General features: G+C 32.5%; 2 protein-coding genes across 2 annotated transcripts; both read left to right on the top strand.

Annotated features, from left to right (window-relative positions):
- The first annotated feature begins 21,734 nt into the window (after nt 1–21,734).
- LOC134264390 (uncharacterized) lies at nt 21,735–27,926 on the top strand. Its single transcript, XM_062746683.1, has 5 exons — nt 21,735–21,821; nt 23,330–23,412; nt 24,796–24,864; nt 26,401–26,578; nt 26,895–27,926. The coding sequence occupies exons 2-5, from the start codon at nt 23,368–23,370 to the stop codon at nt 26,921–26,923; spliced, it is 321 nt and encodes a 106-aa protein (XP_062602667.1). The 5' UTR covers nt 21,735–21,821; nt 23,330–23,367; the 3' UTR covers nt 26,924–27,926.
- A 1,207-nt stretch (nt 27,927–29,133) lies between these two features.
- LOC134264389 (uncharacterized) lies at nt 29,134–83,452 on the top strand. Its single transcript, XM_062746682.1, has 4 exons — nt 29,134–29,256; nt 79,152–79,207; nt 79,321–79,485; nt 83,060–83,452. The coding sequence occupies exons 1-4, from the start codon at nt 29,144–29,146 to the stop codon at nt 83,368–83,370; spliced, it is 645 nt and encodes a 214-aa protein (XP_062602666.1). The 5' UTR covers nt 29,134–29,143; the 3' UTR covers nt 83,371–83,452.
- The last annotated feature ends 44,606 nt before the right edge of the window (nt 83,453–128,058 follow it).

Here is a 128,058-nt window from a genome sequence, read left to right as displayed (position 1 = left end):
ATTTAACCTAAAACGAAATACACATATCATTAAATATTAGAAGTCTTGTCGTATTAATTTTTCTTAGACACACACACTTTGTTTAAAATAAAGATATTTTACATTTACATGTACTTTGTTTGACCCTTATAAAAAGCATTATAAAACTAGAGCCGAGCCCGTTGCAAAGCAACGAATAGGTCTTCCGTTGAAGCTACGAACTAGTCTAGAAGACGTAACCTTGAGTCGAGGTCAAAAGCCACATACTAGAGATATACAAGGAAAAAACCTTGTAAGAGAAGCAACTTACAATGTTTCGCTAGGAAAAAGACTGTAATAAGGAATACTTGTATGTGTGACCTTGATCTTTTCAAATGACCTTGTGCTAAGCAATTACTAACTCTCGTTAGAGTTAAAATTGAGATAAAAAGAGTTAGGTCAAGGTTGAAAGAAAGGCCAAGTTCAAAAATGGTGATGCCATTAAATAGCTCTCATCAATATGCATCAACATGTGAAGTTTGATAACACCATTTTAAATGGTATGTTTAAAATTGAGCTAAAAACTAATTTAAGAAAAGTGAGGTATATACATGTACATGTATATAAAGTCAAGTTTAAAAAAATGTTAATGCAATTGCATAACTCTTATTAATTAAAGTTATTTAATGGGGTGATTATAGTGATGAGAGGAATTTAACAACCTGTCGGTCCATGAAACATTATTTTGGAATGTCTGTATACAGCTGCGTGGCTTTTCTTAGAATGAAATTAGTATATTTTGAAATATTTAAATAATTCTTTTATTGACGCCGTGATATATTTGATAGACTGTATAATAGCTGTTCGGATATAGTGCCGTTTGAAGGTCCAACACCTTTCTTTTAATATAACCAAAGGTTCTAGTGATCTTTTCTCTGTATAATCGAAATGCATGGGAGAAAGAAAAAAAACGTATGGGGTCGTTCAAAAACAAATTAATGAGTTGTGTTTTTCATCTATACAGACACTTTTTTTCTTCTGGTTTTCCTTTTTTGTGAATTGCCGTTTATTTTGTTTACAAGCTTGTGTTCATACCGCTGTTCATACGCGCTACCAGTGTGAGAGGAGAAAACAAGAAGTCGTCAAGCAACAATGACTGACCAGATGGACGTTTATATACATTGTAATCATTATACAACCAAATATCAGAGCGAATCGATAATTTAAGTACCTAGTTAAATACATAGGAATTCAATAATGAAGGAAAGAATTTAATTTATATTTTATGATAAATAGGCAATAGCAAATTTTCTAATTTTGTAAAATCGTACTCTGAAAGTTCTGGATGTATATGTTTGGTCACTCTTCTATGTAAAAGTTCATACATATAAAACATGTAATTATTATCGGCTGCGGTACCGGCCAATCTTTTTGTAATTGTTTTGAGAGTGCACATGGGGAAATGAGACTTTTTTTTTTATTACTTCAATAAAATAATTCGTAAATTATAACAAGTAAAAATCATGCGTAAAATACTGTGAAATCACTAATTTTCGTGGGGGCTAATTTTCGTTGTTTTCGTGGTAAGTAGAGACCCACGAATTCATGTCCACCACGAAATATAAATTTTCATATGCACAACTACTAAAAACTTCTTAAGCCACGAAATCAAATCCCCACGAACCAGCATTTTTTCCTCAAACCACGAAAATTTGACCCCACGAAAATATGTGATTTTACAGTATTTTAAAAACTTTATTAAACTTAATATTAAATGTTGAAATATATTTCAATTTCATTGCCATTAATATCTCATGATCATAGATAATTTATGGTCATAAAAAAGAGTTTACATCAGATACTCCACAGCCTGAGAGTGTGTAAGATTTGAAAAGAAATGTCTTGATTTCCGGATAATGATGATGTGGTTAAACTGCATGGTGAATAAAAAAAATGAGGAGTTTTTCAACTTCTAGTGAAAATTGTTTTGAACTTACTCTACATCTACAGCTCAACAAACTTTTTAAGCTCACATGGTTTTTCGCACAAATTAAAGTCACATTGATATGATATAATATTGTGTATCGAGACAAAAAAATAATTTTAAAAGTATTTGTTTACATAATTTGAGTTTTATTTCATTAACTGAAACATAATTCACACAAATCAATTGGTAGAACTTTGATATACTCATGGCTGAAAAATAACAACTATTCTCATTTGATTTTTTGAAGTTTCTTGCCAATTGTAACTGTCTTTTTATCCATTTTTTTGAAAGCAATAGCTCTTGGTAGAAACGTAGACATGGGTACAGTACAGCTACTGTAACTTGTATTTTCTGTACATTTTGACTCTTTAACTCGGGATGGTAATTGTATTTTTCATCTGTTTGACTGCTTTCTATGTAAATAAGGTGGGATTTTTAAGAGTCAACTTCTAAAATCTAGAATCATGAAACATTCATCCCACTGCAAAATTTTAACGTTTCAAACCGTAAATGCGGAAGAATTTTGCTTTTCATAGAAGGAATTTACTATTAAAAAAAATAAACAATAGTTTATTATCCTACCCTTTAGTGTGGTTTCCTTTTGCAATATTATCGCTTTTCGGTGCTACATTTCGACGAAACGAAGAGGAGTATGGTAAATGAGCAAAGACTTTTTAATAATACTCACCTTTACGAAAAACATTTAAAAAATACAACTACATGGGATCAAGGAAAGCTCGTTTTATACAATTTGTAAAAACCTATGGTAGAATCGTATAGTCGAAACATCCTACCATTTATTTATAAATTTTCCTTTAAAACATCCACTTTGGAAACTTAAGATAATGATTTTAAAAGACATTTATGATTGACATTATATATGTAATATAATGAAGGGTTATGTCATTGTACTGCAGTTTCAAAATGGTAATTTTTATAACGACAATGTGACCTTAATTTGTGCAAAAAACCATGTGAGCTTAAAAAGTTTGTTGAGCTGTACAAAGATCATGAAGATATTTTTGTTTTAATTTTGCACTGCGGTTTGCAGCATAGTCTGCTCTGCAGAAGCCATGAGCATTATCACCTTATCAAGATCCAGGGTATCGAGGCTCGGACAGGCCTACACCTTCATTTTGATGACAATAAATTCTTCTTATACATCAATGAACCTGTTTTTTTTAAACATCGATAAATCTATTTATGAGCAAATGCGGTAAAATTATTTTTTATTTTGCTTTGAAAACAGCCAGAAAAAGAATTGAAAAACTTTTTAGCTCACCTGAGCCAAAGGCTCAAGTGAGCTTTTCTGATCGCATTTTGTCCGTCGTCCGTCCGTCTGTCTGTCCGTCCGTCTGTCTAGCTATCTGTCTGTCCGTCCGTCTGTCTGTCCATCTGTAAACTTGTCACATTTTCGACTTCTCAAGAACCACTGGGCCAATTTTGACCAAACTTGGTACAAAGCATCCTTGGGTGAAGGGAAATTTAAATTGTTAAAATGAAGGGACATATCCACTCGCAAGGGGAGATAATCAAGAAAAGGCAAAAATAGGGTTGGGTCATTAAAAAATCTTTTTAAGAACCACTGGGCCAGTAAAACTGAATCTTATGTGGAAGCATCTTGGGGTAGTATAGATTTTAAATTGTTCAAATCATGACCCCCGGGGGAAGGGCGGGGACACAATGGGGAATCAAAGTTTTATAGAGAAATATATAGGAAAAATCTTTGAAAATCTTCTTCTCAAGAACCACTGGCCCAGAAAAGCTGAAACTTATGTGGAAGCATCCTGGTATAAAGGAGATTCTAAATTCTTCACATCATGACCCCTGGGGGAAGGGCGAGACTACAATGGGGAATCAAAGTTTTAGATAGAAATATATAGGAAAAATCTTTGAAAATCTTCTTCTCAAGAACCACTGGGCCAGAAAAGCTGAAACTTATGTGGAAGCATCCTGGGTATAGTGTAGATTCTAACTTGTTCAAATCATGACCCCCGGGGGAAGGGCGGGGCCACAATGGGGAATCAAATTTTTAGATAGAAATACATAGGAAAAATCTTTGAAAATCTTCTTCTCAAGAACAACTGGGCCAGAAAAAGTGAAGCTTATGTGGAAGCATTCTGGAGTAGTGAAAATTCTAAATTGTAGGAAGCATGACCCCCAGGGGAAGGGCGGGGCCATTATAGGGAATCAAAGTTTTACATAGAAATATATAGGAAAAATCTTTGAAAATCTTCTTCTCAGGAACCACTGGGCCAAAAAAGCTGAAACATATGTGCCCATGGAAGGATCATGGGGTAGTGTAAATTTCAAAATGTCTAAATTATGATCAGTGGGGTAGGGTGGGGATGCATTATGTATAACAAGGGGGAAATCTGGTAAAGAACAGAATGGTCAAAGCTTCTCAGGTGAGCGATGTGGCCCATGGGCCTCTTGTTCAGCTTAGAATATCTTGACGTGCTTTCCTTGCATGTGAAAGAATTTTTTTGCTTTGCAGCCAATTTGATGCTTTGCATCAATTACATTCGTACTGACATTGTACATGTAAAGGCATGTAAAATATTCTGTTTATTGGACGAAATAGTATACCATTCTGTACAATATCATTTTAAGTTTATTAGCAAATACCTGCAAACTCAAAAGTGCTTAATTTCATGTTGGATTTCCTCCTGTGAATTAGAAACCATGGAAACGTTAACTCCACTTACAATTATCATGCATGTGTACATGTAGTTTAAGATTCATAAAACAATTACCACTTCGATAAATACAGGAAAAAACGGTGTAAACCTAGCTCGGTTTTTTTTTTCGGCTATCAAAAGGCATAAAACTTGAAATGAATAAATGCACAAGCGATTACGATTGATTAAAACAAGCTGAAATAGAGTGAAATTGAATGATATGAAAGGAGTCGACATGATTTCAAACCCAATTTTCCATTTGTAACTATCGGAGTACACAACGGATTCTCAAATCGACATACCCGCTGCTATCTGCATATGATCTGCGGACAAGTGCTTGTAAACGAGGACTGGGCTACAAAATGTTAGACACAAAGTGACAAAGCTGGATGTAAACTGTTTATTACAAATACATGAATAACAGTAATTATTTTAAAGTATTTTTTTAACGTTCAATGTTCATTTTTATTAATGAAAATAATGGAGAAACAAAAGAGTGATGGTAAAAATAAAACGTACATAATAGTACATTACGTATCACAAGACTTCCATCACTAATTAAATTATAATTATTTGCCGAAGCCCCTTTTCAATTACAATTTAAATAAAATACATTGACACGGACTAGAGAAATAATTTTGCGTGAACAGGCCAAAGAAAGCAATCACAATTCAAAATGATTTTTACACCAGTGTTTCGAATTACGATTAAATGAGAGATCGGTGAAGTATTATTATTGATTCGATAAATTAAAAACATGATTTTCTATAAATTGATAGGTCTTTGTACACAATGGATTTTAAACACGATCACAGGCACTTGCATTGTTTACGACAGGTGGCTGCTACACTAGTGACCTAGATAGACAGCGTGGGATTTGCGCGTTGGATTACATAACTGTTACAAACATCTAAGCGATCTTGGAGATCGCCAAATGTATACAACTAAAGATCGTGAATTATTCGATGCATAAAGTTAAAATAACTTATAATTGTTATAATAATCAATGTAGAAAGATAGATTTAATATATTCCGTTTATTAAGACGTGTTCACTGTAAAACTAATCAATAATAAATGAAAAAGAAAGACTAATCGTTATATAAATAATTTAATAGTGAACCGTAAAGCACGTATAAAGCTCTATTTAGAAGAAAATTAACATTAAATACCTTAGGATTTATTACTGATAGGAAGTTTGTGTAAATTATACACATGAAGAGGTCTGATTTCCTTTCCGAATGAAAAACGCTACCCGTTACCTGGCCTGCTTTTAACTACGTATTACGCAATACCCCCGGTATAATCGAACACAAAACATTTTCATCAGATTAAAAAGGTGTCAAAGAACAATTTTGTTCGTATAATCCAGATCGAAATATTTACCGTTTTTGAGTTATAAAGCAAAAACTTTCAAGCTCCCTAAATCCCTAATCATAGGGGCCAGCCCCTTTTGAATAGAATTATATGAAAGCTCTTGCAATTATGCACAACTTTTGTTCAACATGTCTTAACAAAATATTTTTAGTTTTCAAGATAAAAAGGAAAATATGTTAAAATCGCTTTATTAGGCGTTCTATTTTTTGACCCCTGTATAGCGCCATTTTGAATAGAGAAATCGAAAAACAAAAAACGATGTGCACAACTTCAATCCTTCTGTTATCTAAAACCAGTAAAATTTCTGCTCCAGCTCTAGTGGTCTCTGAGCCTTTGTCTGGAAATGAAAGCCTATAATTTTTTGTCTAAAGGAAAATAACTCAAAACCGGAAGTGACCTTTTGAAATTATCGACAGCATTCTGATAGAGTTTATCACCGTCTATAATGTCTGAAAAATTGAACAAAATCCATTGAAAAATGAGTGAGATACGAGGCCTCAAAGTTGGCGTCTAGGAAGCAAAAAAAAAAAGAATAATAAGAACTAGAGCAAAGCTCGTTGCAAAGCAACGAGAAGGTCTTCCGTCCGGTTTTGACCGGAAGTGCTGGAAGTGACATAAAAAAGAAAGCAATGAGCTTTGTCATCTTCAGTGACTATATAATTTCAATTTTGCATCAAAAACCTCCAAAATTAGCTATTTTTGGCTACTTCCGGTTTGGCTGGAAGTGATGCTGACGGACGAAAAATTAATTTTTATGCTCCCAGAGACATATGTTATCCAAAAACTTGTCAAGAACGGCAAAAATATGCGTTTTCCGACTAACGACGTCGGACGTATTTTGACCACTGCAGTAGATAAAGCTTGACATTTTGAACAACTTTGCTTCTTTGACGTATTACAAATTCTCGATACTTTTTGAGATATAAAGAAAAAACTTTTGGCCCCTCTAGGCCCCTCATTTTAGGGGCCAGCCCCTATTACAAGATATCATTTGTAAGATCTTGGAATTCTACACTTCTTTTGTTCTATATGTTTTAACAAATTTATTTCTAGGTAAAAAGATATCGTAGAAAAGGTGTTATGAAATTTGAAATTCGCGATACGACTATTTTCGGGCCATAGCGAGCGCCGACGTTCGTCACTTCCGATAAAAATTAAAAACGTTGTACATATCTATAGACTTTGGTCTATCTTACCTGAAAGTTTCAAGTTTCTATCTTGAGCCATTATTGAGAAAGTCTGCAGACAAACTGACCTTTCAAAAATCATAAAATCGGCAATATCTCCAAACCGGAAGTGACGTCATCAAATCGAAAAAATGCATAAGGTTCAAGTAATGTAACATAAGTCCTGAAAGTTTCATGGAAATCCATCGAGCCGTTTTTGAGAAATCGCGTGCACAAAATCGGTAAGAAAAAAAAAGAATAATAAAAGTGGAAAAGAAACCTAAGAATAACAATATGGTTTTCCGCTGAAGACGGAAGACTTTAATAATCTTAATCTTCAGAATCAGTAGAAGGTCTTCCGTTGGAAACGGAAGACCTTAATAACAAGTGATAAATACACATAACACACAAGACCTTATCACCAAAGTCTGTCTGGCGTATGAATACAGGGACTACGCCGTTACTGTTTGAACAAAGCAAAAAAATTATGTCTGTTATAAGATTGCATTTCTTTGTTGCAAAAATATAGTTTAACATTTTAGATTGAAAAAATAAAAAAGAAAATTGATTATTTTTACCTGTTATCATTGTGCACTCTTTTTCTTTCCGGATTAACCTGTTCCAAAGGGTTTTTTATCAACTGCAACTTACATGAAGGATAAGGCGGGGGTTTTTAATTTTAAAAAAGTCAAAATTGCGGAGAATACAGGGGATAGAAAATGTAAATATAACCATTGAATTATCATTTTTTGAAAGATGCAGTCTCATAGCTGAAATGGTGTGGGCAAATCAATTTTCATAACGCGCTAACGCCCTTTACTCAATTTGTTTGCGCACACCATTGCAGTTTTGAGACTGCAACTTAAAAAAACATACAATTCAATGCTTAAGTATATTATTTAATATAGTTTACTCATTGTACGTATTGATCCATTTTATATGTGGGTTAACTGTATTCACAACAAAACATATACCAGTTATTTACGTCTTCATTTGTTTTCACTTTTTACAACATAAACCCGGAAAAAGAGGAAAATGTGGAGTGAAGAGTTGCTGTGCCAGAAAACACATTAATCCAGACTTTATCTCCAGCCGCCATTCTTAAAATGGCCAGTTTATTGCATGTCATATTAATGCTGTGACTGTTATTATGACAATGGTTATTATATTTTCTTTTACCATTCATGACTAAAGATGTATGGCCGTTTTTATTTCCGCTTGTCACAATTGTCCAATCCATGATGTAAACTCCCGTTTTCGGAGCGATGAAGATTCCTTTCACGGCGTTGTAACCACCTCCGAGGTTCAAATCGACATCTCCAAACATGACAGTGTTTCCTTGGATTACTGACTGACTCCCTTTCGTTCTTGCAGAAAATGCTATGATCAGGTTACCTTATAAAAAAGTCAGATTAAATTAAATTTTTTAAGGCATGTATATCGTTTACTTCTTTTCGTGGAAGATCTTATAAGATCTTTTTCTCGGTTGCTTTTACAGTTGTCTTTCACATATCCAACAGCCACACAGGTTTTAGCGACACTGTCATAGTCGTCTCTGAAGGATTTAAGGCTTGGTCGGGTGACACTTTCTCAGTACGTATGATGCCAAAAATCGCACTTATTCCCATAATTGTAACAAATGCAATAGAATGCATTCTAAAGGGAAGATCAGAACAACGAAAAACAATACATGTACATTTATTACGATTTTCTTAAAACAAATTGAAAGGAAGCTTCATAAATAACTTTCTTGATTAACAAAGAGTATCTTTTGTTAAAGTTTAGCAGTTTGGGATTAATATATACTCATATACGCAGCACAGTTAAGGTTACAAATGGAAATATCGGCGATTTTTTAAGATAAAAATACATACTTTATTAGGATGGGCGATTCTTTTTAGGAATTCACTGATATAAAAAAAATGTAATGTGGTTTAAATCTACATGTTGGGGACATTTAGATTTTTTATTTAGACTTGTCATGTAATGTCGATGTCACATGACTTAAGCAATTATACTTGCAGTTTAGAGGTCATCTATAAACTTCAATATTGCAAGGGCATAACCAAGTTAAAAATCTTAGTTTATTTTATAATCCTTTTCAACACTATATGTAGTTTGTGAAAAGTTCTGCGAACCTATATAGATTCCCTTTTTTATTTGGTAAAATTTAATTTGTTGGACGGCGACTTGAATATTTTGCTGGTCAACTACATTAAATAAAGCTATAATTAATTTATTTGCAAGATTTCAAGAGGTTCGCAGCACTTTTCAAATATTTTAATGTTTCTTGAGTTTATGTGTAAAATTTGGACAAGATACATTGAGGGTATGCCCTTGCAATAAATCGATTTAGTAGGGCCCTTCCATTACTTTTTCAATGAATCTGCATACAAACACACGAGAGTATCGCTGGTCTGGAGAATGCACGTACAGTTTATAAGTAAAATACTAAAATAGACATCGCATCCAAGTTAACGTCTTTTTATTTTACTGCAAATAATATTTTATTTGAGAATAAAAAACATTTTTCATTGTACAAAAAGTGACTTGATCAGCCTTTCACTGTGTACAAACTGCGTCATTTTTGCCAGATGACGTCACATTGACAAGTGCATTGCGATCGATGCATCGTTTACATACTGTTGTGTGGGATTTAACAAACGTCAAATCTGCATGTAATAGTAAGTTTGTATGTAGTATACAGCTATTCAGCTGTTTGAAATAGTAAATAATTTCATTTTGTGGTATTTTGAAGACCTTATATTATGTGTGACGTCATAGTAAACACTTCCCGTACAAATTAGGCCCCTCCTCCTTACTGTAACCTTAACTGTGCTGCGTAAAGACAAAATCCACGATTACAAATTACATGACTGACACATACTTTTAAAATGATATTTATTCATTTAATTTCTTTTTTTAAGCTGCAGATATCATCTTACCTTTTTGAAGAACGGAAAAATTTATAAAGTTTAAACTAGAAGCAAATATAAATAAATATCTTTACTTTCTCTATTTATATAAATTACACCTTGCATGATAACAAACAATTTGGTAACATATTGCAATGCTATCATTTGACACCAGCACAATTTCGATATTTCTCTGAATCTTTAACAATTATATGAAGTATGCCAACATAGATGTCACGCGTTTCTTATGTAGATATCCAGACATGCAAACATCTATTCATCTGGTCTAAAGATAAATATGCTTGAAGACTGTTAAAATATGTTTGTTAAATATTTCAAGTTAGTTAATAAAGTGAAGTAGAGACTGTGTAACTGCTTATAAAAGGTGTATTTCAGTTAAATAGCTAAAGGAAATATGTCTAAAGTTCTGCAAATATTTCTTTTTATTATATTCGTGAATTTAACGATACATTTTAGACTCCTTTGTTAAAAGCGTTATTTTCATCTCGTTCATATTATATTGAACAGATTCACAACAAAACAATTATTAAATTGTTTCTTTTGTTATTCATTTTTCATCTGTAATTTTTATAATATGAAACCAGAAAAAAAAGAACGCTCTGAGTAAATAAATGCTTTTCCATTATAGCAGTCTATCCAAGCTTTATCTTCAACTGTCATTCTCAGTATGCCCATTTCACTGCAAGACATATGGACCGTTATTATCACAAAGATTGTATGCCCTTCTTTTACCGTTCAGGATTAAAGAAGTATGGATGTTTTTATTCGTAGACGTCGCTAGATAAAGCTGTCCAATAAATTCGCTGTCCAATAAAAGATGTACACTCCCGATTTTTGAGCGGTAAATATCCCCTTTTGGGCGTCGTACCCCCCTCCGATATTTAGACTAACTTTTCCACATATCACATTCCACATATCACAGTGTTTCCTAGACTGATCGTTTTTGTATGTTCTTTGCTAGTAACTTCAAAAGCTATTAATTGACCTACGAAGGAATATTTTTAAACTCCCATATTATTATTATTATTTTTTTTTCATTTTTTATGAAGTACAAGGACACAAACCAAATACTGAATAAGCTAAAATAAACATTTATTTCTGCTTCTGATATCTTCTAGGCATTATTCATGGTGCATTACAATCATTTCATATGATCGTGTAATTATCTGCGATGGAATTCCATTTTTTACAAAGCAAACGACGGATATTGTACTGTTTATGAAATATCCATGTCGATGAAAAAAATGCTTTTCAGGACATCCCATTCACAATAAGAGTATTTGACAATTAGATTTTTTTCAGCATCAATAGGTTTGTTTTTGTACCATGTTCAAATACATCTAGGATCTAATTTTACGAACATATATTCAACTAATATTACAATGTATATTTGAATTAAAAAAAATGATACCAGAAGGATAATATAAAATACAATTTTTGCATAAATTATGGAATCAACATCTTTACTTGTATTAAGCATATAAAAAAGGTCAGTCTGAAACGGGTTCATCCTACCTTTTTAATTATGATCTTTTCCAATTGTTGTTTTATGAAATTATATATCATCAGAATTAAAAATATAAGTACACTGTACATGTGATAATAACCCCCTACCTTTTTTACACATACCGTAAATCTGGAATTTTTTACGTCGATTTTTTTTTTGGTATTGATTAATTTTACGTTTCAAAATTTTGCGAAAGACAACTGCTTTATTAACATTTTCTTACTGGTAATTTATCTTTAAGAAAAATATTTTTGCGAGTTCAATGAACTCGCAAATTTGCTAAACATTTATCTACAGCATAAATTTTCAGATTTACGGTAATGAATTGCAGTAGAAAAAGTTAAAAATTCCAATAAAATAACGATTAGACTTGCAAAGAAAACAAAACGATCCTCTTGTAATTAAAATAAGGGATTCATATAGGAGAAGTCCACAACGATGGTTCTTACTTTTTAGAAGGGATGCGGAAAGAAAGGATACATTGAAATTTTGATTCCCACATGAAAGACATCTCATAAGGTAAGGATATTAAATTGTTATTAGAAATAAAACAACGTTAAAATATACTTTAAAAACTCTAATGATAAAGAAAAATTTAGGAAAGTACATGTATTTTGAATAATTACTGTTTTTATAAAGGAAAATAAAAGTTTCATCTTATTTACACTGTAGCGAAGTAGTTCGAAGAAGGTTGTATTTTTAATCTCCACTTTTGAAGGTTAAACGAAATTTTGAAGTTTTTCCAATCACTGTTCCTTATCTTTACCCCTTTGCCTCGTTAGAGTACTTACAAGAGATGTAAAATTCATTAGGGCTAATCAGCGTTTGGACTTTTTAAACCACATTTGATACACCTCAAGCTAAGATTTTTTATCTGTGGTTTATCAAAGATTTGCCATTATTAAATTTAATATTTATAGTACTAAAGTAAAAATAAAAATTTTATGGTATTCACTATTAATAATAGAAAATCAGATAAAGTATTTTGAAATTTTGGTTATCGAAATCTGCAGCATGTTTATTATTTTTTCTCTGAAGACATCCATTTTAATTTTTTTTTTTGCGCTCAAAAGTTTGTTATGAAAATGTATGTTTAGATTTTGAGACAAAATTGCACTGATTTAAAGATGAAAAAAGTCTTTTAAAATCCTTGTTTTGGCAAGTGTAAGCACATATTTTTGAGTTTTTGAGAAAGTTTTCATAGAAATTACACCCTAAGGTAGAGATAATACATGTGTTAAAATATTCGTCATTTTTTCCGTTAAATTAAAATAATGATTAAATGAAACTTTTATTTCCACCAAGGGTCTTCCTGTGATTTTTTTAAATAAAGAATTATTATTTGATTTTTTTTATAGCAGTTCAAAAAAAATACATAAATGTGTGTCTTTCTGAATCATTTTAAGAATGATTTAATCGAAAAGGAGAAACGGGCACTCCTCTGTTAGATTCTTTGGAAAAAATATAATTATGCTACATATTAGTTTTATTCTAAATTCTTATTTGAAACGCAATATCTAACTTAAAAATATAGATGTACATTATAATAAGTTCAAAAGCATGAGCCAATTTGAATACAAATCCATAGGGAATTTCAAAATATCAAAATATTTTAGATAAACAATTGAACACAAAAGAGTATCGACTAATTAAAATATCTGATTGGTACGCCGACAGCATCATTATAATTTTTTCGGCCTTCGAAGTAATTCTGGCGTCAAGATTATTTATTCAAAAGAAAAAGTCATTTGACATGTTTAACGCATGTAATGAAAATTTGAAAGGCTTATTATCGTATTGCGTTCTATGCAATTACTGAAGGAAAAGATGTATTTTTAATTTGTTTGTTTTTTATTTTATTAAAAATTTATGTTTACCCAAATAATGAAAAAGATGAGGGAAATTCGTGCTTAGAAATGAGGAGACAAACAACGCATTAAATATAGATGTCTGAGTTTGTCTTGGCAATACATGTCAGCTTTTTAATTAAAAATATTTGACATGTAGATAAACGAAAAATCTATAAGACTATACATTGATGAGATATGAAATAATGAAGATAGTGAAAGATATTATTATCTAATACAAACACAGTCTTCTGTGAAAACCAAATACATGATTTAATTGAAAAAATTGCACATCTGGAAGTATTTCAGCAATAATTTTTAAACATTGATTTAAATAAACCATTGACTGAAAATTTCTAGAATAGGAAAACTTTGATTTGCGATGAATTAATAAATTGTTGCCTTCTTTCTTTGGTAGAATGAATAAGAAATGAACTGAGTTATTTCCCAAGAAAACTGGGAATACAAAGTTATACGACAGAAAAAAGATATTAATGACAACATTAATGACAACATTCTGATAAATAATATCCACAAATGTGATTTATTCTATCTTTTGCAGCAAAAATGATTTTGCTAATTTTTCGGGAGAGGAAAGTGAGGACTACGAGGAATAGTTACAAAATTTTACAATTGGTGGTGCAGATTTTATCAAGTTTACGTAAGTATTGTCTAACTCTGACAAAATTTTTCCTTGAACGGACTTAAAATATTTTAAAAAAATAAATACCATTTTTAAAATAACATCCCAGCGACAAGATGTTATTTCTCAATTTGAAAAAAAATTAAGCAAAAGGCCGAATAAATTTTATGCGATGACAGAGATTGTTAAATTTTAGTTTTTTCAATTTATTTGCACCAACTAAGAAAAACCCTTGCAAGAGTTTCTTTTTTTAGCTTTAATGCAAAGCCAGTCGCAAAATGTAACGCAACAATGTGAAGTTAATTATAAAGATCATGGTCCAGAAAGAACATTGCAGAATTCCGACTTTCACAACGTATACGATGATCCTCTTGGAACAACATTAACATTTGAAGAATGCAGAACAAAATGTGACAATGATCCGCAATGTAAATCCTTCGTGTTTGACAACAATACCGGCGGAATCCATTGTGGGTTGTCCGAAACCAACAACATGCTTGTTTCCGAGAATTGTTCAACTTGCTTTGTCTACACAAAAAACTGTTCATCAGGTATCCTATATTGTGCTATTTCGATATGAAAGATAAATACTGGTCAAATAACAACATTTGCAATATAAAAAAAAATCTATCATACCTGCATTCCAACCAAATACTATTACATCTTTATAAATTCTACGATTTTTTTTTTCATTTTCCGATATTTTTTTCTATTTGTGCCAGAGATGCGAAACTCCTGTGAATTCTTAAACAGATTATTTCTCAATTTCGATGACGAAAACATTTCAACTAGTCACATAAAGCAAATGTTTAAATGTATAACAAGTAGTTCCTTTTAGCTGATAATATGGTTACTGAACTTTTCTTTTCAAGTTGAGAGAAGAAAATGTAAAAAAATCTAAAAGGCTTCATAAAAGAACAGACATTTAAAAAATGATGTTAATTTTTATCTTTAAAGGAAACACGCATGTCAAATACAGTAATATAAGGGAAAACAACATCATTTCTTAATTTATTTAAATCATTCATGGAAACATTTTTAACGATTTCTTTTAAAATTTGAACAGATTGCATAACATATACAATGTTTAGCGGAGGCAATATTGGGAGGAACCAATATGCGAACTACGATCCATCAACATACAACGTTTGTAAGAATCGCTGTTCCAATGACCAATCATGTAACGGCTTCATCCATAACGCTGCGACACTTGCCTGCAGACTAGTCGATTCAAGTTATCCTATTTTGTCAATTGAAGATGCGAACTACTCTTTTAGCCGAAAAGAATGCGAATTCGGTGTGTATGTCTTCATTTAGCAAAAAGTATTCATTGTTTTTTTTCTTTAGTCTTGAATTAATTATTATTTTAATTTCAATCAGTGGATGAACTGATCAGAAATATCTTGCCACCATTGTACCATATCTATGAAGAGAAATAAGTTTAAAAATAAATTTAGTTTGAAAGACAAGCTCCGATCATTTTTAACGTTCTTGCAGGATAAAATTTGAAAAAATAAAATTCGGTCTCATATTTCGGAAATACGAATAAAAAATAATTTAAAAAGAATATATTTTCTGAGAGCAGATCATCATAGAGTGTAAATTAATTTGCCCTTTACAAAATATATTTGTAACCGGTGTATGGTGACTTCTCTATATGAGTGAAAAATTCTTGAATGAGACGTACATGTACAACGATCGCATAACAATTAGAAATATTTTTTTTCTTCTTAAGGATGTGCCACATACTTAGCAATTGGAAAGGAGTACCTCCTTCATACCAGTTCGCTTTTTTATTTAAAGAAACCAATAACAATTTCGGAATGTGCACTTAAGTGCAACAGCAATCCATACTGTCGTGGATATGACTTTGTGGAAAGTGGTAAATCATGTGGATTGTCCTACTCAGGAAGAAAACATAAACAAAACGGTTGTTTCAGTTGTTCTGCTTTCTCTAAGCAGTGCCCATTAGGTATGATACAATACTCTTTCTCTAAATACTCACAAAACGCCTTATAACGCAAACAGAAAATGATTCATTGATATATATTTTGAGATATAAATTTTGAAAAAAATACTATAAAATGTTTAGAAATAGATTTGCACATGTTTTCTATCATTACAGAAATCTGATGAATCTTGCTCTTGAAAATATTTTCAAATCATATTTATGTATATAAATAAAATATTTTGCACATTTTCATGAGAAAAAGTTTTCTTTTTTTATTTATACAAAGGGAATGAGTAGATACAGCGCTGTCTTTTTCAACAAGACTAAGATTGCAATTTTTTCATACAGTTTTGCTTGCTTTCTGTGGAAATCAAAACTTTTGTTATATGACAAAAGGTAACAAAGAAAAAAACCCTCAAATTAATGCCCCATAAGTTTACCAATTTGGATCCTTCTGTGTATTAGAAAATATTTTTTGTGAATTCTTGAAAAATAGCAAAGACTAAGTAAACCATGAAAGATAGAGATACAAACCAAATTTATGATATTATTACATGTATAGGGAACTATTCCATTCCAACGAGAACATGTACAGGCTCTTCTTATGAAACCCACCATCCTGACTACATACCCTCTGCAATATATTGGACCATCCCTTTTTCATCCTACAACGCTTGTCAGTTATACTGCGACAGTGAAGACATCTGCCATGGATTTGCTTATGACGGATTCACTAGGACATGTACATTGTCAGAGAGTACGCTACCAAGATTTACTTATTGTCCTCATTGTTCATTTTCTGCAAAGAAGTGTTCGGGTGAGCTTTGTAGGACTTAAAGCCTTTGAAATATTGATATGTGTTTTCATTTATTTGCTAGTACTTGAATACCGTAACGGTTCTTAATTAATTTCAATATTGTTTTTGTACCCATTGATATTCAATTTGTGACCTAACTTCCTGTTATCATAAACCTACAGTCACATTTTTAGGAACTGCTTAAACAATACAATATAATATAGATTTAAAAATATCTGAAAAAAGAAGATATATGAGTTATTTAAAACGTTCACATATACTAAGTGAAACATGTTTCTTTCAGAATTAGTTACTGCCTATTTTATGCAATGTTCATCGACATTTACTCTCCTGGGACATCAAATGAAAGTGCCGATGTTCAAAGTATATGCTACCTATTCTACAACAGATCTTACAGCATGTCAACAACAATGTGCAAATGATTCTGGATGTATGTCATTCCATTTTCAGTCAGACATCTCTCAATGTCAAATATCTAAAACCATAATATTTCAGTCTTACCCGTGTACACTCTGCACCTTTTACAGAAGAGAATGTTTGCCAGGTAAGATATATCATTCTTAATTAAAGAACATTTAATTCTAAATCGCCCGAAATGTCGTGTAGAGGTCTGATACCCATAAACAGCATACGGTGGCGTATCCATATGAATGAAATATGGGATGTTCAACAATTATCAAAAAAAAATGTAAGGAAGTATGTCCGGGTGTAGCTTTGAATTATGTAGCCTTTACAATTTTAAACATATTACAAAAATGATCAGAAATTAATTGTACGATTTTAATTTTTGAAGGATGTGGATCAGTGATGTTTATGCAGTATGATCTCGGATATAGGGTGTCATCCATAAAGGACCAAATAATTAATGACATACCATTAGAGGAATGCAAGCTGCTGTGTGAGAACGATACATATTGTTTTGGATTTTCATTCAAGTTGGATACATTAGACTGTACTCTCTCTGACGCTGGTGATCCCGTGTGGTACCCTTCAGACGAATCAATCTCATTTTTCAAGAAGACGTGTACAACAGGTACTGATTTTACTATACATCTGGAACAATTTGGGGTTGATTCTTGACATGTTATGTACTATTGCTATGGCCCTGAGATTATAACCTAGACCTCAGGGTGAAGAGTTTGGTTTATATGTCAGTTTAATTGTATTTTTGTGCTAATAAAATTAACGGTAAGCATCGTAACTTGAAACTGCACCTCTTGTGCCTCGAAAGTTAGATTGATGAGATTGGAGAATCAATCTTGTTTCACGATTCTTTGGACAAAGTCAATTTTGATACTTTGTTAAACTAATTTTAACTCTTCACAACTAACTGAATATGACTCAACATATACTTAATGATCACATCATAGAAATATTATATTACCTTCTCCCTGCAAGCACTTTATATCGCGGTCTCTCTGAAGTTTAGCGTTTATAATCATGACGTAATATTTTAATAAGATCATAATTAATTTTATGAATTTTAAGCAAGTGTGAAAAAGAAGGAGACTGGCATTGAATTTAATATTATATGCATATACTTTTGAAAGTGCATGGAAAATGCATGATAGTGGAGAAATGATACATATATGTATGCATAATTGTGTGCTGGTAAGATGCTAGACTGTTGGGAAAAGGGGTAATTCTTAGAAGCTTTGCTCTTACTTCTGACAAAGATCATTGAACACTATCAAGGTCAAATTTGTGCCTTTTGAGTTTAAGTTATAGTTATACATTTTTATTTTGAACAGAATCAGCAAAGGATCTGACAACTGTGGGACAATTTACTACAAAGGATCTGACAACTGTGGGACAATTTACTACAAAGGATCTGACAACTGTGGGACAATTTACTACAAAGGATTTGACAACTGTGGGACAATTTACTACAAAGGATTTGACAACTGTTGGACATTTAACTGCAAAGGATATGACAACTTTGGGACAATTTACTACAAAAGATTTGACAACTGTGGGACAATTTACTACAAAGGATTATACGACATACTCACAAACAATACAGAGCACTGAGCAGCAAACCGAAGAAACAACAGACCTTACAGAAATACCCACAGTCATTCAAGAACAAACCGGGACATCACAAAGTCAACAAACTACAAAACAAGATATAAACCAAACAATGAGTGGTCAAATTATTATAACCAATGGCTCTATTGCGTGCACATGTATCTGCAAGGAAATCAATCAGTCGTTAGAGGAGTCTTTAAAACAAAGAAAGGATGAATTAACTCTGAATTCGAAGACTCTATCTTCTAAAATTAGAAAACTTACTAGTGCCTCGGACTTTCGGACGAGCTCGTCTTCTATCGCTGGTGTTGTTGTTGGAGTATTGGGGTGCTTTATAGCAATGATTATAGTACCAGATCTGTACAGTGTGGTATCCTTTATTCTCAAGAAAATTTATTCAAAACAGAATAACAATACAGAATAGACTTGAGGATATCACCCTCTTCCCTATCTTGACAAAGAAACTATTCGATGTCCTAAAAAAATAAAACAAAGTTTGTTATTTGTGAACCCCTCTTTCACTCGACTAAATTAAATTGTGTCTTCATAGTTATATTTTTTTCACCTTTATCCGTATTCATTAGAATAAACATCAATAATTTAAATTGTGAAAAAAACTTCATAGGGAAAATGATATAGATTGCGCTTTGGATTGTTTACATACTATTTCTTTGTAGCCGAAGGCTCAAGTGAACTTTTCTGATCAGAATTTGTCCGTTGTTGTCGTTGTCGTCGTAAACTTTTCACATTTTCATCTCCTTTTTAAGAACCACTGGGTCAATTTCAACAAATCATACCACAAAGTATCCATGGGTAAATGGGATTCAAGACTGTTCAAATAAAGGTCCAAACTTCTTCCAAGGGGAGATGATTATGAATTAATGAAAAATTAATGACATCTTGTAAAAATCTTCTCCAGAACCATTGAGCCATGATAAATGAAACTTATGTGGAATCGTCCTTAGGTAGTGTAAATTCAAGTTTGTTCAAATCATGCCCCTGGGTGTAGGGGGGGGGGGCAATGGCAGACCAAAGTTTACATAGGAATATATAGGAAAAATCTCTAAAAATCTTCTTATCCAGATCAATTTTACCAGAAAAGATGAAACTCATGTGGAGGCATCCTGAGGTAGCGTAGATTCAGGTTTGTTCAAATCATGACCCCCAGGGGTAGGGCGGGGCCACAATGGCTGATGACGGTTTTACATAGAAATTCATACGAAAAATCTCTAAAAAATCCTCTTAAGATCAGCAAAGCTATGATTGTCGGAAACATCCTCAATAAGGGTTAATTCAAGTTTGTTCCAATTATGACCCCTTGGGGTAAGGTGGGGTCATAATAGTCAAATCTTTACATAGGAATGTATATGAAATTTTTTAAAAACTTTTTCTCAAATATGGCAAAATTTTACATGTATGCTTTATTGATATAGTGACATTCTCACGTAATAGCCCCCCCTCCCCAAACAAATAAAATTTTCAATAATGAGCTGATTTGTGTTTCTTAACTAGTTCATGTGCTCATGTGAGCGATGTAGCCCATGGGCCTTTTGTTCACATGTGTAAAATTGCTATTTGTGAGGTATAACACATGTATCGCTAATTTTCATGCTGAGCACATTTTTTTCATGTTTATTTTTTTAACATTTGCAACATTAAACCAGGACGAAAAAAAACTTGTCGAGTACATTTGATTGAGTTTGTAGTGTGAGGGATATTTAAGAAAATATTAGTTTGACCCTTTTTTCTTTAATTTTGAACCCTCCACCATGTGACTGAAAACATTTTGAGTGGGACGTAAAACAAAAAACTAACAAACTAAACCATACTGTTGTAAAAAACTGCAACATATTATTTGTATGAAGTAAGATTGAAAGGCTCTGACACTTTCTTGTGTTTTCTTCGTAAGCTTGAGATCTTTTAAAGAATAAATTGCCTCAACAAAATAGTTGCAAAATTCCCTGCAGTCTTTATCTTGTAATTATACAATTAGATTGCCATAAAACGATAACAGCTTTTTATTTGTTTAGCTCATGATCTTTTACACTCATGATATGAAGCCTGAAAAAGAAAATTGTAAGTAGTAAACAGATGCTGTTCCATGAAATATATCAATCCAAGCTCTATCACCTGCTGCCATTCTTAAAATAGCCATTTTACTGCACTCGGGGCCATTGAGCTGACACTGGGCTAAGATTTTTAGATATCATCATGAGCGCATGGCGAAGGAACATTTGCTACACATTTTTAACGACTTAGGTCAATCGCGGCCGATATTGTAACTCACGACCTCCCGATCACGGAGCGAGCGCTCTACCAACTGAGCTACCGTGAACGGTCAATATCTCTAGAAGAAAGAGACTATTGAATTTTTTTTTATCAATTTACCAATTTGTAAAAAAAAAAAAAATTACTCCAAACCATTTTTTTTAATTTGCGAGCGAGATATATCAGCAATGTTTCTGGGATTCTTGAATATTTCTAGAACCAATCTCTCACATACATATGTATGGTGAATTTTGCCTCAGGAACGAATCTTTGTATCTGCTGATTTATTCCAAACTAGGATATAGCGAATTATAGTTGGTGGACAGAAAAAAAAGACCCAATAAAAAGCTACCATGTTTAAAACTTCAACATTTTATACGATTTTCCAGTTCATTATGGTAAAGTTATATCAAAATGCAAAAGTTATAGTTAACAGACTATCACTGCAAAATACTAGCTTTTATTTATTTTCGATTGTTCAAATATTAACCCTTTTCCGGATTGAGGAAGGATGTTTATATTTATAGATGTTTATACTGTCTTTCTCTTTGTTGCTTGTCAGTGTAGGTAAATCCAGTGCAACCTCAAATTCAGGACTTAAATATATCACCAAAAGTTCAAACAAACCAGCGGGTACAGATAATCGGAACTTCTCTCGTATGTCTGCATGCTTTACAAATTTTTTGTTTCTTTCAGTTTTATGCAGCACTTAAATTATTTTATTTCTGTGAATACTGGCGTAAAGTTTTACTTGTTGAAGGAAGTTGGCACCTGTAATCAAAAGTATTAAAAATTTATTGTCAAGTATATTTTTAGAATCTACACACATAACTTAATAAAATATCAAAACGAAAACTGGGGGTAATTGCACTTTTTAGCACAATGGAGCAATTAATATAACCTTTTTACAATACCTCTAACTTATAAATCAATTTTTTAAGGTTTTTCCTGTAATAGATCTTTTTACCAAATGAATTATCGGAAAAATACAGTCTGTTTTTTTTTCATTTGGAATAGTCACATTAGAATTTGTGATAACAGAAACAGTTTCAAAAAACTTCGCATAGTCAATTATTTGCCCTTTCTGCATTCAAAAATAGTTATTTTTCTTGAATTAAAAATTTTAAAAGCAATAAAATCATTTGAAAGTAAGGAAAATTTCCTGAATTAAAGCAGAGTGGTTGAAATTATTTTAAATATTTAGAAAATGAAGTAAGTGGGGGTCTGTGATGTTGGTTTTTTTATATAACTAAAAGAGTGTTCATTTTAAGTTTGAATTGGAGTATTTTTTCCATGGACTTTAACGATATATTATTTTGATATATTTGTCAAATATGATAATGGAATTCGTGACAGTTGATTTAAAATATGACACGTACAAGACGAACATAGAACATGCACAAAATTAACTTACCCTGTGTGTAGGTTGCATGTAAAATTTGGAATCCAAACTTAACAATGCTGAATACTTCAGAAAGAGAAAAACTGAACTTTTTCTTCTAAGAAGCATTCCAACACAAAATATAGTTCCTCAATAAATGTCTTCGGTATTAAATTTGATCATGAGGCTTTAATTGCATATGATTTAATAAGCAATATAGAATCCAAGTTTATTTTAAAGTACTTAAATGCTTTTAGAATTGTTTTTATGAATGTCAAAGCAATAATCTTATAAAAATGAAATAAACTTACATGTTAATGTACCTTGTATATCTGACCTTTGATGATAATAATAAGCCACTTTTCTGCAAGCCGGAACAACATGTTTTACCGAAAATGGAAACGGGGACATTTGAAGTTTTTGCGTATGAAGCAATATGAATACTGTGTCACTTTATTTATTTTTAAAATTATGTTTCATTAATTAAATCTTATATAATAATTTTTTTTTCTGTTTAATGGTAAAGTAAAACTTTCTAAAACGGATGTTGTATAGACTTATATGATGTAAACTTTAGGTCCAATTGGTTTTAATTGTTTAAAAAAATTTTCTCATTTGGAATGTTTTCTCATCATTCCAATATCTTTCAAAGCTATGATGTCCGGATAAAACAATTTCATTGCCTCCTCGTTACACAGCAAACACGAAAAGCCAAAATATATTCTTTATACTTTTCTTATGGAAATTAACATTTTTCAAAATATTTTTTTTCTTTTGTCTACAGAGCAACGGGCATATAGATTGAACATTCGGCCATTGATCATGAACGGAACACGCAAAGAGGAGGAAAATGACTCAGGCCATTATGTCAGGAAGAGGCTTAGGCTAAAAATATTTTATAACGTTTCAAATATTCCAATACATAAGTACATGTACTATTATTGCAAACATCCAAGAGAACTTTAAGTACTTTTAGAAATAGCATCATTGTTGTTTAAAAGAATAATCTTCTCCGAGAATGTCACAAGTAGATCTCTACAATTGACAAATTTTGACTAATTATAAAATCTACACTTCAACAATTTAAGGGTTAATCATTATTATAATTCTAAAAAATTCGTTAAATATATTATATCAAGCCTATTTTTTAAAAAATATATATAGAATAAAAATGCCTAATGAAATCTTTGTTCGAGGCTAAAGATAAATGTTACTAAGTTTTATAATGTATTACATGTAACAGGAAATAAATGTGATAAACAATATACATGTATCTACAATCTAGATGTAATATTAACTTAAGAATTTTACAATCAAAGACATTTGAAGGTAATTAATCATAAGCATGAATATTTAGGATGCCCTGCACACACACCAGAGTAAGCACAAAACACGTCCCAATAGATGCAAATGAGGGAATAAATACTATACGGGAAAAGCTACATGTAGTAGCTTAATCAAACTATTCAGTGGTGTTGTTGTGGACATACTCTGTTAGTCTGAGGCCTTTGAAAATAAATTTGCGGTGTTTGGGAAGAACAATGAAATGAATAAGTCATCTGGCTATAAAACCAATGTTCCGTAATGAGTTTCAGGCAGATTTCTATGATTAAATGTGCAGGTCAGATATTACTAATAGTGTAGACGACTTCCATTGGGAACATTGATGAGAATTTTGTAAACCACTGGAGCGATCCTAATTTGCTGATGTCAGGCAGAATTTACTATATATTTTAAACACTATATCATATATACATTTCATATTCAATTCTATTATTCATTGTCTGTTTTATAGATCAGATATGATACCTTTTGCACAATTAAAACTGTAGACTGTGGTACATATGTTTATGGCCTCTCTATTTCCCTTTTGCCTTAAAAAAGTGCCCCATGGTATGTTTAAGGGAAAAATTAATTTTAAAAAATCGAGCATCCCAGCTTTTGATTGGCCTGCTGAACCTAAGGGATGAGGATCAGACACCAGTAAAAAAGTTACAAGACCACTTTTCAAAATCAAGTCATGTCTGTGAATTTTGAAGAATGATTGTAAAATTAACAATTAAAAGAATTAAAAATAATCCATTGGGTTCAAATGAATCATATCCATCTAAAAATTTATATGTTAAAACTGAATAATATATTTTGATAATTTTCCAACTATGTGTTCCTATTTTTAAAAGTTTCTTTTTTGTTCAAATAGCTTTTTTTATGATAGTGTGCATGTTGTATTTTAGTATGTTTTATACATAGGTGGATATTCAAAATGAATACACAGATCTGTCAAAAGAAGCGGGTGACAACAACTCATATGCTGAACTGGTATTTTTTTTTGATTGCATACCTGACCATTTTTTTTATTTACAAAACGTAAACTTCAAATGATTGTTTCCCCTGATCCATACAATATTTAGCTTTCTAAATGTCGTGAGTGCATTTAACACGCCAAAATAAATAATGATAAAAGAATTCTACTCAGAAAGATAAGATCACATACCAAATGACTTAGTAAACAAATTGAATTTCAATTGAATTCTATATATCTTTACTTATATCATTACAAAAAAAATGTCACTGTTTCATCGAGTTCGCCCGCAAGGTAAAGCGGTTGGAGTGCCTCCTCTTGAGTTGTGGAATAAGGAACTGATTCTTACGTCGTGTTTTTCCCTGCGATACGTGGATACCAGTCATTTGATGGGATCGTATAAAACAAGCATTAGGTGTTTGCAGGAAAAAGATCCCCCACTGGTTAATAACCCTCAGTGCTTAGTATAGATATTAACTTTCAGCCTTCCATGAGTAATGATGACGTCTCCATTTTGGTAAAAAAGCTCGAATGTGACGTTAAACATCAAATAAACAAAAACAAAACCATTTTTTTAAAACTTTCATGACGATTTTTTTTAACACGTCCAACAAATAGAGTTTTTTATGTTTATCAAGTCAACTGTTATGGCCTATTGTTCTGGGCTTTTTTATACATGAAGATAACGAACAGTATTTATTCTCATAAGTCCTTTTGAGCAAAAAGGATGACTGGAAGGGCTAACATGGATGTCTGAAAACAGTGGGACAGAATGCAACGGATGAAGGTGTATCCCATGTCCATCTGTCACTCCCATCGTTGGTTCCTTGTCATGTTCTGTTAAACGATATATATAAATTTCAGTTCCGTTTGAATATATAAGAACCTTACAATTTGTACTAAAAACCTCAGTCAACGACATACTGTAACAAATTCATTTCATCGACCAAAAATTTGCAAAATTATTGCAAAATTTAAAAGACTTTAAAAGATATCCGTACATCATCTACATATTTCTCTATAGCTTTCATGTGACATCAAGGTTGATATAAAAAAAATGACAATTGCATTGTAAAAATGATCCATGTAATTTATTCGCTTCAATTTTTATTATTAAATACATCATCAATTCAGACGCACGATGTTCACAGTAGCTCAGTCAGTAGAGCTCTCGCTTCGTGATAGGGAGGTAGTGAGTTCAAATCTCGGTCGGAATTGACCTAAATTGATAAAAAAAAAATCCTTCGCCCTGCCCTTGGCCCTTCGAACTGAAAATGGCGATCCTTCAGATGAGACCTTAAAAACTGAAGCCATGTATCACGGTAGAGGTTGGCACGATAAACATCCCTCACTGCTCAATGGTCCTAAGTGCCGAGTAAGGTCAAAAATTTGAAGTCCTTCATCGTTATATGAAATCGTCTTTTTTTTTGAGTAAAAAAATATATGGGACGTAAAACAACATACAATCAATCAATCAATACAGACACAAAGTCTCTTCAATGTAAATGAAAGAATGTTACGTGTTCAATAAAAAAGCATTTATTATTTTGTAGAAAGGAATGCCTTCAGCAACATCAAGGAATTGGGAAAAGAGAGAGGTAACTGGAAAACAGATAAATGAAAATAACAAATGTCTAAAAAGACTGTTCCTGGTACTTGTCTTCAGCATATTCATCAGTGCCACTTGCACAATAATAACCTTATCCTACCTTCAACTGAGTCAAATTAGCGGTAATATCTAATTAGGCTTTTGTAAAGATATCTTAAGCATTTATGTTATATTTTATAATATATTTATAATAAATGAATCAACATAAATAATTGTAGGCTTTATCTAGCTTGATGACCTATATATTAATATAATTTAGAAGGTTTCAACACATTTATTTTTCACAGTTAAAAACAAATATATGATTTAACTTGGTATACTGCTTTTTACTATGTTTTATTACCTTACTTCTGTAGAAAAACGATTGTTTCTTTTAAAGGAATGTTATGTCTTATATATTTTGATAAGACATAATTACTAAACAATTCTGGTTCATAGATAAGTTGAGGAATAATAAACAAAAGTAGGACAGTTGTGAAAATTATATATCAAATTCGCAGGACATTTTCGATGCATAGGGATTTGATATTTTTATTTTTAAGAATTTTCTAACATACATAGATACAACTCCTATTACTAATGCAAATTCTCACATTGCTATAATAATTAATAATAACGATAACAGAAATAACATATTTCAGGGAGCAGAGGCCACAGTTTTCTTATCAGCTTTATCCAAAGTCATCCCATAGCATCTAAAGAAAATAGAACAATACTTGTGTCATCCGAAAGCGATTTTAATATAACTGTTGAACTTGCGGATGGTCAAAGTTCGGATTTAATATCCACATCTACTAGACAAAGTGGAAACGTAAACTTGAAGAAAATAAATGTTCACTATTCCATTGTTCCGGAATATTTTACCATTGAATCTGAAGCTCTTCTCGTTCAAACCTCAATGTTTACTTCTGTATCAAGTATGTTAAGTTTGGAGAGAACTTCAGAGGTACCAATGTTTTTCCTGTCAACAAGCTTTCAACATATTACATTTTGTCCACAGCAACACCAGCTAGATCTCATTTTGACACCGGAAGCCATTTTACAATTGCGTCAACAATGGATAATACACTCATAAGTATACGTTTTGCAATAGATCGGAAAACTGTTATAGCGTTACAAGGAAAGAATTACGGTGATGGTGACACATTTACTATTATTCTTAGCAAGTATCAAACATTTAAAATCGGACATCTAGCTGATTTGTCGGGAACAGTGATCAATGCAGCATTGCTTCAAATCCGATAGCTGTTTTTGCTGGAAACAAATGTAATATGATCAGAGACTATGGAAGATGCAATATGCTTACGGACATGGTTCCGCCAGTGGATGAATTTGATAACATTTTTATTGTGCCTCGGAATATTTATCGTTAACTAACACAAATTCGAGTGCTAGCTTCTTTTCATACTTCGGTTACATACACAGTTAAAGGAAACAAAACATCAAGAGTTCTTTACCAAAATGAGTATAATGATTATATTGGTTCCCAGCGGAGTTAGTGTAGTGAATAAAACGGACTGCTCTTCGTTTGGATTTATTGTATATGAACATCACGCCTATGACGGATATGGATATACTCTGGGAACAATATTCTATCAAATATTGCAAAATAAAACCTGACCTTCTAATTCCTTCTTATAAAAATAAAGCGGATAGAGGTCAAATAAAATATTAATAGTTTTTTTTTTTTCTTTTTATTTTAATTATATCATGGGAATCAATAAAAGATCAAGTCTAAGTTAAGGTAAAACCTTCCAAAATAATTAGGAATAAATAAAATGAATCACTTTCGGTCAAAAATTGTTAAAAACACAGATATATATTTAGTATATAAGCATGTTCTTCTTTTACCCTAAATGTGAAAGTAGAAACCTGGCCTGTTGCAGTTGAAGTTAAATATGTGTTGAGATCGATATTGATACTTTCATCAAAATATATACATATACGTTTTAGCAAAGTTAATTATGACGTCATGATATAACATAAGTAATTTGATACCGTATTTTATTTGTTTTTATTCAAATAGTACATTTATATAAGTTATGTGAAAATATATTTCTTTAACGAAATATAATTATGTTACATAAAATACAGGTTTATATCTGTTTGTAAATAAGTTTTCTTTTCGTTTCTTTTTCTTGTAGAATCCTTTTGGAATTTGTAGAAGAGAAAAAACTGTAAACTTTGCTTTTTTACTTTCAATCGGCACTTTTTCTTTTGTGCTCACTTACGGCTATATATATTTTGGTTCTCTCATTTCTTGTCGAGGTACGGTTATAAAACTCTGTCTCAGTGTGTCTCATCTGGCCGATATAATTTTCACCATAACGGGAACAGGTAAACACATAAATAAGGTAAGAGCTGGTCATTACATTGATGTTGTAATTGTAAATTCGCTTGAAAACAATCGTACATGTATATTGTCAATTGACAGACATCTTGTTCAAGGTCTGAAAATTTAGAGATTGATTTAGTAATTAAGATAACCAAAAATCGATTGAAATTTTGATCTAGATCTTAATCCGTTTCATGATCCCAAGGACAGGAATATCCAAGAGTACAGACATATACATTTTATACTATTATATCATATTTTCTCCATGACAACACAAATCATTTGCCTGTATTTTAGAATACTTCCTTACTAAAAGGAAACTGAAAATGTCCAATACATCACACAGCTTAAAATGAGTGAAAAGGCGATGACCCCACTTCTTCCAAAGAATATGACTTTCATACATCTATTTTACCTTTTGTTTAATTTAATTTTGTTGAAAATAGATTCAAAGCAATGTCCGGGGTAAGTTTATATTTTGATCTAGCTGAGTTTTTTCATTACATTTTCCAATTGAAACGATTTAACTGATTTTATTTTTAATTTAGGCTTTCCAAATGCTGTTTTAGATACATTTCGAATGCTACAATCCAACAGTGTATACGTACGTTAAAGTTTTTGTAAAAAAGTATATTATCACCATTGTTGAGAATGAGACATAATAACTGCGATTTGATAACACATGTAACAGTTTTGTAATAAAACATTTTAATCAGTTTTGTGAAGATAACTATTTTAAATTACTATTTTAAATAACTGTTTTTTTCGTAGCATGTAAAACAGGATTTGTTGGATTGAATTGTACTGTTAAATGTCCTTATCCAACCTATGGGGATGAATGCCAGAGAAATTGTGCCTGCACGAAAGATTTGTGCAATTTTTCCACTGGATGTGAAATTGGATTCACTAGGTCTCTATTTGACACTTCTGTCTCAGGTAATACTTATAATGTTCAAAAATACACAATAGTATAAAACCTTCAAATTCCTAAATTTTCACAATTAACTCTGTAGCAGTAAACTTATAATACGTAATAAAACTCTATTTTAACAGTCATATAGATGCAATACAAAGTTGAAATGCACTCTGGGTCCTTTTTTTGTGTTTTTATGAATAAACAATTTTAACGCATTGAATGCGAACAGCAAATATATTAGGGTATATATAGGGTATATATATTATTCCTGATCATTCTAACATTCTAAGTGGATTCTTAATAAAAAAAAGGCTTTTAGTTTTAACTAAAAACTAAAAACTAAAAGCCTTTTTTATTAAGAATCCACTTAGAATGTTAGAATGATCAGGAATGATTCTTAATGGTAAATTCTTGATTAAAGAAACACATTCATGTAAAATAGCATAGCTTTATAATTTCAGATTGAAGATTGATTGATTGATTGATTGTATATTGTTTAACGTCCCTCTCGAGAATTTTTCACTCATATGGAGATGTCACCGTATGCCGGTGAAGGGCTTCACATTTTGACCTTTACTCGGCACTCAGGGCCATTGAGCAGTGAGGGATCATTACCGTGCCAACGCCTGCCGCTGACAAGGGGCCTCGGTTTTAATTTCTCATCCGAAGGACCCGCAACTTTTACTTCAAAGTGCCGAGCGCATGGCAAAGGAACAGTTGCTACCCATTTTAACAACTAGGTCAGTCGCGGCCGAGATACGAACTCACGACCTCCCGATCAAATTGAAGAATATTTCGAATGTGGTAATGCTCACAAGCAAGTAAATCTTTGTTTACGGTACATAAAAGAGCATGTTCCAATCAATGTTTGAAAAAAAATGATTATTAAGAACCATAATGTTATAATAAATTTCTTTGCAAAGTAAAGAGATCTTTCGTTTGATCGCAATTTTTAGGATTACTACCCGTAAAAGTTCGTTATCTCCATATGTTTTATTGATGAAGCTAAGCCATAAGTTATGATTGATCAATTGATTGTATAATTTTTAATGTCCCTCTCGAAAATTTTTCACTCATATGGGGACGCCACCACTTGCCGGTGGAGAGCTGCAAAGATAAAGAAAAAATAGAAAAACAATCAAACAGTAACAAAAATAGTGACCAAAAGATTAATAAAAAATCAAGCATGTAACATAGATTGATGTCCCAGCCACTGAGAGAGCGAAGCATACGAGTGTGTGATAATATTTGATCTACATTATCTTATATACTATATGTATTTCAAAAATTTGAAAGCCTGAAATTGACATTTATTCTTTAATCTAGTAAAATACTTTCCCTCACTCCACCAAGGCATCTGTTCCCACCAGTGACGTTTTGGAAGTCCGTGTTTGCTCTGCTCCTATTTTGTATTGTTTTATGGACCTTTAATCTTGAATACTGTTTGTTATATCCATATGTTTAATTTCCCTGGAATATGTGATGTTACAATTCAATCTGAATTGTAAATAAACAAAACCTTTTAGCAAAACAAGATGTAATTGTGAAACATTATACGCCCGGTGGCAACAAAGTTTGAAAAAGCTAATTTTAGCATATATGTCACAGTCAAGGCAACAAGGTCATTAACATTGGTGTCATTGGAAAGATCTTAATAACTGGAGTGTGCATTACAAATAAAAGGCCTCTATCTCCTTTGGTTCAAAATTTATGGCGAAAGTTCGAAAAAACTAGAAGACAAAATAAAAAGTGTGTTTAAAGTGCATTTCGAACATAAGTTTAAAATAAGTGATTCTTGACATCTCACGTATTTGCGAGCTCACATTTTCTTGCACTTCATGAAAAGTAACCTCCATGGTGCACATTTACACAATGTCCCTGTTAACACTTGGGATCACCTCAGTTTAAGGAACAATTAATAAACCACTTGTGGACGAAAGTACCGAGGATACAAATATGAAATGCAATTAAGGTCAAGATCTAGTAAATAACTTGAGGCTGATTTTTTGGTGCTAGATCCATTATGACGTCATAATCAATTTCAACTTTCTTTTTCCCGTACTTTACGGCTTTAGCAGAATTATGAAGAAAATGAGGTATTTTCATGTCATTCAATTTGAAATCATATGAAAAGTAAACCGGATACCTATATTAAATTTGATATTGATTTAAAGAAGAGGCCATGAACATACTAATTACCGTTTTCTGAGAGACTGTAGGCAATATGGATACATTTCCTTTGCCGAATCATAAAAAAACTCCCTTATTCATGACTAGTTTTCTTAATTTTTCATTGAAAATGACAGTTTAAAATACAGTTTTTCATCTTGTTTACGCACAAGTTATGCCCCGAAACACCTTATTTGACCAAGCTAAAGTTTTAAAGCATTAATAAAGGAATTTATTTCTCAAGTTTGATAAATCTGTAGGCACATTTCATTTACTAGATCTTGACCTTAACCGAAAACATTTCCAACGTTCAAACAGGGAAGATAATGGAGAAAAATTGGGGAAATGAGAACCAAAAAAAAAAAAAATAATAATAAAATTCTTGCATTTTATTTGAATAACACTTCATTGATTGATGTTTTAAGTGCCCTTGTTGATATACCTATTTTGATTTTCGTGCCTTTGCCTATTGGGATATGTCTTTAAAAAGAGCAAGAGCCATCTTATGCATAAAATGGCCCTGTACTTATATCAATTAATTAACTATCACCCTCTTTCCATTTTCATATATCAAAACAAAGTAGACATTTGGTGCTTTCATGTTCTATAATGAAATTTCGTTTTGAGAATCCAAATATTTGAAAACAGCCCTTGTGAAATTGCAATGTTCTTGAAATTTGCAGAAAATATGCGTATTTGACTACCTTCAGCAAAGAATTAAAATATGAGTACAGCCCACGATCCAAAAAATAAAATATGTTTTTTGATCTTCAGAAATAGGCCTTTCATTATGTATTGGCATATTTTGGATCAGAGGTTGTGCTCTATATGAAATATGGAAAAAACGCTTCAACTTTAGGTCATTTTCAAAGGAATTAACAGGATATGGGAAAAATGAAACATTTGATGACGTCATAATGCATTGACTAGATGTGCAATTATGTCACAATTAATAGATACGTGGTCACCAACAGTCCAAGTGATAAATACTGCATTTGCAACTTAAACTGAGCTGTTTTGAATTTATAGAAATTCTCAGGGCCAAATAAGGCCCAATGTGGCTCTACCTCTTGTAAAGTTACAAGATTGAGACAAATTACAAGTTTAGCAAGTTTAAGCAATTGAGATTATAAAAATATGTATCAATATTTTATTACATTTTTATTTTTATACATTTTACCATCCTTAAATTATATATACTCACCGTCAATAGAAACGCAACACCCTAATTTAAGGGGTGAAAATTTGATAGAATTTGGGCTGTGTTTGTTGTACTTGGCGGACTGGGACGTTTTAATTGAAGGGTCGGAAGGGGGGATGTTTTAAAAGTTATGTGTTACTTTCTAAGGTCTAAAGATAAAATTAAAGTTAAAATGAAGTATCAAATGAAGTATTGTTTTGTAAATTTACTTTTTTCAATTCTGTATTGATTTTTAATCTCATCTTTAAACCTTATAAAGTAACACATAACTCTAAAACATCCTCTCCTCCGACCATTCAATTAAAACGTCCAAGTCCGCCAGGTACAACAAATACAGCCCGAATTCTACTTTACAGTAGGTTTATCAATGTCTTAACCTGAGCGAAATAAATATGCTTGTGCATTTTTAAATGCCTGTTTTTCAGATACTGACCTCGAATTTTCTCTAACTTGGCGTAGTGTAGTAACCCTTGAACTTCCGGTCAAGGAACTGTCATTCATGCTTTTGAAGCACATGGGCCCGAAAAGTCGTTATGCAGTGTATATTTGCATCTGTATCTCTCGCTTTTCTTTATTTTGAGAATTTCCAACATTAGCAATGAAAATGCGTGCTTTCAGTTACTTTGAGGAAATACAGGCATCACGTCTGGAAAAGAAAGAAGGATATTTTTCCGGACTTTTAGTACAAAACTTATGATTAACAGGTACAAAACCTTGAAAACCCAAAATATTGTCAATAATTTGATTAAAAATGCTAATTTTTGATTTCTGTTCAGGGGGCTAAAAATCAACTTCCGGTAATGGAATGAAAATCATTCAACCGTTAAATAACTGATTTGGCAAAGTAAAAGATGTCCTAAACTTTTTGGTACATAGTTATATCCCGTACATAATTTTCACCCCTTAAATTAGGGTGTTGCGTTTCTATTGACGGTGAGTATATATTGGCATTTAGGTTTCACAATATTAATATAACTTGTCTCTAAAAAAGTAAAATACAAGTTGTATTTTGTAATTTCTTTCTATATTTTCCAGATATGAAAACTTCCAAATCTGACATCGGAACCCACACAGTAACAGATATGATCGAAAGTATGAATAATACAAGACTAGAAAGCGAAGGTAAGATACGTCCAAAAATAGAGGAATATCAAATAAAAGTGTAAATATAATGTGGACACTCGTGGCTATTGGAATTTTTCAAGTTCTTTTGCTCGCTGACAGTTTAATAAGATGAGTCCTAAATTCCGTTTTTCCAGAATGCATTACTTCGGATATATATTCCTTCAGATGCAACAATGATCATTTTATAAAAAAAAAGTTCTATAGAAATTTTAAAAATATTTGTTAAGCTGTATCCAAGAAATGATTTACTACACAAATACATAATATCGTAAATAGTTTAAACACCCTTTATCGATTGATTTGTGAATTCATGAATTCATTGTGCTCAGTTCCTAGTTCTTTGTTTTGTACGAAACGATGAAATCTTCCGCATAGCTACTTTCACTTATACATTTATTATCCCGAATGTAACTAAAGTACGATCTCTCTGATTGGTCAAAATTTTAATGATTAAAAATTCTAATTATTAGAAGGGTCACCAGTAGATATTCCTGATAGGGGTTTCTTCAGATTCTTGTGTGGCTATCTATGTTAACGGATCAAGGATTAGTTTTAATCAGATATTGCATGTATTGATGCTCACTCTTCTATGAAACCTGATCCCACCTCTGATGGTTTGGAGGTCTGTATTTTCTCCACACCTATTTTGTAACTTATGAGCTCGAATATTGTTTGTAATGTCCACATATTTCATTTAGTTTATGTGACAATAGCCATAACTACATGTATTTCAAATGTCCCCAAAACATACCAACATCTCACTTTTGAGCCCAATTCCCTACAAGCTTAATGAAATTTTGAATTACAGACTCTAATTTAAAGACGTAAAGTTCATGCCAAAAAAATTCGGTTTTTGTTGAGGCATACCCTTGCATCCACAAATGAAAGCAAAATATACGTAAGGATGTCTGAATATATATATAAAAAAAGAATGTATATTTTTCTAATACTTTAACATATAGAAATCAATTAAAAATTAAAACATCGCATTTTATTGAGAATAGATAATACAATGATTGAATTTCATGTTAATAGCATTAAAATGACACTTTAATTAGCTCTTTTTGCACGCATTGAAGTGATTGGAAAGCGTTAAAACTTTTCTTTCTTCTGTTATAAACACTACAGAAGTAAAATGTTGTCTTTTTTAATACTTTTTTGGCGTTGTTTTTATTCAAATCTAAAAAAAATAACATTTAAATATTATTGACAATTTGACTACAGACCATTGTACCACTAATGCTATTTAGTCTTTAGAAATTGATGGTCCTCCGGCTCTTTTGCTTTCACTCTGGGTGAATGATTTTCGAAAAGTCGTTTATCCAAATATTCTTTTCCTGTCGTTCACACAGAGCTCCGACTGTACGTCGATATGATAGATAGATAGATAGATAGATAGATAGATAGATAGATAGATAGATAGATAGATACATAGATAGATAGATAGATAGATAGATAGATAGATAGATAGATAGATAGCGCAACGCTGCTGTTACAACATTCAAAATCATACTACAAGGCTTTGTAGGTTTAGATGAATGTACGATGCATATATAATACCGATCATATTACGATTCTATTACGCTTCTAGTACGAGTTTGGCGATGATGCATGTATATATACCTCGGGTTTGAAAGAGCGTGTTGCGAGCGTTGTAAGAGCGTACTTGACGTGTTTTACGTCGATCACGAAGATCTCGCAAAGATCACGAAGATTTCTCCAGGATGCTTGTACGATTATGGTGCTTCTACTACATGTACGTTCGTTTTACGACTTGACCCCGATTCTTGTTGGCCATGATTCCGCTACGCTTGTTTTGAGCATGTTCAAAATAAGTGTGGCGAGAGCGTACAGCACTCCGGTCATGGAGATCCTACTGTGATCATACTGCGCTTATGAATTCTCTACTTCGTCTCACCTGCGATTTTTCACAGTCAGTCACATTGTTTGTCACGCTTTGATCGCAGTAAAGGCAGCGTCTAGGCATGAACGGGGCTAACAATTCCTTTTATTTACCACAACAAACAAACTTTTATGCATACCTGCTCGATGTTAAAATTCATTCTATCATCTTACAGTGTAGGAATCATTATATGCATTTGAATTACATAATTTGATGCATGAACAAATAAGATAAAAATTAATCTAGCTAGCAATAGTATCAGCATTTTCAAAATGCCATAGCATGATCCATAGGATTAGAAATAGTATCGCTTGCATTGTCCTATTAACATAAGAAAATATACAATTTCTGTTTCTCAGTTGATTGAATTAAAGAGAGAAAACAAGTCAAATTAATTTGTATTAAAATAAAATATTCGAATATATATTTTGAGTACATGTATTTTAATGCATTAATCAACATGCTTGAAGCTGAACACGACTCGTAATTAAAGAGGTATAAGCAATTTTTTGATTTTACTATCTACGATCATGTGAGCACCAGCACACGGTTTACTCTTTGCATTTGTCTCATATGACTGCCTCATTGTCACAGATATCGACGTGGAATGGCGACCAGTGTTCGTGCTGGTTACTAAAATGTCCCAATGCCTTTTTCACAATTTATTGCAGTTATGTGTATCTGTGTTTGTTTGTACATATAAGTTTCATTGACATGTCCAACTGTTGTAAGCCTCTTTGGTTTCTCCTGCATTATAAGTAGAACACAGTTATTTTTGCTATCGAGTGTAATATTTGAACGAAATGAACATTAGATCCGATATGATGCAAATGTTTGTCTTTTATATTTTCTGCATAGATTTAATTTCTACGGAGCTTAGAGAATCTTTTCAGATATTGTAACTACACAATATGAATCTTGATGTAACAAGAATACACAGGGGTTACCCTATATCCAAGGTATTCGACTTTTAAATTTACTTGAATTTTCAACAAGAACAACAATACTTCTTGATATATAAGTCTAGTTCATCAACAGAGCTTGACATGTGGCGGAAAAATTACACTTTACTTGCATAGAAATCTGGAGAGCTGTATTTTCTTCTTCACATTTTAAACATTTAACTCGTTATTTCATTACATACCAGAAAATTTATTTAGCAACATTTTACTTAATTAAATCATATGAATACGAATTCCCTTTAATTAAAATTATACAATCCCTGCGGAACTATATTTTTTTCTAACATTTGCATCCGCAACAAAGTGTGTTTAAAATGAGGATCGAAAATAAGGGCTGGGCCGGAAAATCGAAACTGAAAACTTTTCTTAAAAATTAACTGAAATATACAAATGATTGATTGATTGATTGTATACTGTTTAACGTCCCTCTCCAGAATATTTCACTGATATGGAGACGTCACCATTGCCGGTGAAGGGCTGCAAATTTGGGCCTATGCTCGGCACTCAGGGCCATTGAGCAGGGAGGGATCTTTATCGTGCCACCCCTGCTGTGACACGGGGCCTCGGTTTATACGGTCTCATCCGAAGGACCGCCCCATTTAGTCGCCTTTTACGACAAGCAAGGGGGTACTGAGGACCTATTCTAACCCGGATCCTCACGGGAGGAAATATACAAATGTATTCGTCAGGTAATTTACTTATATAATTCAAAATCTATATATAATAATATGCGCTGAGCTTCAGCGTGAACCCGGTTTTCAGTTTAGAAATCTTCGGCCCGGTCAAATTTATACATGTATTAATTCACGTTTTGAGTTTTCATTCAATGTCACACATAAACGTGATAACTTCATCGTTTTTCGTCATAATTTTTATAAAAGATACACAGTTGTATTTTCAAAATAAAACAGTGTACGTTGTATATCTTTATTTATGTGAATCTATGCTGTGTTGTACCTTTTACAAGAGAGGTGCTAAACTTAATATCGGGTTCTTCATGGATTTTACGTAAGTACAGCACATTTTTTAATGTTTTTAGTGGTACGGTAAGTTACGGCATGAAGTGAGTGTACACTGTAAATGTTAGAAGCAGTTATTTTTAAACATCATTACTCAAATAATGCAAAAGTAAACTGAAAACCATATATGCGTCTATAAGAAAGAGAGGAATATTTAATCAACACAACTAGAAAGGCACACACACATATCTGATGAAAAAAATGAGTTCTTATTATATTTGTTACCAACATTTTGTTCTTGACGTATTAATTAGAAAGACACTTTATGAACACATCGAAGCGTCAATACGATTGTCTATAAAACAGTGTGATCGGTTGCCACAGATAAGAATATATCCCCTGTCGACAAGTCAAGTGACGGGATTTTGTATTAACAAAGTTACCTGAGGTAAGACAACATAAAGCATCATAATAATAATAATAATGAACATGCCACAGTCTTTGATTACAAAAAAGCTTTTTCTTTTTTAAAACATGAAAGCATATTTGTCTGTTAATATCCTTTTGAGACAACATTACTAATTGAAATATACAACGACTATTAAAAGGAGAACAATAGACAAACATGCACTGACTATGTATAAAGTCAATGAAAAAGTTGGCGTCCGCAGAAATTGTGATGACCGTTGCTTTTGAAAACAGATTCGTACTTCGTAAATTAATATTAAAGTAGCAATACTTCTATGAAGACATTTTGAAAAAAAAATATATGTTATTGAGGATCGTTTCATCTGTCCTTTTTTTAATATATTGTATTGATCATTCCTGCAATTAAGTTTTTTTTTGGTTTATTTTATCGCAATCTTACCATTTAAATTATGAAGGGAGAGAATGAGGGATTGATTGATTGTATATTGTTTAACGTCCCTCTTGAGAATTTTTCACTCATATGGAGACGTCACCGTATGCCGGTGAAGGGCTTCAAATTTAGACCTATACTCGGCACTCAGGGCCTTTGAGCAGTGAGGGTTCTTTATCGTGCCAGCGCCTACCGTGACACGGGACCTACGTTTTTAAGGTCATATCCGAAAGACCCGTGACTTTCACTTCTGATGCCGAGCGCTTGGCGAAGGAACAGTCACTACCTATTTTTACGTCTTAGGTTTGACGCGGCGCCGGGAACGAGAATCGAACCCGGACCTCCCGATCACAAAGCGAACGCTCTACCACTAGGCTACCGTGAACGGTGAAGAATGAGGGAGAATAAAATCTACAATGATGGGCTGGATGGTTGGATGATGAGTCGGTTTTATATTCAACTGTTGTTTTTGATAAGATTTGTAAAGATTTTCGGTATATCTTCGTATTTAAAACCTTAAACACCAATTGTGATCCGATCAAACCCTTGAGGTCATGATTTGAAAATAATCACTTTTGTTTGTCTAGTGTGAAAATATTCCTCTCAGGAATTTTAAGTAATACTGAAACGTTAAAACCTTTCCATTGATGGCTGCAAATTTAGACCTTTACAAGGTATTCATTGTCAAAGAGCAATGAGGAGGGCTTATTTTTCTTGCCAACATCTACAAAACTAAACGTTTCATATAGCTTTCATATATGGTAAGTTATATCTTATGATCGATTATTCATTGCGATTAAGAATCCTTTATTTAAGTTTCAATTAAAATATTTCTTAAAAAAAAAATGTCCATACTTTTCCTAATCTTTACTTCTTCCCTTGAAGGAGGGTTAATTGATTGTTTGCATGTTGTTTAACGTCCATCTCGAGAATTTTTCACTTATATCGTGACGTCACCGTATGCAGTGAAAGGCTTCAAATTTTAGACCTATACTCGGCACTCAGGGCCATTGAGCAGTGAGGGTTCTTTATCGTGTCGAGGACACGGCACCTACGTTTTAAGGTCATATCCAAGCAGTGACTTTCACTTCTAAGGCCGAGCGTTTTAGCGAAGGAACAGTATATATACCTATGTTTACGTCTTAGGTTTGACGTGGCGCTGTGAACGAGAATCAAACCGGGCCTCCCGTCCAGTAGTTCATGAGAAGAATGTGAAATGTGACAAGATTATAGACGGACAGGTAGAGGTCAGACAGAAAAGCTCACTTATGATATATCTTTATTTAATTTATGTCATACACTTTGTCTATTTTTCTATTTGGTTGTATGTATATGTGTATCTCTCTCTCTCTCTCTCTCTCTCTCTCTCTCCCCACGAACCTAGTAAAAGTGTATCTCTCTCTCTCTCTCTCTCTCTCTCTCTCTCTCTCTCTCTCTCTCTCTCTCTCTCCACGAACCTAGTAAATATTCCTCAACATAATTTATCTTTTACAAAATCTGCAAATGTCCATGGTAAATATTGTCACCACAAACAAGATGTGTCGATGCATGAATAGACATTTTTTCGGATATTATGGGAGAGAAAAAATGCTTTCTGTGTACGTATTGTTACCAGGGACAATACGTCCATGTGTACCAATGAATGCATTATATACAGTTAAAGTATTTGCATATTGTCGCTGTAGAAAATGTTTACGAAATAGCATTAATAATATATTATTTAAATTATTACGATGTCTTCTTCAATCAATTGGAAACGTAGGTCTTAATTTGTCTCATGATCCTAGGGTCAGGAACATAAAAAAACATTTAAGCGTCCAAAATGACCATGAACAAGATATACTATATTTTGATTATGTTTATTACTTATGCAGTGCTTTTATATATAAAAATCAGTTTAATACGAGCATACATTTATAAAATGCACACTTCCTTCTTTCATCTTGACAACACTGATTATATTTCTGTATTTGTATTTTAGAACACTTCCCCACTAAAAGGAAACTGAATAGCTGCACTGTAGCAAATAAATTAAAATCAATGAAACAGCAATGGACCCGCACTTTCGAAAGAATTTGAATTTCATAAACTCTATCTCATTATCTTGTTTAACTTAATTAGTATTACAGTGGCTTCATGGCAATGTACGGGGTGAGTTCAATTTTTTTCTTAGGCTGACTTTTTTATGAAGTTCATTACATTCACATATTTTTAAATTGCAGATCGTCTCAATGCTGTTTCGGATATATGTGGAATGCTACAAGCCAACTGTGCATAAGTATGTAACTTTATTTCATAATATATATTTCATTACAAATTCTACCACGATTATTGCCGAGATCAAAGAAATGTCGCGGACATTATTTTCCAATAAATCACGAACGTCATAAAAAATTATCAAATCAGAAACAAATATCAAACCTAAACAATTTAAATGCATGTTTGTCTATGGAATGAAATACTTGTTTAGACCACATCGTTGAGTCTTCTTTTGCAGTATCAACACTGTAAATTGCATAAAGTTGCTGATAAATGTCGGTTTTAAGCGGGCTATTCCACGGACCTCCCTACACATTTAAACAACGTGATTGTAGTCTCAATAGAGCAGTAAAACAGGAACATGATTTTATTATTGTATATTCAATTAAATTAATCAATACATATTAAGAACAAATTTGTAATTTAAAAAGGCTATTTTTAATGCAACGAAAGCTAAAATCGCCTGCATTCCATACACAGATAAGCAAACAAATTTTCCCTCTAGTTTTAAATGGAACAGCGTAATCGAAACATGGTGACCTATTTCGTTTCTCTATAGAGGAAACGATCAGTCGTATTTTAGCGATTTTAGTAGACATGGTAGAATAGAAATAAAGTCCTTGTCGTCGTGAATGATGCAGGATAACCTCCTCAGTCTCGAAATGTTGTTTGAAATATAAAAGCCTCGGCTAATGCCTCGGCTTTTATCTTTCAAACAACATTTCTCGACCTCGGAGGTTATCCTGCAACAATCATGAAAAGGTGGACTTTATTCTATAAATAAATGATTTATCAAATTCCTTTGAGTTGTTAAGTAGGAAATAAAAATAAATAAATCTAAGAAAAGTCTCAAGAATTATATTTAATCATTCTTTAAGGATAAATACTAAACAATGTTGATATTTTCTTGTAGAATGTGAAGCAGGATTCATTGGGTTGAACTGTACAGATCAATGTCCATATCCAGGATATGGGGATCAATGCCAAAAAACATGTTACTGCAGTAAAGATTTGTGCAATTTTTCTACTGGATGTGAAAATAAATTCATAATTTTTTTTCACATTTCTGGTTCAGGTAAATACTTTTGACTTAATCAAGAATAGAAATGATATAGAAATTGCAACCTTAAATCTCCAATTCCGGTTAAAAATGTAAAATTGATTAATTGACTGATTGTTGTTTATTGTCCCTCGTGAGAATTTTCCTACCATATGAAGCACTTACTGCAACATGGGGCCTTGGTTTATACGATCTCATCCGAAGGACCTGTCTTCACCTCCCAAAGTGGGATTCGAACCCGTGACGTAAGGATCAATGCCATAGCTTCGCAACTCTATAGCAGACACACTAACCAATCTGCCACGCGGGCGACAAAATGTGTAGAAAAAATTAGATAATTGTTCTTGGGTCCATTTGGACAGTTATTTCGATGCAAAGCTTCGGTTGTCTTGGGTTGAATAAATAACTAGATGTACATGTATGATGAAACTAAAATATCTATTCAGTCGTCTTTTCAGCCTTTGTTCCAACGAGCAAAATATTTCTTTCGAAATCCATTAGTTTATATACGTAAGAAAACTTTAAATCGAGATACTTTTGCGTTATAATGCGTACCTTTCCCGAATAAAAGCCTTTAAAATGCGAAATTACAGCAAAAACTTTGCTTTTAAACACATTTTGAAAAAAAAACTTCAGCAAAATAAATCGTTAATTTTGGTGCTTTAATTATAAAAAAGACATCCAAACAGACAATAAATACATTCTCGATTTTTCGGATTTATCTATAAGTACGTAAAATTTTGGAAACATTGATACCCCCCTCTCCTCCCTGAAATCAAACTTTTGTGTAAAATAAAAATCGAAATCTATTTACATTTAAGCTCCATATATTTTGATGTTTGCATCTTTGAAATATTTCATCTTTTATAATTTTTGCAATATATGCAGTAATATGGTTTGTTTATATAACTTTGTTTATTTAATTACATTAAACATGTATTACCAAATTTGGTACTCACATTTGTACATATTTTAAAAACAATCATTCAACTAATTCAAGTAAAAGAATAGGAATATATATGTCACTGGGTCTTTTGCAGGAATATCAAAACTGCAACACTGGATTCGGCACAAATATTTAATAATGTGCTTATAGAAAAATAAACCTAGTATAAAGTATAAATCAAACACCCTCTCACAACACAATACACACAAGACATATACTTTACATTTAAGATCAGACATTAACAACACATATGATTGTTCGCTGTCGGAATTAATTAATAAAAGTAAAATATAAATTTAAATACGTTTACATAATAATTATAATAAAGGTAAACAGAAAGCTTACCATGAATCCAGTTAATTAATCTCCAAGTAAATTCTTTGAGGAATACTTAGAATAATATAGTACAAATTCTGTCTTCTACCGTAAAGGCAAAAATCGTTGGGGTCAGGAATTTGGCAGGCACAGTGCTTATATACTGAGTGCAGATATTAAAACATGCATAGTAATGAGATACAAACGGTCAGTTATTGGTCAGCAGTGAGGTCATATTAGGTCACACAACCCAAAACACGTGTAAATACAAATATAACCAATGTCACATGATATCTCAAAACATTCACACTAGACACACACTCACACAAACGCAGCGAACGTGTTTCCTTGGCAATGCGCGCCAATTACAAGAGTAAATTAAAATATAACATCTGTGACATTCTCCCCTGCTTAGGAAAATAGGCTCATGACATTTTATAAATATCAGATTAATTCAATTAAACAACAAAACACAAATTCCTATGTACAAAAGAATCGTCAAAAACTAAAATGAAGAATATCTCATGTGACATTCTACCTTGAAGAATGAAAAAATAACTCACACAAAGTATAATACCTCAGGATTTATCTGATGCGATACCCACTCGCCATACTTGTCTAGGGGTTTTACCTGTCTGGTTGCATGATCTACGAGAGGGTACATTGGCAGCAGGACTACTTACAAAGGAACCAGTATTACTGAATGTTGCATTACGGTTAAAAGTAAAATTACCTGAAGAAGCAGCACTAGAATCTGATCTAGATGTAAACATGGTATCCTGAGAATCATGAGAACCACCCTGTATCGTACTAGGAGTTTTCAAACGAACAATGTCATGCCTTACCCTCCTTTGTGGAATCACATATACCTGAGTACTATCTGACGATTCTGAATCAGAAGATGAGGAATCAGATAATGCATCACCCTGATCAGAAGTGAGACTCACCTTGGGGAGTGTCATATTAGGGATAGTCTTAAAACTTTGATCAAGAATGGTCTGATTAGGGGTGGTCTGCTCAGGGGCAGATGTACTCCTATTACTACACTTAGGAATGTGCTCTGCGGTAGGGCAGACTAGGGTAAGGTTTGCTCTGTACCAGATAACTTGGGAAGATAAAAGATGGGTATGAGCATATTTCTATGTAAGGTTTTAACCATCTCAAACCCAAACTCTTTTTTAACCTAGTAAACTTGGAAGTCAGTGTTGGGCTGACATATTACAATGTAAGTGTCTCTGGTCCACTTATTTGCCAGTTTGTTCTTACATTTCAACCCAACATTTCTGATTAAAATACGGTCACCGACATGTATTTTTGATTGTCTTACTCTTGTGTCATAATTGTATTTGTATCTTGTACTACTCTTTTCCGCTTCTCGAGAAACAACTTTGTATCCATTTTCTAACCGTTTTTGAAGTTTCTTAGAGTACTTTGAGGCTTTTCAGTAGAATCGGTATCTAAATCTAAATATGCGTCAATCGACAAACGTGGATGTCGGCCAAACATGAGAAAAACGGCAAAAAACCTGTACTGTCATGTTTGGTTACGTTGTACGCGTGAACTAAGGTACTTACATACGACTTCCAATCCTCTTTCTGTTTGTCAATTAGCGTACCGAGCATTTTAAGTAACGTTTGGTTGAACAGTTCTACCATGCCATTTCCCATAGGGTGGTAGGGCGTGGTACGTGACTGTTGTACTCCAGCTAGTTTATACAGCTCCCTGATGTCATGACTGGTAAAATTCCGACCCTGGTCGCTGTGAAGTCTGTTGGGAAAACCATAGTGTACAATAAAATTCTAGCTGTAGGTTTTGCAGTTTGGTTACGAGATGGAAAAGCTTGGGTGTATCTCGTAAAATTATCAGTGATTACCAAGATATTTTCATAACCACGCAGGTAGGTTAAGGTTACAACCAAATATTCTACTTGCCTATATGATATGACGTCATAGTAAGCTATATGACGTGAAGTTTAGATATAATAATTTCTTATAATCGATATCTAAGATTGATTTGAGGTCGTAAATATTCATTAAAATATGCAGAGGCATTAAACAAACAGAATTTTGTCGTTTCTGGGTCTCTGTAGGTATCATAGGGGTTAAATACCAAACCCGTGACGTCATAACTGTTGATCATGCAGTAGCAGAGTGAAAGTGAAACGTAACGAGAATTCATGTAAACAAACACAAGAAATCGGAGTTTAAAAGCATTTAGAATGAATATCATGTGTGATTCATGTGGGAATAAAGCTTATGAATAAGGTATGGTAATATACTTCAACAATTTCTTCGTAAAATTAAAGCAGGGAGGGTGTTTACTTGCAGATCAACCTTTCCTCTGTTGTTCGTAACAAATAAGATGCAAAAGTTCAACACTACGCCGCACACTTTGTAACTTAATTTTTTTTCTATTCAACGTTCTCATTCTATTGTTTTTGAAAAATGCTGCTAGAATCGCATGGTTTACGGGAATTAATGCATTTTTTTCGATGTAATGAACAAAATGTAAAAATTTTGGGAAGGTTTCGTCAGAAAGTGTTGAATAATTATTTCTGTGATAGGATAGTAGGATTCTAGCAGCACTTTTCATGGTACAGAGATGTTTTTACATAATTATTATTACAAATTGAAATTAATTATCCCCGGGGTAGTGTTGAACTTTTCACTTTTTCATTAAGGCATATTTTCTAATTATAGACGTCACGTGGTGACGTCGTGGTGAAGTGCTTGACCTAGTATAAGTCCCATTGAAGTCTATGTAATGCATAATTATAACAAAAGTTTTATGCTTGACTTTTCCGATTTATTAGTTTTACCTAATTATTCTTAAGTCTTAATTCGCCGAATTCTGGTCCATTTGCTGCCTTAACATACCCGCGCACCTTTGCTTTTTCAAGAGACAAATAGTCAATACATAAAAGATCTAAAGGTTGACATGATTTGATGTTAACAAGTTCTGCTGATACTTTCTCTGGAGATTTAAATTTGACGCATCGGTCGCAGGTTCTGATTCTTTCTGTGATGTCATGCTCGAGACCAGGCCAGTAAAATCTTTCTCTCACCAGCTGCAGAGTTCTGTGTCGGCAATGTTGTCCTAAATTACTGTGTAATAAATGGAATGCTGTTTCCCTGAAAGAAGCTGGTAATACCAATTGTTTGACATTTTCATTATTCAACACAGTTTTTTGGTACAATATACCATTAATCAGACACAATTTTCTTGGTTCCCTTAAAAACTTACTCACTTCTGGAGATTCTGCTTTTAAAGTGGTACTTGAAGGGATAAAGTCACCTTGTAATAATTCTACTGCTCTCTTAATGACCTTCTAAAATGACTGTTCTTTTGCCCAATGAACTTTACTAAAAACACATGAATCATCTATCTGTATAGAGTCAGGGAAAGAGGTAAGGGGTTGTGATAAATCTGTACAATTACCTGCTTTCCCAGTGTCCTCTAAACTCATGGTCATACATGTTGGAATGTTGACAGACAGTAGTACATTTTCCACCAATGGACAATTGTCTCTCTGGATAGTGTAAGAATTGCAGATTGTCTTCACCATTTCTGGAACTACTTCCTCAGTGTCCTGTGATCTTCTTGACAAACCATCTGCATCATTGTTATTGGCTCCTTTTCGGTAGTGTAAAGAAAAGTTGTAGTTGTTAAGTGCAGCTAGCCATCTATATCCTGTTGCATCTAGCCTTGCAGTGGTCAGAATATATTTGAGGGGATTATTATTCGTCACAACCTTGAAGGTATTCCCATTAAAATTTCGTGGAATTTTTCTGTCACTGCCCACTTCAGAGAGAGAAATTCCAACTTGTGGGCTGGATAATATTTTCGCTGTTCTTGAGTCCTCTACTAACGTATGCAATCACTCGCCTTTGTCCATTTTGGTCTTGGTAAAGGACAGCTTCAAGTCCTGTTGTTGATGCGTCTTTATGCAGGGTGAATGGTCCATCAAAATCTGCAAATGCAAGGATGGGTGGGGATGTTAACTTACCTTTTATTGTCCTGAAAAGCTTTCTCTTCCTCATCATCCCATTTCCATGGAGGTGGTTTGTTCTTTGTCTTACCTTTAGTTTGTTTATTTGTAGAATGTCCTTTCAGTAAGTCATTCAATGGTTTCACCACTTTGGAATAGTTCTGGACGTATCTCCTATAATAACCTGCAAAACCGAGGAAAACCGAGGAAAGTCCTGAGAGTCTTGATGTTGTATGGTCTCGGCCAGGTTGAAATCGCCTTTGTCTTTTCGGGATCAGTGGCTACTTCTTCCTTACTTACCACATGGCCTAAGTATGTCACGCTTTGCTTAAAGAACTCAATTTCTTAGCCTTTAATTTTAAACAATTTTTTCCAGTCTTTTGAACACTGCAGTCAGTCTATCAAGATGTTGATCGAAAGTTTGTGAGAATATCAAAATGTCATCCAAAAACACTAAACAGTCTCTTAAATTTAACTTACCCATACAGTCTTCATCAGCCGTTGGAATGTAGCTGGGGCATTCGTAAGTCCAAAACCTATTCTGTTGCATTCGAAATGACCTATCTCACTAACTGAAAATGCTGATTTTTCCTTGTCTTTTTCTTCTATTTCCACTTACCAATAGGAACTTTTTAAATCTAATTTTGAGAAGAATTTGGATCCAATGAGTCTGTCGATGATGTCATCTATTCTTGGTAAGTTGTAGGCATCTTTGATGGTACTTGCATTGATTTTCTTATAATCGATACAAAATCGAAAACTGTCATCTTTCTTCTGACCGGGACAATGTTAGATGAGAATGGGCTCTGGGATAGTCTTATGGCACCAATATCCAACATCTCCTTGACATGTTGTTGAACTTCTTTCGACACTCCTGGCGGTATGCGTCTGTAGGCATCTTTTAATGGCGTCTCGTCAGTCAACTTGATTTCATGCTTTAAAAGTTTGGTCTTGCCAATGTCTGTCGGGCCATCAGAAAATAAGTGTGTCCATTTCCCTAGAAATTCCTTGGCTACACTTACCTGGTCTGGAGTAAGGCTTTCCTCAGTAATATGTAAATTCAAATCCTCCAAAGATTTTTTTTTCCTCTTACCTGAGTTTTGAGATTTAGGAGACGAAGAATCCACAACCTTTACAAAATAAATAAAACATAATAGTGATTTGGGAGGTATCTGAACAGATTTGACAGAAAGATTACACACAGGAATGGTAACTGTGTTTACCGTGGGTAAAGGGAATAACTCTAGGACATATGACAAGATCACCAGACAGACTGGTATTAGTTTGTTCTGTCAATGCACAATCAATACTATTTACATTTTTTACAATACCTTTAATGACTTTGGTCTCATTTGGAGCAACTATAATGGTATGTTTATTCGTTGTCCTGACCGGCGTCTCATCGTTCATGCTCTCAAATGCCAGCTGCCACTCGTCTAGTATGTCTGATGTCTTAGACATCATCTCACAGTTTTGTCTGCAAAGACAAATAAAGTTACATGTAGTACCTATAATAACAGGGACATTCTTTGTATAGTTTGTTTCAGGTACAACAAGAGCAGGGATGTGGAATGAAAAGTCATTCATAAAAGGAACATTGATTTGAATCTCTATATCACCTTTGTATGGTAATTCACTGCCATGGGCACTTCTCACACTAAGCCCAAAGTTTGTCAAACTTAACAGTTTAGGCATAGGTTTGAGAGACTCATAGAAAGATTCTGAAATACATGTGACCATAGACCCTGAATCAACAAGTGCCTTGGTCATGGTACAAAATACAGTAATATCTGCTTCATTTGGACTACCTACAAGTCTTGTCAATAGATCTTGATTGGGAGGTATAGTAGTGCAATTAGCAATTGATCTTCTGTTCGCCCTGCAGCAGAAGATGCTGCTAGTTTAAATTTTTACCTCTTTGGACTTTACCAAGACCTATATTTATGTCTTTCCACCTTTCTGTGGAAAGACCTATTGATTTTCTTCTGTTTATTATTATTCTTCCCTATTATTCTTATTTTTCTTCCGATGATTTTTTGTTTCGATATTTGTTGAAAAGACTTTTTGTTCATCATAAAGGCCATTAAAAGTTAGGATCAAATTTAACCCAACGCATATGAACTATGACCACTTTCGAAGTAATTGTCCCTTTTGCAAGAAATGCTTGTTATCACTACTCCTCCGAAACCGTAAACTGTAGAGGAACGAAACCTTCACCAATGTCTTCGACTACTTGAGGGAACTCTGGAATCTATTCATTGCGAAAGTATTTTGTGACCCCTTTACTGGGTAATTGCCCCTGAAACTTTTTGATTTTTACAAATAATTAAATAATTTCAAAACGAGAAGTCGTAATGACATACGACTAACTGCATAAGATTTATTGACCATTGATCTTAAAAATCATGTAAAGGTCAAAGGTCAAGGTCATTTCAAAAATGAGAAATTTAGCTCTTTTTACATATCCTTTGTCTTTTAACATATACTAAATGTCTTTGCATCTATAATATGTACTCTTAAAACTATTTCAAAGATTTCATTCTTGTTCCCTTAGATTGATCCTTTAAAAAGTTATTGCCCCTTATACCAAATACTTTGTTATTGCTACTATTCCAAATCAGTTAACCGCAGAGACTTGAAACCTTCACTAATATCTTATGGGACTTTAGGCACAACTTAAATTTTCCAGTGCGAAAGGATCTGATGACCCCTTACATGATTTATTGCCCTTTAAGGCATAAGTGATTACTATTAAACCTTATAATTTTAAAACTATAAGTCATAGAGGCATGAGGTTAATTGCAATTTGACCTTTGACCTTGAAGATTTCATCAAGGTCAAAGGTCAAGGTCATTCCTTTTATTTTTATTTTTACATCTTTTAAGCCATTTCTGGTTTCTTTTTTTGAAATTTAAGTATAGATAAATTAAATGTTAAATGGAATTGAAATTCAAAGAAGGTGGAAAGACCTCTAATTGTTCGAGAACAATTAGTCTCCTAGTGTTACTGTTTCCTCTTCCTTTCCAATTCTCTGGTTCTGGAGTTGCCTCTTGTGTTGTCCGAGTTCTCGTGTGGCTTATATCTCTGAAAATATTCTGCATTTGTTAAATTCTTTTGATCTTGTTTTAATTCACACATTCTAGAGTCTAGCTTCTTCATCTCACTCAATATTTCACTAAGCTGTTTCTCTTCTTATAGAGTAAAATTCATTTGTGCTTATCACTCTTTCATTTAATAATACCATATTGTATCAAAAATGCTATTTACGTGTAGCATTACAAAAAATGTTTATTTTAAGAAACGTCTCAACTCTTACTCTAACCTGCTGATAATTGTATTTTCTAGAAAATATATTAAACTAGAGCCGAGCTCGTTGCAAAGCAACGAGTAGGTCTTCCGTCGGAGCTACGGACAGAGAGAAATGACCTTGAGTCAAGGTCATGCCACGTTCTAATGATAAAGCAATCTTTTAAGGGTAGATATCATCTTATAATATTTTACTATTAAAAAAGTGATAGTAAAGGAATGTTTGCGACCTTGACCTTGTCAAAATGACCTTGGGTCACACCATGACACAAGATTGTGATGAGCATACCCCATTTGTGTGCTACTGTATTGACAAATTCACACAGGTTTTTTTCAAACAATGCATCCAGTCAAAATATCTTATCCTAAATGACCTTGATTCAAGGCCATAACACACTCTCCATGATTTAAGCCATACCTTTTTTTTTAGATAGGCCTTGTCACAGCTAATATACATGTGTAAAAAGTTATGGTCAATTTTAAGCAATGTTTAAATTTTGGAAAAGCCGGATAAACTTCAAGGTCAAAGTTCATGATATACTAGTATTTGATATGATTTTATCACAGGTTACGTACATGACATTGTGATGTTTTTTGTAATATGAAAGCCCTATCTCTCCTCATTAAAAAAGTTATGATCAAGCCTCAAGGTCAAGTTGTCAAAAGTCAGTGTATTTAGAAAAGAGTTGTCATAGGTAATTCATAGGGATAAAATAAAAGTCCTATCTCTTCTCAGTCAAAAGGTATGAGTATTGTTAATGTTTTTGAAAAGCAGGTCAAACTTCAAGGTCAAAGGGTAAAAAAATCAGTGAATTTTAAAAGGTGTTGTCACAGTTAATTCCTTTTTTATAAAATGGAAGCTTTCAAAAGTTATGGTCAATTTAAAGTAATGTTATTTTTTTTTAAGTAGGTCAAGCTCCAAGATCAAGGTCACAGGGTAAAAAATCACAGTATATTTGAATATCAGATGTCACAAATAATGCACATGTGAAATATCAAAGTCCTATTTCAACTCATTCAATAGTTATTATCAAGTTTAAAGTTCTCGTGACAGATGGACAGACTGGCTGACGAATAAGGTTTAATGTTCCCTAAAAAATGAATACATGTAATTTGAACATGATAGATTGAGAAGTACGAATAATTAAAAAAAATTAGAATATATTAGAATATAAATCAGGTTTCCTACATGAGATTTCCTTTAAGACTTATCAATACATATTATTCAAGAACATACAATACATGTTCTTGGAGGTTCAAGACGCGGAGACCGGTCCTTTCGATGAGATGTCTCGTTACGGGGTTGGTGGTGCCATAAAAGGATTTAATTCGCCTGATTCCACCTCTGATTTTTTTTTTAAAAGTCTGTCTTTGCGCTGCTAGTGATTTATATTGTTTAAACAAAATTTAATTTTATGAAAAGAATTATTTTTAATGCTTATTTTTGACATATGCTTAATTTATTAACCTATCAATTTGAGTTTAAATAGTAAAAAGGAATTTGTCACTAAGTATTTATCAAAGGAATTAGTGTCAACCCTCTACATCAAAGAGCGTCTGACTTGTATGTATGATATAAATTGCGTAAATGTGTTAATTAAAATTTGAGTGAATCCCGTATGTTTTGTGAGAGAGTTTTTAGATCCGCCGAGGACTATCCCGGACGTGAACATTAGATGTACTGGACATTCTGTCATCAAGAAAATAATTATAGTTTTACTCTGGACTATTCCGAGTTACCAAAACGTTTGTGTGTGTGTGTGTGTCGGTGTGTGAGCTTTACAACCTGTCTTTGTTTTCTGTGACTTGATTTGATTTATTTTCAAAAAACAAACTTTAACTTTTTATTGCTTGACTTTCGTTTAATAAATTTTCATCACAAGTTCACTTGTGTTAATTCAACCAAATATATTCTATTAAAATAATGATTCCATCTTCTTTGTTAACTTTAAATTGCTTGAAATATAGTGTAAAAATCCAGAATGAAAATAATGAATGTTAGAAATAAAATTATTAAGTGTCGGAAAAGCATTGCAAAATTCCGGAAATCAAACGCAGTAAAAACTGGTACCCCCCCCCCCCCCCCTTACCCAAAGAAACTAATACATGTACACACTTCGATGCTCGAATGAACACTCTAATTGGCACAAATTTTAGAAAACGTTTATATATAGGAAAGTTTAGTGACGCATACTAATCATTTGACGACCTGTGAATAAAAAAAAAGTCGCGTATGATTGTTGGTTTACATTATAATAGGTTATGGATTAATCATGGATTTCAACACCAGTCCTGACCTGTACGTGCCTGAACAAACTAACCAACTGACATTCTCGGCTCTGAAGGAAAACGTATCATTTGAGGGAAGGGGGGTTACGTATCGCGATGAGAGGAAATTTAATTATCTCTTTTAGTCCAATAAACACGAAAGAATGGCTTGGAATATTTGTATGCAACTACATAGCTTTCTCAGAAACAATTTTGAATTTGTTAAAAAAAATTTCTAATTATTCATTTTTTTTCTCTCGTATTCTGAAAGCTCGGAATGTATATATTTTGGGGGCTCCTCCGTGTAAAACAGCATGTATTTAGTTACCATCATGTACCCGTAAAATCGTGTCATAGTAATATTCTTTTTATTCGAGGAAATAAAAGGAATACATTCGGTACAATGCAAGTTATGTATCAATTCATGCAGAACTCAAAGTTGCTTCATTTACGATTTTCATGAGAATTGGAAACGTCACTTCCACTTACAATTTACTGTGCAATGTTTATATGTATTTGCTAATTTAAACAACATCGCAAATTTTTCTGATATAAAGCAATTAGAATGACTTGATATAGGCCCGTATACATGTAACAATTGCAATTACTTCAAAGTGGAGGGGGAGACGGGGCCTAAAAAAATCGTCGTACTACGTGTGTACCTTTCCAATAATAGAATCATCCGCACAAATCAAAAACAAGTTGCAGTAATGATATCCCCATTTTTTTTTTAAATAACGAGACTATAATGGACTTCACAAGGGTAGAATTGAACATTAATTTATCATGTTTATGGTACATGTGCAATTAAAATCACTATCAAAATTGGCAGAGTTATCGATAGGTCATCCTGTGTCACCCTTCAGTGTAAACGATGAACTCCTCCATCAGCAGATGAGAAAAGCGCGCGTAAACGCAGCACCTTTTATTCATTCGTCAAAGAATAGAATCCGACATTCAACACTTTTAAATCATGTTCAAGAAAACCTTAAAAGAGCAAGAGCCACTTTGGGCTTATTTGGCCCTGAGAATTTCTGAAAAATCAAAATTGCTCAGTCTAAGTTGCAAATGCAGTATTTATATCTTGGAGTGTTGGTGACCACGTATCTAAAATTGTGACGTAATTTCACATCTAGTCAATGCATTGTGACGTCATAAAATGTGTCATTTTCCCCATATCCTGTAAATTCCTTTGAAAATGACATAAAGTTGAAGCATTATTTCAATATTTCATATAGAGCACAGCCTCTGATCCAAAATATGCAAATACATAATGAAAGCTCTGTTTCTGAAGATCAGAAAATATGTTTTATTTTTTGGATCGTGGGCTGTGCTCATATTTTAATTCTTTGCTGAAGGTAGTCAAATACGCATGTTTTCTGCAAATCTCAAGAACATTGCAATTTCTCAAAGCCTGTTTTCCAATATGTGGATTCTCAAAACGAAATTTTATCATAGAAAATAAAAGCACCAAGTGTCTACTTTATTTTGATATATGAAATGGGAAAGAGGGTGATAGTTAATTGATTGATATAAGTACAGGGCCATTTTATGCATAAGATGGCTCTTGCTCTTTGTGTACAGAAATATTTTTACGATTAGTGCAAATGACATGTTTTCTTGATCTTAAATCTAGGACTCTAGTAAAAATCAAAGAGCGGTAATATTGACCTCACGAATGTATACAGGTCAATGCGCGATCGATAAACGGGTTTCATAACCATGTGATAACTGTACACACAAAACCAAACACTGTACACACAAAACTTTCAGGGTCCGAGGAAAATTCACGATGCATGAATTGAATGACAGTGAATTATCTTAAGCTTGAATTTTTTTAATAAATAATGCTACATTGAATATCAATTCTTAAAAATATTTTTCCTCTCTCCCGTCTTGTTCTTTACACTAAACACTGAGGGAGAAAGTTGTCTCTGAATTATCTGTAGGACATCCAGCTAGAGAATACGTTAAAAATCTTATTTCAACAAAGTTTAACATTCAATTTAGCTAGGTATATTATTCTTATCCAGTTAATGTCAGTTATACGTGTTATACGCGTACGCATATAGAATTCTTCTTCACCTGCCGTATTAAATCACTTACCTGTACATGGACTACAAAGTTTTCTGCTCATCTAATAAAACATGACTTTAACAAAATAACGTTTTCATGAGATCAATAAGATGCTAAAGAACCCATTTCAAATCAATAACCATATCGAAATATTTACCGTTTTTAAGTTATAAAGCAAAAACTTTCGAGCGCCCTTGGCCCCTAATTTGAGGGGCCAGCCCCTTTTTAATGATGTCAAATAATAGAGCTTAAAATTATGCACAATATTTGTTCAACATGTCTTAACAAATTAGTTTTAGTTTAAAAGATACATAATGAAATAGATGTAAATTTTTGCGCTTTTAGGCATTCTTATTTTTGACCCCTATCTAGCACCGTTTTGAGCGCAGAAATCGAAAAAGAAAAACCGATGTGCACAACTTCAATTCTTCTAGTATTTAAATGCAGTAGACATTCTGCTCCAGCTTTTGTCGTTTCTGAGCCTTTGTCTGGAAACAAACAGCACCAAATTTTCATTTAAAGGGAAATAACTCAAAAGCGGAAGGGAATTTTTGAAATGTATGAAAACATTCAAATTGCGTTTTGTAACGTCCAAAAACTCTGAAAATTTGAGCGAAATTTGTTAAGAAATGAGCGAGTTACGAGGTCTCAAAGTTGGCGTCTAGGAAAAAAAAAGAATAATAGGAATAATCTTAACCATCAGAATCAGTAGAAGGTCTTCCGCCTGAGCGGAAGACCTTAATGATGCTTTGTATGGTGTTGAAAAAATAAAATCAATGCTTCTTTTTTCATTGTTTATTTTCCGAAATTTCATCGTTTTCTTTATTTGTTATCATTTGAATAATATTAGAATATTATATATTATATTTTCAATTATTTTTATCAAGAAAATTTTGCATGCGACTTCCGCCCCAAGGCCATTTAGTCCAGATCACATGGAAGGATATGGAGATAACGAATAGTATTCAAAATCAAAGTCCATAAAACCAAGTAGAAGCAGAGCAAACACGGACCTTCGAGACATCAGAGGTGGGATCAGGTGCCATGGAGGTGTGAACATCCCCTACTGACCGATCACACCCGCCGTGTGCTCATGGTAATGATCGTGGAATAACGGGAAAATCCGTCGCCAAATCAGTATATAAATAAATGACTAAGAATTGGTATGTAAAACGGCAGTCAGCATTTGACTCAATGATAAATTGTATTTGCTGACAAATAGAGGAATTAATATTTCTTCTATGATTGTTTATAGGAGTTATTGGGAGGAAATCCTCTTTTCTGCGAAAAAAAGCATCATTAGTTTACAAAACTAATTTACATTGTGGTCCTGAAAACATTTATACTGACAGAAACTAATTTACATAAGCAAATTATTATACAGCATGTAAAATATTGTATACTCTCTCATCGTTTACCTTTTACTATTTATGTTCTTTTTACCTTATGTACAAGTGTATAATATATAATTTCAATAACGCATTCCAAAATCAAAACAGAAAATCTTTTTTCTGTTTTAAGCATATTGCCCTTAGGTATTGACAAAACTCAACAAATAACACAGTTTACAAGATATTTATTGGTGCGAATATTAAAAGTTTAAAGAACACAAACCATCGTTTACATAGCTAGATTTCACGGAGTAAATTTCCTCCCAAAACCTATCACTGAAACTGTTTTCACTACCACATTACAATTTGAAAAAGGCAAAAATCTACAGAGTAAATTTCCTCTCAAAAATGACACTATACAGTTAACATACAGTAGTCAATTCAAAAGCAACTGTCCATGATATAAAAAGATTTTACGGAGTAAATTTCCTCCTGAAAATTATCACTGATACAGTATTCACTACAAACAATTACAAATTGAAAATAGCAAAAATCTAGAGAGTAAATTTCCTCTCTAAATTCACATTGGTGCATTCTACATTCAGTATGTCAATGCCAAATCAACCACCGTTTACATAGCTAGATTTTACGGAGTAAATTTCCTCCCATAGAATTATACTGAAACAGTGTTCACTACTTTAATTACAGTTTGTTACTAACAAAAATCCAGAGAGTAAATTTCCTCTCTAATTTCACGTCGGTGGATTTTACATTCAGTATTTCAATGCCAAATCAACCATCGTTTACATTGCTAGATTTTATGGAGTAAATTTCCCCCCAAAGAATTTCACTGATACAGTTTTCTCTACTTACATTACAAATTAGTACTTACAAAAATCAACAGAGTAAATTTCCTCTCTAAGTTCACGTCGGTGCATTGTACATTCAGTATTTAAAAGCCAAAGAAACCATCGTTTACATAGCTACATTTTACGGAGTAAATTTCCTCCCAAAGAATATCACTGATACATTGTTCACCACTATATTTCAAAATAGAAAAAAACTCTACAAAGTAAATTTCCTCTCGAAATGCACGTTGGTGCATTGTACATTCAGTATTTCAAAGCCAAATCAACCATCTTTTCACAGCTAGATTTTACGGAGTAAATTTCCTCCCAAAGACTATCACTGATATAGTGTACACAACTACATTTCATCTAGAGAGGAAACTTCCTCTCAAAATGACATATACGGTAAACATACAGTTATCAATTCAGAAGCGACTATCCTTTATATGACAAGACTTTACGGAGTAAATTTCCCCCCAAAGATTTCACTGATAGAGTGTTCACTACTTACATTACAGTTTGTTATTAACAAAAATCTAGAGAGTAAATTTCCTCTCTAAATTCACGTCGGTGTATTGTACATTCGGTATTTCAATGCCAAATCAACTATCGTTAACATAGCTGGATTTTGCGGAGTAAATTTCCTCCCAAAGAATATCACTGATACATTGTTCACTTCTACATTTCAACATAGAAAAAAAGTCTACGGAGTAAATTTCCTCTCAAAATGCGCGTCGGTGCATTGTACATTCAGTATTTCAAAGCCAAATCAACCATCGTTTACACAGCTAGATTTTACGGAGTAAATTTCCTCCCAAAAATATCACTGATATAGTGTACACAACTACATTACAATTTGAAAATAGCAAAAATCTGGAGAGGAAATTTCCTCTCAAAATGACATTCATACAGTAAAAATACAGTAGTCAATTCAGAAGCGACTATCCTTTAGATAACAAGGCTTTACGGAGTAAATTTCCTCCCCAAGAATTTCACTGATAGAGTGTTCACTACTTACATTACAGTTTGTTATTAACAAAAATCTAGAGAGTAAATTTCCTTTCTAAATTCACGTCGGTGCATTGTACATTCAGTATTTTAATGCCAAATCAACCATCTTTTACGCAGCTAGATTTTACAGAGTAAATTTCCTCCCAAAGACTATCACAGATATAGTGTTCACTACCACATTACAATTTGAAAAAGGCAAAAATCTACAGGGTAAATTTCCTCTCAAAAATGACACTGATACAGTTAACATACAGTAGTTAATTCAAAAGCGACTATCCTTGATATAACAATATTTTACGGAGTAAATTTCCTCCCAAAGATATCACTGATACAGTTTTCACCACAACAATTACTATTTGAAAAAAGCAAACATTTACAGAGTAAATTTCCTCTCTAAACTCACATTGGTGCATTGTACATTCAGTATTTCAAAGCCAAAGCAACCATCTTTAACATACTAGATTTTACATTCATTATTCTTAGATAGAAAATAAACATCTAAAAATAAATTGATCACTTTTTACAGGAAAAAAAACATACATTTTACATCTTATTTAATAAATGACTTTCGAGGGACATTTTTATCTCAATATAGTAATGATCAAATACATTATTATTTAATCTATAAATAAACAACGAAGAATCTATACAAACACATGCAGTTTTTTTTACTGATTTCAAGGCGTATTCAACGAGGGGAGGGGGTTCAATGCGCATACAGTAGCATGGTGACGTCACAAACAATATCTCAAAGTACGTTGAAAACTGTATTGTCCAGTCTATATCCGCGAAGAAAAAAAGGTGAAGGAGGCAAGTCCCTCTCTTGTTTATTGTCGAACAGTTTGATTTCAAACACATCTATCACATTTACTTTCTTTGACCGAAGCTCCACTTCTATGCTTTCCTTAAGGCTGATGCTATTGAACACTTGCTAAATGCATTTCAAACATGTCCAAAGGAAATTTGGCCGCCATATTTTTAAAAAATCCATTGTTGACCTATTGATAAAATTTTAAAACTCGTAAATCATCTCATAAAATTATTATTTTAAAACTCTCAATTTTTCAAATCCCATGGGCATTTATTTCTTCAGGCACGCCAGAATACATGTTGCGCACCACAGTCGAGCAGTATTGCTTGTACAATTTTTGTAAAATCAAAAAATAATTTTTCCGTTGGTTTTTCGTATGGAAAATTCATTCATCTAAAGAACACGTATACATACCCCCAGTCTACAAACTAAGACAAGATAATTTTTTTTTTGAGGATGATGTAAATTTTCTCATATAAATCCAGATCATATACGTTTGCATGAAACACGATTTTGAATGCAGATTAGTTCAGACAGGACATTTGCTCCTAAAACACTAATTACTAACGCCAAAAGGGGAGTTCAGAGAGTTAAATGATAATATGTACATGCAGGTAGTTTTACTGCAAATAATTGATCGCTAAAGTGTTTAGTATTTCACACAATAAAGAAAACAACCACCTTGACCAAGGATCGAAATCCTCATGGAACTAGTACTGTAGTTAAGGATAGAATTCATATGCCAGACACTACCTCAATTACATTTATCGTAACATATATACATATATAATTATAAATTTACCTTTATTATTCAATGTTTGGTCTTGCATGGTTTCCTTATTTCTCCATTCATCAGAAAACAGTCACTTTTATATATCCAGTCGTCACTTAAACCACTCCTGAAATAATTTTATTCACCTATTGAAGGGCTGTCTAACTTGGTTTTCTTTCTCTAACTTGCTTCGTGTTCCTTGGAATTTTTAAGTGGAGAAGCCACTGGGCACAATGCAAATATCCGATACCGCCAATTTCAAAACTGCCTTACACACAAATCCTCATGTGGGGATAATACACATGTAACCGGAAACGGAAAAATAAACTGTTTTCACACAGAACCTGAAAACAAATTCATTGTTTTCAAGATAAATGAATGATTTAGCGTTAATGGGTTGTAGTAAGAGAAAATTGAGATGGTCTGTTTCTTATCATTTCATCATTTTCTTTTCCGTTGCGTGAATCCCCGCTGTTACATTTGTAATCAAACCCTTGTATTGGATATAGCTGCGGCTATGTCATAATATTCTGACCTAAATCAAGCTGTAAGTTCCATACTTTTTCACCATCAAAATCTAAGCCCTAAAAAATCATAAGTCGCATCAGTTAGCTATTTACATTTTGTTGATATGTGTACTCTGCTGCAATTGCATAGACATTATCTTTCATGCAGCAATTACCGATATTTAGGTTTCAAAAATGTGATTGAAAATTATTGACTGTTATTCGTTTTAGTTGACCTATCGACACTAACATCATGGGGTCAAAAAAGAGAAAAATAGACTTTAGAAAAAGCTAACGCAAAAGCAAAACTTCTAAAACTTGTTTTAAGCTTTTAATTTTATAAACTCAAATAAAATAATCATTTAAAAATTAAATTAAAAAAAATATATACTAGTATATCGCCTTCCTTTTTATATGCCTATATTTTCTATAATCCTAACTGTAATTTATTATTTACGACTTGTATTCGATAATGGTGTTTTGGGTGTTTTAACATCTGATCTTAATTACTATAAAACCGTTACTTCAAAATTGTGTAAGCATCTTAATATATTATCTTTCAAACCTGAAAGCGCAAACTTACATCTGAGAAATTGTAAATTATGTAAATCCATTGAAGTTTATTGTATTTCACTAAGTTACAAGTTTAACATATACTCTACCACTACATGTATCGCATATGTATATTTATTTGATGTGACAGTATATTAATTAATACATTAATAAAAATATTTATTTTTCAAGATGTAACAAAAATATGAACAGTAAACATGTACATTAAAAGAAATCTTGTGCGATTGACGCGCCCAATGAAGTCAATAAAAGTGTAATTGATGCATATCACCCGTATTCCCCAAACGCTAGCAAGACAGTTTACGGCAGTAGATTTTGATTTCAGGAGGGTGGATCCTAGGTTTTCAGCATTTTCTGGTTAAAGAAAAATACTTGATACATTCTTTCATTTATTTTTTTCAGTGAAATTTTTAAATTAAAATGAAAATATTAACATAGCCAATCAGGATGTGTCTAGGTATCACAACGGTAAATGTTTACACGAAACAAATCGTAAAAAAAAGAATCTGGTAATTGTTTACTTGAAAAAAAATATTTTACAGGAGATGTTAAACATTACCTGTCACACTAGCTAAAACATCCTCACACACAAAACGGTACCTACGCGGCATTTTCTGACTTTTTCCATTTGCAAACAGGGCTACTTCAAATTCACGCGTTTTTTGTCTTTATAAACATTCCTAGTGCATCACAGGTTGTAGCCCCCCATGCCCGAAAAAAGCTCATTAAAAAAACCTTTATTAATGTTCAAAAAGTACATAAAATTTACTAGGCACAGGTACAAAAGTTGTAAAAAAGGATTGGAAGAGAATAGAAAAAAGTTTCAAAAGAAAGGAAAATGAATTTGATATTTGACTAAGTTTATTTTGATCGGTCAATTACCTGTGTTATACCTCTACCCATTTAGTACTCCTCCTCCCTCTTGTTTAACCAGGAAATGATACGAACTTCCGGGAATTTCGTACCCTTTTCCCAATAATTCAACTCGCAGAACTTCCAGATTTACCAAGTTATATCGTACCCGAAGTTAATTCATACAAAGGGAAATAGAATTATATGGAAATACGTAAAACAAAAATTGAAAGATAGCTTATTTCTACTAACGATTTAGTTTCCCACAGCATTGTAAAATTAATAATTTTTATAACTGTTTTTTTCTTTAATTTACTTTTTTTTTTACAGTAAATGATTAATATGACCCCCCCCCCCCAAAAAAAAAAAGAATGGGTGCAAAGGATTCTAAATAATTAGTTTTGTACCTTTGTTTTAAACCCAATTAACTGTAGACATTAATTGCCGTGCAAAAATCTCTCGGGGAAGTTTTACAGATTAACGTTAATTCAGCTTTTATTGAGTTCGCTCTCCAAATATGTTTTCTTGGCATGTTTCCTTTCTTTGAAAGGATATCTATCTATACTTCTAAAAACAACTTTTAAAAATATATAATAAAAAAAATTAATAAGGAAAAAGCAATACTTTTTAATTTTGTTGCTGACTTAAAAATTCAAATTTATATGTACATCATTTTTAGAATTTAAAAAAATGCATTCTTTTATTTAAGCATAATTTTTCTTGATATCTAGGCAAGAAAGTTTTTTTTCACTTAATTGAGTGACTGAAAGTAATTGCGACTTCGGCAGGATGGGCAATGTGATACCTCATTAGACCTAAAGAATACATGCTGAGCACATATTTATTGCTCCTAATCGAGAATTAATGGATGGAGGATCTGATAACCACATGTACTTAACTGTGTGGGATTGTTTTGCATAACATGGAATAAAGAAAGTAATTTTGTAGACACTATATTTTGAACTAAGACAGAATGTCCATTTTTTTGGCAACTTCATGTACCTAATAATAGCAATTCTCTAGAACCCTTTCGACAAGACATGCAAGATCTGTTGTCGAAAAGTTTTGCTAAGAACAGTTTTTTCTTTCAAATTTTTCTAAAATAATTTAGTCTATCTGTACATTTTTTAATTATTAAATATTTCAAAGAGAGTAATTCTTAAACACTCGGGAATTCAACTTAATAAAAATAATCGATATCAGCCTGTGAAAAAGAAAAGATAATCTCGGCCTTATCCAAGTTCCCCTGTAATTACATAGTGTAGGGATTACATGGTGAAGTGATTACATAGTACATTTTTATTTCTTTAAATTTGTGAATATACAAATTGTACAGTGTTAGTGTTAAAAGTTTAAAAAAGGCATGTTTAAATTAAAAAAGAAGAAATACATGAAATAGACAGATTGTGTAACTGTAATTACGCTACATAAAATAATATATATCTTATTAAATCTTTTCAATCATTCTTTACAATTTTTGCAGTCTGACATCCAATTAACTGTAAATAATAAATTACAATAGGATCGAAAGACACTGGCATAAAGATAGAGTTCTATTGTCAAAAATAAGTGTTTTTATAAGCTTATTTACTCTTTTTTAATATCATTGTGTAAGTGTAGATATATCATCAAAAAGGAATAATTGTCCGTGATTTTTTTCACATCTTCATGATCTTTGGAACCGCATATCTCATATGTATTTACAAAAAATAATAAATACTATGACACGAGTAGATAAGGTTAATGCACTCACAGCAGAGTATAATGTTAAATATCAACAAATTGTAAGTAATAGTGTGGCAACTAGTGCGTTTCACAGGCTTAGATTTTGGAGGTGAGAAAATGTTGAAATTCCAGTTTAATTTAGGCCAGTTTATTATGACATGGCCGCAGCTCTATCCAATACAAAGGGTTGATTACAAGTGTAACAGCGGGGATTCACAGCGGAAATGAAAATGGTTAAGTGATGAGAAGCCATTAGACTATCACAATTTTCTCTCACAACAACCTAATTCATTTATCTTGAAAACGATGGATTTGTTTTTGAGTTCTGTGTTAAAACGGCTTATTTTTCCGTTTCCCGTTTCATATCCTATACATATATAAGATTTGTGTGTATGGCAGTTTTGAAATTGGCGGCATCGGATATTTGCATTCTGCCCAGTGGTTCATCTACTTCAAAGTCACAGAGAACACGAAACAAGTTAGAGAAAGAAATCCAAGTTACACTGCCCCACATTTTGTGAACACAATTATTTCAGGAGTGGTTTAAGTGACGACTGGGTATAAAAGTGACTGTTTTCTGATGAATGGAGAAATAAGGAAACCAAGACCAAACATTGAACAATAAAGGTAAATTTGCAATTATATAATTATGTGTATGTTACGATAAAGTGTAATTAAGGTAGTGTCTTCAGATGAATTCTACCCTTAACTACAGTTCATGAGGATTTCGATCCTTGGTCAAGGTGGTTGCTTTCTTTATTGTGTGAAATGCTAAACACTTAAGCTATCATTTTATTCGGAGTAAAACTACCCGCATGCATGTACATGTTATGATTAACCTCTCTGAACCTTTTAAAAATAATGGCGGTAGTAATACGTGTTTTAATTACATATGTCCTGTCTGAACTCATCTGAATGCAAAATCGTGTTTCATGCAATAGTACATGTATATGATCTGGATTTATATGATAAAGGCACATCATTCTCAAATAAAATCTATCTTGTCTTAGTTTGTCTAAACGTGTGTGTAGACTGAGGGTATATGTACGCGTTCTTTAGATGAATGAAATTTTCATACGGAAAACCAACGGAAAAACTATTTTTCGATTTTACAAAAATTGTGCAAGCAACACTACTCGACTGTGGTGCACATTATGTAATCCGGCATGCCTGAAGAAATAAATGCCCATGAGTTTTGAAAAATTGAAAGTTTGAAAACAATTATATGAGATGATTTACGAGTTTAAAAATTTTATTAATAGATCAACTATGGATTTGTTCAAAATATGGCGGCCATATTTCCTTTGGACATGTTGGGAATGCATTCAGTAAGTGTTCAATGGCATCACCCATAAGGAAGGCATAGAAGTATCGCTTCGGTCAAAGAAAGTAAATGTGATAGATGTGTTTGAAATCAAACTGTTCGACAATAATCAAGAGAGGGACTTGCCTCCTTCACCTTTTTTTCTTCGCGGATATAGACTGGATAATACAGTTTTCAACGTACTTTGAGATATTATTTGTGACATCACCATGCAACTGCATGCGCACTGAACCCCCTTCCCTCGTTGAATACGCCTTGAGATCAGTAAAAAAAAATGTATGTGTTTGTATAGATTATTTTTTGTTTATTTATAGATTAAATAATAATGTATTTCATCATAAGAATATTGAGATAAAAATGTCCCTTGAAAGTCTTTTTTGAATAAGATGTAAAATGTATGTTTTTTTCCTGTAAAAAGTTTTTTAGAGGAAATTAACCCTCTGATATTCTGCTGTTTTCTATATAAAATGTTTATTTTCTTTCGGCTAATAATGAATGTAAAATCTAGTATGTTAATGATGGTTGCTTTGGCTTTGAAATACTGAACGTACAATGCACCAATGTGAGTTTAGAGAGGAAATTTACTCTGTAAATTTTTGCTATTTTCAAATTGTAATTGTTGTGGTGAATACTGTTTCAGTGATATTCTTTGGGAGGAAATTTACTCCGTAAAATATTGTTATATCAAGGATAGTCGCTTTTGAATTGACTACTGTATGCTAACTGTATCAGTGTCACTTTTGAGAGGAAATTTACCCTGTATATTTTTGCCTTTTTTCAAATTGTAATGTGGTAGTGAACATTATATCTGTGATAGTCTTTGGGAGGAAATTTACTCCGTAAAATCTAGCTGCATAAACGATGGTTGATTTGGCTTTTAAATACTGAATGTACAATGCACCGACGTGAATTTACAGAGGAAATTTACTCTCTGGATTTTTGTTAATAACAAACTGTAATATAAGTAATGAACACTCAATCAGTGAAATTCTTGGGGAGGAAATTTACTCCGTAAAGTCTTGTTATATAAAGGATAGTCGCATCTGAATTGACTACTGTATGTTTACTGTATGAATGTCATTTTGAGAGGAAATTTTCTCTCTAGATTATTGCTATTTCAAATTTTAATGTAGTTGTGTACACTATATCAGTTATATTCTTTGGGAGGAAATTTACTCCGTAAAATCTAGCTGTGTAAACGATGGTTGATTTGAAATACTGAATGTACAATGCACCGACGTGCATTTTGAGAGGAAATTTACTCCGTAGAATTTTTTTTTCTATTTTGAAATGTAGTGGTGAACAATGTATCAGTGATATTCTTTGGGAGGAAATTTACTCCGTAAAGTGTAGCTATGTAAACGATGGTTTCTTTGGCTTTGAAATACTGAATGTACAATGCACCGACGTGAATTTAGAGAGGAAATTTACTCTGTAGATTTTTGTTAGAACTAATTTGCAATGTTAGTATTGAACACTGTATCAGTGAAATTCTTTGGGAGGAAATTTACTCCGTAAAATCTAGCTGTGTAAACGATGGTTGATTTGGCATTGAAATACTGAATGTACAATACACCGACGTGAATTTAGAGAGGAAATTTACTCTCTAGATTTTTGTTTATAACAAACTGTAATGAAAGTAGTGAACACTGTATCAGTGAAAAGCTTTGGGAGGAAATTTACTCCGTAAAATCTAGCAATGTAAACGATGGTTGATTTGGCATTGAAATACTGAATGTGCAATGCACCAATGTGCATTTAGAGAGGAAATTTACTCTCTAGATTTTTGCTATTTTCAAATTGTAATTGTTGTAGTGAATACTTTATCAGTGATATTCTTTGGGAGGAAATTTACTCCGTAAAATTTTGTTTAATCATGGATAGTCGCTTTTGAATTGACTACTGAATGTTAACTGTATCAGAGTCATTTTTGAGAGGAAATTTACTCTGTAGATGTTTGTCTTTTTCAAATTGTAATGTGGTAGTGAAAACTGTTTCAGTGATAGTTTTTGGGAGGAAATTTACTCCATAAAACTAGCTATGTAAACGATGACTTGCGTTCTTTTAACTTTTAGTATTTGCACCAATAAATATCTTGTAAACTGTGTTATTTGTTGAGTTTTGTCAATACCTAAGGGCAAAATGCTTAAAACAGAAAAAAAGATTTTCTGTTTTGATTTTGGAATGCGTTCAATAAGTATTCTATAATACAATATTCGAAGTCTTAATGTTTGATTTGTATTGTATGTAATTTCCATTTGTATTCTAAAACAAAATTTATTTGAATGTAATCTTCAATGACCTGTGTGTTTTCATATTTTAAATGTATATTTGTACTGTACTTTTAGATTGTCTGAATAATTTCTTGGGAAGGCTTTGATATTATATGAGGTTCTTCGAATTCCTTCGTAGGATGTGTATCTATATGACGTTCTTCCTTCGTAGGATGTGTATCCTACAGGAACTGCTTACCTTGCACAAGAACAAGTCTACAGCTTTGAAGAAAAGATTGTTTATTGTTTAACGTCCCTCTCGAGAATTTTTCACTCATATAGAGATGGAAGGAAAGATATATATCACAAATATATCTAGATCTGTTTTATAATACATGTAGACATTTATGGCTTGTGGCACGTTTAAACGCACACCTCTCGATCACGTCTATATACATGCATACGTGAACTGTTGGAAATGCTTGAGAATCCCCACCCCCATCGTCGCAAACCGCGGTCAAAATGTACGTCCCTCTCCCATTCTGACCGTGGTTGAATGAGAAGAGAATTTCTCGTAGTTCATTAAAATATTGGCCAATGCAAATAAAGCATAGTCGGATAATGAACTTTCATGTGACCTTTCATTATCCAATCGCAGTGAACGAAATGTTTCTTGTATACTGCTGATGTTAATTGTTGATTTCAATTGCGATGGAAACAAAACTTGTCATTCACTGAATATGACGTCACAATAGAGAGGCGTACATATTCAAGATTACGAAACTTTTTGTGATCAAACAGCCACGGGAAGAGAGAGTTATACGCGGACTCCGGACAGTGGCTTGTGACGATGCCCCCCCCCCCCAAAAAAAAATGTCAAAGAAATACAAATGTTTAATATAAAAACCCTGCTTTGAACAAATCTACAGCCGTGGACAAGCACTAATGAATGAACAAACATAGAGATAGAAGGACAGACAGAAAAAAAGTCTGTGTCATCCGAAATTGTTTGATAAAGTCGGGAAGTTAGCTCACAAATCAAATTTTCCCAATATTATGGATTATAAATAAACAGTCATATGATTAGAATATTATTCTAAATAATACATGTGATAAAAATAAAACATATTATATGTCTTGAATTATTTATGATGAACATTTCTACACCTAGGAAATTTCTTTATTCATATCTGTAACTTTTTGAAAAATCTTAAATTTGAATTGATTACGAGCTTGTTTAACAAAAGAACTTATGACTAAGAGTGGGTACATTTGCTATTTATCTTATTTTTTACACTGATTTGATTTTTCTTATTTTGGGTTTTATACAACAATAATTTAATTCTGGTTGTACATGTAACGCTGCATCTGACTGGATAAAAAAATTAGTTTACATCTTCTTAAATAGGTTGCCTACGTCACAATGACTTGCGTCAAAAACCTATCAATCCGCCTGACGTTACATTCAAATTTTGTACAAATTGAAGTCATTTTTTAGAACAATCATCTTTTTTTCTTTCATCAAATGAATAAAAATGAAATTATAAGCAATGAATTTAATAGCTTCCCATTTTATACGGTATAAACAGGGTTGGAACAATTTACACTTTTTTTATAAACTGCTTCGCGGTTTATAAAGCATAAACTGCCCCAAACCAGTTTATACCCTATAAAATGGGTAGCTATAAAATTCAATCCTCAATTGAAATCAACTCACATACAAAAAGATACATTCCACATTACTAAATAGATATAGACCCTTTCACGATAACTGCGGTACTGCTCTTTTGCAGGGCAAAATGATATATTTTGGTGAAATATGACGTAAAAGCAATTGTTTAAATAACGTCATTTAATTATCTATCAACAAAAACTCCGCCAAACGTTATTAATTTGCCCTGCAGAAGAGCAGTACCGCAGTTACCGTGAAGAGGCTAATTGTAGATTCATTAAGTGGCAAAGTATATTTCTATTAATATCACTTGATACATGATATTTTTTATCACTTAAGACTTCAATGTTTTCATTTTACCTTTTAGATCTGTTCTTTCTTTTCATTTATAAAATTTACGCTTATTTTGTCATTTTTATGGACATGACAAAAAGAACGTAACGTCTACCAATTGAATTTTAACTTTAATTTAAAAGTAAAAAAAAAAAAGGGACACTTCGAAAACTCTCCATCCCCTCACATGTAACCATCACCCCCCCCCCCCCCCATCCCAATAAACAATGTATCGATACATGTAAGCAAGCAAACACACTAAAAACAAGACATCAATAAGAGAGATAAAAACAAAACACGATGAAGAAAAAAGAAAGAAAAACAATCAAACAGAAACACAAAAGATTGATGTTAACAGCAAGTCAGAGCAGAGCATATGAGTATGCAATATTGTGTTCATACTGTTTGATTTACATTATTTTGTATATTAATTCAAATTTTGAAAGCTTGAAATTGCTATTTATTTATTAATCTAGTAAAATACTTTCCCAGGAATATGTTAGCTTACAATTCAATCTGAATTGAAAATTAACAAAACCTTTTAGCAAAACAAAATGTGTTTGTGAAACATTATGCGCTAGGTGGCAAAAAAGTTTGAAACTATATTTAGAATATATGTCACAGTAAAGGTCACAAGAATATTGACCTTGTTGTCATTGGAAATAATTAGAAAATTATGAATACCAAACATGAAATCTCTCATAGTTAACAATTTTTGGCGAAAGTTAGAAGAAAGTAATTTTTAGCATATAGCTCACAGTCAAGATAGCAATGTCATAGGCCTTGGTGTCATTTGAAAAAGCTTAATTAGTGGAACCAAATAGTAAGTCTCTATCTTTCAAGGTTCAAAAATTATGGAAAGTTGACAACAGACAGACAAACAGACAGAATAAAAACAATATATGCCCTCGATCTTTTGATCCGCGCGCATAAATAAACCCAACTAATTCTTATTCAATTATAAGCAATTTCACTCGTATAGGCACACACACATTCAAGCACGAGTGTAAAGTAACATTCTGCACATCTTGACAACATGTCCGTCATCGTAAGAATGTTTCATCTCAACTGAATCAGTATTAGATTTCAAATTCGGGAAAAACGAGTATTAGAGAAGACAAAAAAGAAGTACATGTATGTTCCGAACATAAGTCTTACAGCTTAAAGTTAAGTTATATGTGACATTTCACGTATTCAAGAGCACACATATGCTTGCAGTTCATGAAAAGTAATCCCTATGATGCACATCTATACAATTTTTCTATTAACACTTGGCATCACCTTAATTTAAATAGCAATTCATTAAAACACTCATGGACGGAAAGTACCGAAGATAAAACTTAACATGAATTAAACAAAACCATTTTCAACGTTTGTAAAGAAGAAGAAATTGGAGAAAAAACGGCAAAATGAAAATAAAATTAAATTTCTTGCATTATATCTAAAAAAAAACATTCATTGATTAATATTTCAAATGCCCTTCTTGAAATACCTATTCTGATTTTCGTGCGTTCGTCTATTGGAATAAGTCTAAATAGGTAGTAAATTTACGAGTTTAAGCTATAATAAAATTTAAAATGTTAATATATGTATCAATATCTTATTATTTCATTTTTTATAAATTTTCTATATTTTCTAAATGTAAAAGCTATGAAACTTGAGATCAGAATTCACACAGTGACAGATATGGTCGAAAATATGAGTTATACAAGAACAAAAAGCGAAGGTAGGGTAAATTCAAAGATAGAGGAATATCAAATAAAATCAGAATCAACATGGAAGAATAGATATAGTATCGCTTGCAAAGACCTACTAATTAAGTTCAGATATTGACCTACTATCATCAGAAAATATACAATTTCTGTTTCTCAGTTAATGAAATTAAAGAGAAAGAAAGAAACTAGTTAAATTAATTTGAATAAAAAAAATATTCGAATATTTTTATTGAGCGTTTTAATGATTTGATTAGTATGCTTAAAGCTGAAAACGACTCGTAAACAGGTATGCGCAATTTTCGATATTACTATCTAGGATATCAGCACTAGGACTGGGTTTACTCTTCGCATTCGTTACAACTGACTACTTCAATATCACAGGTATCGCCATGTTCGTGCTGGTTACTAGAGTCTTGCAATACCCTTGTTCACAATTTATTGCAATTACGTGTATTTATGTCTGTTTCTATATGAATGTTGACCTGTGCAAGTGTTGCAATCCTCTTTAATATCTCGTGCATAAGTAGAACACAGGTTTTTTTTGCTACATATGTATCAGTGTAATATTTAAAGCGAAGGAACAATAGAGCTGATGCAATGCAAATGTTTAATTTGTCTTTCATCTTCTGTGTATAAACTAAATTTGTACGAAGCTGAGAGAATCTTTTTTAGAAATTGTAACTTCAAAATATGAAACTACATGTAGAAGTAGAAATTAGACGGAAACGAACAAAGGTTTACTTAACACTAGAAAAGTAATGAAATGTATAAAAAAAGGCTTCATTTTACATAAAATCCAAAACTTCTATATTAAATAGACTAAACTGATTCACCCTCATTAACGCTTAAATTAAAACATGAACTAGGTATCCATGTCGGGATTTTTTTGATTTTGTATTTTGTTTTTTGTAGACATTGATATGCATAGCGAATATATATCAACAGATTGCAATAGAGGTTTCGTGAAATCATTAATCCATGCATTAATTTGCTTTTTGAGATTTCATCCAACCTCAGAGATCTACCAGATACCAGATTTACCTCCGTTTTTCATCATATTTTTCATAAAGAGACAATCATACAGTTGCATTTTCAAAATAAAACATTGTATATACGGTTTTATCTTTATCCAATATGTCGGTGGATCTATGTTGTGTTGTACTTTTTACAAGAGAGGTGATAAACTTATGTCGGATTCTTAATGAATTTTACGTAAGTATTAGCAAATTTTTGAAAGTCTTAAATTGTACAATAAGTTATGTCATGTGATGAGTGTACACTGTAATATTACAAGCAGTAATTTGTATATATCGTTATGAAAAATTAAGTCACGTAGTGCAAAAGTATACTGAAAACAGTATATGCATTTGTATCTCAGAGAGAGAGGATTTTGATCTACACAACTTGAAAAACATACGCACATATAACATGTACATATATATGACGAAAAAAAATGAGTTCTTATCATATCTGTTACCGAAATGTTGTTCTTGACGTATTGACTAGAAAAGAAAACTTTATGAACACAACAAAGAGTCAATACGGATGTCTATATAAACAGTGTAATCGGTTGCAACAGATAAGAATGTATCCCCTGTCGACAACTCAAGTGACGGAATTAAGTATTCACGAAATGACCTGAGGTAAGAAATCACATGGATATAAGAATCAACATGCCAGTCCTTGGTTACAAGAGTGATATTACGAGTAAGAAGAAGCAGTTTTTTCTTGTTAAACAATAAGCGCATGTTTGTCTGTTAATCTCATTTTCACACACCATTGCTAATGGAAATATACAACGACTGCTAAATGAAGAACAATAGACAAACATGTGCTGACTGTGTAAAAAGTCAATTAAAAAAGTGGGCATCCGAATTATCATAGATTTAATAGATAGTGATGACCCTCTCCTTTGAAAACGGGTATGTACTTTGTACTTATTCATATTAAAGTATTACTTCTATGACAACATGTTGGGGAGTTGGACATACCGATATTAATGTCAATGTTATTTCCATAAATATTTGGAAATCCCTTATCCCCTTCACAAGCTTGATGTGCGCAAGTACGTTTTTTTTCTTCAAATTACCTTATAATTTATTTGACATTTAAGAAAACGACACGTAGACAAGAAACATTTCTGGGAAGGATTTGAAAAAAATAAATAAATCAAAATCAAAATACTAGAATTACAGACGGGGAAAATGATTAGAGGAATGCAACAGAATTTAAAAAAAAGAAAAATGTTCGTATACATTAAATTAAAAAAAATCATTACTTATCAACCTGTTTTTATTTCCGTACGTTCGTTTATTTTTGAAAATTTAATGGTGACTGACATTCTATTGCAAAGACAATATACATCCGAAAATAACAATTTATTTAAGAAATAACTGTCTAGTTGTTTGGTTTATGATGTGATCAATCACTTTGTCTGCGTGATAATTTGCATAAACGTGGATGTCGTTTATGCGTCAAATTATAACATGGGCTAACTAATTGATTATCATTATTAAACCGAAAAACAAGACAGCTTTTCCTTATATTATAATTTAAACTTGATATTTGATGAAACACAAAAAATAATCAATAATAAGTCATTAATGCATCCCCTTCAGGTGTATTGATTATAATTTCTAAGCAACACACAGCGAAAAAGCTTAAGCATATACAGTGGAGCCTCATTTATCCGGACGCTTTAGTTCCTTGTCAATTTGTCCGGACATGTAATGCATCTGGATACCGAATTACCAGTTAAACAGGACAATATAACATTAATAAATTCCTTTATGATGAAAAATCGTCCGGATACTGAAGCATCTGGATTCCTGACGTCAGGATATCTAAGAGGCCACTCTAGTTCTGTCATGTGCTCAGCAAATCGCTGTATGAGGTAATATTTACATTTCCAATGTCTTTGTCCGAGATAAAATTACCAATTGTAAATATAATTTATTTCCTCATGAATGTTTTGTCGCGGTTCCAAAAAAAAAAAAACCACGTGCAGGGCGGGACATCACCTAGAGAGAAGCAGGCTTGGAGCACGTGGATTGGCGGAATCAAAGCATGTAAATATAAGGAAGAACTGTCAGATTTTTCGAATTCATGAAGATGATCAATGGATTGGCTTGTGTGATAATTTTATGCATAAACGCCTTCGGCGTTTATGCAAATTATCACACAAGCCAATCCATTGATCACTTCATTAATTCGAAAAATAAGACGTTAAGAAGTTATTCCTTAAATAAACCTATTGCCTTTTTTGTGGTTTTATTTCAGATAAAACAATTGAAATATTATACACTAATCCCATGGTTGTGAGTGGAATAGCTCTTTTATCAAGCCCGCGACGGGAACTATTCCCCGGGGGCTTGCCCGAGGGGAATAGTTCTTGTCAAGGGTTTGATGAAAGAGCTATCCCACTCACAACCATGGGATAAATGTTTTATTATACTGATGTTAATTATAATTTCTAAGGTTTGAATTTTCTTTGGAGTTAGATAATACTGCAAGGATGAGCCGAAATCCTGATGACGTCACAATGCTTCTGAAGTCATTATGACATCATCAGGCTATGGTTTTATCTCTGGAAATCAAAATTGGCGTCAAACATGGCATGAAAACTTTCCGAGGGGTGGGAAGCAAAAACTATACCCTGGGGTATAGCTTTCTATGCGGGGAAATTTTCAGACTATAAAGAATAGTTATTTTATCCTCTGAACTTTATGTAGGAAACATTTTAACAGAAGTATAATAAGAATATTTATGTACATCTTTTGATTTCTTGTACATTTGAGAATTATATGAATAAAATTTATCTCTGGATAAAATGCAGTTTAGTTTTGTTTGAATTGTTTTATTTATTTATTTATTTATTTTTGAATATACAGATATTGGAACTTCGAAATATGAATTTTAAACTAGAAATAACACAGGGACAGATATAAAGAAACGTATGCTTTACCACGAATGGTAGACGAAGGTATGGGAAAAAGTTTATATTACATAGCATGCTAAAATTCGATATCATACACATGAATTTGTTTTACTATCTTTAAAATTTTTACTTTGATTCAAACATAATAGTAAAACCAGTTGTATATAACATTGAAATACTTTGCAAGAATACATGTATCAACAAACCGATTCGGTAATAAAATTTCGTGAAATCACTAATATTTGCTCTTTGAGTTACCTTCCGACCTCAGAGATTTACGAGATATACTCGCCGTTTTTCCGCCGTCAAGATGATAAAAATACAAGCAATTGCATCTTCAAAGTAAAGCATTATATGAATGGATATCTGTTAATACAAAAATCTTTTGAAATATGTTGTTCTCTACCTTTTCAAGAGTTGCTAAAATTGTATCATATCTGGATGAAGATTACAAAGATCTTCATAGATTTTATATAAGTACAACAAAACGTTTCTTCTGAGTCTTTGATGGTACGGTAAGGTACGCCATGCGATGCATTCATCTTGTTACTAGAAATAATTTGTAAACATCGTTTTGAAAGATTGATTTTTTTTTATGACATTAATAAGATTTAACCAAATTTAGAAAATCTAATTATAATTTCATATGGCTGATTTTGTAAACGATTTTTAATTTCAATTTGAGGTAAATTGACGTTGTGACATTATAGTAAACCGTAGCTCTTATCCAAGATCTGGTCTTGAAATTTGAAACAATAAAATTAGAAAATCTCTCGATCATTTTCATTATTTCTGTTATGTAAAATCTTTGAATCATCTATACAAACAGGAAGGATCGTTGATTCTTTGCATTTTGAGATGCCCCCTCTGGAAATAAGACGGTGTGTAATTTTTTCCTTACAATTAATGTATAATAAAGTATTACTCGTCATATCTTATAATTTGAGCGAAAAGTCTATTGTAGTATTTGTGTGATTTCCTTTTTAATCCCATAGTAAATGTACCTGTATTTTGGGACGGTCCCCGTAAAAAACATGTAGCTGGACGGTAGATTTTCTCGAGGCTTGGTATATATACTGAAGTTAATGTAAATGCATACAAGTAGTATCAAATTAAAGACTATCTCTAGTGTAGTTTTCACAAAATAAAACCTAGGTTGGCTACCTTGGTACAACTGTAAGAAATATGCATAATTCTAATGAAAGACCGCTCGTAAATTATACTCTTGTTTTCAAAGAAATGTATTCATTACAATTTTCACGTCTTTTTTAAGAGCTTATAGAATTGAAACAATCATTCATTATTTTCTATGCAATAAATTAAATGAATTACAATTTGATAGATATTAATGAGTTGTTATATCTATGAGTTGTAGATTGAAGAAAGAAAAAAAGGTTAAGAGAAAGATGGTCCCAAAAAGTGTAGAGATAATAAAGAGAAAATTGACTGTTGCAGTAGATTCTACAAGGACAAGCGCATTCATAACTTCTTTGTGACTATTTTAGAATTATAAAATGATTGGTTGGTTACTATTTTTTTTTTGTTTTAAAGTCTTTCTCGAGAATTTTCAGTAATTTGCCACCATTTGCCGATTAACTCTACATATTCATACCTATACTCCGCTCGCTTGGTCATAGAGAAGTGAGGGATCGTTTTTGTGCATGTTGTAATTCGATCAAAAGGTGATATTCAGCTGCAGCCGAATCATATTCTGATCAAAAATGCTAGTTTCATTTTATATCTTTTATATCCCTGCATTCATCTTAAGTGGTGCAATGTGTAAAAAAGTGAACAGGAACAGTGATCAATGCTTCAAATCCGGTAGCTGTTTTTGCTCAGGAAACAAATGCTTGTTTATCGTCTTATTATTGTTTTTACTTCCCTCTCGAGAATTTTTCACTCATATGGAGACGCCACCATGGAGAGCTGCAAAATTTGTCCTATACTCGGCACTCAGGGCATTGAGCAGGAAGGGATCATTTTCGTGCCAGCACCTACTGCGACACAGGACCTCGGTTTATACGGTCTCACCCGAAGGACCGGTCTCCAATCCCACAGTGGGATTCGAATCCGCGATGTAAGGATTGACTCCTTACTTCGCAACTGTAGAGCAGACGCTCTAACCACTGCGCCACAAGGAGGACGGAGACAAATGTAATACGATTAGAAACTATGGAAGATGTAAAATGCTTACGGAAATGGTTCTGCCGGTGGATGAATAAAATAACATTTTTATTTCTCCTCCAAACATGCATCATTACCAAACACTGATTCGAATGCTAGCTTCTTTTATACCTCGGGTACATACACAATTGAAGGAAACAACAAAACATCAACCTTTTTTTATGATGAGTATTATGATTTGAGCATCCAAAAAAAAGAAACTAAGTATGTTTTATAAAATCCATAAAGCTTTTTTTTAGGTTATAAGTTTTGCAGCTGCTGTCACTAAACCTGTAAACCTGACATCTATGGCGCCCATACATGATTACAATACCAGGAATAAACAAGTATCTTAATGGACACATCAATATTATCCCAAGTGGATTTAATTTCCGCTTTGCCACTTTCATTGTGAGAAATGATTCTATGAAAAACCTTGAGATTAATGGAACAAATGTACGTGAGTATAAAAAGTTTTTCATTCGGATGTTTTTATTGGAAGAACTGCTTACAGTGTTTGGACAATATCGGTTCCTAGCGGAGTTATTGTAGCGAGGACCACGGATCGCTCGTCGTTTGGATTTATTGTATATGGACATCGCGCCTATGACGAATATTGTTACTCTGGAAATAATCTTTTATCAAGTATTGCAAAACAATTGATTAAAATTAATTGACCTTCTAACTATTTCTTTAAAGAAGGAAACAAGACGGACAGAGGTTAAATAAAATATTCATATTTTTTCTTTCTTTTAATTTTATTTTAATTATATCATGAAAATCAATAAAAGATCGAGTCTAATTAAATTTAAACTCTTCCAAAATAATCAGGAATAAATGAAATGTATGACATTTGGTCAAAGATTGTTTAATAATAAATAGATATAGATTTAGTTTATAACTAAACTATTTTTACCCTAAAAGTGAAAGTAGAAACCGAGCCTAAAGCAGTAGAAGTAAATGTATGTTGAGATCGATATTGGTTCTTTGATCAAAATAGTTTTACATAGGCTTTAGCAAAGTCCATTATGACGTCATGATATAACGTAAGTAATTTATTTGATACTGGGAATTATTTGATTTTATTTAAATACTAGTTATATAATGCGAGAAAAAGTATATATATTTCTTTAACGAATTATGATTATGTTGCAGTAAAAACAGATTTATATCTGTTTATGAAAAGTTTCTTTCGTTTCTGTCTCTGTAGATTCCTTTCGGAATTTGTAGAAAAGAAAAACAGTGAAATTGGATCTTTTATTTAGACACAGTTCCTAATGTGCTCGCATACGGCGGTATACTGGTATATTTGTTTTCTCATTTCTTGTCGGTGTACAGTCAATCTCTGTCTCAGGGTGTCTCCTGTCTGCTTGGGCTAGTGGGTTAACCCTTTAGCTCAATAAGAAGAGCACTGGACGGGCAAGCCAGAAGCCCATGGTTGAATCCCCAGCAGAGGCACAAATTGTCTCTCTTACAATTGGCTCCCATGTAGGGAATTGGGTGTTTTCTGGTGAGTAAGAGTGATTGCCCCTAGCACTTCACCCCAAAGGTGTCGGCACTCCAAAAGAGATGAGGACATCTCATTCCCTGGAGGGGTACAATGTGGTAGAGTGGGATACATGTCATTCTACTAGCTTGGGCTAGTGGGTTAACCCTTTAGCTAAATTGGTAGAGCACTGGTTTGGCAAGCCAGAGGCCCATTGTTCAACCCCAAACAGAGGCACAAATTGTCTCTGTTACAATTACATTGATGTTTTAATTGTAAATTTGCTTATATACAAACGTATATTGTTAATCGACAAAATTGTTGTTAAAGATCTGAAAATTTAGAGATTGATATAGTAAATAAGATAACCAAAAATCGATTGAAATTTTGACCTAGATCTCAATCTGTTTCATGATCCTAAGGGCAGAAATATTCAAAATAAGCATAACAGACATATACATTTTATACTATTATATCCTATTTTCTCGATAACAACACAGATGATTTGTCTGTATTTTAGAATACTTCCTTACTAAAAGGAAACTGAATAAATCAAATACATCACAAAGCTTTAAATGAGTGAAAAAGCGATGAGTTCATTTCTTCCAAAGAATATGACTTTCATGCATCTATTTTACCTTTTAATTAATTTATTTTTTTTCAAAATAGACTCAAAGCCAGAGGAATGTCCGGGGTAAGTTGAAATTTTGATTTAGCTGAGTTTATCCATTACATTTTCCAATTTAAGCGATTTAACCGATTTTTTTTTAATTTAGGCTTTCCAAATGCTGTTTTGGATACATGTGGAATGCTACAGTCCAACAGTGTATACGTAGGTTAATTCTTTTTTATAAATAGTATTTCATCACCATTAAAAATGTTTTATTCAGTTTTGTGAAGATAACTATTTTAAATTACTATTTTAAATAACTGTTTTTTTCGTAGCATGTAAAACAGGATTTGTTGGACTGAATTGTACTAGGAAATGTCCTTATCCAACCTATGGGGATGAATGCCAGAAAAACTGTGCCTGCACGAAAGATTTGTGCAATTTTTCCACTGGATGTGAAATTAAATTCACTACGTCTTTATTTGACACTTCTGTCTCAGGTAATACTTATAATGTTCCAAAAATACATAATGGTAAAGAACCTTTAAATTTCAAAATTTTCACAACTCTTTGAACAGTGTAGCATTAATATAAATAGATTTAATAAAACTCTATTTTAACAGTTGTATAGATGTAATACAAAGTCTTACGTCATCAGATTGAAATGCACTATGGGTTGCTATATTGTTTTTATAAATGAAATAATTTAACACTTTGAATGCGAACAACAAATATATTAGGGTAAACATATGACAACTAAAAGCCATCCCTTTTAAGAATACACTAATTTAGAATGATCAGGAATGATACCATGAGTAGTAAATTCTTGATTAAAGAAACACATTCAGGTAACATAACAAAGCTTTCTGGTTTCAAATTGAAGAATGCTGCGATATGGTAATCCTCACAAGCAAGTTAGTCTTTGTTTACGGTATATAAAAGAGCATGTTTCAATCAATGTTTGAAAAAAAGTATAAGAACCGTAATGATATAGTAAAATTCTTTGTAAAGTAAAGAGAAGATCTTCCGGTCAATTGAAATTGTTAGCATTATTACCTGTAAAAGTTCGTCATCTTCATATGTTTCATTAACGAAGTTAAGCCATGTTATGATTGATTGATTGATTGTATAATATTCAATGTCCCTCTCGAGAATATTTTACTCATATGGAGACGCCACCGCTTGCCGATGTAGAACTTCAAAGTTTGTCATATACTCGGTTCTCAAGGCCATTATATATTGGACAGGGAGGAATCTTTTTCGTACCAGCATCTACTGCGACACGGGACCTCGGTTTATACGGTTTCATCCTATAGACAGCATTAGTTACATGTATGGAGATGGTAATTTAGCACAAAATCAAGTCGCTCTATTTTTTCTGAACATTTTTTAGCTACAACAAAGAGATTTATAACTATCCCCTAAACCATATAACATAAAACAAACTGATTAAAGTCTAGGCTTAGTCAACATAGAGCGTATTAAATTATGTCTCGTAGGTCGCACTAATTTTTCAATTTATTTACTGGCATCGATACAAAATAGTCACTTATTGTTTTCATCATACATACAAATATTTCTTAAATTTAAGTTAGGTTACATTTCATTTTGTAATCAATGGATGAATATTTTAATCACTTTATACATGCATGACATGTGTTCATCGTTTAAGATTGAAATGTTTTCTTTTCACTTTCTAGATATGTTCCTTTTATTTGCTTTATTAAATGTGCACTTACTCCGTCATTCTCGCAGATATGACTCGAGAACCTAATCTAGTGATTTGAGTTTTGACTCCAATGACAATGTACGAAAATGTCACTTTGAATACTCTTCAACTCCTAAACCCCTTAACTCACATCTCCGTATGTTCAGCAAATATTAACAAGCAAACAAACCAAAAACGAAACTTCAAAAAAAAAATTAACAAAAACAAAGAAGATGAGGAAAGAATGAAAATTAAAGAAAACACACTCAAACAATAAGAAAAAAATTTAAAAATACTAAAAAAAAATCGAATCATGCAAGTGACACAAAATGATGTCCCAGCCAGACAGAGCAAATTATATTAGTGTGCAAAATTGTGTTCATAGTATTATCTTGAATACTAATTCAACTTGAAAACTAAGATTTTAGTATTTCATTTTAGCTGAATTTATATAAGATATCTTATTCTGGGACAAATAGTATCGGAGAAGACAAATTACAAAGAGTATTTTAAACTGTAATTGGAGCATATTTTAACCGTTTAAATTTAGGTTATATTTGAGATTTTACGTCTCAATTTAATAAGCATTTCATGTAAACATTCATGGACGAAATCTTTTGAAGATATAAAGAAATATAACAATCAAGGACAGATGATACAAACAACTTGTACCCCTTAAAATGAAGAAAAAAACTCGGGTCATGTTTAAATGAGTTAAATGAACAGGTTTCGCCAAAATGTTATTATTTTTTTATTCATTTTTTTCTAAAACGGGATTTGTAGTAAAATTATTTATATAGATTAATAAGGATGGTCTCAAAGAGGAATTTTTGAACATCATACAAGGTTTTCAATTTTTTTTATATTCTAGAAATTTATTTTTTGCATCTTTCTATATTATCAATGAAATAAGGCCATAAATATATACCAAACCAGCGTCCATATTTTATTTGTGTCATCTGTTTTTAAATGAAAATCTTTCCGGTACTTGTACAGGGAAGAGAATAAAATAAATTGGAAAAAAATCGACAAAAAAGTTAATTTCCCTGTATTATATTTGGGTAAACACATCCTTGTCTGATGTTTAAAGTGCCATCATTCATACGTCTGTTCTTATTTCAATGCGTTTGTCTATTTAAAAAAACTTACAAAGATTGTGAAGTCACAGAATAAAGACGACATTCGAGTTTAACCATTGAAAATATATGTATATTATTCTATTTTTTTCTTAATTATTCCACTCGCTAGAAAAGAGGGATGGTATATTGAATTTGATAAGACTTTCACATTATCTTTGTTTCAGAGTGCCATTGTCTACCTTCTATATAACTTTCTGATCTAAACATATGTCAGGTTCCTCTTAGCAAAACATGGACACAGACATTTATTCTATTAAATAATATATCCCTGTGATATTAAGATAAAAGATACGATCCATATGAGTCTGACACATCTGTTTCACATTCAGACATTTTACTTGAAAAAGACGTTATTGGAAATCAAACAACCAATCTAATAAACGTATTGATTTTAACATTTCAATCGTCAACTTCCCTTCATTATGCAGCAATGTACATTTATCACCTGCATACACGTACGTAGAACAAATCTCTCGTTTGACTCGAAACTCTAGGCGAGATCATGCTCTACTTACATTTATATACAATTTCTAAAACGAGGTCAATTTTTGACAAACAAGTTGACGAAACAAGAATATCAGCAGTCTCATTAAAAGTCATTATCTCGTACGCTCTATTTTCGATACAATGACTTTGCAATTTATCATTGAGTCAAATGCTGTCTGAGGTTTTTCATACTAATTATTAGTCCATTATTTACACACTGAAGGCGAAGGATTTTCGCGTTCTTTCTTGACCAAGACAAGAAGAATATGGCGGGTGTGACCGGTAGGCAGGGGATGCTCACTCCTCCATTGCACCTGATCCCATCTCTGATGTTTTGGAGGTCCGTGTTTGCTCTGCTCCTATTTTGTATTGCTTTATGGACTTTGGAGTTCAAATACTGTTTGTTCTCTTCATATATTTCATTGAAGTGTTCCTATCTCTTATCTGTTATTCTTCCAATACCATGGAATTAAATTTAATGAAACTTTCACAGATTCCTTTTTACATTATGTTGCTGATGGTGTAGATCTAACAAATATGTTGCGTTTCACAGAACGAAACACTGACTTTGTCATTATATTCATATAAGGGTGGATGTATTATGAAGTGAAGTTATTGCTAACAGAACGTAAACGTTCTCTTACATTTTCACCCCAAAAATATATATTCCCATTATACTAGAATACAAATATATATGTTATCTCTCAGTCAATTACAATGTAATTTGTTTTATAATTCCAGATATGAAAAGTTCCCAATCTGACATCGAAATCCACACAGTAACAGATATGATCGAAAGTATGAATTATACGAGAACAGAAACTGAAGGAATAATAAGTCCAAAAAATAGAGGGGTTTCAAATAAAAAGGTTTATTTGATATTGGCACTCGTGGCTGTTGGAATTTTTATTTTGGTACTTGTGATCGCTCACACCTTTACAAGATTCTGTCCTAAACTCCACTTTTTACTAGGACAAAGAGAATGCAAAACACCACTGGATAGATATTCCTTCAAAGGAAACAATGAACATGTTTATGAAGAAGAGTTTTAGCGGAATTAAATAAATGTATGTATTTTAAGCGGTATCCGAAAACGGCTATGCTATACATTTATCATAAATAGTTTAACCATTCTTCGTCATTTCAATCATCAATAAAAATAAGTTCTACATGTGAAGTTGTATTGTTTTTTTTAAATTAAAAGATGGATAGGGACAATCATGTGTCATGCCCGGTCATTTTCAGTTCTAGTGGGATATTTGGTTTACATAAGTGATTCAAAAATATGCATCGCTAAGAAAATGGTTACTACTTCTAACACCTACTGCGACACATGACATCCCTCTATACGGTCTCGTCCGAAGGATCGATCTGCACATCCGACACATAATTTTTAACTTCTGTGTTGTATGCTTGACCCGCTGAATCATGAGAAAGATTTAGTAATAATGTCATCTGAAGTCAATTATTTGCTGTTTTCTTCAAATAAATCGTCTCTGCAGAGTTGAATTCTGTCGGCATGGCCCGAACAAAATTCTCTTGCCAGATAATTTGCAAGAAAGCTTTGGACTAAAGGATCTTTTGGAAAAAATGAGTTTGTTGAAAAAAATATAAAAGTAATACAATTATAAATTGCGTCAATTTAAATACGGGTGGAAATTTATATATTTTTTTTTACCAATAAAAGTTACGAAAATACTGTAAATTACAAATTAAAATTAAACGCGTTAAAATATATTAAGTTAAAATCATTTATAATCCTGCAAGGAAAGTCATGCATCAGTTTGAATAAATCCATCACGTAACGCCGTTGTTACTTTTAGATTGATAAACAAACATGGCGTCAAGAAAACGAGGTAGACTGTTTGGGATATACAGTCCCTCAAACGTTCTACATTCCCACCTGAACGGTGAACGAACGCTGAACGAACGGTGAACGAAAGCAGAGCGAACGGTGAGTGAAAGATGTGCGAACGGTGAACGCAACTTGCTGAACGATGTGTGAACGGTGAACGGTGAGTGAACGCAAAACGCGAACGGAGCGCGAACGCGAGCGCAAAGTGAACGGTGAACGAACGGTGAACGCAAGATGAACGATTTATTCGGAATGCCTTTGGTCTTTTCCTTGCATTGAAATTATTCTTTTATTCTATAATTCAAATGTCATAAATAAATATAAATAAACAATAGATAAACAAAAGAGAAATAAATTGATAAATAAATAATAAAAAATAAAAATTCTGCACATACGTATGTTTAAATCGATATTTTTATAACATGATTTTTATCGCCGTCAAACGTGTATTTGTTACCGCGTGTAGTTAAAAAAATAAATTAATTTTATATAGTAAATAATTATGCTAATTCTTTTAACTAATAAAATAATGTGGACTTTAGAAAATGAAACTACTACTGAGATAAACAATAGATAAATAAAGAAATTAATTTTTTAATCAATAAATGAATAAATAAAAACATTTTTTTCTGCACATACCTATGTTTAAATCGATATTTTAATAACATAATTTTAATCGCCGTCAAACGTTTATTTGTTACCGCGTGTAGTTAAAAAATAAATTAATCTACTAATATAGTAAATAATTATGCTTATTCTTTTAACTAATAAAATAATGTGGACTTCTGAAGATAAAACTACTACTTATAGAATGAATTAATTACATTGTAGGGGGTTAAAACAACCGTACATGTATTTCCGTGCCAAAGCGATTCTGAGTAAATTAACGGATTTAAAAAAAAAAAAATCACAATTATCTGTTGACATTGACTGTTATTGTACTGCATAAAAATTCTCGTTTTATTTAGATTCACTGCAAAATATTCTATATTTATGTGCCTTTTTATTCTTTTATGAAGATTATTTTAGCTAACTTCTTCATGTATCTGTAGACATTTCCCGGACGTGATTATACTCGGTCAAGATGTTGGAAAGAGGCATTCAAATTATTTGTAATATAATACATGCGTAGATTAAATTTTCAAAACTAAATAAGTAATGTGTTGTCATAATTTTTATTGAATAGAGAAATGTACGAGAGAGAGAGAGAGAGAGAGATACCCTTTGATTCTCAGATATATATTGTATCAAATAAAAATTCTTATTTTTTCCCTAAATATTCCAAGCAATAAAGGTAATCTTTTTTTTAGATTAACAAATCTATTTGACAGTAATCAATAGCTTTTATTTTCCATCATCAAGTTCAAACAGTTCACAGGAAGTCCGTGCTACATTTGTAGTAGCGTGCTTGTGCTGTCAATCAAAATAATTCAACACAGTGGAGATGTGGAAATCACCGAACACGCCGGAGGCAAAGAGTCACTTAGCATTCCAAGAAATTTTAATATTTTTCCCTATAATTTCTAGATCTCATTTTTGCATTCCTGCAGAAAAAAAATAATTCGAATATATACTTGGAAGGATTAAGTTTTAAATTGAATGTGAAACATATTCCCTGCCAATTTAAAATACTTCTGTCGGCACAAGTTTATACTAAAATACTATTGTTTACCCCCGGTTCACACATAGACGCCGCTTCTACTACGATCAAAATGTGGTCAAAAGCGTGGCCGATCGTAACAAATCGCAGGAGGAACGCCGTGGGGTCGTCAGAAGCGTAGTATGATCGCATTAGAGTCTTCATGATTGGAGAGCTCTACGCTCTCACCACGCTTATTTTGAACATGTTCAAAACAAGCGTAGCGGGATCGTGGCCAACAAGAATCGGGGTGAAGTCGTAAAAAGGGCGTAGTAGAAGCGCCGTAATCGTACAAGCAGCGCGGAAGCATCGTAGAGAGATCTTCATGATCGTAGTAAAAGCGCCGTGAGAGCGTACAAACTTACTAAGTACGCTCATACAACGCTCCCTCTACGTTCATACTACGTTCTCACTACGATCTCTCTACGTGCCTGAGGATCCTACGAAGATCTACAATGTCCTTACGCCGATCATATCACGACCTATCAGACAAGAGCTTATACCGCTGATATTTGACCAATCATCATCTGTTAATTACATGTAAAGGGTGACACTCAATGCTTGATGCACGATGCTTGATGATCATTTACAATTGAGCATTTTCACATCTTGTTACGGTTATAATAATTGAAAATGCCCTAAACCAAGCTGCAGATCTGTAGCTCTCCGAAAAAATATATATTGATAGACCGGACAATCAATATTTTTTTTCGGAGAGCTACAGATCTGCAGCTACCCTAAACCATGTGGTAAAGGCCAAAAAAAAAAAAACTGCGGTCGCAAAATATGTATCATCGCTAAAATTGTACTACAAAAATCTGCAGTTTCAAGATATACCTGGGGTATTTACATCATCAACAAGATCGCACTAGAAGCGTAATGCAATCGTAACATGATCGGCACCACCGTAGCGACATCGCTGTCATCTAGATCTGTGTAGCGTCGTAGTATTGTTTTCAATGTCGTAGTGGCAGCGTAGCGTAAACACACTAAACACGGCTGCTTGTCGGCAACAGTCTGCGTAACATCGTAGTAGAAGCTTGTTAGCAGCGCGTTTGACGTACGGACATCGTAGTACGGTCGTAACGAAGACCATAATTTGCCAAATTGCTCTTTTTTGACGCCGATCGGCTGCGATCTGCCTCGATCAAAAAAAATTTCAAATCGTGGCTTGATCGGGATAATCGCCGTGGAGTCGCAGCTCTGTGTGAACGGGGGGTTAATGACTGTTTGATGTTGCTTTTAAGACTGATTTTCTTGTGTTACAATAAAAATTAAATATATATTAAAATATACTGTAAAAACTCAATAAGAATTTTATTTCGGGAGAAAAGGCAGCGGGGGGGGGGGGGGGGGCCGAATTATACTGAATGGCAAAAACATATTTTTAAACATATAAACAAGGAATTTTCCTTTCTCTAATTATAGACTATTTTAAACGGTTGGTCTTTTCTAAAATTTAAAACCACACCATCAATTTAATTTTCTCTAAAGATATTTACATGTAATTAACTGAATATTTGCAGTAAAGTTCATAATTCTCACACCTACATGTAGTTTAAATACGTGTTACTGTAGAAATAATTCTTTTTATGTATTCTTGTTCTGTAAAATACTTGGATTAATAATCATACATCCACTAATAATTTGTCATCTTTAAAATTACATCAAATTGATCCCGTGCGTGAAACATTTGTACATTGCCCTTTTTTGAAGTTAATATTTTAGCATCGTTCTACATACATGTAGGTACTTAATGTATTAATTATTTTCCATTGAAAATTCATGAAATAAGTAACAGCTGAGTTATAATAAAAAAAGTATAAATATCATAGATAATTTTTGCAATGAAATAATTATTCTTCAAACACGATATCTACGTTATTTAATTAAAAAACATGTAAATCCTTACCATCAAAAAGATAAGTTCTTTCACTTCGAAGACTGAACGATAAGTGAACGGTGAACGCAAGGTGAACGCAAAGTAAAAGGAACGAAGAGCGAACGGTGAACGTTTTGTGAACGGTGAACGCAAGCGCACGGTGAACGGTAAACGCAATACTGTGAACGAAGAGCGAACGGTGAACGCACGCTGAACGAACGGTGAACGAACGGTGAGCGAACGGAAAAATGGGAAAGTAGAACGTTTCAGGGACTGTAACTTACTTTTGACATAGATGGCAAACGTTTTACTCTTAAAGATACAGTACCGACCGGACACAACCTAACACCAAAGCGAACCCGGAGCGGACCCTGGGTTCCCTTCCCGGGTTCGCTCGGGATTCGCTTCGGGTTCGCTTTCAGAAATTTTGGGACCGCTCCGGGTGCGCTTTGGGTGCGCTCCGCGTTCGCTCGGGGTCAGCTCTGGGTCCGCTAGAGCGAACCCGGCGTTCGCTTCCTGGGACCGCTTTACGCACTGATGCGTGAAGCGGACCCCGCTTTAATCTCACCGCCAGTAAACCCCGCCCCTTGTATATTCCAATTCAGTAATGGTATTGTGGATCGATCATTGTTGTTTATGCGACGATGCGGACATGTACACTGTACATGTAAACAGTAATATAATGGAGAACATTGATAAATTTTCTAAAATTCAACTCTACATTCGACGTAGATTTACATGTGCATGAGTAATTGATTTCCTTGATTTCTCGATCCCGAGAAATTCGAACTAATTTAACAGCGGGTTATAAGGCATTTATTTTTGTTAAGTCATAACGAGAAAAACAAAAAAAAAGAAGAGGGAGAAAAGAGTGTTGAAGTGATTTTCAGTGTATCGAATGGTGTAGAAGTGAAATTGACGAAAGAAATCTAAACTAAATACCTTTTAAATTAATGCTTTATATAGTTTAAAAATACATTTTTTATTCCTTACGTTTTGCTCAATCGTAGTTTAAATGTTTGCTTAACACGTGAATTATGATATCGCATCTATAAATTACATGTAACCTTTTGTACATCTGATATATTTAGATTTCATTTATAGTAGTTACACATTAAAAATTCGTAATAAACATTTACCGGACTTTTTCTAAAAAAAAAATTACACTGTATGTTAGATCTTTTTCACGGTCAGAATTTTGGAGCGAGTATGATTTTTATCAGAATAAAGAAAAAGGCAAATAATAATTCTCCCGACTCGATAAGAATATATTTATATATGCCCCCTATTCACACACATACTTTGTCTTTAAAATTCTCTGATTCTCTGTCTCTTATTATTTAATTATTTTATTTATAATTTCTCAATTTACGTGTTACATTAAATTATTCAAAACTTACATCAAAATTATTGATCTTCTTAATCTTCTTGATCTTCTAGGGCATGAACAAAATGCGTGTATATGAAAATCTTCCTTCTGGAGGCATAGATTGAAGTCATTCCGCCCTAATGTATTAACAAACTGAATGACTTCACCAGAATGAACGTGAATTAGACACAATTCCTGATGAAACTTAACAAGATAATTCTTTAAATTTAGTGTAACTCTACAGTTAGTTTGCGTTACCAACTCTCGAACAATCCACATAACTATGTATTGCTTACGCCTTAATAAATTTTTTTCCTAATAATTAGTCCTTAAACATTTCAAAATTTATAATAGATCATAATTCATATGTTGAAATATCCCTTCTATATTATATTTCTCTGATTATTCTTTGTCAGGTATAGTTACGCCATTATGAGAGAATGAAACAATGTACGATTTACTAAATTTCTTGATTAAATAGCGTAAATAATTCGTTCAGTTATGTAAATCGCACTTCACCTGATTATACATCGATAAACCAGACGGGTTTCTTTCTTTAATAGTGTTTATATAAATTTCCAACTCAACACATCTTCCTGTACATGTGTATTTTTTTTAAGAAAAAAAATAGCTGCAGCAAGCTTATAGAAAACAATTTTGAGTACAGTATTGGGAGGACGACTCATAGAAATTTAAATAAAAGTCATCAGGCTTTATTATTAAAATCAAGTCTAATGATGAGAGTTTACAGTTATGATCTCTCTCTCTCTCTCTCTCTCTCTCTCTCTCTCGTCTTGATGTTTCCTGTATCTATTTTTAGTTAATTATTCGACACGTTAATATTAGTATCTTGAGATGATGAAATTTTACAATAATTGTCGAAGGCCAACTATATTTCTTTTCTCCTCTTTTTGTCAGTACAAATTGTAATATCAATTGATTTCCATTTTCATGCATTGACTGATGTACCCAATTTATTTACCAAATGGACTTTAAATACTGGTGTAAAGAAAATAAAAACGTTAATATTCATGTATAATTCTACGTGGAAAATTGAAACATATAATTAATTTATTGCTTTAATAAAAAAGAAAATAAATTAATAAATATAAAATACATCCCGAAGAATTAGAATAAATAAATATTAAATAATATTTAAATTATCATAATAGATTTTACACAGCACGTTCACACGTTTTGCTTGTATGTACAGTGTTTGGATTTATATCGAATTAAATCAACACTTTCGATCTTATATCCCAATCGACAGATCAATATGCTATTTTGATTGGTTGATGCGCTGATTGGTTAATCGCTAATCCTGATTGACAGCTCTGTGAAGATATACCGAACCCGCGTTCGCTCTCTGGGATCGCTACTGAATTTGTTCGCTCTCTGGGTCCGCCTCGGCTTCGCTCGGGGTTCGCTACGGGTTCGCTCGGGGTCAGCCCTAGCGGACCCCGAGCGAACCCGGAGCGGACCCAGAGAGCGAACCCGGGGTCCGCTCCGGGTTCGCTTTCTGTTAGGTTGTGTCCGGTCGGTACTGTACGTGTCTTTTAATGTTGTAAATACGTGCATCAACTTTCTACTCTGTAATGAGACATGTTAACCTTTATTATTAATCGTAGTGAAAATGTAACACACGTCGTTGTCTATGATTTCCCGCTGGCATACGTGTCTATATACTGTTTACCCACTACCTTCATCAATATTCATGAAAAGACTCAATTCTTAATTGTAGATGCTGCTTACGTTCAAGATCTAGTAAATGAGTTTAGACCGTCTTTTAGAACTAGCCCAATTATGACATCATATTAATTTAAACTTAATTTTTTCCGTGTTGTACGGCAGCAATAGAATGTACAAAACGAAGCATTTTCATTGCATTCAATTTAAAACTATGTTTAAAGTAACCCGGCTACCTATGCCAATGTTACTGTCATGTGTAATATGAGGTCAAGATGATATGAAAATATGCTTTCTGGTTGAATGTACGTAATGCTGATACATTTTCTACATTAGTGTTTGAAAAAAATCCACTTTTATACAAGACGTTCTTTGTTTCTTAATTGAAAATAGCAATTTAAAGGAGTTACCTAAAATTATTTAAGTACCAATACGTTTTTTTTACCATGTTTCATTAGTGAAGGATACTTTGAAGAATTTGTTTTTCAATTTTGAGAAAATGTTAGGCACCATTCACTTCGTTGATTTTGACCTTAATTGTTTTGTAATTACAACGACTTCTACATGTACAGTAAGGTTTTGTGGAGAATAATTTGTTTATTACACATCATATGTCTCAAATCATTCACCCATTTCCATGTTTATGTAACGTATCTATCTCTGAAGATCGAAAAACGATGTATCAAGGGTAAGGTAATAAAAACAACCGTGATGTCTGCAGAGTAATGATGGTCAATCAGAACACCCCTTTCCTTAAAAAACGTGCGAGATTGAGTACAGTTGAAGATTATGAAGGACGTTTCAGTGCAGCTAATATTTTTCCTTTAAAAGTAAACAAAAGAAGGTTCTCTCTCGGACAAAACTAAACTGTTTTAAAGGTAGTGATGGCAATAAATGTGTAAAGGAATGTTGAATTGTTTTATGAACCTAATGTAAAAATTAAGGTCAAACTATGGAAAATATTTGGTATGTTGGTATAAAAAAATACCTATAAACGCTCTGCCACTAACATATAATGACAATGAAAACAAAATGAAAACACAACTCATAGCATCTCATCCAACGTCTGATGTTTTAGAGTCCCTCGTTTGCTCTGCTTTTGTTTTATATTGTTTTATGAACTTATGAGCTTGAATATTGTTCGTTATCTCCATAAATTTCACACAAAAAAATCTATAATAATTTATCTTTAACTTTCAGTGAATCGCCCATATTTGTCTTTAATGTTAACAAAACATATCACTGTCACATTTATAATTATCACCGTATTGAAATTCTTTTGCAAACAAAAAATCAAATTAATTAATATATGTGATTTATTTTTAATTTTTTTTAAACACGTGTATTACAAGCATTATGAAATAAATAATTTAGAGATTCAAATTTTAATGGCTACAAAAATATGAATTTATTTTTTGTAAGTCACTTCTTATAACCCCTCAGTCAATGAAGAGGTTTCGAGCCATTGTCAAAAATTTTCTTTCGCCGTGTCACAAAGCTGTTAATTTCCCTCACAATGTTTTGACTATTGCTGCACTGCAAATGAGGTCCGTTACGACAATTTTCAGCATTTGTTTTGTTCTGTATGAATCAATATTTTGATCAAAATATACATCTGTAATGTACAATCTATGTAAAGTGAAATTATATAATTAATATTTATTTACTAGTACATGTTATTTCCCAAAATTAGATTTATTCAGAAAAAATGAAAAGGTCATTTTTTGGAGAATATTCATGCAATGTTTAATTAAAGATGACAAGAGAAAATTAACCGAATAACAAAAAAAAAAAAAACGCATCGACGGCCACTAGATGTATACTCATGTATAAAAATTACTGCTAAAAGTAACTTTTTGACAAATAAGGGAGGTTGAACATAGTTTTACTCCCAAATGATCAAAGAGGGCTACAATATTGATACTAATTAGGAAGTGAGGTAATTTGCATCGGGATTGTTGTCAATTGTTGCATTGACTTAAAGATATAGTCTTTTGTCAGATGATGCCATTATTTCATTTGTTGTACATCAAACAAACTAGTTCTATCATGTACTTGCACTTTGATCTGTATTTTGCTCTTTCTATCAAATCAATTTCAAAAATGGTAATGTTATTTATTTTTTATATACAACTGAAAAATACTTCCCTTTCACTAACATGTGTTGCCTTTAATCTGTATTTCGCTTTTTTATAAAACAAGTTCCCAAAGTGTTGCCTATTTGCGGAATAAGCTGAAAAGTACTTCCTTTCCACTAACATTCAAATAGTTTGTACACTTAACTCTCTTGCATATAATTTCCTTTTAATTTAAACGATAAAATGGGAGGCTTATTGTTTATTTTTAACTTATATGCATTAAGTTACAATGATTTTGATTAAAGTGTATTTTAATTTTTTTTATTATTTAAAAGAGATTATTATTATATTATTGGTTGCACAATATAGTTATATTGAAATGTTAGTGATTTTCTAAATTTAAGAACCAAAAGTATCAACTACTAATGTTACTAATCAGATTACCAAAAGATGCACAAGGAGACATTTTACCTTTCTTCTGGCTATATAAAAGACATGCATTAAGAAAAAAGGTTTTTTTTTTACCTTTCACGCACTAGTATAAACATTCTTTCTTTAACCCTATAACATAAGTTCGAATCTTCTCAAGGAATGCTAGACTGTAACTCTCTTCATATTACAAGCTTAATTAATACTTACAATGGGTAAGATTTACCTATCGAGGCTTAAAATTAACAACGTTGTACCTAAATAAAAGTTGTTAGAGATCAATTAAAACAACCTGTTATCTGCACTTTTTCTTAATTTTAATTAATTTAAGTAATCTTGATATAATATTTGATAAAAATACATATTTTTTACTAGTTTGAAATTTACATCGATTTCCCACATTTATTTGTTTGTATGTTGTTTAATGACCCTTGAGAATTTTTCACTCATAAAGAGACAAAACTACTTGCCGTTGGCCATGGAGGGCTGTAAATTTTGTTCTATACTCCGCATTTATGGCCCTTATGTGCAGTGAGGAATTTTTCTGTGGCAGCACTAACTGCGAGACGGGATCTCGGCCTCATTCGAAGGACACCGGTCCCCACTTCCCACAGTGGGATTTGAACCTGCGTCGTAATATAAGAAGCAACTTTTTACTCTGATTCCGGAGCAGACGCTCTAGCTATCGCACCACACAGGGGACTTCAACGTTTATGAGTAAACTTGTTACGAGAACAGATTAATAAATAATTTCCTTGGTGCTCGGAAAGAAGCAAAAGATGCTTTTCATTGATTTAATGATTTTGCTTAATATTCTCTTTAAATTAAAACACATGTCCGTATTTTTTTTATCCAATATCTGATTGTTTTTAGATTTCATTTTTGGGTTTGACCCTAAGTATATCGGAAAATGGCAGATCTTATGATTTCCTGGACCTATTTCTTTCTTTTTAAAGGTGTTTTTAACAAGTTTGGAAAATGAATAACTTTATGTAGTGGTTTCCTGGGTTTCCTGATTCTGGTTTATTCCTCCCATTAACCATTCAATTGTTGGCAAAAAATTGCTTTCTTGACTCTTCAAGAAATTAAACCGCCTCCCCAAATACGAATTTTAACAACAAGACCACTAATATTTAACAAAATTGCATATTAATCTGTCTTTGTGCTCTTGCAATTCTTTCCTCTTCTTAGACCTTTGCAGTTTTTGTCAAGTACATCTTATAGTTAATTTTGTTTCGAGGGTTTTAAGCAAAAGATTTAAGTTTCATTATCTGTTTACATTTCAAACAAACGTGAATAAGTACAATTACTGATATTATGAATTTATAGAAAAAATAGGGTGACCTTTGAGTACTAAGCATTTTTACTGTCAAACATTACTTTAAAACAGTTTGAACTTTTCCCAAATTGATGTCTATCAAATTTACTGTGTATCTTAAAGTCAATCAAAAATTATCATTGATTATTTGTTAAAAGGCAAACAGTACATTAGTTATACTTTTTTGTTAGCAAGGACGGTACCCATTTTTGATGTCCATAATATAATTTTTTTATCATTGAAATCAATCTGCTCATTTGTCTATAAAACAGACATTGGTTGCCGTAAATTGTACACATTTCAGTGAATATTTCTTTGGGATTCTTAACGAATTTTACAGCAGCTTTAATGATGTGTTTAATTTAACTCTAGTTTACTGATTAATTTACTATTCAGTTTTAAGGTTAGGCAACACTTCCTCAAAATTATATAATTTTTCCTAAGAATTTGTCATTGAAGAATAAGTTCCTCTAATAAATTTAGGGTACGTTACCAGGCATTTGGACAAGATACCACAGGGTCATATTTCTTAAATAAGCCTTATGGGTAATCTTCTGAATGGCCTATATCATCATTTTTGTTTTACTTATATTTAAAAGCATTTTGAAAAAAATGTACAAATCAGACAAGAATGGCAAATATGAATGATTTTTTATATAAAACCAAGATATACAAGTTTGGCTTTCCAGAAAGCCTGAAATGTCATCTCTTTGGTATCAATAATGTCAAAGAAATAAAACAGAAAGGGAAATATGTTAATGCAATGAATATATGGATTATTACACCTGAAGTTCCCAAATGACTTATTCAGCAAACTCCACAATAAAGTACGCAGTTTCTTTTGGCCGCAGTATATATATGGAAAGCATGGACGTCTGCGAGAGCATCCAAGGCGATTTTTGGTGAAATTTCATTCTAGCGGTATTTGTGCTTCTGGGTGTTTACAATTTTATACTTAAATTCAAATACTTTCCTTGAACTATATTTTCTTAACACAATACGGAATTATCAACAATAATCATCATTCATTTAAAAAAGCAGCTAAACATTAAAGTTTGACAGGAATTAATTTACTAATCCAATTACAGACTAAAAAATTAACATAAAATTAGCGTTGACCAATCTTCGTTCATTTTTTGCAGAATCTAATTGTAAGCTTGTTCTTTTGTGCGAGAACCAGTTTTCCCTTCGCGTCAACAAATCTATATATAGAAATCACGTCATTGTCAATTCTCCTTGTGTGGCTTACCAATTTAAGAAGGCAGAGTACTGAGGATAAATATATATACGACATACCGAAACTATAGATATTTATAGGCATCGTACTTCTTTGCTAAATTTTCCTTGGCTTTCAATAGGCCTAAACCGAAAGTAGGTCACACACTCCTAAGCTAGTTCTTCTAAAAGAAAACCAATTTACAGACTAAAAGATAAAAGATACAGGTAAAAGATCGAGGACTCCCGAAAGATTAATGGAGGCTTACACTAGGACTTAACTTCCGGCATACAATCTTAATCGTCATCTCACAATAATACTATGTGATGAAAGGTAGAGTCACATAAATTGTTATAAATTCATTGAACATTCAATAATGCAAAAATGTCAAGCTTAATGTCACATGATATCTGTTTTGTATTTATTTTTTAGAATTATTTATTGAACGGCCCTCGTATTTTGTCTTTATCGTTTTTATCGTTCTCTTGTTGTGTTAGATCTTCCCAGGGTAAAAAGGCAATGAACTTGATGTATGTATTCAACATTTTTTTCTCTGCTATTTGATTTTTAAATAACTCAAACAAAGTTTTCTTTTTAAATCTTATATTGGAAAAACCAGTCCAAAATCGAGTAGAAGAGTTTCTCATGTTTTTTTTTCTAGATATATGGACATCAAAATGGAGGGACAGAGGACGACAACTATATTATCATTTAAGCCTTCTGATCTTTGATCTATAACACTATAAAATACATGTAACAAATGAGAAAACAAATTATATTGTGCACATAATTTTAATGAATTCAAGTGATCTTTTAAACAATTTATTCGAAAGAAAAGATGTCTTTGAAAAGTTGATTTCCCACGTACGTTTGAATGAAGAAAATTCCAAATAATAATAAAAAAAAACATTTATGCAATGATTGCTCGCAAAAGGTTAAGGTTAACATAAATAAAAAAATAATTACATGAAACAATAAAACAGGAATGTATTAGGATGCCAAAGAGAACGGTAAAGTATTAAGAAGAAACACGCGAAACGGTTTCTTATTCATGCAATTTATTAATGATACACTGCAGATGTATAAAGAATAAGAATCTATTTCTTTTCTAAATAAATTTTTACATGTATAATATTCTTAATAATTTTTTGAAAAATAATCTAAGATTTAAAACAATTAAGATAGGACGGCTCCCACCCCCTCACCCCTCTCTCTCTATTTAGAAACGTTTTATGTTCCTACATTTACTTCCTTCTAAAAGAAATCAATTTATAACATTTGTCATTTAGTCAACGATAGGAAATTCATAACGTGACTTTTTTCTTCACTGGTTTTCATTCCAATTTTATGTTTAGTTATAAGTAATGGTTGCCTTGAATCTGTAATATTTCGAAAGACATGAGGAATGTTCATGTTTGTTTGGTAATAATTAATTAAGAATGTACAAGAATTACTATTTAATTTTTACTTACCACTTATGATTTTGTAATTATTTTTCCTGTTTTACATAAAAAAAATATCCGGAAACAATAGCCACTATTAGAAGGAAGATTAAATTTATCATAATTGTGCTTACAACAAATACTTCATCGTCTTTGTTGCTTTCTGAGGAACAAAATACGGTGTCTTCTTGGGGATGATTTTCACTGCAAAAAAAAATGAAATGAAAACTTGAAACATATCAATATATCTTATACTTAATCAATTACAAATCACGTAAGTGTTTGTATGCGGAAAAATACATATAGATTTATTGTTACTGTTGTTTGATTTGCGTACTAAATATATTCTGCATGTATTAATACATATGCTTAAATAATTAAACAGATAGCATTAAAATTTGATTCAATTATAACACATTTTTTTAATATAATCCTTTTTTCTGCAAATATTGATTGATGTTATAAAATTAACAAAACAGACTAATTTTAATATTATTTGAACATAAAGATATAACAAAACAATTGGAGCACAAATATGTTTCGGCACTAAAATGTTAACACGATCCTTTCTGTAAAATAAACTTAAATGACAAAATTGTAAAATGACACTTAAAAATACTAATATTTGTTTTACCTCATATTTCTTGTTATATCGTTTTTTTCGTTTCCTTTAGTTCTTAAGACCATGTCAGAACATTCTTGATCTGTTGGAAAGAAAGAAATAGTCTTGAAATAGTTGTTAAATAAATACCAAACTTCACGTCAAAATGAGTTCGGCGTATGCGAACGAATAATCTGAGACATATGCGAAACTAATTGCAAATTAAATGACTACCCTCGGATAAAATGCAATTTTTGCTTTTCATTATTACGTAGTTAACATAAGCTATATAAAAACTCCACCAAAACCATATTAAAAAGCATCTTAGCATAAATTTTCACAGAGGAAATTCATGCTTTAATTCCAAGAAGTCCAAGAAACTATAGGAAGAATACGTGTATCTCGCCGCCCTTCTGCCCGCAAAACCTCTATGTGCATTTCTTTGTTGAAAAAAAAATCCTGTAATTTTGGAACCTGTACAAATACTAGCACTGGTCTCTGGATACATCAGGAGAGTATATGTAAGCATCTTCCTTTGATAATCTTATCCCGCAGTAAGTCTCATTAATAATTTAGTTATAGGGAATATTAAAATTAGATGTTCCGAATCCGCCATCATTTCTCAAACATCGATTAAAAAGCGGTAGTGGATTCGGAACATCTTATCTTAATATTAGATTGTAGCCGAAGTCAGTATAAAATAATGGAATAACAAATAGTATGAAATACTTCATCTAACCGATCGATCAGTGGTCATAGTGGAGTGGAGATCAACAGAAAATAGGAGAAGACTGTCTCTAGTTTGAAATCAAATTCTTAATGTAAACTTGTTCATTTTTAGTCATTATAATACATGCTGATAGTCAGTAACCTCCCCCCTCCCACTATATATCTTTCTATTTAAATGAAGACAAAATGCAAAAAATCGTATTGCAGAATAAAATGACACTTACATTTAAAAAATATCAAAATTCACTTCACGTTCCTTTTCTTCATTAACCTTTTCATAAGCAACATATTGCGACACTTTTGTAGTTCTGTTATTAATGATGTTAACTGTTAATGTTAACTGATGTTATTTGTGACTTGTGGGCAACGTCACTATGGCCTGCCTTTTTTTTTTTACAGAGTTAGGTTTGCCATTCCAGGATTACTATTTAAGGCGAAATTGTGTTTCTAACTAGATAAGTCTTTTAAAAAGTTATTTTATTGACAAATTCTTTTAACATGCACGAAGCAACAGGGGGCAGGGGGGGGGGGGCTGCCCCCCTTTATTTCCCATCATGACCTTTACTATTGAAAATGTCCATTGAAAGGTAAATTGCCCCCCCCACTTCTTACCACAGTATAGTGATATGAAGTATTGTATGCAAAAAATGGAAGTGGAAGAAAGTTGGCCTTGAAAAAAGTTGACTCCCCCCTCCCCCCAAGAATATGGATTTACGAGTTTGGGTATTTTTTTGCCTGCTTGTCAATTTTTACAGGTAAGTTAATTTTTTTTTCTGGTTGCCTCACCCCCTTTCAAAAACGATGCCACGTGTCTGTTAAAAATATACGTAACATTGACATTTCTTATGTGACTATACAACTATACATTGTATATATACTTAAAATAAAAACTGATAAAGCATAGACAATTATTTCGCTTTACAATATCTCCTAAATATAATTTTTTATATATATTTGATAAATTTCAGTGACAATAATAATTTTCTAGGACGAATAATCCTCATTGGCACGCCAAATTCACAAAAATAAGCAAAACAAAGTTTCATAGTCGATAAAATAGGTTATACTTAGATAAGCATTCGTTAACTATAGTTAACAACCGTTAAATATAGTTTTACAGATGAAAACTATACTTAACTAATTGTAAATTATAGTCCACGGTTTGTAAATTATAGTTTACAGTCGATAAACCTAGTTTATCCATGATGAAACTATGTTTAACACTCCAAATTCACAAAAATGGGCTAACCATAGTTTCACAGTCGATAAACTAGGTTTATCGGTTGTAAACTATAAACACTGTGCCGGATAAATATGCCACTTCAAAAGTGGCATTTTGGCGCCCGCCAAATCCTCATTTCACATAAAAATCATGTATACCAAGTGGTAGACCATCACTCACAGAATTCATAACTACCTTTGATACAGGTAAATCTCAGCTGTCAGGTGAGATAACCACCTTTGAACTAAAAATTCCCATGGGAAAAATAAAATTCCTATAGGAAAAATAAAATTCCTGAGGGATATGATCAAAACCCTGCAGGATTTCTCAATTTCCTGCAGGATATTTAAAAATTACTGTAGAACTTTAATTTACCATGGGAGAATATTTAATTTCCTAAGGGAATTTATTTTCCTAAAGGAGAAAAATAAATCCTATAGGAGAAAATATATCCTTTAGCAAAAAAAATTTCTCCAAAGGGAATTTTTTTTCTCCCTTAGGAAAAAAATTCTCATAGGATTAAAATTCCCATAGGAATTGGAGAATTATTCCTATAGGATTATTTTTTGTGCCATCTTCTTCTTAATTTCATAATCTTAGCTTTAAAAAAAATCAATTAGGAATTTAAAATATTACTCCAATATGATTTTTTGTATCTACCCATTTTGAGTATGTTGTACTGTTTCCTCTTACTTGTGTGTGGATGTCAGTGTTTAACAAGAACATTAGCCACAAGAGCCTTGAATTCCTCTTCTGATAAATTGTACAATCTATCACAAAGCCTTGAAATTCCAATCTCACACAAGGAAATAATTTCACTATATATTACTATATAGCTTGAATTCAATCATTTAATTTATTAGATTTTCAGCAGAAAATTCATGAAAGAGAAAATAAAGATTAATGCTTAAACAAAAATTTGAGATCAGAAAAAATATGCCTTATGCAGCTTTTAAGAAAGAAAATCGACAGTAAACATACCTACCACGAAATGCACGTGGGATTAACAAGTTGACAAACAGCCTACACACCATCAAGGAAGTTGCATCATGCGCACCTGAAAAAAGAGTTCCTTTTAATTCAGTGTAATAATTCTGCTAAAGAAATGATGTTCCTAGTACATGAGTCCAATTTTAATACTGTAGGTCTAAAACAAATTGCCAAAAATGAATAAGAGGCCCCAGGGCCTTGAATTGCTCTTCTGATAAATTGTACAATCTATCACTTCTATTAGAAGCCTCCAACTCTATTAGTATCATAAGACCCAAAATGCATCAACTTACAAAGTTTGATAATATTTAGCCAGTTAAGACTGAATGTATTATAATATAGTTATAAAATACCATAAGTAGGTCACAGTGACCTACCTTTTGATTAAAATTTTCTGAGGACTTAAGATACATTAATTGACAAAGACAGATGACTCTAATCAAATAAGTACCTGAGATATTCAAAAGTAGGTCACCATGACCTTCTCAGACATTCTCTGAAAACCCAAGATGCATCAACTGACAAAGTTTGACGACTCTAAGCTAATTAGTTCCAGAGATAATTAAATATAGCCATCAAATGTCAAAAGTAGGTCGCAGTGACCTACTTTTTGGTAGACATTATCCAAAAACTCAAAATGCTAAAACTGACAAAATTTGATTCTAAGCCAATAAGTAAAAGAGACATTCAAAAGTAGGTCACCGTGACCTACTTCTTGTTGGACATTCAATGAAACCCTAAGATGCCTCAACTGACAAAGTTTGATGATTCGGAGCCAATAAGTACCAGATATAATTAAATATAGCCATAAAATGTCAAAAGAAGATCACAGTGACCTACTTTTTGGTCGACATCCTCTGAAAACCCAAGGTGCCTAAACTCACAAAGTCTGATGATTCTAAGCTAATACGTACCTTAAATATTCAAAAGTAGGTCACCGTGACTTACTTTTTGGTCGACATTCTCCAAAACCCAAGATGCCTCAACTGACAAAGTTTGATGATTCTTAGCCAATACGTGCCTGAGATACTTAAATATAATCACAAAACGTGAAAAGTAGGTCACTGTGACCTACTTTTTGGTTGACAATCTCCGAAAACCCAAGATGCATCAACTGACAAAGTTTGATGATTTTAAACTAATACGTGCCTGAGATTTTCAAAAGTAGGTCACCGTGACCTACTTTTTGGTCATCACTCTCCGAAAACCCAAGATGCATCAACTCACAAAGTTTGATGATTCTAAGCCAATAAGTACCGGAGATACTTAAATAAAGCCATAAAATGTCAAAAGTAGGTCACCGTGACCTACTTTTTGGTCATCATTCTCTGAAAGCCAAATATGCATCGACTCACAAAATTTAATGATCTAAGCCAATAAATACCTAAGATACTTAAATATAGCCATAAAATGTCGAAAGTAGGTCATCGTGACTTACATATTGGTTGACATTTTTCAAAGACCCAAGATGAATTTACTGACCAAGTTTGATGATCGTTGGTCTGAAGGTAATCAAAATATGCGTTTTAAACAATTTGAAAACAAATGTTGGCCAAATTCAAAAAGTAGGTCACAGTGACCTACTTTTTCATAAAAATGTTTTAAGGTCCCAAAATGCATCAAAGTACAAGATTTGATGATTCTAAACCTTCCAATGTCTGAAATAATGGGATTTAATGTTTTTAAAGATATAAGTCATAAAGTTCAAAAAGTAGGTCGCGGTGACCTAATTTTAAGTTGACATTGTTTGAGGACCCAAGATGCATCAACTGACAAAGTTTGATGATCATAGGCTTTAAAATGTCCAAAATATGCCTTCAAATAAATTTGAAAACAAATCCCCGCAAAATTTAAACTTTTTTTTTTTAATTAAATGAAAACAAATTTGGTATTAGTTTTCTTGTCAAAACAAGATCTTTCTAAATATAAAAAGATTTCAAGTCAAAAAGCCAAAAAAAGAAAATAGATATATTTCCAAGAATTCTTCCATTATCATGTTGAACGGAGTAAATCAATAATGGTGTGTTTATTCCCTTAAATGGACAAGTCTTTTTTATTTTCAAATAAATGAAGACAAATTTGGTATTTCTTTTCTTCTTAAAGCATGATCTTTTTAAATATTAAAAGATTTCAAGTCAAAAAAAAAAAAAAAAAAAAAAAAAAAAAAATTCAAAGAATTCTTCCACTATCATGTTGATTGGAGTATATCGATAATATTTGTTCCCTTAAATGGGCATATCTTTTTTATTATGACATTAAAGATGAAAAATTTGGTAATATTTTTCTTGTAAAAGCATGATTTTTCTTGATATATGAAAAGATTAATATCTGAAAGCTCCCCCCCCCAAAAAAATCTCAAAGAATGCTTCCATTATCATGTGCTCACTAGCAGTTTTTCTTGTAAAAGCAAGTCACCCTTGTGGCACTGTGGTAATTAGAGTGTCTGCTCTTGAGTTGCTAAGTAAGAAGTTGACATTTGGAGTTCAAAGGCTACTGTTGCACTTGGAAACCAGTTCTTCAGATGAGACCTATAAACCGAGGCCCGTGTCCCTGTAGGTGCCACTACGAAAAAGATCTCTCACTGCTTATATAATGGCCCTTGAGTATTAGTACAGAACAAAATTTGAAGCTCTCTACCGACAAGTGGTGGTGTCTCCATATGTGTGAAACTTCTGGAGAAAATTTAAGAGAGACGTTAATCAACATAACAATCAATCTATCTAAATATATAAAGATACAGTGTCAGAAAGAAAAAAAGAACATAAATCAACATATTAATAATCTCAGTAAATCGCTATTAGTATCTTGATTTTCTTAAACGATCATGTTTTTTTTCTCATTTTTATTTTTTAGACAAATAGGCCTACATGTTAAATTTGGTCTCACACTGCACTGATGATAAATAACATCTTTCTTGTAAATATCATATTGTGAATTTTAATAGCTGAGAACTAGAATGAAAGTTCATATTGCATCCAGCTCTTGAAAAAAAAAACATTGACATCCCTTGGTTTTAACAAACATGCAAGAGAAATGTGCTTTTCAGGAAAAACACTCTAAAGTATCCATTCTTCATAACCCGCATTGAAATTGGAGCGGAACATCTGGGGGTGAATCCATTTATTTGGGGACGAAGCGATCTGTTACCGATCAATGTCTGTAATACGCTTAGTTTTCGGAGAAGACAGAATTGCAGTTCTAAGTGAATGATGTCAAAGATTGTAAGAAAGCTCAAAGTTCAAAAACTACGGATTAATTCACGTACATATAAATCAATAGTCTCGTTTATACTCAATTTATTGAAATATTGGTTTAATATGCCTGAATTAGTTCATTAACATCACACTTCAAGTGTGTAAGTATTATAGTATCATAATATTCTACATTCTTTGTTAGAAATGATAATTATAGTTAAAGTTATGTAAAAGGTAAGCTAAACAAATATTTAGCAGCCACTATATCTTTAAGTATCTATCATCTTGTGCTACATGTAGACTAGAGTTAAACAAGTGCATTCAGCACAGCAATATGAATTGTATTTAAGCATGTTAAACACATGTTAAAATTGAACATATACATGATATAATCTAATAATTATTTAAGTGAATTATTAATAGGCCTAACTGTTACATTCATTATGCTCATACCTTATGAAAAGTATGGAAGACAAGCAGTAACACAATAATTACTTATATTGATTAAATGATTAACATGATTAAGGTAGTTGGAAGTCCTATACATTTTGGTAGCAAGTCTTGCCACTGTGGATTATAGATGATCATATTTTTGGAAATGTTGAAGACATACGAGGGACGTTCAATAAATAATGTCATAAGCTCGATGACATACAACATAGAAATCATATGACATTAAGCTAGACTTTCTCTCATTATTGTATTTTTAATGAATTGATAACAGTTTATGTGACCACTTTTCATCACATAGTTTCATCGTGAGAAGCTAGGAAACAAGGGCTATTCGAGACACTGCATTATAAATGAATGGTAAAAAATCAGTAAACTAGAGTGAAAATAAAAGATTCATTAAAGCTGCTTTAAAACTTGTTAAAAATCCCAAAGAAATTTTCACTGAAATATGTTACATTTACATCAACCATTGCCTGTTCTATAGACAAATAAGCAAGTAGATTTCAATGATAAGAAATTATGTAATGGGCTTCAAAAATGGGTACCGTCTTTGCCGACAAAAATTTCAACATATAATATCTGATGATGTATGACTTACTTTGAGACACATAGCAAATTTGATAGACATCATATCGGGAGTAGTTTGCAATGTTTCTAAGAAGCGTTTGAAGGTAAAAAAGCTTGGTACTCAAAGACCACCCTTTATTTTGAAAAATGATTGAAAACTAAAGCTTGTAGGAATGTCTTAACAATTATTTTAAAATATCAGTAATTGTAATTATTCACGTTTGTTTCATATTCAAACAGATAATGGAACATGAATCTATTGCTTAAAACACTCAATACAAAATTTACCATAAGATGCACTTGATAAAAACAGCAATGGTCCGACAAGAGCAAAGAATTGGAAGAATACAAAGACATATTTATATGAAATTTTCTTAAATAGTAGTGGAACTGTTGTTCAATTTCGTATTTCGTATTCGGGGAGACAGTTTAATTTCTGGAGGAGTCTAGAAAGCAAATTTTTTTTTGCAAAAAATCGAGAGGTTTATTAGAGGAAGGACCCAAAATCAGGAATCCACTACATTAAATTTCTTCATGACAGCGTGCAAACCCGCACCACTGAATAGTAAAGAGGTTTTCGGGATAAAAAGAAAGTTAATATTTTTTTCACATTAACAATATTTGTCAGGTCTTTCACTTTTTGACTTGTTTCTTTTTCCAAACTTGAAAAACCACCTTTCAGAAAGAAGAAACAAGTCCAGGAAATCATTGGATCTGTCATTTTCCAGTATACAAAGGGTCATCCCCAAAAATGAGTTCTAATTACAATCAGAAATTAGATATAAAAATTTACGGACATCTGTTTAAACCAAAAGAGATTAATAAGTAAAGTAAAATAATATTATTTTATTATCTAAAGTTCCTTGTAAACTACAATTGCGGACACAGGAATTAAATAACGGTGGAGGGGTGGCATTGAAAGAAGGATGTCTGAGCGGGAGCTGCGTTGAAGCCCCACGGGGGTTGAGGGCACATTCCTAGAGGGGTTCGGGGAACGAATACCCACTATAATATGTGTTTTCCGCTTTACTTTAGAGAACCAACCGTGACCTTGCAGGAATTTTAGGATACATAGGTACATTAATACATGTATGGCGTTGAAATAGTATTTCGGAATATCTCGTACCATACACGTAGATCTACATGTTTGTGCTAAATGCTATTGACAAAAAAATAAATAAAAGACTTAGATGTAATTAATTTGTCTTTCAACTTATATACAAACTGTACAAAACTGAAGTTAAATGTTTGTTTTAAAAAATACAAACATTTTTATAAATCAAACAGGGCTAGAGGGACGCTCGACGCACCGGCCCTGGACCCACCTTTGAATTGCATGTTAATAATTTAAACCTGTTTTGAAAACACTGCTGTCAACATTCTGATCAGCATGATAAATGTATACTCTAAATCATACTACAGAAAGCTGCATGATAATTTTCAACAGAATGTTTAAAAAAACATTTTTTTATTGATAAGTAAAGTCAATATCATGTCCATCGTTTTAATTAGAGGTATATGTATAAATGTAAATTATTCCTCTGAACCATACCAATTTATGTCGTTATTACTATTTTTCACTGTATATATTGATTATGGAAGACAGAAGAATTTGATGGCTCATTATGACGTAATGTTTTTCAATGTATTGCGTCATTAATTTACATGTAATGTTTCTTGATAAATTTTACAAAGAAAAGTTAATATGGTTTTCATAACAATCAGATACAGATTTAAGCAATAATTTTCTATAAAAGTATTGATTAGATAATGAAACTTTTAGATTCAAACTTAAACAGTAAATTTCTTTGAAAGTATAGATTTTGTTATGGAGGAAAAGTCACATTTTTCCAAAAACGAAAGATTTTCAACTGTAATTTTTCGTAAAAACGGACGTGACCGCACTTTTGTACAGTCAATTTTTCTCTTGCATATTAGAAACCAAAGTACACTTGTTCTATTTACGAAGTTTCGCATACATACTCGGATGCGGCCATATCGTAATCTAGGCTTGAAGAGAAAGAAAACGTCACAAATAGGTGAATTCCGGAATATTAGTCCGGTTTTGAACGTTATATACACAAAAGGTCATGTGAGTTGAGGAAAATTTATACCAATTTTTCACAAAGGGGAACCTTGACAACAAATTGACACAGTTCAAAAAATGTTATCGTGTGTTTAATTTTTGCAGATTTCACAGGGCCGCCTTGTTATACAAACCGTACCCAGTTCTTTAATAATAATCAATGCATTCAATAGCTACCCATTTAATTTTATACGGTATAAACTGGGTTGGCACAGTTTACGCTTTTTTAAAAACCACGAAGAGTAAACTGCCCCAACCCAGTTTATACCTTATAAAATGGGTAGCTATTAAATTCATTCCTTAATCAAATGATCGCTATAGGTCATTATAACGACTAAAATCATCCAAAATGATTATTTCGACCAAGGGTTTAGGGTAGATAGCTGATTATTCCCCATGGCCATGAACTTTAAGGACATGGGGTTTTTCAAAAATGTATCAAAGTAAACTGAGTTTTTTTAATTACACAACCCGTTCACTCTGATTGACAATTTCTTATTACGAATTGCCAATTTGTTTTCTCAGATTATCAATTAGTTAACAAAATTTCCACACAATGTTGTCTCGCATTATACATGTAATTCATTCCTTCAGTTTAAACAATCTATTCTCTCGGAATGTACATGTAAATCGTTCCAATGATTTAATTATTATTTAACTGTAAATAAAGGATATGGCAATACATGTTTAAAGAAAAGAATATAGAGTAGTTTACATCCTACTTTTTATTATATATTCATTTAAAAATGAGAAAATTACACAGTCATTTTTCAAATCCATATGCTATGCTAATACTGATATTTGTACAAAAAAGCTTTTTGTGTTATATATTATTAGAATGATTGAAAGCCCTGGTAATAGTAAACATAGGTCCTGTGTAATTTTTTTTTATCTAAAATGAATATGCTTTGACTTAATAATTAAAAACAAAGTTTGGAAAGACCGGTTGCTAAAACAAATACTTAGAATGAATTAATTGAGAAAAATGATTAGATTTGCTAACTTAAGCTTTTATACATGTCTTCGGATTTATGTGTAATGAAATTCGAGAAAACGGTTTGTCAAAATCATTAGATTGATCTGTTGATCAGTGGGAAAGGATTGTGTAATTCGAGATCTCAATTACAAATTGAGTTCTCGATTGAATAATCTGTGAAAACAAACCATGTAATTCGAAATCTCGAATTATAAATCGAGGAAACGAATTAGTAAACTCTGACGGCAAAACATGTTATTTGAGATCCAGTATTATAAATCGAGGAAACGATTTGATAATCTACGGGAATGGATTGTGTAATTCGAGATCTAAAATAAGATTTTACTTGTACCCATCAGAAGATACTTAAAGTTGTAATTACCATGCCTGATTATCAAGTACTCTCCATGTAACGATTTCCATACATTTGTTGCAGCAGATAAGTCATATTTCAGAAAACACACGAACGGCTCTAAAACGAAATGAAGTTTCTACGCTAACAGTATAAGACATATTAAGGAAAATAAGTAAAACAATTATTCACTAAAAATAATTGGAGAACACTCCCACAGAAAATGTGGAAAGTAAAAATTTGAAAATAAATTAATTTCTAAACTTCTTATTTTTCGAGGGTACATGTACCTATTATCGCGAATGATCTTTTCAACGACAAATCGCAAGAATAATAATTTGCGAATGGACGGTCGTATGGCACTCAAACGTTGCAATATTCGATCTTTTCCATTTGTATTGTAAAATTGTCTATTTGTATTGTATAATTTTTATTTGTATTCTATAATTTTCCATTTGTATTCTATAATTTTCAATTTGTATTGTATAATTTTTCATTTGTATTGTATTATTTTCATTTGCATTGTATAATTTTCCATTTGTATTCTATATTTTTTATTTGCATTGCATAATTTTCATTTATATTGTAAAAAAATCATTTGTATTGTATAACTTTTCATTTGTATTCTATATTTACCATTTGTATTGTATAATTTTCATTTGCATTGTATCCGAGGGATTGTTTATTTTTGTTTGTTACGAAGGATTTCATTGGTTTAATCTAATTTGGTAATACCCGAGATATATGTTCCGGGAAGTTTACACGTGTTATAGACTGGCTTGCCTGTCTGATCCTCGATATACAGACAGGTGATCAGTGATGTAAAGGGCCGCGCTCATTGGCAATCAATTATAACGGCCGATGTCTCTGCACTCTGTCGCATACGTGTCAGAACAGTAGCCCCACCCCCCTCCCACTCCACTTTTTTTTTTTGCAAAAGTAGACATTATATAGGCATTGAAAATTGGGATTGACCTTTTTTTGGTTTGTTTGCCCCCCCCCCCCCCACTTTCGATTAGCCCCGCCCACTCCCCACATTCAATTTGCTTCCGACGCCCATACTGTGATTTATTTTTGCTTCCCCGAGACGGAAACCAAAACAGATCAGAGCATGGGCGTCGGAAGCAAATTGAAAGTGGGGGGGGCTAATCAAAAGAGGGGGGCTAAACCAACTAAAAAAGGCACTCTCATAGGCGTCGGAACCGGAGGAAGGGGGGGGGGGTACTTCGTAACAAACTAAAATAAACAATCCCTCAGATACAGTTAAAATGAAAAATTATACAATAAAAATGGAAAATATAGACAAATAAAAAATTAAACAATACAAATGATTTTTTACAATATAAATGAAAAATTAAACAACGCAAATAAAAAATTATCCAATGCAAATGAAAATTATACAATGCAAATGAAAAATATAGAATAAAAATGAAAAATTATACAATACAATGAAAAATTATACAATACAAATGGAAAATTATAGAATACAAATAAAAATTATACAATACAAATAAATATTATACAAAATAAATGGAAAATTTTACAATACAAATGGAAAAGTACGAATATTGCAACGTTTGACTTGCCATAACGGTTGGTCAAGAGATTTTACATATATTTCAGCACCTGTCCATAAAAATACAGTAATTGTATTTCGTGTGTGGTGCTTCTTGTGAAATTACGCGATCATTATTTCCACGTATATATTTAGGAATCTACAGTATAGTTAGTAAAAAAACTTGAAGTAAAAAGAAACGCAGGGTAAACTTTTGAGTCGAATTAAATTTATATTTATTTTTCTCAGTATTCCTACATGTATCTAACTTTTAAATTATAAAATCATTTTTAAAGGAACTATTACCAAAATCCAATTTGATTTAATATTGTATTTGATAAATTGTTAAAACTCATTAGACGATACCCCTTCCCCCTTGAAAATTTTAAACCCTTATTATATTTAATATCTCCCCCGTGCATATGTCACATCCTTGATTCTCCTTTGCATGGAATTCATTAGAATGTATACTTTTCAAACCCTAGCTGTATCGGGTACATTATGTAACTACGCCAAAAAATTAATCAAAATGACGCGCTGTTGCAACCACTATTGAAATAATGACCACTATTGAAATAATTATATCAATAGTGGTTGAGAGTGCATTTCAATAGCAAACATAGTTTGTAACCACTATTGAAATACGACCACTATTGAAATAATTATATCAGTAGTAATTGAGAGTGCATTTCGATAGCAAACATAATAAGTGAGCAATATTGAAATACAACCACTATTGAAATAATTATATCAATGGTGATTGAGAGTGTATTTTAATAACAAACATAGGTAATAACTACTTTTGAAATACGACCACTATTGAAATAATTATTTCAATAGTGGATGAGAATCATTTCAATAACAAACATAGGTTGAAACCACTATTCATATAATGTTCACTTCTGAAATAAAGATTTCAATACGGATTAAATTATGGCTTTTGTTTTTAAGTATTATCAGCAACTATCAAAATAATTATTTAAATCACTTTTGAAATTATAATTTCCATAACTATCTAAATCTTTATTTAAGGACAAATGATACAAAAAAAATATGGATGCCTGGATTGGTATATGTTTCTTGGTCTGATTTCATTGAAATTGTTGAAAATAATAAATTTCTAGAATATATAGAAATGTTGCCTCACTACAACTATCCTTATTAATCTATACATTTTAATTATCAATCTATATATTTTTCACCTCAAATCCAATTTTTGTGAAATTTTGGAAAAAAATTAAAAATTACGCGGTGAAATGCTTTTTATAAACTGGTCGTATTTCAATAGTGGATGAAAGTAATGGTAATCATATTGAAAAGCACTTTCCCCCACTATTATATAATTATTTGAATAATGCTTGTATTTCAATAGTGGTTGAAACCTATGGTTATCATAATGAAATGCACTCTCACCCACCATTGAAGTAATTATTTCAATAGTGGTCGTATTTCAATGGTGGTTACTAACTATGTTAGCTATTGAAATGCACTCTCAACCACTATTGAAATAATTTTTTTTTGTGTCGAAACACTATTCTAATTACTAAATATTCATTCTAATTAGTTCATAAAGCATGTAACTAGGCAATTTTTAATCATTTTGCATTGAGAGAGCAAAATATACAGAAATAATCATACGAGGAACTTTCCCTATGGAGTGTATAATTATGTTTATATACAACTTTTACTAAAGGATTTTATATATGTTTATACTAGATATCAATGACAGAACTTGAATTTTAATTTTAGTTCGTCCACGAACTTTATGGACAACACCCCCACTATAGTGAAAACTTTGAAACTTTGATTTGCTGTAGTGAAAACTTTGGAACTTTAATTTACTATCGAGAAAACTACTTTAATATACCATAGTTAACTATTGTAAACTATAGTTTATTTCTGTGATCAATAACTTTGATTTATTACCGTGAAAACTTTGGAACTGCCATTTACTAAAGTTATAACTTTGAAACTTTCATTTTCTTTAGTGAAAAATTTGGAACTTTGATTGACTATAGTGAAAACTTTGGTTACTTAAACATTTTTTTGTTATCGGATAGACGGCAGCAAATCAATATGCCCTCTTTTTTCGGAAGAAGGGGGGGGGGGTATGGTTAAACTCTCTAAATTATTGTATGCTGTATCCCTTGTACATGAAAATGAAGAGTATGTAAAACAAATCTGCAGGAAACATTTGGAAAATGGACCACCTAATGCTATTTACACCAACTTTCCCGTTAGAATTCTGTCTCGATTTGAAAGCTGATTCTTTTGGAACTGATTCGTGATGAAGATATCAATGCCTGCGTGTTCTCAAAAATGAATTTTAGTCCGGCATTATACATTGTATCCAAATATTGTATCAGGCGCAATTAGTTTAAGACAAACCATCGGTAAAGTTGGTTTCCTTTTCAAAATTCCAGTTCTCCAGACTTTTCTGTTATTTTCCGATTGTGACAAAAAACACACGTCGGGAGTGGCCGGTTAGCAGGGGATGCTTATCCCTCCATGGCACTTGATCCAACTTCTGATGCTTTGGAAGTCCGCGTTTAATCTGTTTTATAATTTTTATTAATTTCTGTTGTGTAAAGTGGACTTTTAAACTTGAATACTGCTTATAATCTCCATATATTTTACTCAATATGTTTTTTACACGTTCAGTTTGCACGGCTTTAAAAATCAATCAGCAGCAATATGTACAAATTTAGTCAGTCGATATTTATAATTAAAGAAAAGGGTTTCCTTCTTACACAATGAATTAAAAATTGAATAATTTAAGCTATTTGTTACGTTTTAATTTTTTAGGTACATTTAAAGGTCTGAAGTACAACAAACTTATTCATGACCCTCTACGTATAATTATGATCGCCTCCGATTAAGGAAACAGGATTAAACAAAGTTCTGTACTTTTTTTCCGTATAAACTTACATTTGTAAGCCTCAACTGATCGGTAGTAATGGGGACAGGACTTGCATTTAACCTTTTGATGATCTTGTATACTTTTTCTCCAGTAATTATACTCAGCACAGTGCCCTGAAAAATTAAACAACGCATTATCGAATGTGACTAGTTTGTGTTGTTTTCGAATGCATAAATTTTTTGGCAAATTTTTCAAACCTAAATTTCATATAAGTAAAAAAGATATAACATTAAGATGAAAAAAATGCAGAGTAAAAATTATAATATATTCACAATCAAAAGAAACGCAAAACCCTTGTTTTAGTTTAAATATTATGTACTGGATATAACTATGCAAAATAAAAGTTAGGACATCTTTAACTTTGCCAAATCAGTTATTAAACGGTTGAATGATTTTCATTTCATTACCGGAACTTGATTTTTATCCGTCTTAACAGAAATCAATAATATAGCAATTTTGATATAAATAAATTATTGACAATATTTTGGGTTTTCAAGGTTTTATTTTTGTAAATCATAAGTATTGTACTAAAATCCCGGAAAAAATATCCTTTTTTCTCTTCCAGATGTGATGCCTGTATTTCCTCAAAATGACTGAAGGCACGCGTCTTCATTGCTAATGCTGGAAATTCTTAAAGCCATATATGGCGTTACTGATCAAAAAAATACATTTTTGAAAAATACAAAATTAAGTAAAGAAATATTACCACTTATACGAGCCTGGTCTCGGATAGGTGAGTTTATTTCAGTAATCCTATGTCCCTCCATTCCGGATATCTTAAGTCCTATCAGATATATAATTATATTAACCCTTAGTCCCAACTTATCAATTCGGATAATTTAGGTGCGTTTACATATACTAGTCTTATATTTAGTTGTTTCCTCCTCTTCCTTTCTCGATAAATCGATAAAACGGTAAGGTCATGGAAAATTTTGTGAAATTGAATTGTTGCAATGTTTTATTTTTTGAAATGAAATAAGGTTGATTTCATGGGTAACTATCACGGTTTGTAATTTCAAGCCAAATTAGACGTGTCGATGGTGTAATTGTACCTTGGATTTGGCCCGAGATTTTTTGTTTAGATCACGTCGATGGAATTTACACACATGGTATAATCTGAATTATAGATAACAGGAATAATAAATATATGGGGAGTCAAAGGATGGTTTAACGTAAGTAATTATTTTTAGGAGAAAAACTTAAACAATCCCCGATTCGCTTTTTTTTTTTGGGGGGGGGGGGGGGTAGGGGGTTCAAGCGCAGAAATATTAATACTAATCCGTTTTAAGTTTTGTTTTCCAATGTAATGAAGTCTGAAGAAGGTATTTACATATTTTCCTACATTTAATAGTCTTTAAATGGCACTGTCAATGTTTAATGAACATTCACGAGAATTGCGTCAGTTTCACTTAAGCACTAATCAAAGTACTGAAAGTACTAAAAGGATGTTGGTTAATATCATCATTGTTTTGAGTCTTTTGCAGTTCGGAATCGTTTCATTTGCTTGCCTGTCTAGGGAAACATTTTAATAAAATGCATAAAGGCATACACGGAGAATATTTTACCAAAAAATATTTTTTTTGGGGGGGGGTTATATGAACTGATTTTTCCCCCCAAAAAAAGGGGGGGGTGACTGGGAGAGGGCGCTCGAAATGAAGATAATCAATGGTGTAACCCTGGGAACTGTCCCCCTGGTCAATGGCTGTGTAAAAATACAACTTTAGAGTCAGAAATATCTGATTAATATTTTAGGGTGAGCTGAAAAATGCTCTAACACAAGAGAGCTGTAAATTCGGCTTCATAAACCTTAGAGTAAAACAGCAATAATTTATCATTCATATGCGTTAGGCTAGATATGCTGAGTTCAGCCAAAAGCAATGAGTAAATGATATAAGTACAAGTCGCCCTAGCGTATGAAGCTGTAACTACTTTCTCAGGCAGTTTAAATCTTTATTCTGGTCTTTTAAAAATGAAATTAAAATTCACAAATTGATAAAAAAATAAATAAACCTGTTATGTTTAAGTTTTCGACAACTTTTGATAGGAATTACTGGGCCACAAATTAAAGCTTGTAAACAAGCATTTAAATAGAAATATTAATAATTTCAATCTTTGATAGGACTAAATTCTTTACCCTTAAATGTCCATCAAGTACATAATACTCTGACATTATATTAAAGCATTTTGTAGTAAAAAAGGATTGCCCATGAAATAGAAAATTCACTAACTAGGATACAATTAAATAACAAAGATTGCATTGGCGGAAAGCTCTTTTTAATTAAATAAAAATTAGAATATTAGATTATTATAATTATATACTGTGGTGGAAAGATGAATGAAAACATTAAAAATAGAATGACAATGAAAAACAACCCTTTTAAGCAGATGTGTATGTATGTGTATATGTATATGTGTGTATATGTATGTATATGTATGTATGAGTGTATATGTATATATATATATATTTTCATTACGCATGTAATTTTTAAAAAAGGGGGAAATAATTCTTACAAAAAACACATTACAACCTTACATGCTAATAGTAATAAATGAGAGATATGTCGAAATAAATTAAGGATTTAACAGTTACACATTTTTAATATATTCAGTTACACAAACCTGTAACATACTCCGGACTCTATATTCTCAGATTTTAACTAATTTCAACATTCAAAGTAGTTGTACTTTGACCAATCCATTGTCATTTACACATACACACAAGTTGTCCATTACCCACCAACTTATCTGAACTAGTTTGCATGTGTGACAAATCGTAAAAGATTAAGAATCATTGTTTAAGGAAGTTCTCAAGTAACATAAACCAACTAAAAGGCCAATAAAAGAGGTGCCTTTGCTTGCCTTTTGTCATACATTACAACCTGTTTCAGAGTACATAACCCTCAAAATTAAACTGCAAAAATTTAATGTAGAGTATTTTATATTGTAGTTATGCACCAAAACACAATAAGCAACAGATTGATGTTGAGTCTGCATCACAAAATCCCTTAATTTTTCATAATCGTAAAAACTCTCAAATTATTATATTATGCCATTTTGTATTGGATAGGATTATATACAAGATCACATAATTGATAAGGCACAAGTTTTATCATGATTGATCTGATAAGTTTTACAAAGCAGTCTTTTGGACAGGTATACCCCCATTTTAGTAATATCAAGTTTTACCAAAATTCTTGGCAAAATTCTAAAAATAAAAGCATACAAAGAATCATGCTCTCTTGAAATGAATTAAACATGTCAAGTATATTTGTATAAAATTGATTCCCTTTTGGCATAAAGGCAATTAAGAATTGTGTCTATCACTCTGGTGTCAGCATATAATGACCTAGCTTGAGTTTCAATCTTGCAGTTGGAAAAATGTTAATTTCCGCATTAATATAACAGTATATCAAATTCCATATGCTCAACAATCTCAGTAAACATAACTAAGGCATGTAATAATTTAAATCAGATTCGTTTAAGTTAGGATCTTCCTTAATAACCAAGTTAACTAGGTTTAATGTTAAGGGTCTAAGCTGATATAAATTACTAGTACCATTTTTCAGAGATAAAATTATTATTTTCGTGGAATTTTTTTAAAAATACTTATAATTCTTGTTTTTGTCTTAACTGAGTCAAAATGCCCTTTTCTCAAGATGCAAAATAAATCTAAAATACATGGTACCTTAATTCAAAGATTTATCAGAGAGGTGGAATGGAAAGTTTCGTTCAACCCCTTTTTAACAGAACTTGCGGGCAGGGTTAGACCTATTGGATAGTTTATAAAATATATTTGTCATTTTTTGTAGGATAAAATATTAAATCACGCTCACTTCAATACGTAATATCCCGAATACCAATGAGTACCTCGTAGTTAACTGACTTACTACCGCTCTTTTGCGGGGGAGTCGAAAAGGGTCTAAATATCTGGGGCAAATGACATTGTGTACAGTAGTGAAGATCGAATGATTCGAACAATTTAATGCCGAAAGCACATTGTTTTGCCATATATTGAACTCCAAATAGTTGATTGTCCAATAAGGAAAGCTTATAATATTTTATCTGCTTTAAAATGTTTTCAATGAAAATTTAACGTGAAGAGTCCGCTTAGTTAAAAATATCGTTAAAAATTTAACAATTTAGGATTGGCTCCTCTCAAAAATTTATTAGGCTAGTTCAGCAATTGTTTAGCAAGGTATTCCACTAGGATTTGTTTTTACTCATCCGTCCTTATAAATTCTACAATGATCTTTGCCCTCACACAACAGATGTTTCCTACCTCCATTGCGGAAGATTTCCGCTAAGTTAAGTAATCGCGATATCAAGTATTACGAAGCAACTTCGGGGGGGGGGTGCATTATGATACTCATTGTTAATGTTAAAAGTAGCTTAAAACCTTATGCTAAGAGGTGACAGTATCGTTTTCCTTTTCCAATTTCGGTATGCCATTTGGGTTTGTTTCAGTACAAAACCCTTTAAGACAACATAAGCAACACTTGCGAAGATAGAAATAATTTTCATAAGTATTATATTACTTTCTCACACAAGGAAACTTGGTAAGAGGTTTTGTAATATTTAAAAGCCATGAAAAAGTGACAGCCTTTTAGGTAATATATACAAGTAACAAGGGAAAAATGCAGTGTCGGTAAGTATCAACAATGTTTAGAGTAACTTGTAGTTGTTTTATAAGGTCAAGTCCTTGACTCCGTTTGTAAAACTTGTGTAATCACTTGTGCTGTGAATTTATATTGGCGAATGAGCAGGCCCTGGTCGTCGGTGACCATTTGCGTTGAGGTACTGCCGCCGTCACCATGGTTCTTGGCACCCCATTGGTGGCGGTTGCTGTTCCATGATTACTCGTAGTAGAAACGAGTATTCATGGCCCTTGCAAGTGGCGTATTCCGTCGCATCTCAACGCAATTGGACGAGTGCAACACATATTCTTATGCTCATTCCATTGTTTATTGACTTGATTGATATTTGAATTGATTGATTGATTAATAATTGATTGATTGACAAGTAATTGACTTGATTGATATTTGAATTGATTGATTGACTGATTGATTAATAATTGATTGATGGAATTTGATTGATTATTGCATTGGTGACGTTCATGCACTTGTGACCTACCCAGTGCATAATCCGCCCGATTGGGGTCGTCACATTTATTGTATTGATTGTTGATTGTGGGGCAGCCCTGTGGTAGTCCCAGCAAATTGATCACCGCGGCCAGAAGCGCCACATTAAACAAGCAAAATAACATCCATATTGTTTGTTTGATTTATAGGGAATCTGAAATAATACCACTTATACGAGCCTGGTCTCGGATAGGTGAGTTTATTTCAGTAACCCTATGTCCCTCCATTCCGGATATCTTAAGTCCTATCAGATATATAATTATATAAACCCTTAGTCCCAACTTATCAATTCGGATAATTTAGGTCCGTTTACATATACTAGTCTAATATTTAGTTGTTTCCTCCTCTTCCTTTCTCGATAAATCGATAAAACGGTAAGGTCATGGAAAATTTTGTGAAGTTGAATTGTTGCAATGTTTTATTTTTCCCCACCCACCCTCCTCTTGTTTTAGAACAAATACTGCTGTACTTGTTATGTCATTGTAGCTGAAGACTTCCTGCTTGGCCTGTGTTCACACCATCCCATGTCGCAGTGATAATAGTGTGCTTCAATATTCCCTAATGGTGCCCAGCTTGGTCCAGCGTCTTCATCAGCTTGTGTTGCATTAGTGAATTCTGTATGATTGCGTGTTTTGAAAGACTGCCTGTTGGGTACAGCGTCCGCATCAACCAATGTAGCGGTGATTAGGTCTTTATTTTACCTATATCGTGATGACTGCCGGTTGGGGATTGCGTCCCCATCAACCAATGTCGCGGTGAAAAAAGTCTCTTTTTATCTATACCGTGATGACTGCCTGTTTAGGATAGCGTCCACCTCAGCCTTGTTGCGGTTGGAATTTCTAGTGTTTGCGTATTCCGTCGCACCTCAACACAATTGGACGAGTGCAACACATATTCTTATGCTCATTCCATTGTTTATTGACTTGATTGATATTTGAATTGATTGATTGATTAATAATTGATTGATTGACAAGTAATTGACTTGATTAATATTTGAATTGATTGATTGACTGATTGATTAATAATTGATTGATGGAATTTGATTGATTATTGCATTGGTGACGTTCATGCACTTGTGACCTACCCAGTGCATAATCCGCCCGATTGGGGTCGTCACATTTATTGTATTGATTGTTGATTGTGGGGCAGCCCTGTGGTAGCCCCAGCAAATTGATCACCGCGGCCAGAAGCGCCACATTAAACAAGCAAAATAACATCCATATTGTTTGTTTGATTTATAGGGAATCTGAAATAATACCACTTATACGAGCCTGGTCTCGGATAGGTGAGTTTATTTCAGTAACCCTATGTCCCTCCATTCCGGATATCTTAAGTCCTATCAGATATATAATTATATTAACCCTTAGTCCCAACTTATCAATCCGGATAATTTAGGTCCGTTTACATATACTAGTCTAATATTTAGTTGTTTCCTCCTCTTCCTTTCTCGATAAATCGATAAAACGGTAAGGTCATGGAAAATTTTGTGAAGTTGAATTGTTGCAATGTTTTATTTTTCCCCACCCACCCTCCTCTTGTTTTAGAACAAATACTGCTGTACTTGTTATGTCATTGTAGCTGAAGACTTCCTGCTTGGCCTGTGTTCACACCATCCCATGTCGCAGTGATAATAGTGTGCTTCAATATTCCCTAATGGTGCCCAGCTTGGTCCAGCGTCTTCATCAGCTTGTGTTGCATTGTGAGTATACTCACCTATTATGTGTCTTACTTTAGCACATATTTCTATTGTAGTGTTTGCAGAAGGATCGATTACACAATGATATTGAAAGTCCTCAGTACAACTGCAATTCTGTTCAACAAGTTCGCACTGTTTTCGTTTCGCTGCAGTTATCTATTCTTCTTTGGTTTGTGGACATGATGTTACATATCCAGGTGTTGGAATTGATTTGTCGCAACAGTGTATCGTCTTCGTTTTAATATATAGATAATTAAGTGTTTTCAGATTATGAGAGGCTCTTTCTGTTTTCAAGTACATTGTAATAGCCTCTCCTCAGCTCTAGTTAGTACTTGTGTTAAATTAGTCATTATGATTTATAAATGTCAAAGACGACTGAAAATATTTTATTATATCTCTACTGTAATTACTCTACAATGAAGCGCATTGAAGTGGTAGAATTTTATGTTTGGGTGAAACGTTCCGAGTCATGGTTTGAACGTCAATTAAAATATAATGACACGTCCATTTCTTTAAAAACGAGAAAGAAATGTTCGTCGTAATGTTTAAGGACACCACGCTCTTCATGACAAGCAACATGAGATACACTGAAATGAAGATTTTTAAAGTAATAAGAGAGAGATCTGGAAAGTTCATGCTTCTGTAAAACACGTATTGCAACGATTTTGTCCATAATTATGAATGTATTATGTTTACTGCAGTTACTTTAACACATGTATCGGTCGAACACGTGCTTACTTGGTGTTTATTTAGACAGTCAATTTAATTGGTTATTATATATATGGAATACCTGTTCTACAGGTATTCGAATGAACTATTTGACCGAATTTCCTTTCTAAAGAAACGGCGTGTCATTGTATGACAATCTTCGTTCTAAAGATAGTTCAAAACGTTCCAGTCAAACGGAAAATTTTAGCACTTCAACGCGCTTTATTGTATATAATATCAATACCATGAACTGTCTATTTCCCCAAAAAGAGACTGATTCCCTAATATGAAGACTACTCCCTGGAAAATCAGAAAATCTGAAAATCCATTGGACTACTCCCTCATGAACACTTATAAGTAATTTAAACCAATCAAAGTGTCCAGTGAGAGGAGCGTTCAAGGAATCTTGAGTCTTTGACGTCATACATATTTTGGCAATGTAGCTATGAAGTCAAAGCAATTTGAAATGCTATGCCAAAATAATACATGGCGAATTTTAGCAAAATGAAGACAAAAACAATTCTTCGAAATTTCAGTGAGAATACTTTTTAAAAATAATTGAATTGTTTTAGGACACGATGAGTCTATCATACAATCTGTTAAACCCATGCATTTGTAATTATGCCTCTACAATGTATTTCTACATGTCGGAATATCTGGTAAATAATCAAATCGCCTATGATTTTTAGGTAAAATAAAACAGTTACTGTATGGTACTTTGGGAATTAACAAAACTCTGGTTCCCCTCGGCTGGAGATTATTTCCCGCGGTAAACCACAAATTTGCAACTTCCGTTGTACCCATTCCATAACTGTATAATCTCTTAATTCTTTTTCATCATAATTTTGTATCCAAGTATGTTAAATTATTTAGATTAAATATTTTTATCTTGGATGTAATTAATTTTCAAATAATCGTTCAAACAGAAATAGCACTATTGTATTCATTCCGAGACTTAGTATATAATTTCCTTAAAAAGCGAAAACAATGACTCATTATATCTGTTGTTTAAAAAGCGAATAAAAATTTCTCTTCGTTCTATTTAAAAATGCTTTAACCTAAATATAAATATTTGATAAATCATAATACAAAAAACTTTTTTTTTCTAAGAAAGTAGGATTTCTGACAAAGAAGCGTGTTTGCATATTTTTTTGTTTTTAAATTTGAAAAGTACTACCATATTTAATACTAAGAGTAATGAGAATATATTAAAGAATTCTAATTCTATATCTATATAAATGAATACAAAACCATCAAATGTAAAAACGGAAAAATTATCACAAAGTAGACATACAAATGTACATATTTCATAAATGAGCGCAAGTTCGTTTTATGGATATGAAGGAATTCGAAGTGCAAGTACAGCATGACGTCTCAAGAGGAAAGAAGTGTACTGATAAAACTTACGGGTATCTTTAGTATAGTAATATCTCTCTCTCTCTCTCTCTCTCTCTCTCTCTCTCTCTCTCTCTCTCTCTCTCTCCCATGTGTTATCTGAACAAACAAACATACTTTATCTTTGTATTTATTGCAGCCCAGAGGACTGGGCTGCTATAAACATATAAGTTTAAGTGTTGGTGTATGGGGATTGAGGTGTGAGAAGTTATTCAGAATTAAAGGTTTTCTAAACATTTAAAAGATTATAAATCAGAGTGTTCTTTCCCTTTATAAATTACGAGATACACACTATATTTACTACCATAAGATGAATCTTCAAAATATATAAGTTTTTCATATTTCATGTATAAAGTTGCTTATCATTTACTATCGAAAAAATGACAGGTCCCTTTTTTAGAACATTGAATTTTACTTATCGCATAAAAACGCACATTACACAGTTCGTGTATTATATTCTTAAAGTGAAATACATTTTTTGAATTTACAAATGTAGGTGATGCATATGTCTGATTTCAATTTAAAAATTTATGCAGCCACCATTTAGGCCTACTTGAGAATTTGATAAAGTTTAAGGGTATCGTTTTTGTTCGATTTTCATTCGACTATAAGTTTTCAAAATATTCTCGACTATTGTCTCAATCACTCAGACTCATGTCTTTTTCATACATATCAAAGCGGTTTGATGATCAAGACTCATTACCATTGTCTACTTTATTTATTTCCCGGGCGACAATTGATGGTTACATCAATGTTTTCTTGTTTGTAACTGTTCTAATATTAATATGTTTTAAAAGTATGATTCTGCCAAATAAGTAATATCATAATATTATGAAAAGTATCCAAGCTTAAAAATTCATTATATAATACAAAATTGGTGAGAGCAAAAAAATGTGACCTATAAAACATCAGATGTGGGATCATGTTTCATGGAAGAGTGAGCACCCCTGTTGTCCGGTCATGTTCGGGAAGTAACGGTAAAATCAACAGTTCAATGTGTATTCAATGGCCTAACAAGTAGTATGAACTACATCAGTCAACATTTGTCTTAAATACTCTTAATAATGGGCTGTATTTCCTGACAAGTCATTGCATCGACAAACTTGAGAAATGATGACTTTTAGCAAAACTAATGACATCCCTGTTTCATCAACTTGTTTTTCAATTACCTATCTCGTTTTACAAATTCTTTGCAATAGAGGATACCCATGTGTATCAAATCATCTGAGAGATAAAACCACGTATGCAGGTGATGGAGGTACATCGACATATTGTTTGTTGGATTTTACAAATAAAAAAGATTCAAGTCATCACGTATCATAAAGCTTGATTGTTATATTACCATTAGCTTCTTTTTTCAAGTAAAATATCCATCTGTTCGTCTGTATTTGTTTTTTACATATTCGACTTCTTCTTATGAATTACCACATTGCATATTTCATCGAAACGTGCCACAAAACATTCCTGGATTCCAGGGGGTTCCAGATTGTTCAAGAAAAGGCGACTTCAGGGGTGGGAGGGGGGTTTAAATGAAGATAATTCATATTAATGAAAAATTTATGGAATCTTTTAAAAATACATAATGCCATCATTATGACCTCAAAGGTAAAAGGAACCGTCAAATTTGGCGCAAAAAATGTTCGAAAAAAGCACGGAAATAAAAATACTTGACACCTTACATGTTACGTGTTCAAGCAAAAATGATCAATAATTAAAATATACAAATGAAATTAACAGTCATTGATTCAATCAAAATGTTTATCTGTCCAATTAAGGCTTGAAATTTTCAATGAGATATAATTGTTCTTTGGCCCGTCGTAATTGTTCATTTCCCTCTATAGGTTAAAAAGGAAAGAAACCAAAGGTCCCTTGCCGCACTGTTGACTGTTGAAAATGTTTGCTGCAAGGCGTATTCTCTGTTAAATACAATTCTGAAACTTGTTTGTCACCCAGTGCCAAGTTTTTTCCGTGTCGATATAGATTTTCTACACAGCATCAATAAAAAGTTAAGGTAAATGCTTTTTGGTAATCATTGTTTTGAATAGCTTGTATAGAATTATACCACACACCTCGGGACTGGACGTCATATCCTTCTGGCTAGAAATACAGAACAATAGAAAGACCCTAGATTTTCCAAAGATTTTATTTTAGAAGGATTACAACTGGTTCAACAATTTCTTTTTTTTTATTTCTGCCAACAGCTGCTTTTTACTATTGAAAGGTACAGCAATGGGTTAAAAGGTAACCCCAATTTACGCTAGTAGTAGGATTCCGCGAAGAAAAGATGTACGCTGAAACCAAAAAATATTTCGGATCGGAATCCTCCAAATAAACAATGCATCAATTGAAGCGTTATCCAAACGATTGTTTATCATATGTTTTTTGGAATAAATCTGATAGAGAATAAATGGAATTTAACGATTTACTTAATAAATATAACACAAGTGAATTTGTAATGAAAATTTATTCAGAAAAAGTCAAGCAACAAAAAGTAAAGTTTGTAATTTGAAAGATAAATCATGTTAGGTCATAAAACACAAAAGCAACTTCAGAATGTTCACACACAGACACACAAACAAACGTTTTGGTAACTCGAAATAGTCCAGAGAAAAACTTTATTTTATTGATGACGAAATGTCCAATACATCTACATCCACGTCCGGGATAACCCACGGCGGATCTTAAACTGACTCTCTCACACAACATGTGGCATTCACTCAAACTTAAATTAAAACATTTACGCAATTTTCACACAGAGTCGGACACTCTTTGAGGCAGAGGATTGACACTAATTCCTTAAATAAATATTGAGTGACAAATTCATTTTTACTGTCTAAAAATTAATTGATTGATAAATAATTGAAGCATATGTCAAAAATAAGCATTAGAAATAATTCTATTTTATAAAATTAAATTTTGTTGTATTGTAAATAAATTTTGTAAAATTTACTTTGTGACAAATACAGTACCGACCGGACACAACCTAACAGAAAGCGAACCCAGAGCGGACCCCGTGTGCGCTGTCTGGGCCCGCTCCGGGTTCGCTCGGGGTCCGCTAGGGCTGACCCCGAGCGAACCCGGAGCGGACCCAAAGCGAACCCCAAATTCAGTAGCGGTCCCAGAGAGCGAACGCGGGTTCGGTATTTCTTTACAGAGCTGTCAATCAGGATTAGCTTTAAACCAATCAGCGCATCAACCAATCAAAATAGCATATCAACCCGACGATTGGGATATAAGATCGAACGTGTTGATTTAATTCGATATAAATGCAAACCCTGTACATACAAGCAAAACGTGTGAATGTGCTGTGTAAATCTATTATGATTACAAAAATTATTATTTAATATTGATTTATCTTAATCCTCCGGGTAGCATATTTATATATTTATTTTCTTTTTTTATTAAGGCAATTAATTATTATGTTTTAATTTTCCACGTAGAATTATACATGAATATACACTATTAAATATGAAATACGTCTGGTTTATCGGGGTAAACTAAGGTGAAGTGCGATTTCCATAATTGAACGAATTAATTATGCTAATTAATCTCGACATTTAGTAAATCGTACATTGTTTCATTCACTCAAAAAGGCGTAACTATACTTGACAAAGAATAATCAGAGAAATATAATATAGAAGGGATATTTTAACATATGAATTATGATCTATTATAAATATTGAAATGTTTTTGGACTAATTATTGGGAAAAAATTATTGATAAAGGCGTAAGCAATACGTAGTTATGTGGGTTGTTCGAGAGTTGGTAACGCAAACTAACTGTAGAGTTACACTAAATTGAAGGAATAATCTTTTTATGTATCATCAGAAATTGCGTTAAATTCACGTTCATTCTGGTGAAGTCATTCAGTTTGTTAATACCATAAGGGCGGAATGACTTCAATCTGTGCATCCAGAAGGAAGATTTCCATATACACGCATTTTTTTCATGCCCAAGAAGATCAAGAAGTTTAACATGATTAAGAAGATCAATAATTTTGATGTAAATTTTGAGTAATTTAATGTAAAACGTAAATTGAGAAATCATAAATAAAACAATTAAATAATTAGAATTTTATAAAGACAATGTGTGTGTGAAATAGGGGGCCTATATTATTCTTATCGGGTCGGGAGAACAATTATTATTTGCCTTTTTCTTTATTCTGATAAAAATCATACTCGCTCCAAAATTCTGACCGTGAAAAAGATCTAAAATATACAGTGTAATTTTTTTTTAAATGTCCGGTAATTATTTATTACGAACTTTTAATGTGTAACTACTATGAATGAAATCTATATATATCAGATGTACAAAAGGTTACTGTACGTGTAATTTATAGATGCGAACAGATGTATTTTTAAACTATATAAAGCATGAATTTTAAAGGTATTTAGTTTAGATTTCTTTCGTCAATATCACTTGTACACCATTCGATACACTGAAAATCAATTCAACACTCTTTCCTTCCTCTTCTTTTTTGTTTTCTCGTTATAACTTAAGAATAATAAATGCCTTATAACCCGCCGTTAAATTAGTTTGAATTTCTCGGGATCGAAAAGTCAATGAAATCAATTATTCATGTACATATAAATCTTCGTCGAATGTAAAGTTGAATTTTAGAAAATTTATCAATGCTCTCCATTATATCACTGTTTACATGTACTGTGTACATATCAGCATCATCGCAAAAACAACAATGATCGATCCATAATACCATTACTGTATTGGAATAAACAAGGGGCGGGGCTAACTGGCGGTGAGATTAAAGCGGGGTCCGCTTCACGCATCAGTGCGTAAAGCGGTCCCAGGAAGCGAACGCCGGGTTCGCTCTAGCAGACCCAGAGCTGACCCCGAGCGAACGCGGAGCGAACCCGGAGCGCACCCAAAGCGCACCCGGAGCGGTCCCAAAATTTCTGAAAGCGAACCCGAAGCTGACCCCAATCGAACCCGGAAAGCGAACCCGGGGTCCGCTCCGGGTTCGCTCTGGTGTAAGGTTGTGTCCGGTCGGTACTGTAACTTATGTAATAAGGTATCATTTTAAAACATCTATTGGGATATAAATACGGGTTGGTCACGAGATTAAATTCCATAAATTCCAAAGGAATTTATTACTATTATTGAGAAAAAGATTTTTTTTTAAATCCTATATACATGTATGAGGGTTATCCAAAAAGCCGTAGACAAGGAAAACAGTTTTATAGTTTCTTTTTGTTTAATAAAATTTCTTTCCTTTACATAGCAAAAAGTAACATTTTATGATCATGCATTTCAGGATTCATGATGATATCATATCTAATAAGAAAATTGTGTAAAAGCAAAGAAAAAATGTAAGCTAAAGTGTACACCGCCGCACGCACGAAATTAAGCGTAAATTACCTCTTTTATAACGTCATGATCTCTTTGTCTGCTTCACTCGTGTGTATAACATGTAACATTCAATTTTTTTTCTAAAGTGATAGACCACTCTTGACTAAGGGACTATCCGGTATTTTAAATTCACTACTGTTCGTTTATCTTCATTTGTTTTTTTTTTTTTTTAGCAGATTCAAATTTTAATCGAAATTTAGTAGAAAGATCGCCTTACATGGGCTGACAGCAGAGAATACACATTGTTTAACATCGTTCGCAGTCCAGATTGTTCCCAATTGTCTGCGTTTAACAAACAGTATTCTACTTCTTACATGCCGTAACTATTTTCGATATAGAGAAAAAAAAACTCTCATTGAATATCGTGCCATTTAAAAATAACTTCTTCATGAAAATCTAGTGTGTAATGTCACTTCTGTTCTATTTGTTCCCGTCTCTGATGTATATAAACTATATCCAACACGATTTATTACATCTCCGTGCGCCGGGTACGCGTTTGACGACGTCATTTTCATCAAACTCAAATCCAACGATACTATGAAAATAATTACACCAATCGCCTGTTTCTAATGCTATTTATATAAAATTTTGAAGTATTATTGAGATTTGATTCTGGTTTCAGTGATTTCAATTAGAGTTCATTGTATTATAAAGTACTAAAGAAATAAAAGCAAATGTAATAGGTATATGCGTAAATTATTCCGAATTTTGTTCATGCGCCGACAGGCCTTATGTGGCCTTCATATAAATGGTCCTATTATTACTTATATGAAAGATATATATTAAAAAATTCACAATTTTGAACAAATTATGTCTTTGCAAAATTTGGTAAGTATTGGTTGTATGTTTAAAAATATATATATATTGTCTTTGGCTT

This window comes from Saccostrea cucullata, unplaced genomic scaffold, assembly GCF_032062105.1.
Source record: "Saccostrea cucullata isolate Sc308-1 unplaced genomic scaffold, CSIRO_AGI_Scuc_v1 ctg455, whole genome shotgun sequence".
In the NCBI taxonomy this organism is placed as follows: domain Eukaryota; kingdom Metazoa; phylum Mollusca; class Bivalvia; order Ostreida; family Ostreidae; genus Saccostrea; species Saccostrea cuccullata.
The sequence above is the reverse complement of the archived record's forward strand: the minus strand, read 5'-3'. Positions and strand labels throughout refer to the sequence as shown.

Excerpts from the sequence above, each read along its gene's own strand:
- LOC134264389 (XM_062746682.1), top strand. The coding sequence starts at position 29,144 with ATGAGTGAAAAGGCGATGACCCCACTTCTTCCAAAGAATATGACTTTC. Across the intron at positions 29,257-79,151 it reads GATTCAAAGCAATGTCCGGG|GCTTTCCAAATGCTGTTTTG; the intron begins GTAAGTTTATAT and ends TTTTTAATTTAG. Across the intron at positions 79,208-79,320 it reads TACAGTCCAACAGTGTATAC|CATGTAAAACAGGATTTGTT; the intron begins GTAGGTTAATTC and ends TTTTTTTCGTAG.
- LOC134264390 (XM_062746683.1), top strand. The coding sequence starts at position 23,368 with ATGAACGGAACACGCAAAGAGGAGGAAAATGACTCAGGCCATTAT. Across the intron at positions 23,413-24,795 it reads AAAATGACTCAGGCCATTAT|GTGGATATTCAAAATGAATA; the intron begins GTCAGGAAGAGG and ends TTTTATACATAG. Across the intron at positions 24,865-26,400 it reads ACAACTCATATGCTGAACTG|AAAGGAATGCCTTCAGCAAC; the intron begins GTATTTTTTTTT and ends ATTATTTTGTAG.